The sequence below is a fragment of the Schistocerca cancellata genome, chromosome 12 (genome assembly GCF_023864275.1).
Source record: "Schistocerca cancellata isolate TAMUIC-IGC-003103 chromosome 12, iqSchCanc2.1, whole genome shotgun sequence".
Lineage (NCBI taxonomy): Eukaryota > Metazoa > Arthropoda > Insecta > Orthoptera > Acrididae > Schistocerca > Schistocerca cancellata.
Window position 1 is genome coordinate 39,309,664 of NC_064637.1, and position 144,179 is coordinate 39,453,842.

Consider the following 144,179-nt stretch of genomic DNA (forward strand, 5'->3'; position numbering starts at 1 on the left):
ACCAAAGAAAAATTCGGAGTAGGTATTAAAATCCATGGAGAAGAAATAAAAACTTTGAAGTTCGCCGATGACATTGTAATTCTGTCAGAGACAGCAAAGGACTTGGAAGAGCAGTTGAACGGAATGGACAGTGTATTGAAAGGAGGATATAAGATGAACATCAACAAAAGCAAAACGAGGATGATGGAATGTAGTCGAATTAAGTCGGGTGATGCTGAGGGAATTAGATTAGGAAATGAGACACTTAAAGCACTAAAGGAGTTTTGCTATTTGGGGAGCAAAATAGCTCATGATAGTCAAAGTAGATAGGATATCAAATGTAGGCTGGCAATGGGAAGGAAAGCGTTTCTGAAGAAAAGAGATTTGTTAACATCGAGTATAGATTTAAGTGTCAGGAAGTCGTTTGTGAAAGTATTTGTATGGAGTGTAGCCATGTATGGAAGTGAAACATGGACGATAAATAGTTTGGACAAGAAGAGAATAGAAGCTTTTGGAATGTGGTGCTACAGAAGAATGCTGAAGATTAGATGGGTAGATCACGTAACTAATGAGGAGGTATTGAATAGAATTGGGGAGAAGAGGAGTTTGTGGCACAACTTGACTAGAAGAAGGAATCGGTTGGTAGGACATGTTCCGAGGCATCAAGGGATCACCAATTTAGTATTGGAGGGCAGTGCGGAGGGTAAAAATCGTAGAGGGAGACTAGGAGATGAATACACTAAGCAGGTTCAGAAGGATGTAGGTTGCAGTAGGTACTGGGAGATGAAGAATCTTGCACAGGATAGAGTAGCATGGAGAGCTGCATCAAACCAGTCTCAGGAGTGAAGACCACAACAGCAACAATCCCTGACATTGGCCCATAACCACGGCGTGCGCCGAGATGCACGATAACAACAACAACCACCACCTCTGTTTCAGTACCATTTTGGTCACCGAGTATCTGGACATTTTGTTTTGATCCACCTACCACTTTGACATAAGACCAAAATTTCTTCGGATTTTCTGCCAAGTCAGTACATAGACCTTTACTTTCGAACTTATTAAACGCCTCTCGCATAGCCTCCTCACACTTCATTTCAGCCGCCCGGGATTAGCCGAGCGGTCTAAGGCGCTGCAGTCATGGACTGTGCGGCTGATCCCGGCGGAGGTTAGAGTCCTCCCCGGGCATGGGCGTGTGTGTGTGTCCTCAGGATAATTTAAGTTAAGTAGTGTGTAAGCTTAGGGACTGATGACCTTAGCTGTCAAGTCCCATAAGATTTCACACACATCTGAACATCAGAACTACATTTCACTTCGTGTAATTTTTGTTTGTCTGCAAGGCTTTGGCTGTGTTCATGTTTGCTGAAGCTCGTGGGAGATCGTTTTCACTAAATTCTACAGTTTACTGAGCCGAAATGTGAGAATCTAGCTGTAGTGAGACGAGCGGCGTGTGGTGTAGGGTACGTCTGTGATTCCCTCTGCGAACGACTTCGGCTGGAGCGCGGAACACTGCGGTCTGGGGCCTTCGACGTCTGACCGGGCAGGAAGAAGCTGGCAATCGGCAGGGGACGTAAAACCGCCGGCGTAACGATGATAATTAGCAGACGCGTGTCTCGGTCGGACATTAAGCCGGCGCCACGCAAGCATCGGACCTGCAGACAGAAGACGCCTGGGACTCGCCCCGGCGACGTTTATTGGCCGACTGACGCCGCTTTTACGACCCGGGGCCCCGGCGTCGCGGCGCTTTTTTGTCTGTTTCCCGGTGTCTGTCTGCTGTTTATCAGCCACCTAGACCGCAGCGACCGGCCACAAATTCTCCACTCCGCCGCGCCTGTTGGTCGCTGCCGCCATATCCGCGGCGTAATGACCCCGCCCCAGTAATCAGTCGCACTGCACGTCACTCATACGGCCCGATAACACCGGCCGTAAACCGCCTTTTGCCCGCCGGATCACGTCTCGTAAAAGATCCCTCTAAATAGCGCTCTTGTGGCTCTGCCCGTACGACCTTCGGTATTAGGGCTAGGTACAAGGGGCGTTGAGTAGGGCGCTTCGAACAGAAGGGCAGCATTGTGGGTCCGACATGAACAGTGATCTTTTGTTGCCATTTTCTAAGAAGGGCAGCCTCTAAATCACGTCCACGCCACGGCACTTCCGTCTCTATTCATCATCTTCCGATGATGCCAATAACAGGCTATTACAGGGTGTTTCAAAAATGACCGGTATATTTGAAACGGCAATAAAAACTAAACGAGCAGCGATAGAAATACACCGTTTGTTGCAATATGCTTGGGACAACAGTACATTTTCAGGCGGACAAACTTTCGAAATTACAGTAGTTACAATTTTCAACAACAGATGGCGCTGCAAGTGATGTGAAAGATATAGAAGACAACGCAGTCTGTGGGTGCGCCATTCTGTACGTCGTCTTTCTGCTGTAAGCGTGTGCTGTTCACAACGTGCAAGTGTGCTGTAGACAACATGGTTTATTCCTTAGAACAGAGGATTTTTCTGGTGTTGGAATTCCACCGCCTAGAACACAGTGTTGTTGCAACAAGACCAAGTTTTCAACGGAGGTTTAATGTAACCAAAGGACCGAAAAGCTATACAATAAAGGATCTGTTTGAAAAATTTCAACGGACTGGGAACGTGACGGATGAACGTGCTGGAAAGGTAGGGCGACCGCGTACGGCAACCGCAGAGGGCAACGCGCAGCTAGTGCAGCAGGTGATCCGACAGCGGCCTCGGGTTTCCGTTCGCCGTGTTGCAGCTGCGGTCCAAATGACGCCAACGTCCACGTATCGTCTGGTGCGCCAGAGTTTACACCTCTATCCATACAAAATTCAAACGCGGCAACCCCTCAGCGCCGCTACCGTTGCTGCACGAGAGACATTCGCTAACGATATAGTGCACCGGATTGATGACGGCGATATGCATGTGGGCAGCATTTGGTTTACTGACGAAGCTTATTTTTACCTGGACGGCTTCGTCAATAAACAGAACTGGCGCATATGGGGAACCGAAAAGCCCCATGTTGCAGTCCCATCGTCCCTGCATCCTCAAAAAGTACTGGTCTGGGCCGCCATTTCTTCCAAGGGAATCATTGGCCCATTTTTCAGATCCGAAACGATTACTGCATCACGCTATCTGGACATTCTTCGTGAATTTGTGGCGGTACAAACTGCCTTAGACGACACTGCGAACACCTCGTGGTTTATGCAAGATGGTGCCCGGCCACATCGCACGGCCGACGTCTTTAATTTCCTGAATGAATATTTCGATGATCGTGTGATTGCTTTGGGCTATCCGAAACATACAGGAGGCGGCGTGGATTGGCCTCCCTATTCGCCAGACATGAACCCCTGTGACTTCTTTCTGTGGGGACACTTGAAAGACCAGGTGTACCGCCAGAATCCAGAAACAATTGAACAGCTGAAGCAGTACATCTCATCTGCATGTGAAGCCATTCCGCCAGACACGTTGTCAAAGGTTTCGGGTAATTTCATTCAGAGACTACGCCATATTATTGCTACGCATGGTGGATATGTGGAAAATATCGTACTATACAGTTTCCCAGACCGCAGCGCCATCTGTTGTTGAAAATTGTAACTACTGTAATTTCGAAAGTTTGTCTGCCTGAAAATGTACTGTTGTCCCAAGCATATTGCAACAAACGGTGTATTTCTATCGCTGCTCGTTTAGTTGTTATTGCTGTTTCAAATATACCGGTCATTTTTGAAACACCCTGTATTTATTCATCATACGGTTTTACGTATGCACAAAATATGAATGCGTGGTGTCTGTTCTTTCAGACATTTCCGAAAGAAAAGACAACACGCAGAATCCTCAGCTTGAAACATAATATGTAAATTAAAGGAGACTCAATGTGCTCTTGACTGGTTGTCGATTTCGGACGTTTCCATTTCATCGTAGATACCTGTGTGTTTATGTAACAAAAGATCACTGCTGTCAGCTGCAGCAGGACATTACGAGGGGTCAGTGGCGATGAGTGAAAAATTTGTACCGAACCGGGACTCGAACCCGGAATCTCTTGTGGGAATCTCACAGTAGCGAACATGCAGTACAATTCACACAGACTGCGGGGGGAGTGTAATTCGACCGTGAGGCGTGCCGTGATAGTCCGCGAAGTTGCGCCAATACTGTGTCGCAGATAGCGCAGTGGTTACCGCACCTGCCTCATAAGCAGTAGGTCCCCGGTTCGAATCCCGGAGTAATAAACATTTTTCACTCATTCCCACTGATTGCGCGTAATGTCCTGCTGCAGCTGCCGGCAGTGTTGCCCTTTTATTTACATAAACCCACAGGCATCTACGATGAAATGGAAATGTCGAAAATCGACAACCAGTCAAGAGCACACTGAGTCACTTGCTGTAAAGTCCTCAGATCAGTCAAATGCTCCGAGTGGGCACTCCTTAACAATGTGATCCATTCTTTGTGTTCCGCTCGCGAACACCGCCAGAGGAAAGACGGTAACCCCACTTCTTGACGGCTTAACCTCATCGTCCTTGGCCATTCTTAATGTGGTGCACCCTTGAACAGATTTGGGGTGGTACTTCGAAACCCCTGACCTGCTTTGTTGGATCTTGGACCAGGTGAGCCTTATTGGGTGGGTGTTCGTTCCAGCGTCGTAGCCATTTGGAAGTCACCTCGGAAGAAAGAGCCGGTACTTTCTAAACGAACCGACGGTGGTTTCCTTCGTTTCAGACGCCTTGTTGGTGGATTTTGTACGGCACCATACTTGGAAAGAAGAAACCCGAGGACTGTGGATGCTGCGGTCGCTCGACAAACGTTAATACGGGCTAACTCTTCCACGAAGGTGCTGCTGGACAGTAACAAATATGTATAGGAACCTATCTGCGAGTAGTCCTTTTCACGAGGAACCAAGCGCGCAACACCCATCGTAAAATACGATTAATTAAATCTGAAATTATGCTACTCGTTTATATGGCTTTTCACATAGGCTACTTGAGAAATAGTTTCTATTTCAGAATCCTCAGACTGTTTTTATTGTACTACAAAAGTTCTCATGAACTAGTGATTCACAGTGAATGAAGAGTATTAAAGCTGCTGCGTAGTCCTTTATTGACAACACTACCGCTTTCGCACTGTTGCACCTGCATCCTCAGGTGATGCAATGATTAGCCCTCAAACAATCGGGAGACAATAACTCGCGTGGGAAGCGAAAACGCTACCGCACGACCACGAGCTGCGGACTTACATTTTCCACATTAAAAAAAAAAAACAATAATTACATTGTTGGTGACAAACACAGAAAACATCGACTTCCATCAACGGCATACGCACCACTACTTACATTCTGCGGTACTCACATTATTCCAGAGAGTTTACAAAGCAAAAGACCTTACAAACTATCTTTACCAAAGAAGATTCTTCGCCAAAATATATCATTATTTTGTAAATAAATCCAGAAATAAATTTAATATCTAGCGTTAGATTGTACAATTAACGACATGAATTTGGAGTATATCAGAAATTTCGTAATTTCAAATATTTTTAAATGAAGAGTTATTTTAACTGTTAGTACATATCGACTGTAACACACTGATTTTTTTAATACTGACATATAGTATACATTGTATACAAAATCATATGAATTCTTTTCATGAAACAGCTGAAATAATTTTAACTTACGCTAGAATAGATAGTACACATGGTGACAGTTATCTCTGTAAACAAAGAAGGTAAAGTTAGAGGAGGGTGATCCATTATACCTTGGAGGTATTGACTTTAAACTTCTTTACCCAACCCAATATGGTATTCCGAGATGGTACCTGCCATTTATATCAAGAATTCGTCGTCTAAAAAAATAGGTTTTTTTTTCACATGAAGTATTGAGTGCTATTGACAAGATATTTCAGATCGATTTCGTATTTCGGGATTTCCGGAAGTTTTTGACACTGTACCACACAAGCGACTTAAAGTGAAAATGGGTGTTTATGGAATATCGTCTCAGTTACGTGATGGATTTCTCATTTCCTGTAAGAGAGATCACACTTCGTAGTAACTGACGGAAAGTCATCGAGTGAAACAGAAGTGGTTTCTGGCTTTCCCCAAGGTACTGTTATAGGGCCTTTGCTGTTCCTTATCTATATAAACGATCTGGGAGACAATCTGAGCAGCCACATTAGGTTGACTAATAAAGTCATCATAAGATCAAAACAAATTGCAAAACGATTTAGAAAAAATCTCTCAGTGGTGCGAAAATTGGCAGTTGACCCTAAATAACGGAAAGTGTCAGGTCATCCGCGTGAGTGCTAAAAGGAATTGGTTAAAGTTCGGTTACATGATAAATCAGTCTCATCTAAAAGCCGTAAATTCATTTAAATACCTAGGTATTACAATTACGAAGAACTTGAATTGGAAGGAACACACAGAAAATGTTGTGGGGAAGGTTGTTACTGGCACTTAGAAAATGTAACAGACCTACTAAGGAGGCTGCCTACACTACGCTTGTCCGTCCTCTTTTACAATCCTGCTGCGCGGTGTGCGATCCCTACCAGATAGGAGTAACGGAGTACATCGAAAAAGTTCTAAGAAAGGCAGCACGTTTTGTATTATCGCGAAATATGGGAGAGAGTGTCACAGAAATGATACAGCATTTGGGCTGGAAATCATTAAAAGAAAGGCGTTTTTCGTTGCGACCGAATCTTCTCACGAAATTCCAATCACCAACTTTCTCCTCCCAGTGCGAAAATATTTTGTTGACACACAGGGCGGATCGATCACCACGATAAAATAAGGGAAATCAGAGCTCGTACGGAAAGATACAGGTGTTCATTCTTTCCGCGCGCTATACGAGATTGGAATAATGGACAACTGCGAAGGTGGTTCGATAATTCTTCTGCCAGGCTATTAAATGTGATTTGCAGAGTATCGATGTAGATGTAGATCCAGATGCAGACGTTGCACTTCTGTCACAGACTTAGTTTCGTAATAATGGCGAACTGATGAGGGTTGTGCGCTCCAATGCTCCATTGGTCCTGCCATATGAAACCGGATTTGGGGGAGGGGGCCAAACAGCGACGTCAGCGGTCCCATCTGGTTAGGGAAGGATGGGGAAGGAATCGGCCGCGCCCATTCATAGGAACCATCCCGGCATTTTCCTCAACGATTTAGGGAAATCACGGAAAATCTAAATCAGGATCCCGGTCGCGCGTTTGAACCGTCGTCCTCCCGAAAACGAGTCCATTGTGCTACCCACTGCGCCACCTCGGTAGGGGTTACATGTAGGTCACAGTACATCTACATCTACATTTATGCTCCGCAACCCACCCAACAGTGTGTGGCGGAGGGCACTTTACGTGCCACTGTAATTACGTCCCTTTCCTGTTCCAGTCGCGTATGGTTCGCGGGAAGAACGACTGCCGGAAAACCTCCGTGCGCGCTCTAATCTCTCTAATTTTACATTCGTAATCTCCTCGGGAGGTATAAGTAGGGGGAAGCAATATATTCGATACCTCATCCAGAAACGCACACTCTCGAAACCTTGACTGCAAGCTACACTGCGATGCAGAGCGCCTCTCTTGCAGAGTCTGCCACTTGAGTTCGCTAAACATCTCCGTAACGCTATCATGCTTACCAAATAACCCTGTGACGAAACGCTCCGCTCTTCTTTGGATCTTCACTATCTCCTCTGTCAACCCGACCTGGTAGGGATCCCACACTGAGGAGCGGTACTCAGGTAAGGCAGAACGAGTGTTTTGTAAGCCACCTCCTTTGTTGATGGACTACATTTTCTAAGGACCTTCCCAATGAATCTCAACCTGCCACCCACGTTACCAACAATTAAATTTATATGATCATTGCGCTCCAAATCGTTCCGTACGCATACTCCGAGACATTTTACAGAAGTAACTGCTACGAGTGTTTGTTCCGCTATCATATAATCATACAATAAAGTATCCTTCTTTCTATGTATTCGCAATACATTACATTTGTCTATGTTAAGGGTCAGTTGCCACTTCCCGCACCAAGCGCCTATCCGCTGCAGATCTTCCTGCATTTCGCTACAATTTTCTAATTCTTTAACTTCTCTGTATACTACAGCATCATCCGCGAAATGCGACATGGACCTTCCGACACTATCTACTAGGTCATTTATATATATTGTGAAAAGCAATGGTCCCATAACACTCCCCTGTGGCACGCCAGAGGTTACTTTGACGTCTCTAGACGTCTCTCAATTGAGAACAACATGCTGTGTTCTCTTTGCTAAAAACTCTTCAATCCAACCACACAGCTGGTCTGATATTCCGTAGGCTCTTACTTTATCAGGCGACAGTGCGCAACTGTATCGAACGTCTTCCAGAAGTCAAGGAAAATGATATCTACCTGGGAGCCTGTATCTAATATTTTCTGGGTCTCATGAACAAATAAAGCGAGTTGGGTCTCACACGATCGCTGTTTCCGGTATCCATGTTGATTCCTACAGATTATATTCTGGGTTTCCAGAAATGACGTGATACGCGAGCAAAAAACATGTTCTAAAATTGTGCAATAGATCGATGTCAGAGATATAGGCCTGTAGTTTTGCGCCTCTGCTCGATGACCCTTCTTGAAGACTGGGACTACGTGTGCTCTTTTGTAATCATTAGGAACCTTCCGCTCCTCTAGAGACTTGCGGTACACGGCTGTTAGAGGGGGGGCAAGTTGTTTCGCGTACTCTGTGTAGATTCGAATTGGTATCTCGTCAGGTCCAGTGGACTGTTGAGTGGTTTCAGTTGCTTTTCTATTCCTTGGACACGTACCTCGACGTCAGCCATTTTTCCGTTTGTGCGTGGATTTAGAGAAGGAACTGCAGTGCGGTCTTCCTCTGTGAAACAGCTTTGGAAAAAGGTGTTCAGTATTTCAGCTTTACGTGTGCCAGCAGCTGGGAGGGTTGACTGTGGGGCTCCATGGACACTCTCAAATGGCTCTCACAAGGGAACATCCCCATCGCACCCCCTCAGATTTAGTTATAAGTTGGCACAGTGGATAGGCCTTGAAAAATTGAACACAGATCAATCGAGAAAACAGGAAGAAGTTGTGTGGAACTATGAAAGAAATAAGCAAAATATACAAAGAGAGCAGTCCATGGGCAAGATAGGCAACATCAAGGGCAGTGTGAGCTAAGGAGCGCCGTGGTCCCGTGGTTTGCGTGAGCAGCTGCGGAACGGGAGGTTCTTGGTTCAAATATTCCCTCAAGTAAAAATTTTACTTTCTTTATTTTTGCAAATTTATGATCTATCCGTCCGTTCATTGTCGTCTCTGTTCACTGTAATAAGTTTAGTGTCTGTGTTTTGCGACCGCACCGCAAAACGGTGCGATTAGTAGACGAAAGGACGTGCCTCTCCAATGGGAACCGAAAACATTTGATCGCAAAGTCGTAGGTCAACCGATTCCTCCACAGGAAAACACGTTTGATATATTCTATACGACACTGGTGACGGCATGTGCTTCACATGACAGGAATATGTTGTCGATCCACCTAACTTGTACACTTCACGAATGGGTAAAAAGATTCTTCTACCATGCCCGAGTTAGGTTTTCTTGTGGATGTGATAATCACTCCCAAAAAAGTGATGAAAACATAAGAGTTTGTCACATAAACTGCAAAAAATGAATGCAACAGTTTCACAGTAGCACAGTTTTCCCTGTGGTCTGTCAAAACATATGTTTTTAACGTTTTAAAATTTTTCCGTGTGTAGACCGTCAAATCCTGCATATGTCCAATCAAAACTGAACATGTCCTGGAATTTTGGAGAGAGAAGTTGATTATGTGTGAGTGCCTGAACTTTGATAATTGTCTGAAAATAAAAAATTAAACTTTTCAATTGAGGGAAGACTTGAACTAAGGACATCTCGTTCAGAAACTGCTCACGCTAACCACGGGACCACGGCGCTCCTGAACTCACTCTCTTGATGTTACCTATCTTGCGCATGGACTACTCAGTTTGTATATTTTGCTTATTTTTTTCATAGTTCCACACAACTTCTTCCGATTTTCTCGATTGATCTGTGTTCAATTTTTCAATGCCTATCCACTGTGCCAACTTATAACTAAATCTGAGGGGGGTGAGACGGGGAGGTTCCCTTGTGAGCACTATGGGACTTAACTGCTCAGGTTATCAGTCCCCTAGATTTACTTAAACCTAACTAACCTAAGGACATCACACACATCCATGCCCGAGGCAGGATTCGAACCTGCGGTCGCGCGGTTCCAGACTGTAGCGCCTAGAGTCGCTCGGCCACCCCGGCCGGCATGGAGAGGCTCTGAAAGGATAGTCCAGCCTGGAGAGCTGCATCCACTCAGTCCTCGGAGTGAAGACCACAGCAACAACAGCGCAATCGGGAACCTCTTCCGTACGCTGGGACCGTTTATTTTGCCAGTGTCGGCGGAGAGGGCGGCTGCCGGCGCTTTTGGCCTAGTAGCGACGTGCCCCGGACGTCGTGGGACGGGATATCTCGTTCGACGCGCGCTCATTTCGCCAGCACAAGGGGCCATTTGTGTCGCCGGCCAGCTCCGTCGGCTGATTCCTCATGTGGGACATACATGTAGACGGCGCGGCGTAGCGGCCCGGAGCTGTTTGTTTCTCCGGCGCGGCCTCCCTGGGCCGTGACGGATGGCGCCCCGGCGCGCAACAAGGGCCTCTTTACGACCGCCGGTGGGCCGGGCGTCCCGTGACGTAAGCCAGAGGCGTCCCGCAGGAGGGCGCGGGGCGGCGTGGGCGGCGCCGCCCCACGGCCGCCCGCCCGCCCTCCTTCCGGGAGATGCAGCCGTAGCGGCCTATTGCCGACCGCTCTGTGTTCACACCTTGCGTGTCCGCTTTACCGTCCCTTTACCTTGTATTTCCATCACAGCGGATACACTAACGGAAATTCTCATCCTTTGCTTCTTCCTTCTTGCTCAACATTAGTTAGTTACATAACAGACGGTTAAAAATTGTCTCGCCATTTTCTCGGTTTTACCAGAGTACTCCATCTTAATACTTGCACGTTATGTTGTTTTAAAGGCTTATTTATTTATTTATTGCCAAATTATAGACCTGTTACCTTATGTTTAAAACAGGTCGTACATCTTACAATTTTCGTTTCTCATCTTTTTATAGTTTTTTTCCTTTTGTTTTATCTGCAAAATTTACAAAGAATTACACTTTTCAAAATAACAATAATTTAAGGGTGAAATATAAATAAAATTTTGTTGTTTTTTAAGAAGAATATAAAAAGAAGATAGGATAGATGAGAGATTTGTAAGTACCATCACCGAATGTGACTGACGCTGAATACCTCGTAATGGTTTCTTCGAGCCGTTGACCGCCAGTCACACACAAACACACACACACACACACACACACACACACACACACAAATGGTTATTAATAGAGAAATAATGTTGCTTATGCTATTTAAAGGCTTACTAAAGTTTTAAAAAATTTGAAGTAAATCAGTGATCCCAATGTCGTGGCCTCCCCTTGTTTAGTTCCATAAGTTTGTGGGGGCGGCGGGCGGAATTTATTGGTTATATTAAAAATGTAGAATGTAATGTAGAAAAGATGCATTTCCCAGCCGACTATTATTATTATTATTGTTATTATTAGTGTTTTAGGGCGCACAAGCGGCAGATTAGCAATATATGTGGGGCGGCGGGTGGAATAATTGTTATTATAAATGTTCCTATTATTTATTTAATGCTGTTGTTTGCCGTTCTCAACACTGGCTCTCTAACTACAATGTTGGCAACCAGAAAGTGATTAGCAAAACGTGAAGCCTGTAATTAGAATTCCTAGTGCCCACTTCATCTGAGAAATACACTTATAGCTACAGCTTATAGCTCTGAGGAATTAGGAGATTGTCTGGGATTCATAATCAAAAACGGTTCTCTAAAAATGTTCACTACATTCTGAAAGTCACAGACCAAAAAAAGGAATCCACACAATCCAACTAACAGAGCAGTTCAGAGTCTAATGCGCTGATGCAACTATAACTGTTCAAATTAAATGTTTAAATGAATGCTCGCCATCATTTGATGATAATGTTCATCAAACGCCACGCTAAATAATGCTAGAATGTCTGTCCCGCGGCGGCACGTGAAAGTACGACATTCGCAAACTGAAAATATATCATTGAAGTCATCCCAGAATTAACACTTCACTCGAAAACGATTTCATGGTTACGCGTATCCCGAGTAACTTATTACGGCATCCGAGGCTGTTTACAGCAATGATACCGACGCGACGCGACTCCCGGCACAGGTGGTGCGCTATTCAGCGTCTGGAGAGAACTGGGGCCTTCCTTCTCTCGCGCAGCGTTCTTATATATAAAGCCGCGGTGCGGACGGCTAAGGGAACGCCTGATCAAATCGGCTCTCCCAACTAGCCGCTGGGCTAGTAATGCACCACTTTGTAAGTTATCGAATGAATCATAGCTTCTTTTCCTGATGGCCGATGATGCTCTCAATTTAAATGTGCATTCAGCACACAGGTGAGTAATGATAATAAAAGTCTGACGTGGCTAAGTCAAATATTTTGGGCGAGAGAATTAATTTAATTACACTACACGCAGTAGACGAGCTCTGAACTTGCCCTTTGGAGATACGCTATCGCTATAGTTTTATAGTTATTCAATTGAAACTTCTCACATCTTTATGTTTATAGCGGATATCCCTTCTACTTAAATTTAAACATCCTAGCCTTATTTAGTCGCCTACTTAATCTATCTTGCTTCCTTAAAATTTAAGACAAAAACCAGAAAATCATGAATTTCCACTAAAGTTTTAATTTGTGTGATACAGAGTACTGTTTCTACTAAATTATTATGAAAAAGTAATCTAAATATAAATTTTTAAGTTTCTAGCTCTTTTCTGTTGCGCCAATGATTTTTACAGAAAAATGTCCAAATTTCGAAAATGGTTAAAGTTATTGAACTGATGTTCAACACATATTGATTTAGTATTACTCCTGACATGCTAGAACCGTTTCAGGTTATTTACTTGATTTTTTAAAGTATTGCGCAACATTTATGACGTCAGAGCTAGTTACAGCGGACTAGGCTGGCACACAATGGAAAGACTGATGTGAATGTTATACGGCGTGAGTAGGCTGCTTCCCTACAAGTTCTGCCCTCATTGGGTGTCGCTCCAGGCCTGTACCGTTCACGACGAATCGCCGTCTAGTCCTCCTTTAGTGTCCATTTGCGCATACGATTTTAATCAGATGAAGCACATCACTTTATTCCCCTTAGTGTCTTGAGCAGTTTCTTTTGAGACCTACACCCAAGAGCCAAAATGACTGGCACACCTACATAAAGTCGTGTAGGACCCCCGCAAGCACGCAGAAGTATCGCAACACTACGTGGCACGGCCGTGACTATTATCTGAAACACAGGAGGGAATTCGAACCATGAATCTGCAGGGCTGTCTATAAATCCGTAAGAGTACGAGGCTGTGGAGATCTCTTCTGAATAGCACGTTGCAAACAATTCCAGATATGCTCAAAAATGATCATCTCTGGGGATTTTTGTGGCCAGCGGATGTGTTTCAACTCAGAAGACTGTTCCTGGAACCACTCTGTAGCATTTATGGAAGTGTGGGGTGTCGCATTGTCCTGTTGGAATTGCTAAGTCTGTCGGAATGCGCAATTTATGTGAATGGATGCAGGTCATCAGACAGAATGCTTACGTACGTGTCACCTGTAAGAGTCGTATCTAGATGCATCAGGGGTCACATATCACTCCAACTGCACACGCCCCACACCATTACAGAGCCACCAGCTTGAACAGTTCCCTGCTGACACGCAGGGCCCATGGATTCACAAGTTTGTCTCCATACCCGTACACGTCCATTCGCTCGATACGAGGTGCATTCAAGTTCTAAGGCCTCCGATTTTTTTCTAATTAACTACTCGCCCGAAACCGATGAAACTGGCGTTACTTCTCGACGTAATCGCCCTGCAGACGTACACATTTTTCACAACGCTGACGCCATGATTCCATGGCAGCGGCGAAGGCTTCTTTAGGAGTCTGTTTTGACCACTGGAAAAGTCACTAGGAGCCAGGTCAGGTGAGTAGGGAGCATGAGGAATCACTTCAAAGTTGTTATCACGAAGAAACTTTTGCGTAACGTTAGCTCGATGTGCGGGTGCGTTGTCTTGGTGAACAGCACACGCGCAGCCCTTCCCGGACGTTTTTGTTGCAGTGCAGGAAGGAATTTGTTGTTCAAAACAATTTCGTAGGATGCACCTGTTACCGTAGTGCCCTTTGGAACGCAATGGGTAAGGATTACGCCCTCGCTGTCCCAGAACATGGACACCATAGTTTTTAAGCACTGGCGGTTACCCGAAACTTTTTTGGTGGCGGTGAATCTGTGTGCTTCCATTGAGCTGAGTGGCGCTTTGTTTCTGGATTGAAAATGGCATTCACGTCTCATCCATTGTCACAACCGACGAAAAGAAAGTCCCATTCGTGCTGTCGTTGAGCGTCAACATTGCTCGGCAACATGCCACACCGACAGCCGTGTGGTCGTCCGTCAGCATTCGTGGCACCCACCTGGATGACACTTTTCGCATTTTCAGGTCGTCATGCAGGATTTTGTGCACAGAACCCACAGAAATGCCAACTGTGGAGGCGATCTGTTCAACAGTCATTCGGCGATCCCCCAAAACAATTCTCTCCTCTTTCTCGATCGTGTCGTCAGACTGGCTTGTGCGAGCCCGAGATTGTTTCGGTTTGTTGTCACACGATGTTCTGCCTTCATTAAACTGTCGCACCCACGAACGTACTTTCGACACATCGATAACTCCATCACCACATGTCTCCTTCAACTGGCGATGAATTTCAATTGGTTTCACACCACGCAAATTCAGAAAACGAATGATTGCACGCTGTTCAAGTAAGGAAAACGTCGCCATTTTAAGCATTTAAAACAGTTCTCATTCTCGCCGCTGGCGGTAAAATTCCATCTGCCGTACGGTGCTGCCATCTCTGGGGCGTATTAACAATGAAAGCGGCCTCATTTTAAAATAATGCGCATGTTTCTATCTCTTTCCAGTCCGGAGAAAAAAAATGGGAGGCCTTAGAAGTTGAATGCACCTTGTACAATTTGAAACGACTCTCGTCCGCCCAGGCAACATATTTCCAGTCACAAATCGTGCATTGTCGGTGTTGACGGGTCCACGAAAGGCCTAAAGCTTTGTGTCGTGCAGTCAAGTGTACACGAGGGGGCCTTGGGCTCCGAAAGCCCATATCATGATGTTTCCTTGAATGGTTCGCACGCTGACACTTGTTGATGGCCCAGCACTGAAATCTGCAGAAATTCGCAGAAGAGTTGAACTTCTGTCACGTTGGACGATTCTTTTCAGTCGTCGTTGGTCCCCTTCTTGCAGTATCTTTTTGCGATCGGAGCAATGTAGATGTTTTACCGCATTGCAGATATTCACGGAACACTCGTGAAATTGTCGTACGGGAAAATCCCCACTTCATCGCCACCTCGGAGGTGCTGTGTCCCATCGCTCGCTCGCCGACTATAACACCACGTTCAAACTCAGTTAAATCTTGATTACGTGCCATTGTAGCAGCAGTAACTGATCTAACAACTGCGCCAGACACTTGTTGTCTTACATAGGCGTATTCCGTATTCTGCCTGTTTACGTATTTCTGTATTTGAATACGCATGCCTATTCAAGTTTGCTTGGTGCGTCAGTGTATATGGCGACTACAGGACCACTTCAGAGCGTAGCCGTCCCAGCATTGCAGCCCGTACACGTCAAGCAGTAGCGGACACAATGGCCGGCGCCCGTCACACGGAGACAAACTCTTGCCCGCCGCTGCCGTTTCTGCCCCGGAGAGCACGGTGCCCGGCCCAGCGAGAATATAAAATCGGCCAGAAAAGGAGCCGAATTAAATTATATTCACGTAATACTTTGTTAGCGAACTCCTGGGCGAACAACGCGATAAAAGGGGTAAAGGGAAAGGGGGAGGGTGCGGGGGTGGATAGGGGAGGGGCGGGGGGAGTGGGGGAATGAAAAAGTTTCCCTTCCGCCCCTCCCTCGCCTCCCACCATCGCCGGCTTTTCTGGGCCTTTCCTTCTATTCAGAAAATACCGAGGCGACTCAAGTCGCCGGCGCTCTCCTCTCCTCTCCTCTGCAACGCTTCTTTCACGGCCGCGCTTTATTATATAAAGCCCCGAGAAAAGACAGTGTAAGGGGCCGCGAGCGCCACTGTCGAGCGGGAAAAGTATTTTCTTTCAGCCCGTATAGCGCTTAACTAATGCAATATTCATTAAGCAGAATAACATCTCGTTTCGCGAAGGAGTGGACCATCTTCAGCCGGCCCCTAATTACTGTGCGCCTTTATTTCGTTTCGTCATTCCTCTGCCCATCCCTCCCAAACCACCCCTCATTTCCCCCCTCACCCTCCCTTTTTTTTATTATTAACTTTGTTTCCTCGCAAAGAAACTTCGTGCCGCCGGAAGAATAGTAAAAGCGTAATCTTTCACGCATGCGCGACCCTCAGATCGAGACGGGCCTACTGAGGAGAGAGAGAGGTGAACGCGGTGAAGTTTTCGGGCCGTCACTAAGAACAACTCCTTGTGCCCCTCTCCACCCCCCCCCCTCCACCGCCGCCAATGCGCGAAAGGGAGAGAAAATTCTTAAGCAGATAGTCCTCGCAAGAATTAACAGCTGTCCGCATTGTAGTCGCAAGATACAGTCGTGTCCTGTCCCTTGACCCGTACTCTGCCCACGAGAAGAAAAGGCGAAGAAAAACCCTCGCGAAACTCGCTGAGGAGATGAATAATTACGAAAACTTCAAAGACGGCAGGCGACAGGAAAAAGGAACGCACGCACGCAAGCGGACTTGTGGAGGGTGGCCGGGGGGGGGGGGGGGGGGGAGGAGAGAGAGAGAGAGAATCACGCATTTATAATTTCCCTGCCCTAGCCTGTGCGTGCGCTTAAAAAGTTCTTTATCGCGGAATAACAAATACTAATTTTTTTTTTCTTTTTACCCTTCCTCTGCTGTCACTTTTTCGGCCAACAACCCTTCCAGTCCGCGATATTTGTGGATGCAGAGGAGGTGATGAGTGGCCACGAAACTTTTTCCCGCAATGCTTGTTTTGTTTCTGTTTTGTACTGCCGTTATTTTAATTCTTCTTGCGGCCAGGAATACGAGACGGCATACGTACGCCGACGCCGTAATTTTTATTCGCCTTAAGGAACGGGTTCGCCCCTTCCGGCGGGCAATGTCTGGTCTTGTAAAAGAAATGGCCGCCGGCGAAACAAAGGGAAAGATTTAGCAGCCGAGCGCTATTTGCATCTTGCGTGGATGAGGCGCCGATTATCATAAGCAAAGTTTTACAGAGCGTACAGACCGCAGGCTTCTTCGGCGCCTTCGCCGTATTACGTTTGATGAGAACAGTGACCACAGAATGTGGAGAAAGAGTAAATCAAAGAAAGGCGTAAGAGACTTGACGAATATCAGAAACGCGATGAAGTTGACGTAAGAACTGGACCCTGTGCGGTAGAGGTGAAGAATTTCTGCTACCTTGCAAGCAAATAATGCATGAGGGCCACAGAGCTGAAGACATCGGACGTAAAATAATACAGGGGAAAAGAGCAGCATTAGTTCAAAAGCATTCTTCTAGTATGAAACAGAGACCCTAATTCAACAAAAAAATTATGGTAATGTTTATTTGGAGCATACTAACAAGAGAACCTCCCCATCGCACCGGGTGGTCCGGTGACAGGCGGGCTCTGCTGACTTTGAAAGGGTAAGTCGACGCGTGTGAGGGAGTCGAGTGAATGCTTTGCAGACGCCGACATTGTCAAAAGACACGCCCGGAGGGGTCTGAAGTAGCGGCTGGGCTAGAGGTTCCGTTACTTCGCAGAAACTTAGCGAAAACACTTTCTGGCGGGCTACCAGCGAGGCGTGGGAATGACTTGTGTACCCGGGCAGTTGTGGCGGGAAAATTCCCGCGCTTTCTGCAAAATAGTAACTGTGATTGGTTTGCTCAGGGCATAGCTCCGTGACGTAGCAAAATCAGCGCAGAAATTGGCGCCAAGAATCTCCATTGGTGGAATGGTAGTGCTCCGGCAATAGAGGGGAATTTTCCGCCGGTTTTCGAGTTGCTGATTGGAACGTTTAACCACGGCCACTGTCGTGGGGGCGGGAATGTTGTGTGTTCGGCCTGTACGGGTGCTCTAGGTAGTCGGCTCTCGCCTTTCGGTCGAGGACGTCGAAGCAACCAGCCATCGCCTTCGGTACGCCAGATCGTGTTCTGGCAGATAAGAAGACAGTTTGGTAATGGATGTCCGCAGCACCGGCAGACAGGGATTTTTCTAGGTGATAATCAGAGCTCAGCAGAGCGCGCCTGTTCGTCTTTTTCTAACTTTGTTCTGTCTTGAGTAGCAGCAATTAATGTTGGGTTAGCTGTGTGTCTCTCTTAAGATTTGAGTGGCAAGGAATTGGCTCCATATACCACTTCGTCTTAAACCTCACAATCTAGTTTAGGGACAACTTCACCTTCATAGCGTTTGTTTGAGTATCCAATTTGAGCCAATTTGATGTATTATAAATGTTTTTTGTTTATTATTTTGTGTTTCGTCTTAATAAATCATATTGTTATTTTGGACAGAACTTTCATTCTGTTAATCGGTAGAGCAACCCCATCATTCCTCACTATGTTAATGAAACCTTCGTTTATTTAACTCATTTATCAAATTAAATTATTGCAGGTGCCAAACTCTCTTCTACTCCACTGGCAGGGTTGATTAGAGTCAGTTCGCGTATTTTTTTTAATCCTTGTGCAACAGCAAAAGTCGGAGTTAGAATAGGGGGGCTTAGAGCATCATTTATATATGAAGACTCTCGAAGAATTTAGTGTTAAATACACTGCTAGCCCCGGCACCTCGCACACTGCACGTGTGCAGAATTTCTGGCCGGCCCTGCTCTAATAAATATTCAGACGGATATAGGCTATATATATATATATTTAGCAGCAATGTACATGATTTATGTTAAAACGAACTGCGAGAAATAATATCTTGAGCTAAGTTGTGTTGTAAAAATGCGTGGTTTCATTTTCTTTTCCGCAGTCAGTTTAAACTAAAACAGCAGGCAGGTTAAGCATTAAACAAATTGGTTCTCCCACAAATGTTCCTTCTATATATATTTTTGTTAAGCAAAAATTGTGTTCACAACTACATGCTGTTTCGTTTTCAAAAAAATGTTCAAATGTGTGTGACATCTTACGGGACTTAACTGCTAAGGTCATCAGTCCCTAAGCTTACACACTACTTAACCTAAATTATCTTAAGGACAAACACACACACCCATGCCCGAGGGAGGACTCGAACCTCCGCCGCGACCAGCCGCATAGTCGCTGTTTTTATTCCTCACAGTTGTTCTTAATGGAGAACATAAAGTTTCATTTATGGCCTATCGGCTTATGATAAGAATACCACTTAGGAATCTGAATCGTTCGCAGATTAAAAGTATGCGAAATAATGCCACTGTAGCTGTAGTCACATATGGAGCAGCAAGGGATGTCTGTCATACCCCGTCTACGATATACCCAATCATATTATGCGACTTGAATTCTCAATCAAGGTTTCGTTGATCATAACAATAAACAAAGCTCAGGGACGCAGTGAGGGGAGGAGGGAAGATGTCGGGAGGGGGGAAGAGGAATGGGTATAGAGAAAAGGAAGAAGTAAAAGACAGAGGGGGGGTAGGAGGAGGAAGAGGAGGAGGAGGAGGAGGAGGAGGAGATGGAGAGAAATAGGGTAGGACGTGATGGACAGAGAGAGGAGGTGAGGAGGAGGAGATGGACGAAGAGAAGGGAAGTAGAAGCAGATGGACAAAGAGATGGAGAGATGGAGAGATAGAGAGGGAGAGATGGGGAGAGAGAGAGAGAGAGAGAGAGAGAGAGAGAGAGGAGGGGTGGGAGATTAGATATTATATAAAATTTTATACGTATCTGGTAAGTGCGAAGCATTGCTGGGTACGCTAGTTTGGTTATAAAATCAGCCGCACGTTGTGTGGAGTCGTGAGGGGCTTGTTCCTGTCTTGTGTGTTCGGCTTCCCTGCATCTATCGATTAGTTGGCAGTGTAAGTACAGGGCGGTGCGAGTCACGTTTGCTGCCATACAGGAATTCAACGACCTAGCGTTGTTAAAAGTTCAACTTAAGTCTCCCATAGGAGGTTAATTTACTCCCAAAGAAAACTGTTTTTCGCCTTTTATACTTCAACGTGTGACCCTGATACTGTTCCCTGGATCCAGGATAAGTGGTTGTTAGTGTCTCGAGCTCTCGTACAGTCGTCTATTGAGTTGTTTCTAATACCTTCATGAGAGTAGATTTTTATTTCGCAATGCCTTGCTCTGCGTCTGTTAAGCATGTTGTTGTTGTTGTTGTTGTGGTCTTCAGTCTTGAAACTGGTTAGATGCAGCTCTCCATGCTACTCTATCCTGTGCAAACTTCTTCATCTCCCAATACCTACCGCAACCTAAATCCTTTTGAATCTGCTTAGTGTATTCATCTCTTGCTCTCCACGCTGCTCTCCAACGCTAAATTTGTGATCTCTTGATGCCTCAGAACATGTCCTTGCAACCGGTCCCTTCTTCTAGTCAAGTTGTGCCACAAGCTCCTCTTCTCCCCAATTCTATTCAATACCTCCTCATTAGTTATGTGATCTACCCATCTAATCTTCAGCATTCTTCTGTAGCACAACATTTCGAAAGCTCATATTCTTTTCTTGTCCATCTCGATGGTAACAAGTTTGTCTTCATCAGAAACGCTTTCCTTTCCATTGCCAGTCTACATTTTATATCCTCTCTCCTTCGACCATCATGAGTCATTTTGCTCCCCAAATAGCAAAACTCATTCCCTACTTTAAGCGTCTCATTTCCTAATCTAATACCCTTAGTATCACCCGATTTAATAGGACTACATTCCATTACCCTCATTTTGCTTTTGTTGATGTTCATCTTATATCCTCCTTTCAAGACACTCTGCATTCCGTTCAACTGCTCTTCCAAGTCCTTTACTGTCTCTGACAGAATTACAATGTCATCGGCGAACCTCAAATTTTTTATTTCTTCTCCATGGGTTTTAATTCCTACTCCGTATTTTTCTTTTGTTTCCTTTTCTGCATGCTCAATGTACAGATTGAATAACACTGGGGATAGGCTACAACCCTGTCTCACTCCCTTCCCAACCACTGCTTCCCTTTCATGCCCCTCGTCTCTTCTAACGGCGGTTTCTGTACAAATTGTAAATAGCCTTTCGCTCCCTGTATTTTACCCCTGTCACCTTCAGAATTTGAAAGAGAGTATTCCAGTCAACATTGTCAAAAGCTTTCTCTAAATCTACAAATGCTATAAACGTAGGTTTCCCTTTCCTTAATCTAGCTTCTAAGATAAGCCGTAGGTTCAGTTTTGCCTCACGTGTTCCAATATTTCTACGGAATCAAAACTGATCTTCCCCCAGGTCGGCTGCTACTAGTTTTTCCATTCATCTGTAAAGAATTCGCGTTAGTATTTTGCAGCTGTGGCTTATTAAACCGATTGTTCGGTAATTTCTGTTAAGCATATGCCTCGCGTAATGACCACGACTAGAAAATCAGAGACCCTACTGGTCATCTAGCGAATGCATCATTCGCGAATCAAACAGCGAAAGCGGAAGTGACAGAGGCTTCAAAAGTGTCCACCGCCACACAGTGCTGCAGGGTGCAGAATTTTTCAGCGAGGCCTGGCGCTTCCTTTTTTTTCGCCGCGCCGCGCCTGCCAATGGGAAACGGGGCGACAGCGGCCGGCCAATGACGTCAGAGCGCAAGGTGCGCGCCGGCAGGTGCGAGTGGCCCCGGGCGGCCGGAGGAGGGGACCGGCGCGGCCAATGGCAGGTGGCGCCGGCTCACCTGGCCAGGTGCGATAAAACGATAGGCCGGAGGGCGTGGCGGCGGCGCCGGCGGCCGGCCAATGGCGGCGCTGCCCACCTGCCGGCGCGGCGCCAGGCAAGGTGTCCGCGCGGCGCGCAGGCGCGGCCGGGCAGGTGAGGCGCGGCGTGACGTGACGTGACGTGACGTCACGCACAGTGGAGGCGGCCCGACCCCTCGCGCTGCCACTGTGCTGCGGCTGGCGATGTGCGAGGGAGGATACGGAGGCGCGAACACGCCAGCGAGCAACAAGCCCAAGAGCCGTTCTGAGCAAAAACTGACGGGATACAGTCGCGTGGGCATTCTATGAGCCAGGTCGCTCGCGAGCGTCAAGACACCATAGGGCCGTCCAGGCTGAACCTTAGCGCCCCTTTCGGTAAAAATCACGTAGTGGACATCGCTTTGGATTTTACTATTAGCGATATCTATATGTACATAATATATATGAAAATACTCATTGGGAACACGTCAGAGAATCAGCTTTCAACCGCAACGAGATCGAGGGGTACACTACACGTTAGTCTAGCACGAAAACCATTGTTTATGGGCGGCGGAGGAGAGGGGCTGGGGGGGGGGGGGAGTGACATTACGCTCTAGGCTGCCTTTATGTTTATTAAGACATTTTTGGAGGGTGAAAAATTTCCTTTCTGTTCGTCCATGAATCCCAGAAAGCAGTAGATACTGGCGCGCAGGTAATTGCCGTGTTCTTTGATCTCATGAAGGCATTCGATATAATCACACTGCCATTTAGTGGACAAAGTACAACATACATCTGATTGGACTCGAGACTTAGTGGCAGGAAGAAATCAGCACGTCGTTATTAACGCTAAAAATAGTAAAATGTAGAATAACTTCAGGAGTACCCCAGTGCAGTGCTGTATGAGCGTTAGTATTTACGGTATATCTATATTGGTGGTGTATCGGCTGGCATTGCAAGATTCATGAGTCTGTTCTAGGACGATTCCGATGCCTTTAGGGTTGTCGCAAACCCAGTAGAGTCGTAGCAAAATGCAGGAGCATCTGCGGACGATCATTCGTTGTCGTAGGGACCAGCAGTTGACTCTCAACGTAGTTGAATATAACATATTGCGCAGAAATAGGCAGAGAGCCGTTTATGCGTAACTACACTACTGGCGATCAGTCGCTGGAAACACTAACAAGCACAAAGCACGAAGGTGTTTATACCGACATGTCTGTACAGATTTTTTTTAAATTTCTTTATTCAATTATTATATATATACATCTTAACTCACTACCTAAATATATTGGTAGGTCTTAATTTCATACTTGCAGCTGTCATTTCTACACTACAGGCTAATGCTTACTATTAGTATATCATTACAGGGTTCTCTAATTTTCACAGACAGTGTTTGCACAGACAAACAGTAGCGTGTGAATTAATCGCGAGCTGGAAATATTGTTTGTATTACTTTTGTGTTCGGTGACTGCAAAGTGTGGCGGCGACTCAATTGACGCGGATAAGGTGTGCAGCCCAGGTGAAGTGCTTTAGTACTGGCTATGTGAAACGAAATGTTCCCGGAATGATGTAGCTCAGCGGCGAAATTGATAAAAGAACAGAAAATTTCAGATCAGCATAGCTTCTGCCAGTAGTTGAAACCGTCAATATTACTGTGAGTCTGTCGTAAGTACTTATAGTGTTTACCGGGCGGGAAGGAGCGCCTGGTCCCCGGCACGAATCCGCCCTGCGGATTTGCGTCGAGGTCCGGTGAGCCGGCCAGTCTGTGGATGGTTTTTAGGCGGTTTTCCATCTGCCTCGGTGAATGCGGGCTGGTTGCCCTTATTCCGCCAGAGCTACACTATGTCGGCGATGGACAGCAAAACGTCAGTGACTGCGAATGACAATCGTGTATAAAAGGAGCTGTAATGAGAGAGAGAATCAGATGCGACAGCAGTCGCAGCATGTTGACGTTACCTGAAAAGGCGCTTTTAGTGAAGCTGTATTATCAGAATGGGGCATGTGCTAGTTCAGCGTTACGATCCTATCGCCATAGGAAGGGGATTCGAACGGGTAAAGGTCAGTTGACAAATGCAGCTGTGGCGAGAATGATTTCGAAGTTCAAAGCCACGGGTTGTTTAGACGATAGACCCCGTTGTGGCCGACCGAGCACAAGGCGTAATGCTGCTGAGACAGTTCAGGAAGAAATGGAGACTGTAGCGGGTTCGTCTAAGCACGGGGAAGTCAGCGCTCGTGCAGTTGCACGTCGCACCGTCATTCCATACACTACTGTTTGGTGGGCACTTAGGCGTACCCTCCGATGCTATCCGTACAAAATCCATCGGCATCGTGAACTGTTACCTGGCGATTTAGTGAAGCGGAGGGCATTTCAAAAGATGGCGGAAGATGGCGATTGGTTGAGTAACGTGTTGTGGACCGACGAAGCTCATTTCACGCTCCGACGGTCTGTCAACGCTCACAACTGCAGAATTTGGGCTACCGAAAATCCTAGAACTGTCGTGGAAACTCCATTCCACGACGAGAAAGTCACGGGATGGCTTGGATTTACCACATCTACCGTTATCGGGCCTTTTTTCTTCGAGGAAATGCGTGATTCTGGTTTTGTAACTGCTACCGTGACTGGTGAGAGGTACGCCGATATGTTACAGAATCACATCATCCCCAGCCTGGCTGATAAACACCTGCTGGAACGTACGATGTTTATGCAGGATGGCGCTCCACCCCATATTGCTAGACGCGTGTAAGATCTCTTGCGCGCGTCGTTTGGTGATGATCGTGTGCTCAGCCGCCACTTTCGTCATGCTTGGCCTTCCAGGTCCCCAGACCTCAGTCCGTGCGACTATTGGCTTTGGGGTTACCTGAAGTCGCAAGTGTATCGTGATCGACCGACATCTCTAGGGATGCTGAAAGACAACATCCGACGCCAGTGCCTCACCATAGCTCCGGACATGCTTTACAGTGCTGTTAACAACATTATTCCTCGACTACAGCTATTGTTGAGGAATGATGGTGGACATATTGAGCATTTCCTGTAAAGAACGTAGTCTTTGCTTTGTGGAGGATGCTAAGTTCACCGGACTTGGATACGATGTGACGTCATTATGAAGTATACACGCTACATCGAAAACGATAGAAACCGTATATCGACCATTCGACTTTTGTGAACTTTCGAGAGGTTGTGACAGGGTAGCGCTATGCTCTGTGCCATTCGTTTAAATGTGTTTTGCATTCCTTGCGTTTAAATCGTGTATTGCACTGCGTTTGTGTCCTGTGCGTTGTTTTTCGTTTGATCGTCTCTAATTATTGTGGCTATCCGTTCATGTTGTGATGCAATTCGTATTTTGCATAATCTTGTCTTAGCAAATTATACTGCTGACATAAACCACATTGACATGGCCAGGTACATGCTAAAACTATTGTGGTTGTGTACATGACATAATATACAGTACGTCTGGTTTATCATACCACCATGGAATGCTTTGACACTGCATTCAATCATTTCATACGTCAGTCAGTACTAGACACTAACCTTTGGTTAAGATTACATTGGGAAATCCACTTCCCCTCGTATTTCATCTCCGGTCGACGATTTTTCTTCAACAATGCCTCATATTTTTCTTTTTATGTTCGAAATTCAATCATTCTACACACCAGTCATTACTGGACACTAAGGTACCTGTCTCTGCGGTCCGAGTGTAAAATTACTTGGAATTATGGTTGATAAAAGACCATATTGGGATGGACATGTAAATTACTTAGCTAACAAACTTGCACTTTCAGCTGTATTATTTAAGAAAAAGAAGTCAGCAAGAGTATGCTGCTACAATCTAATATGTACTGACAAGGCCAATTGTATGAAACCATACAAAAATGTTGATAATAAATAAATAAATATTATTTTCGGCGTAAGCATTCAATACGACAATCACACAATCTAATCTGTTCGGGACATCAGAAGACTTCACTTTTTTTACGAAACGTGTTGTCCGTGGTGTTTTCAAGGCCACGGTCTGGAATATTTCTATTAATATCCAGCTCTTTTGCTTTTATTTTGGCGAAATTCATATACGCTGCCACACAGCTGTTTTCAGAATCGCACGTGTCAAAACAAACCACTAGCTGACGACAGTTTAGAATCTCGAACGTTCGTAAAAGTCGATAGGGTGTTAATCGACTAAAGCGTATATACGTCATAATGACGTCACATCATATCCAGGTTGGGTGAACTTAGCATCCTCCTTGCTTTGTCTTACTTTGTTATGTTAATTATTGCTATTCTGATCAGATGAAGCGCCATCTGTCGGACATTTTTGGAACATTTGTATTTTCTTGGTTCTAATAAAGCCCCATGTTACTCGAAGCATGTGTGTCAATTTGTACCTCTCTGTCTACATTATCCCGTGGTTTATTCAGTTTTCAAGTTAATACTGACTTTTTGATCACCCGGTATAAGCGACATTCCGGCGCGAAGCTGTTCTCCTCTAGCGAGGCTAGCGACGACCGGCGTTAGTTCAGCTTCCTAGAGCACCTTTGTCTTTCCTTGACAGCCTGTGCGCGTAAGGAAGTAGTGTGTGTGTGGGGGGGGGGGGGGGGAGGACCGCCCGCTTGTCTGACGAGTAACTCGGCCCGCTCTGCTTTTGTGCAGCAGGCTGACATTCCTGCTCGCAGTCCACGTGCCTCGCGGCTGTCAGTAGCGACCAGGCCACGTGCAGGACACGCCCCCGCAGCCATTGTGGCGTGGCACAGTGTGTCCTTCAGAGAGGAACCGCCGCCTTTGTGAGCGCCTCCTGCCGCGGCTTTGTCTTGCCTCCTGGAAGGACACAACGCCGCCCTTACCGAGGGCCACACCTGCTCCTGAAGGACATCCGCCCCGCAGGGTCGCCATTTTCTCCCCGCTTTGGACGACGCGCCGACTTCCGCTTGTCTTGCCTGCTCCTTCCGCCGCACCTCAGTAGCCAGCAACACGAATACCACCTCTTCGTATATCCATAATTGAAATGGACGATTTGGAACGTCAGCTAGTATAATATACCGGGTGATCAAAAAGTCACTCTGAATTTGAAAACTGAATAAATCACGGAATAATGTAGACAGAGAGGTACTAATTGACACACATGCTTGGAATGACATGGGGTTTTATTAGAACCATAAAAATACAAACGTTCAAAAAATGTCCGACAGATGACGCTTCATCTGATCAGAATAGCAATACTTCGCATAACAAAGTAAGACAAAGCAAAGATGATGTTCTTTACAGGAAATGCTCAATATGTCCATCATTCCTGAACAATAGCTGTAGTCGAGGAATAATGTTGTGAACAGCACTGTGAAGCATGTCCGGAGCTATGGTCAGGCATTGGCGTCGGATGTTGTCTTTCAGCATCGCTAGAGATGTCGGTCGATCACGATACACTTGCGACTTCAGGTAACCCCAAAGCCAATAGTCGCACGGACTGAGGTCTGGGGACCTGGGAGGCCAAGCATGACGAAAGTGGCGGCTGAGCACACGATCTACACCAAACGACGCGCGCAAGAGATCTTTCACGCGTCTAGCAATACTTCGTGTTTTTTTTCTAATAAAACCCAATGTCTTCCAAGCATGTGTGTCAATTTTTTACCTCTCTATCTACATTATTCCGTATTCCTTTCAAATTTATACTGACTTTTTGATCACCTGGTATGTTAAAAAATGACGAAATTCCTCCAGCTGTATTAAGGTGTTGGTTTTATTGGCGACTAGTTTCGATGTTGTTAAATCATCATCTTCAGGCCCTGAATACAACATACCATACATAAACAACTCACGCAACAACAGTAATTCATGAGTTATTATGCATGACAATTCTGTTGTAACCATATTACATAATGGGTAATTTTAATGAACTAATTATATATATTTTTTGGTCATTTCCGTGAAAATTCCACTCTGGACATTGACCATTAACGTGGTATCACTAAATACAAATGAAGCTGTATATGCACAATCGTTTTATGACAGGTTAATATCAGGTATTAAAAAATAGGAGTATATAAAATCTTAAGCGACAAGGCGTTATTCTAATGGATAATAATAATATACGCGTGGAACATTGCAATCTTTAAAATTTCTATTTTTTTGTTTTTTAAATTAAATACTGAACTATAAAAAGGCGAACATACGCATTGCCAATCAGACATATGTTAGGTGAACTCCATTGTTTTTTAGTAGTGAACGGTGGGCAAGGCAGACTAGAGTTACGTTTGCAAAATTCCGTACTGTCATCATATTAAAGTAACAGTGCTGTAATTTACTTAGACAACTTCGTTCCTAACACCACGAAAGAAATGGTAAGGGACCGAAAAAATGGTGTGAAACCCAGTTGATACAAGGTAGTCAATAGAGTAAAATATATGCTAATCGGTTTAAAAAACTATTCATTGCAATAGAAGTAAAAGTTAACACGTTGCTGAAATAATTTCTATGTCGGTGTCTCACCGAAGGCTATGACCTAGTGTAACCTCCCCACACGAAATAATTTAAAATATTATTTTTTTACTGATTCTATTTTTTGTGTAACCTCTGAACAAAATTGGTTCACATTTAATTTACCCACAAAATTCTTTTCTCATTTAATATAAGCTCGAAACAGAAAAATTCCTAAACCTCTTAATAAAAAATTCAGTAACCTGGTAAAATTTGGACGACAGCAGTGCTGCGTCATGGCCCTGTAAGATCATTCTGAATAAAAAGCAAAAATTCTCACCTCAATGAAGTCGGCAACTATCTGCTCTTACAATAGCTCTTTTCCGGCACAGGTCTGTGCAATGCTGGCCTATACATTTGTTATTTATGAAAGGAAGCAATTGATTTTTCTTTTGCAAGAATCGGAATGATCATGCATTGAACAAAATATTAAATTCTTTAAATTGAAATGAACGCTTGTTACTATTAGGACATTTTTTTAAAAGATATACATGTGAGTTTACATAATATTACTAGATATGCGCGAGGCTGTTTTTTTTTTTACCTTATACAATAATATTCGGGCTCCGGCATCGCTGCACCGTGACCGGCCCAGCCAACACGATACACCAGACAGGACTGACAAGCGCAGACAGGCGACTGCTCGCTAGCAACAACTTACTGCCACTGCTACACAGTTCGTACTGCAGTCAACACTGCTCTTTGGTCTCAGATTCTCTTATAGCTTACATATCGCAGGCAGCGCAAACCTCTTACACTGGGTCTAAAATAATCAATTCCAGTATGTTTACATGGTCAAAAGTACGATCAAGCACACGGCAATGCTCTAAATAGATGCAATCTAGGTAATGTCAGTTGAAATAAAACGGTCAAATATTTAACCTATTTGTTGTTGCTCTAATAACTACACACAAACACAGCCACTCAGTAAAATACACGCTGTGTAATTCTTGTATTAAGTATGTGATCTCGTCGATTGTCAATTCGAGTTAATTACAATCATTGATGCGCTTAATCTCTATTTGCTATGGGTAAATAGTGTACTGGACCAATCACTACTACAGCTTGGGGACTCGCTTATTTTACTTATCTTTATAATTCAGTTGTTGTATAGAATTGGTAGTTAAAGCATATCGGTTACCCACTGATTTACGAGAAACGAGCATGAAAGTTGGAAGCACAGTTATTTTGACTGTTAGACCAAATTGATGATTAAGATAAACTGACTCTAATAACGGAAGTTGATAATGTACCAAGTATGAAATCCGTCTAAAGAGGGCAAGTTACTTGTCGAATAATTATCTTATAATAACTCATAAATTACTGTTGTTGCATGGGTTGTTTATGTATGGTACGTTGCATTCAGGGCCTGAAGATGATGATTTAACAACATCGAAAATAGTCGCCAATGAAACCAACACCTTAATACAGGTGGAGGAATTTCGTCATTTTTTAACGTATAATACCACCTCTGTCCTTTATTGGGCTTGTTGTGTATCCATGCTGTAACGGTAGCCATGTGTAGATAAAAGCTATGGGTTTGGATTTTGTGTTTAATTCCTTAACGCAAGTTCTTATCCCGCTAGAGTCACAATGTTGAGGATTATCATCTGTGGAAAGTTTTTGAAAAAATATTGCCCACATGGCTTGCTGCATTGCTCACGTGATGTAAGTTATCCCTGATGGCTTTCCCACAGTATAATTGAAAGTGCGAATTTTCTTGTCTGTCAGTCTGTTAACACCTCCTACCGGCTTTCCATCTTCTAAGAACCACGGTGTCAACAAAGAAACAAACAAAGATAATCCTTCTCGCAGCCTTCTGGACTCATCTGCAGTTAGTTTCGATTGTGTGAACGAATAATTAACGCACAAAAAATATCTGGCATAGAGGTGGAGTGGATCACAGCAAGGAAAAGGGGGCGTGGCAGGTGGAGGCGCCCAAACAATTTTTTTTAAATTACATTTCTAGCCAGAATTCGGTTATGAAACTTTGCGGTGTTCTTCTTAAAGAATCAGTCTAATAAATTATTCAATAAGAAATTCGAATTTTTTCGTAATTTTGACCTACATGCGCTTTTAATCGCGGCCACAGTGTCCGGAGATGTGCACAGACCTTGCAGGTTCACGGGTTTTCCCTTTTGTTCCAGACGTCTGTATCCTTTACTGATCCGAAAATCAGCCTCAGGACAGCGTTCTCAAATGTCAAGAGTTTTCTGTCTGTCTTTTGGGTCGGAGTCCAGGCCTTTGCTGCCTATACGACCATAGGCTGTTTTACACTCCTGTAGATCCGAATCTTCATGAATATCGATAGACACCGCGACATGAGTACTTTTTTGGGGGCAAACCTTGGCCTGTTTCCTGCTTGATTTCTTGCCGTTATTTCCCGGTGCGTCTCATTGCTCATGCCCCAAGATATTTGAATTCTTTCACCCTTTAAAATATTTTATCGTCGACCTCTAAAGGTCAGTCATCATTATCTCTGCTAGCTGCCAGCCTCGGTGTCCGAGCGGTTCTAGGCGCTTCAGTCCGGAACCGCGCTGCTGCTACGGTCGCAGGTTCGGATCCTGCCTCGGGCATGGCTGTGTGTGATGTGCTTAGGTTAGTTAGGTTTAAGTAGTTCTAGGGGGGCTGATGACCTCAGATGTTACGTCCCATAGTGCTCAGAGCCATTTGAACCTTCCGTTGCTCGCTGCGAGGTATTTGGCCTTATCCGAATTCATCTTTACGGGTGCTCTCCTTGCCTGTTCCATTAACGCTCTTGTCATCTGAACCAGATCTTGTGCACCCTGTCCTATTAAAACTACACCATCCGCAAAAGCCAGAGTGTTGATCCTTCTACCCAGCTGAATTCCTGTTTCTGGGTTTGTCCCCTTTCCTCAGTGTCGTTTCTAGAATCAGATTAAAAATGAGGAGGAAGAGGCACTCCAGTCCTCACCTTGAACTTTTCTGACATATTTCTTTTCACTTCCACTACGCGTGTCGTCTCTTGTACACGCGGATGTATTAAATTTATTGGTTTTCTGGGAAACTGCGCCATTACGATTTCTTTCCATATTGACTGCTTGTTCATGCTATCGTAGGCCTTTCGGAAGTGCATAAAAGGCAGTAAACAGGTAAAAATTATGAGTCGCTTTGGAAGTCAAATCCGGAGTCTTGAGAGATCTGGAGAGATTGAATGACAGTCTCTGGCCGTTCTTTGAACCAACTTTTCGTATTCTAAAGTCGTGTCCTCAGCGCAGAAGACAGCTCGTCGGCCGAGGGATCGTCTTCGGCAGAGGCTGCTACGCTGTCAATTCGAACCTGTGGGCCGGCCGGTGTGGCCTCCTCCGACATTAACTTTTTTTATATACAGATAACAGATACCACGTATAGTATCCGCCCTTCCATTGGTTAAAATTATCTCAGCTGTTTCACCAAAAGCATTCGTATGATTTTGTATACGATGTATTATATTTCAGGCTAAAATGTATAAAAATGAAATTAACGCGTTACAATCGATACGTACTAACAGTTAAAATTACTCTTCTTTTAAAAATAATTGAAACTTCAAAATTTGTGGCATACTTACAATTTATATTATTAATTGCACAATCTAACGTTACTTATTAAATTTATTCCTAAATTGATTTACAAAATAATGATGTATTTTAGGTTTAAATGTCTCTGAGCACTATGGGGCTTAACATCTATGGTCATCAGTCCCCTAGAACTTAGAACTACTTAAACCTAACTAACCTAAGGACAGCACACAACAGCCAGCCATCACGAGGCAGAGAAAATCCCTGACCCCGCCGGGAATCGAACCCGGGAACCCGGGCGTGGGAAGCGAGAACGCTACCGCACGACCACGAGATGCGGGCAAAGTGTATTTTAGGGAAGATTCTTCTTCGGTAAAGAAATTTGTAAACTCTTTTCGTTTGTAACCTCTTTGGAATAATTAGAGTATCGCAGAATGTAGTAGCGGTGGAAATGCCTCTGATGGAAGTAGACGTTTTCTAAGCTTTTTTTTAAATGTGGAAAATGTAAAAACGGTGTGATGGCTCAAAAATGATTCAAATGGCTCTGAGCAATATGGGACTTAACTTCTGAGGTTATCAGTCCCCTAGAACTTAGACCTACTTAAACTTAACTAACCTAAGGACATAACACACATGCATGCCCGAGGCAGGATTCGAACCTGCGACTGTAGCAGCAGCGCGGTTCCGGACTGAAGGGCCTAGAATTGCTCGGCTACAGCGGTAAAGACATAACACACATACATGCCCGTGGCAGGATTCGAACCAGCGACCGTAGCAGCAGCGCCTTTCCGGAATGAAGCGCCTAGAACCTCTCGGCCACAACGACCGGCTTGTCCTATAAATATGCGACGGATAATGGCCGTGACCCAGCTGGATGTGCGTTATAGTAGTGGCATGACGTCGTTGTGCGTCGCAGTGCGTCTAGTTTTGGACGCATAGTAATCGCAGTGCGAGCAGAGTTAGACAGTGCCCGCTTGCCCGCCAGCCCGCCTCGCTAGGTAGGTAGAGAGACGGCGTAGCGCACGCTACGGGACGGCCGAGAGGTCGCGGCGGCGAGTCGATAGTCCGCCTTCAAGAGGAACTGCACAGCCGGCCGCCGCGCCGCGCCGCGGAACGCAACACTCCGCTCCTGATGATGGCGCTCTCGCAGGGGTGCGAACCGTCGCCGGGAATCAACGAGCTAGACGGCGTATAGCGCGCAGACGGTGCAACTGACACCCACGTACCTGCTCACTGCTGGTGAACGGTCTCTACATCTACACCTATGAACCCCTCAAGCCGCTGCGAGGTGTGTGGCGGAGGGTAGTTCGTCCTGCACCCATTGTCAGCGAGGTAAGAGGACCTCAACAGCTAAATGTGGCCTTGGCGCGGATGCTTCGTGTCTGCGTTTCTATGGCAACGTCTCTGTGATCCCCCAGTACCAGGCAGCTACGTATTAGACGGGAGATAACTTACAGTGTTAAGATAACTGACGGTAATGCAATCGGTTGACGTCCCCGACAACTCCCTATGTTTCGACAGGAGCACATGCAGTCACTTTCAAGTCAAAACTGCAGCTAGTAAGCGCTGTGCAAGTGAATTTGAAACCTCTGTTAGCAGAGATGTTAAACTCAATTGCACAGCGCTTACTAGCTGCAGTTTAGCCTTGAAAATGACTGCATTTTCTCCTGTCGAAACATCGGCGGTTGTCGACGACGTCACCCGATTCTGTTACCGTCAGTTACGAGTATTTGAACACTGCATACACCGGGAGCAACTCAGGTCTCACCTTACATACAGACCACGTACGCCCCCATGTCTGCCGTGTTGAAGTTTGAAATCAACATCTGAGTCACGTGACAGTGAGACAGAAAGCCGAGTTTCTATCGTTAGTCTGCCCACTACGAAAATTGGAGATCATGCTTACAACTTCTCATTTATACCTGAAATAGCCGGCAGCAGTGGCCGAGCGGTTGTAAGCGCTACAGTCTGGAACCTCGGGACTGATACGGTAGCAGGTTCGAATCCTACCTCGGGCATGGATGTGTGTGATGTCCTTAGGTTAGTTAGGTTTAAGTCGTTCTAAGTCTGATGACCTCAGATGTTAAGTCCCATAGTGCTTAGAGCCATTTGAACCATTTATACCTCAAATAAACCGCTAATTTTAACAACTGAACGACTACTTCTTACAGCATTACACGTGTAGTAGTAGAATTGACTTAATTTCTCTGAAATTCCCGACGCTAATACCATGGTATCGTTTTTACATTTCGCCAGTTGGAAGGGGAACAAACAGTTTCAAATATTGTACTGACAACTCTTTCTTCTTACAAGCGACCGAACTGTTCTTCAGTGAATTCCTGTATGTGCTGCAGTGCGAGTTATATAGTTCACAGCTTCCACACGAGTATTCTAGACAAAATAAGTGTTTGTTTTACAACTTTTGCTTGATCTACTTCAATGTCTAATAATATATTAATACTAAAAAGGAAAACACTCCTTAATGTCCTGGAAAATTATTTTTATTAGGTCAATGACCGGCTTTCAGCTTCTAAGGCTATTCTCACATGAAAACTGCTGAATGCCGCAAACACAGATAAACGTAATACGCGACTAACAAAGATATTATTTGACCAGAAGATACAAAAATGCCTGACTATTTCATAGAAAAAAGTTAAATTTTTATCACATACAAATAATTACACTAACTAAGAAATGGAGTAACAGTTTTTTGTGGAGATTCATTTCACATCTAATGAGAAATATGATGAATTTATAGTTTGAATCTGCGATTTGTAACGGAAGCTTAATTTAAGAAAGCGGTAAATGGAAATTGAGTCTGATCATTTAATTTTAGGCTGGGGCACTGTGTCAACTGTTTGTTGATTTTCAGTATTTACTTTCTTGCTTAGTCTCCAGCTTCTCTTATGCTCAAATAGGCTAATTGCCGCAGCTTTGCCCGCCTGACCAATATACACTTTTCCACCCTGCTTGCAACTGATTTTACGCACTCCATTCCGTGACAAGTTTTCCACTTTATCTTTATTATTGAATAAATATTTGATAAAATAAAAGGTACGCAAATCGCTCCAGGTTCTAAATTAATGTCCTCCATTATCATTAGCTTGTTTACTGCTGTTCCTACTAATGAATATACAGCGTGATTTCTTTTTTCACCGTGTACAAATTCCAGGGATTGGTAGATGAGATGATACGGAACAAAAAAGTTCCAATGAACTTCTGTCCAGAAATGCATAGTTTCCATGCTAGACACCATTTATTCGGTCACACATGGTTACAGAGGCTGCGGGCTAGTACGTGCTGTACCGTGCAGCCACTGTTATAGTATGTGCTGAAAATATTTTCCATGTGCCTCAACACCTCCGTGCACCAACCGTACCATGTTCTGGCTCACACGTTCACATCGGCCACGTTGCATCCAAACAGTGGCAAAGGCACCGTGAATAAGGAAGCAAAGACAGTTGCACTTGCGGTACAAGGAAGATCGGGAGAATGAGGGCAACCAAAAGTTACATCTACATCTACATCCATACTCCGCAAGCCACCTGACAGTGTGTGGCGGAGGGTACCTTGAGTACCTCTATCGGTTCTCCCTTCTATTCCAGTCTCGTATTGTTCGTGGAAAGAAGGATTGTCGGTATGCCTCTGTGTGGGCTCTAATCTCTCTGATTTTATCCTCATGGTCTCTTCGCGAGATATACGTAGGAGGGAGCAATATACTGCTTGACTCTTCGGTGAAGGTATGTTCTCGAAACTTTGACAAAAGCCCGTACCGAGCTACTGAGCGTCTCTCCTGCAGAGTCTTCCACTGGAGTTTATCTATCATCTCCGTAACGCTTTTGCGATTACTAAATGATGCTGTAACGAAGCGCGCTGCTCTCCGTTGGATCTTCTCTATATCTTCTATCAACCCTATCTGGTACGGATCCCACACTGCTGAGCAGTATTCAGGCAGTGGGCGAACAAGCGTATTGTAACCTACTTCCTTTGTTTTCGGATTCCATTTCCTTAGGATTCTTCCAATGAATCTCAGTCTGGCATCTGCTTTACCGACGATCAACATTATATGATCATTCCATTTTAAATCATTGCTAATGCGTACTCCCAGATAATTTATGGTATTGACTGCTTCCAGTTGCTGACCTGCTATTTTGTAGCTAAATGATAAAGGGTCTATCTATCTGTGTATTCGCAGCACATTACACTTGTCTACATTGAGATTCAATTGTCATTCCCTGCACCATGCGTCAATTCGCTGCAGATCCTCCTGCATTTCAGTACAATTTTCCATTGTTACAACCTCTCGATACACCACAGCATTATCTGCAAAAAGCCTCAGTGAACTTCCGATGTCATCCACCAGGTCATTTATGTATATTGTGAATAGCAACGGTCCTATGACACTCCCCTGCGGCACACCTGATAGTACAGATTCGTGCTGCTGTAAAAAGAGCGATGCGCTAAGCATACAACCACTACCACCGTCATACCTTGGCAAAAGATCTTGCTGAAAACTCAAGGAAATTCTGGTCTTCCGTAAAATCGGTAAGTGGGCCGAAGGCTTCCATCCAGTCACTCACTGATCAGTCTGGCCTGGCTAAGGAATACAGCAAAACGAAAGCTGAAATTTTAAATTTAGCATTGGAGAAATCTTTCACGCAGGAGGATCGTACAAACATACCGCCGTGTGAGTCTCGTACAGTTTCCCGTATGGAGGACGTATTAATAGACATCCCTGGGGTTGTGAAGCAGCTGAATGGGTTGAAAATAAATAAATCGCCAGGTCCTGATGGGATTCCAATTCGGTTTTACAGAGAGTACTCTACTGCATTGGCTCCTTACTTGCATTTATCGCGAATCTCTTGCCCAACGTAAAGTCCCGAGCGACTGGAAAAAAGCGCAGGTGACTCCTGTATATAAGAAGGGTAGAAGGACGGATCCTCAGAATTACAGACCAATATCCGTAACATCGGTTTGTTGCAGGATTCTCGAACATATTATCAGTTCGAATATTATGAATTTCCTTGAGACAGAGAAGCTGCTGTCCATACATCAGCACGGCTTTAGAAAGCATCGTTCCTGCGGAACGCAACTCGCCCTTTTTTCACATAATATCTTGCTAACCACGGATGAAGGGTATCAGACGGATGCCATATTCCTTGACTTCCGGAAAGCGTTTGACTCGGTGCCCCACTGCAGACTCCTAACTAAGGTACGAGCATATGGGATTGGTTCCCAAGTATGTGAATGGCTTGACGACTTCTTAAGTAACAGAAGCCAGTACGTTGTCCTCGATGGTGGGTGTTCATCGAAGGTGAGGGTATCATCTGGAGTGCCCCAGGGAAGTGTGGTAGGTCCGCTGTTGTTTTCTATCTACGTAAATGATCTTTTGGGTAGGGTGGATAGCAATCTGCGGCTGTTTGCTGAAGATGCTGTGGTGTACGGGAAGGTGTCGTTGTTGAGTGACTGTAGGAGGATACAAGATGACTTGGACAGGATTCGTGATTGGTGTAAAGAATGGTATCTAACTCTAAATATAGATAAATGTAAATTAATGCAGATGAATAGGAAAAAGAATTCCGTAATGTTTGAATATTCCATTGGTAGTGTAGCTCTCGACAAAGTCACGTCGACTAAATATTTGGGCGTAACATTGCAGAGCAATATGAAGTGGGACAAGCATGTAATGGCAGTTGTGGGGAAAGCGGATAGTCGTCTTCGGTTCATTGGTAGAATTTTGGGAAGATGCGGTTCATCTGTAAAGGAGACCGCTTATAAAACACTAATACGACCTATTCTTGACTACTGCCCGAGCGTTTGGGATCCCTATCAGGTCGGATTGGGTAGGACACAGAAGCAATTCACATTACGGGCTGCTAGATTTGTTATTGGTAGGTTTGGTCATCACGCGAGTGTTACGGAAATGCTCCAGGAACTCGGGTGGGAGTCTCTGGAGGAAATGAGGCGTTCTTTTCGTGAATCTCTACTGAGGAAATTTAGAGAACCAGCATTTGAGGCTGACTGCGGTACAATTTTACTGCCGCCAACTTATATTTCGCGGAGAGACCACAAAGACAAGAGATTAGGGCTCGTGCAGAGGCATATGGGCAGTCATTTTTCCTTCGTTCTGTTTCGGAGTGAAACAGGGAGAGAAGATAGAATGAGATTTTCACTCTGCAGCGGAGTGTGTGCTGATATGAAACTTCCTGGTAGATTAAAACTGTGTGCCCGACCGAGACTCGAACTCAGGACCTTTGCCTTTCGCGGGCAAGTGCTCTACCATCAGAGCTACCGAATTACGACTCAAGCCCGGTGCTCACAGCCTTACTTCTGCCAGTATCTCGTCTCCTACCTTCCAAACTTTACAGAAGCTCTCCTGCGAACCTTGCAGAACTAGCACTCCTGAAAGAAAGGCTACTGCGGAGACATGGCTTAGCCACAGCCTGGGGGATGTTTCCAGAATGAGATTTTCACTCTGCAGCTGTGTTCTGCAAGGTTCGCAGGAGAGTTTCTGTAAAGTTTGGAAGGTAAGAGACGAGGTACTGGCAGAAGTGAAGCTGTGAGCACCGGGCGTGAGTCGTGGTTCGGTAGCTCAGGTGGTAGAGCACTTGCCCGCGAAAGGCAAAGGTCGCGAGTTCGAGTCTCGGTCGGGCACACAATTTTAATCTGCCAGGAAGTTTCAGGGAGAGAAGATGATAGTTGTGGTACGAGGTACCCTCCGCCACGCACCGTATGGTGGATTGTGGAGTATGTATGTAGATGTAAAATATACTGTTCCAATCTCCTCACATCTGCAAGGGGCTGTGCATGCACGGTACTTTCCAAATACTCCCGAACCAGAAAACACACGGGTTGAGATCCGGTGAACGAGCAGCCCATACAACTGGGCCCCCTCGTCCGATCCGTCGCCCAGGAAAAAAGACACGACTGAAATTCGTCCGGACGTTAACGGCGAAGAGGGCTGGAGCACCATCGTGTAGCAGCCACATAGCCCTTCGAATCATCGATGGCACTTCTTCCAGCATGGGAGTCAAAGTCACCCGCAAGAAACGCTGATAGTTCCGGCCTGTTAGGCGACGTGGAAGGGAGATTGGTCACAAAATACGGTCACCAATTATCCTGGCCCGCACATTCCGGCTGCACCGATGCTGGTAATTCGCTGTCACCACACCATGAGGGGAGTGGATACAATCCCACAGCTGACTGTTGTGCAAGCTGAAGATACCATTCCGCGTAGAGGCGGCCTCATCTGTGAATAGGACAGGCGACACAAGTCCCTGAATCGCGGTTGCCTGATGAGGGAGTCAGAGGCGAAACGTCTCCGGATGTGGAAAGTCTGTCTCTAGTAAGTCCTCCACACGCTGTAAGTGATAAGGGCAGGAACAGTTGTCATGGAGAATGTTCCACACGGTCGTCTGGCTTACCCTGTACTGGCGGGCCAGATGCCTAGCACTGACATGGCGGTCTCGTTTAGCGGTGATCACCACATTTTCCTCTAAGTCTGTCCAAACATTTCGGATACGTCCTTCACGAATTCTTGCTTCCTGAAACGACCCTATCTCAGAAAAACAGCGAAGCAGTGCCGCAAACATTGAATGCTGGGATTGTTGTCAGTGGGGACAGGTCTCGTGATACAAACTTTCTGCTCGCAACCCGTTGCCATTTGCCATCCCGTAAGTAAACACCATATCGGCAAGCTCTAGATTCGAATACGGAACCATTGTGTACAACGCTGTATCAGAGCCACTACAAGGTGAGTCAACAAGGGAAGTGTACCGGACACACATCACCAATTACTGCGGCAGGAGAGGATGCTAGGGCATGGCGTATGAGGAACAGTACGACCCTCTAGGAGGAAACCACGCATACTGTAACTGTGGCTCCTTGTTACAACGCGTATCAGACCGCAGTCTCTGTAGCAAAGTATGATTGAATAAATGGTCTCTAGCATGGAAACCATAAGTTCATTAGATATTTTTTGTTCCGTATTGTCTCATCAATCAGTCCTTAGAGTTTGTACAAGGTGGAAAAAATGACCATATATAAACATATTCACTAAAACATCTTCTTCGTCCCTCCAAGTATCCCCATCATAGCTACTGTCATTAGCTGCTCGATCAGATTTATTTCTTTTCAGAGCTTCAGGCGTCTATATTTATTAAATCAAATTTTTTGAGTCTAGCAACATATCATTAATGCCTACTGATAGGCTATTCGGACACAACGGATAGTTTTTCCTATCCATTGGGATTAATTCTCATTTCCTTACATTCGAAGGAAGCTGCTAATCAGCATACGTAATAGAAATTCTGTCCAAGTCATTCTCAGTCCTGCTGCTTTTCCGTGTATGCAGATGATGGAGGATGCTAAGTTCACCGGACTTGGATATGATGTGACGTCATTATGACGTATACACGCTACATCGAAAACGAGAGAAACCGTATATCGACTATTCGACATTTGTGAACTTTCGAGAGGTTGTGACAGGGTAGCGCTGTGCTCTGCGCCATTCGATTGTGAACAGCAGACTCCAAAGCTGAACTGAGTATATGATGACCAAACACATTGGTTCTCCGAGTAAGAGACCTTTACTGGTGCCGTCTTCTGCAAGCTGCATCCAGCAAAAGTAACGAGACTTCTGCATAGTTTAAGCTATCCGCTCATGTTGTGATGCAATTCGTATTTTGCATAATCTTGTCTTAGCAAATTATACTGCTGACATAAACCACATTGACATGGCCAGGTACATGCTAAAACTATTGTGGTTGTATACATGACATAATATACAGTACGCCAGGTTTATCATACCACCATGGAATGCTTTGACACTGCATTCAATCATTTCATAAGTCAGTCAGTAGTAGACACTAACCTTTGGTTAAGATTACATTGAGAAATCCACTTCCCCTTGTATTTTATCTCCGGTAGACGATTTTTCTTCACCAATGCCTCATATTTTTCTTTTTAAGTTCGAAATTCAATAATTCTACACACCAGCCATTACTGGACACTAAGGTACCTGTGTCTGCGGTCCGAGTGTAAAATTACTTGGACTTACGGTTGATAAAAAGACTATCTTGGGATGGACATATAAATTACTTAGCTCACAAACTTGCACGAGTTCTCTTTCAGCTATATAAATTAAGAAAAAAAAGTCAGCAAGAGTATGCTGCTACAATCTAATATGTACTGACAAGACCAATTGTATGAAACCGTACTAAAATATTGATAATAAATAAATATTATTTTCGGCGTAAGCGTTCAATACAACAATCACACAATCTAATCTGTTCGGGACATAAGAAGACTTCACTTTTTTACGAAACGTGTTGTCCGTGGTGTTTTCAAGGCCACGGTCAGGAATATTTCTATTAATACCCAGCTCTTTTGCTTTTATTTTGGCGAAATACATATACGCTGCCACACTGAGCTGTTCTCAGAATCGCACGTGTCAAAACAAACCACTAGCTGACGACAGTTTAGAATCTCGAACGTTCGTAAAAGTCGATAGGTGTGTTAATCGACTAAAGCGTATATACGTCATAATGACGTCACATCATATCCAAGTTGGGTGAACTTAGCATCCTCCGCAGATGATGGTGCTATCGCGTATACAAGGTATAAAAGGACAGTACATTGCCAGAGTTGTCACTTTCACTCGGGCGATTCACGTTAAAAGGTTGCCGACAAAGCGAGAGTACCAAATTCTAGGCATTACCTCTCACCACGGACAACGCAGTGCCTTCACTTAACGACCGACAGTAGCGACGTTTGCGTAGACTTGTCAGTGCTAACAGACAGACAACACTGTGTTAAATAGCGGCTAAAATCAATTTGCGACGTACGTACGTATGCGGTAGGACAGTGCGACGAAATTCGGCGTTGATGGGCTATGGCGTCAGACGACCGACGCGTGTGGCTTTGCTAACAGCACGACATCGCGTGTAGCGCCCCTCCTCGGCTCATGACCATGTGGGTTAGATACTTTTTTTTTTTTTTTTTTGGGTCATCAGTCTACTGACTGGTTTGATGCGGCCCGCCACGAATTCCTTTCCTGTGCTAACCTCTTCATCTCAGAGTAGTACTTGCAACCTACGTCCTCAATTATTTGCTTGACGTATTCCAATCTCTGTCTTCCTCTACAGTTTTTGCCCTCTACAGATCCCTCTAGTACCATGGAAGTCATTCCCTCATGTCTTAGCAGATGTGCTATCATCCTGTCCCTTCTCCTTATCAATGTTTTCCACATATTCCTTTCCTCTCCGATTCTGCGTAGAACCTCCTCATTCCTTACCTTATCAGTCCACCTAATTTTCAACATTCGTCTATAGCACAACATCTCAAATGCTTCGATTCTCTTCTGTTCCGGTTTTTCCACAGTCCATGTTTCACTGCCATACAATGCTGTACTCCAGACGTACATCCTCAGAAATTTCTTCCTCAAATTAAGGCCGGTATTTGATATTAGTAGACTTCTCTTGGCCAGAAATGCCTTTTTTGCCATAACGAGTCTGCTTTTGATGTCCTCCTTGCTCCGTCCGTCATTGGTTATTTTACTGCCTAGGTAGCAGAAGTCCCTGACTTCATTGACTTCGTGACCATCAATCCTGATGTTAAGTTTCTCGCTGTTCCCATTTCTACTACTTCTCATTACCTTCGTCTTTCTCCGATTTACTCTCAAACCATTCTGTGTACTCATTAGACTGTTCATTCCGTTCAGCAGATCATTTAAGTCTTCTTCACTTTCACTCAGGATAACAATGTCATCAGCGAATCGTATCATTGATATCCTTTCACCTTGTATTTTAATTCCACTCCTGAACCTTTCTTTTATTTCCATCATTGCTTCCTCGCTGTACAGATTGAAGAGTAGGGACGAAAGACTACAGCCTTGTCTTACACCCTTCTTAATACGAGCACTTTGTTCTTGATCGTCCACTCTTATTATTCCCTCTTGGTTGTTGTACATATTGTATATGACCCGTCTCTCCCTATAGCTTACCCCTACGTTTTTCAGAATCTCGAACAGCTTGGACCATTTTATATTGTCGAACGCTTTTTCCAGGTCGACAAGTCCTATGAAAGTGTCTTGATTTTTCTTTTGCCTTGCCTCCATTATTAGCCGTAACGTCAGAATTGCCTCTCTCGTCCCTTTACTTTTCCTAAAGCCAAACTGATCGTCACCTAGCGCATTCTCAATTTTCTTTTCCATTTTTCTGTATATTATTCTTGTAAGCAGCTTCGATTCATGAGCTGTTAAGCTGATTGTGCGATAATTCTCGCACTTGTCAGCTCTTGCCGTCTTCGGAATTGTGTGGATGATGCTTTTCCGAAAGTCAGATGGTATATCGCCAGACTCATATATTCTACACACCAACGTGAATAGTCGTTTTGTTGCCACTTCCCGCAATGATTTTAGAAATTCTGATGGAATGTTATCTATCCCTTCTGCCTTATTTGACCGTAAGTCCTCCCAAGATCTTTTAAATTCCGATTCTAATACTGGATCGCCTATCTCTTCTAAATCGACTCCTGTTTCTTCTTCTATCGCATCAGACAAATCTTCACCCTCATAGAGGCTTTCAATGTATTCTTTCCACCTATCTGGTCTCTCCTCTGCATTGAACAGTGGAATTCCCGTTGCACTCTTAATGTTACCGCCGTTGCTTTTAATGTCACCAAAGGTTGTTTCGACTTTCCTGTATGCTGAGTCTGTCCTTCCGACAATCATATCTTTTTCGATGTCTTCACATTTTTCCTGCAGCCATTTCGTCTTAGCTTCCCTGCACTTCCTATTTATTTCATTCCTCAGCGACTTGTATTTCTGTATTCCTGATTTTCCCGGAACATGTTTGTACTTCCTCCTTTCATCAATCAACTGAAGTATTTCTTCTGTTACCCATGGTTTCTTCGCAACTACCTTCTTTGTACCTATGTTTTCCTTCCCAACTTCCGTGATGGCCCTTTTTAGAGATGTCCATTCCTCTTCAACACTAGGCCACTGGAAAACCTTGGCTTTGTCAGATGAGGCCCGATTTTAGCTGGTAAGAGCTGATGGTAGGGTTAGAGTGTGATACATGCCCCACGAAGCCTTGGACCCAAGTTGTCAACAAGGCTCTGTACAGACTGGTGCAGGCTCCTTAACGGTGTGGGACGTGTTTACATGGAATGGACAGGCTCCTTTGGTAAAACTGAACCGATAAATGAGTGCAGTGGTTATTTTCGGCTACTTGGAGGCCATTTGCAGCCATTACTGTCCCCAAACTACGATGAAACATTTATGGATGACAATGCGCCATGTCTGCACAATTGTACGCCACTACTTTGAAGAACATTCTGGACATTTCGAGCGGATGATTTGGCCACCTGTTGAACATTTATGGGATCTGATCGAGAAGTCAGTTCGTGAACAACCTTCTGCACTGACAACACTTTGACGCTTGTGGATAGCTAAAGAGACAGCATGGGTCAGTATTTCTGAAGGAAGTTCCAACGTCTTGAGGCCACGCCACGTCGAGCTGCAGCGTTACTCCGGGTGAAAGGGGTCCGGCACCATATCAGGAGGTATCCCGTAACTTTCGTCACGTAAGCGTATTACGCTTTTCGTACAAAGGCCGACATTATTTTTCATATGGCTTAATTCTGGTCGTAGGTGTAATGTCTTTATGACATTGATTTCTTTGTTACTTTACTGGTGAACGACCACAAAACATTAACACAAACATTTCATTCTTACAAGGGAACCTCCCCATCGCACCCTCCTCAGATTTAGTTAAAGTTGGTACAGTGGAAAGGCCTTGAAAAACTGAACACAGATGAATCGAGAAAAGAGGAAGAAGTTGTGTGGAACTATAAAAAAAATTAGTAAAATATACAAACTGAGTAGTCCACGCGAAGACAGGCAACATCAAGGACAATGGGGTTCAAGGAGCGCCGTGGTCCCGTGGTTAGCGAGAGCAGCTACGGAACGAGAGGTCCAAGGTTCAAGTCTTCCCTCGAGTGAAAAGTTTAATTTTTTATTTTCAGTATATGTGACAAACTCTTATGTTTTCATCACTTTTTTGGGAGTGATTATCACATCCACAAGAAAACCTAAATCGGGCAAGGTAGAAGAATCATTTTACCCATTCGCTAAGTCTACAAGTTAGGTGGGTCGACAACATTTTCCTGTCATGTGACGCACATGCCGTCACCAGTGTCGTATAGAATATATCAGACTTGTTTTCCTGTGGAGGAATCGGTTGACCTATGACCTTGCGATCAAATGTTTTCGGTTTCCATTTAAGAGGCGCGTCCTTTCGTCTACTAATCGCACAGTTTTGCGATGCGGTCGGAAAACAGACACTAAACTTATTACAGTCAACAGAGACGTCAATGAACGAACGGACAGATCATAACTTTGCGAAAATAAAGTAAGTAAAATTTTTAGTCGAGGGAAGACTTGAACCAACGACCTCTCACTCCGCAGCTGCTCACGCTAACCACGGGACCACACTGCTCCTGAGCTCATAATCTCCTTGATGTTGCCTATCTTGCGCATGGACTACTCAGTTTGTATATTTTACTAATTTTTTTCATAGTTCCACACAACTTCTTCCTGTTTTCTCCATTGATATGTGTTCAGTTTTTCAAGGCCTATCAACTGTGCCAACTTATAACTAAATCTGAGGGGGGTGCGATGGGGAGGTTCCCTTGTTAGAAATAATTCAGAAGCGAAGATCCCTTAAATACTGTTTACTGGATAACCGGTTTCAACACGATAAAGGAGCCAACATCGGATCTGAATGTAGATTAACATTTATAAACCATTTGGATACAACGATATATGAAACAACTGCTCTCCTGGTCATTCTTTTTCATGTACGAGGTGCATTCAAGTTCTAAGGCCTCCGATTTTTTTTCTCCGGACTGGAAAGAGATAGAAACATGCGCATTGTTTTAAAATGAGGCCGCGTTCATTGTCAATACGTCCCAGAGATGGCAGCACCGTACGGCAGATGGAATTTTACCGCCAGCGGCGAGAATGAGAACTGTTTTAAATACTTAAAATGGCGACGATTTCCTTACTTGAACAGCGTGCAATCATTCGTTTTCTGAATTTGCGTGGTGTGAAACCAATTGAAATTCATCGACAGTTGAAGGAGACATGTGGTGACGGACTTATGGATGTGTCGAAAGTGCGTTCGTGGGTGCGACAGGTTAATGAAGGCAGAACATCGTGTGACAACAAACCGAAACAACCTCGGGCTCGCACAAGCCGGTCTGACTACACGATCGAGAAAGTGGAGAGAATTGTTTTGGGGGATCGCCGAATGACTGTTGAACAGATCGCCTCCAGAGTTGGCATTTCTGTGGGTTCTGTGCACACAATCCTGCATGACGACCTGAAAATGCGAAAAGTGTCATCCAGGTGGGTGCCACGAATGCTGACGGACGACCACACGGCTGCCCGTGTGCCATGTTGCCAAGCAATGTTGACGCGCAACGACAGCACGAATGGGACTTTCTTTTCGTCGGTTGTGACAATGGATGAGACGTGGATGCCATTTTTCAATCCAGAAACAAAGCGCCAGTAAGCTCAAAAGAAGCGCACAGATTCACCGCCACCAAAAAAATTTCGGGTAACCGCCAGTGCTGAAAAAATGATGGTTTCCATGTTTTGGGACAGCGAGGGCGTAATCCTTACCCATTGCGTTCCAAAGGGCACTACGGTAACAGGTGCATCCTACGAAAATGTTTTGAAGAACAAATTCCTTCCTGCACTGCAGCAAAAACGTCCGGGAAGGGCTGCGCGTGTGCTGCTTCACCAAGATAACGCACCCGCACATCGAGCTAACGTTACGCAACAGTTTCTTCGTGATAACAACTTTGAAGTGATTCCTCATGCTCCCTACTCACCTGACCTGGCTCCTAGTGACTTTTGGCTTTTTCCAACAATGAAAGACACTCTCCGTGGCCGCACATTCACCAGCCGTGCTGCTATTGCCTCAGCGATTTTCCAGTGGTCAAAACAGACTCCTAAAGAAGCCTTCGCCGCTGCCATGGAATCATGGCGTCAGCGTTGTGAAAAATGTGTACGTCTGCAGGGAGATTACGTCGAGAAGTAACGCCAGTTTCATCGATTTCGGGTGAGTAGTTAATTAGAAAAAAAATCGGAGGCCTTAGAACTTGAATGCACCTCGTAAAACCGAAGTCACCAGATAAAACTATTTGGTACATGACCGCTGCTCGACTGACAGCGCTTGGTACAGGATTTTCAGAGCTCCAGCAACTGTTATTTTGTGACTTAACGTATCCACTTAAGTGGAATCATAATTCGTACGAAAAGAAAGTTCGCTGAGGGTCAATTTCGTCTCCAGGCACGCTATTCAAAATCCATTCACAATATCGCAACCTTTTTGAAGGGTCACCTGGTTTAAATTCTTGCAGTGCAGTTATTTTGTAGGGTTGTAACGTCAGTAAGTTCGCAGCCGTTCGAACAGAGCCGTAGGAAATTTCCGTCTTCTGAGAAAGACGCCGACTGATTTTCCAGGATAGCTTCCCAGAGCATGCCCAGTGTTATCATGTGTTTATTCTGTGAGTACTGTACGTGGCTGTCTGTTCCCTGTCAAGAACACAGTCGTTTCGCACGATCTATTTCTCACTCGATGAATCGTACCCCGATTAGGAACTCGAACATTAGGGAATTACTCTTGAAATTGTCTTCTTACTGCACGCGCTGGTTGAGTACGTACGTATCAGTCATATATGAATACCCTTGGGCGAGTAGAATAATTGTATTTCGCCAAATCATTTGGAAAACTTTCGCTCAGTACACCGTATTCCTAAATTTTTAGATGAACACACTGCCATTTGACTGCTTTGTTGTTTATTTAATTACGACTCAGGTTTCGGTCTTTTATGCCATTTTCAAATTACTGAGTTTTTTGTCATTAATATATATTGCAGGACATCAATCTCAAAACTGGCCATAAATTAAGGAAAATATTCGCACCCCACGAAATGCCAGACGTGTACATCTTAAAGACATAAACTCAATCACTGGAAAACGGCATAAAATGCTGAAACCTGGGTCGCAATCAAATAAACAATACAGTCAAATGGCGGTGTTTTCATTAAAAAAATTACTTTATGACAACAAAAACACTGTACCCCATCGCCTAACAACCTCGTGCTACTTACGCAACAAATCTACACAAAGGCTGGCGAAATACGCTCCCCGTGAGCGCAGCCGCCCCTAATATATATATATATATATATATATATATATATATATATATATATATATAGTGATGAAGTCCCATACTCCATGACAGACCGCAGGGGACGATGCGGGAGACCCGCACCGCTGTACTAAGCAAGGTCCTAGCGGAGGTGGAATTACTGTGTGTGTGTGTGTGTGTGTGTGTGTGTGTGTGTGTGTGTGTGTGTGTCCGCCAGGTGGTTGCGTTAATGATTGATCACCCTCTATAAGATTTCCAGTCAAATGAAATAACAAGTTTACTGCTACCCGTCACTGTTAATTTAACTCCTCGACTCGTTTCAAAGGCTTAAACCTCCATCATCAGGTGGATTCACATTTGCTAGTATGACATGTGTGTCTGTTGCTTTACGATATTGGGAGGAACTTATGACACTGTCAGCAGTGGGCACAGGTTCCTTTCAGTGTCGTCCACATATATACAGTCGTATTACATAGGTACTGTCATATTATATACAGTGCACATGTCATGTGTTATATACAGCGAAGGCAAGCTGTCATTGGGGACAGTGTCACAAGTTCCACCAAAAAGCGTAACACAACACACACATATATCATACTAACAAATGTATATCCACCTGATGATAGAAATTCAGACGTTTGAAACGCGTCGTCAAGATAAACAGTGACAGTAACAGTAAACTTGTTGTTTCATTCGATATCAAGAACAGTCACGCTAAAGCCTAACCGAAAATGTTCGCATTTAAAGTAAGATTTCCAAAGTTTACACATCGCCATGGTACAGTACAGAGCAAAGATGTTATTTGGTAGATATGTAACGGTACCTAGCATTCGGCCTCCGCGCTGTCGTGCTGGGCGGGGTAGCTTTAAGACGGAGCCGCCGACCCGAGCAGACCCGGCGCCGCGCACACACACACATACACACACGTGGGCGGCGGCGCCGGGCGGCAGGTGGTGGCCGTATTGATCTGTGGACCCGGCGCCGCCCGCCATTGGCCGGCGCTCACCTGGGCTCCACCTGTAGCGGCGCCGGGGGGCGTGGCCTCGCGGGCCGACACAGGTGAGGCGGCGCGCTATTGGCCGGCCCTCACCTGCCGGGCCAGGGCTTCCAGGGGGCGGGGTCTACCGCCGACAGGTGACAGGTGCCGCCGCGTCATTGGCCGGCTCGCACCTGCGCCTTGGCCGCCGCGTCTCTTATTGGCTGCCAACCTGGAGGTGTCAGACTTACTCCTTCAATAGCGACAGGCGAGGAAAGTTCGTCTTAGGTGCACGGATGATCCCGTACTATCTCACCACTTGTTGCTGCGTATTTGCAGGTTAGGCACGCAAATAAAGCAGTGTTGTGTTTCGACGCGCCCCGAGTCGCACATACGTATTTTCACACAAAGAACAACATACGAAAAGAAAATAGTCTGTCCGTAATCCGAAGAGATAGCTTCTCTCGTTTCGGGCGAAAGTGGCGTTTCCCCCAAGCGCGCTACAACTGCTGTAAAAGCATGCTGAATATACGTTTACGCCGGAGCGAACGCATGTGCCTGAGCCTCAGCTTACGGCAATTCTCTCTCGTGTAAACTGTATATGAGCGTGAGCAAAGTGCATTCGGTCGTGTTAGGCCCGTATTCGCTAGCTATCGGTAATGTTACGCTCGTAGTCGTTCTTCTAGCGAACCGTGAAAGCAAGTTCACACCATCTCCACTTAAGCACTAACAACACATGAAGTTCTCACCGCTGTTCATTTCTGTATCTGTTGTTGTTAACATAAACTACGTCAGCTGTGTAATGGTCCGAAGACAATGTTGCTGACAGATGATCAGCTGGGATCGAATAGGTCCACAGGTCCGACTGCGAGTGCCAAGAAATGTGATACGTAGGAAATTGTCAAATCACTGAAAGCACCAACTGTGGATTTGAGAAAGACGGTAAATTCATTAGATGCTTCCAACAGTGGAAAATAGGTTGAAAGAAACACAAGCTTTGTTGTTTTTATTATAGAGGAAAAGAACGATAAATTTCTTTCGACGTAAGCAAGTGCGAATACGTATCTGTTACGCTGCCTCAAAATAAAAATATACGAAGCACCTCATGTGTCTCGTTGACAAATTTCACAGGGTAGCAAATGCACTTAAATGACTGTATTGTCACCATCATCTTTAAGGTACGTTCAGATGGAACACATTTGATCGCAACATTTGTCGGCAATAGCGTTGCTGGCAACAATGCTCCAATGTGGCTGCTTTAGAGGAGAACTGCGTTTTGTAGCCGGGCCATATTGCTGATACTGCAAACTGTTGATGAGGTATTGACGTACAGTTGCCGGTGTTGTCCACGAAGTGTGGAGAGCATTTTTTATTGCAGGGCATTATCCATCCCTGTTCTCGTCTATAAACGCTTTTGCCCCTCGCCCTCATATTTGTTTTCTACTTCTCTCGCCGACAGCGCTGCAGTCACGTGTCTGAGCAGAAACCAGTGTTGTTCCGCTTTTGTTCGAATGTTTGTGTGCGTGCGTTCAGCCCCATATATTGTAGTTGTTTCTCGTGTCGAGCATTGCAGAAGTGGACAAACCAGAGAAGTATGAAATTTATAAAAGCGGTTCTTCTACGAACAGAGGTATGGAACGTCGAAATTAATGTACCCTGTCAGAAGATAAAAAATAGTTGACGAGCTGTTGTCGATTAGCTGGGAGTCAAGCTGGATGAATGAATCAAATACACTACTGGCCATTAAAACTGCTACACCACGAAGATGACGTGCTACAGACGCGAAATTTAACCGACAGGAAGAAGATGCTGTGATGTGCAAATGATTAGCTTTTCAGAGCATTCACACAAGGTTGGCTCCGGTGCCGACACCTACAACGTGCTGATATGAGGAAAGTTTCCATCCCATTTCTCAAACACAAACAGCAATTGACCGGCGTTGCCTGATGAAACGTTGTTGTGATGACTCGTGTAAGGAGGAGAAATGCGTACCATCACGTTTCCGACTTTGATAAAGGTCGGATTGTAGCCGCTCGCGATTGCCGTTTGTCGTATCGCGACATTTCTGCTCGCGTTGGTCGAGATCCGATGACTGTCAGCTGAGTATGATATCGGTGGGTTGAGGAGAGTAATACGGAACGCCGTGCTGGATCCCAACAGCCTCGTACCACTAGCAGTCGAGATGACAGGCATCTTATCCGCATGCCTGTAACGGATCGTGCAGCCACGTCTCGATCCCTGAGTCAACAGTTGGCGACGTTTGCAAGACAACAACCGTCTGCACGAACAGTTCGACGACGTTTGCAGTAGCATGGACTATCAGCTCGGAGACCATGGCTGCGGTTACCCTTGACGCTGCATCACAGACACGATCGCTTGCGGTGGTGCACTCGACCACAAATCTGGCTGCACGAATGGCAAAACGCCATTCTTCCCTATGAATCCAGGTTCTGTTTACAGCATCATAATGGTCGCATCCGTGTTTGGCGACATCGCGGTGAACGCACATTGGAAGCGTGTATTCGTAATCGCCATACTGGCGTATCACCCGGGCGTGATGGAATGGGGTGATATTGGTTACACGTTTCGGTCACATTGGCGGCACTTTGAACAGTGGACGTTACATTTCAGATGTGTTACGACCCGTTGCTCTACCCTTCATTCGATCCCTGCGAAACCCTACATTTCCGCAGGATAATGCATGACCGCATGTTGCAGGTCCTGCACGTGCCTTTCTGGATACAGAAAATGTTCGACTGCTGCCGTGGCCAGCACATTCTCCAGATTTCTCACCAACGGAAAACCTCTTGTCAATGGTGGCCAAGCAACTGCCTCATCACAACACGCCAGTCGCTACTCTTGATGAACTGTGTTATCGTGTTGAAGCTGCATGGGCAGCTGTACCCGTACACGCCATCCAAGCTCTGTTTGGCTCAATGCGCAGGCGTATCAAGGCCGTTATTACGCCCAGAGGTTGTTGTTCTGCGCACTAATTTGTCAGGATCTATGCAGCCAGAGTGCGTTCTATTTCTAGTATAATACATTTGTCCAATGAATACCTATTTATCATCTGCATTTCTTCTTAGTGTAGCAATTTTAATGGCCAGTAGTGTAATTCCGAAGTTTTCGAACCTGTACCTGCTGTGAGACGAAAGAGTTGGACAGGAAGAGAAGGAACAAAGGTGGGTCTTCATCCATATTTACATCTGATGGTAGCAGCTTCATTCTAGCCCCGTCTCGAGACGTACCCGAAGCAGCCGTTGATAGTGTAAACAGTGATGCGTGTAGACCAACAAAAATAAAATAGAACTGTATTCTAATTTCAAACTTTCCGTAATGAAATCTTCCAGTCCTGCTACCGAAGCATTGCTTACTGGTGAATAGCGTAATGTACAGAGGTACATTAAATTTCTGTGCCAATAGCCAGTACCTGAAAACAGAATGGTGACTGCCAATCTGGTTGTCCCATATTTGTATCGGAAATGGGTTCTGGGACTCCCTGCTTGTACGAGATATTCGAAATCGTGTTCTGACATTCTGATAAAATTCTGTCAAAGGTATATATACAGCATCAGTTCTCTAGTTAAATTTTTCGAAGCATTCCGCTTACTTAAAAATGAGCGCATTCACAATGTCTGATTCCTCTCGTCCTTGCTAACTTCAGGTTTACGGAAAAGCAGTTCAGCCATACTCGCTGACACTAACGTAAGTTCGTCCGTTTTATGGCAACTGTGTGGACCCCTGTAATCCTTTCTGTCCCGGAAATGTGCTGCCACAAGCAATAACGGGCTATAATAGCCTGTAATGTTGTAGAACATGTGGCTGCAATTCGTGCTATTCGTGTGGCCGCAGCATTGCCGGACAACGTTCTCTGGATACATCGTCTGCAGTACGATATTTTTACTGTCCGTCTAAACGCACCTTTAGACATTTTTGATCGTAAATGGAAATAATTTGCCAGAGCATGGTAACTGTCCTCTAAGAAACTATGGAGCAGCTCTCTCTTACGTTGTGCTTACCTTTCCTCCGTCCTTCTTGTTGCTCATTTCTAATTTTATTCCCGCTTTGTACAGCTTGTCAATTTAGAAATTTTTAAATACTTTTTCTGTTACTACCGACTCTTTGGTATTCCTTCTTTCTAATTATTTTCTTACTTACGTAATCCATGCTCCTGTTAACTCTTTTCCCAGATACACGAAATTATCCGTTTCGTTGTGCTGTTGTAACTCATTCGGTAGAGACATTCACTGAAGATTAACGTAGGGCCTGTCATTACTTCTGATATTTTCTGTAGAGCGGGTTGGATAGCGTGGTGTTTGTTCTAAAATCGTTTTCAAAAATCAACTGTCTGTTTAGCCTTTAATTCATTGATATCTTGTTAAAATTAGTACTTTAGTGTGCAAAATATAAATGCATTTAACTTGAAAAATACAATTACAAACTATGAAACAACTTTTCGGCAATGCTTCAGTTTTTGGCATCTTACCTCAACCTTGGGGCAAGAGGACTTTGTGACTACGTGTGTACAAGTCCCTGTTCGGGCGCCAATATAAAATGACTTTTATCTTAATAATATGAATATTTATATATGTGTTAGAGAGAGAGAGAGAGAGAGAGAGAGAGAGAGAGAGAGAGAGGGAGACTGATTTTTGATTGAGATTTTTACTTTAAGTCGTAACTGGTACCTGAATTTTGGTTGCTGCCTCCTTTAATGATCAGCTTCTGCACCAGTTGGTGACGTATTATAATTTGGAGGCAGTTATTGTTCTTTAAGGTTTAAAAATACGACTCTGTTAGTTACTTGGCCGTATTGCGGATAGCTTTGAGCCCAAGTTTACGTAGCTTTTCATACCTAAGGGGCCACTGTTGTAAGTAAATAAAATCAAATAGCAATCAGCTTTTCGTGAGGAAAGGAGATTCCTTGGCACTACAAAGTACACGTCCTGCTCCATCAAAATTCGTCAGTGGAGTTCAGCACCATACTATTGTACAAGAACATAATCCAATTACTGCAATTTAGAAATTATGAGAAGTTGTTACGTATTGAATGAACACTATAGAGAATGCATTTCCTTTCCTGTGTATCAGTGAACTTTGTTCACTTACAATTCTGTCGATTGATAGCTGGCGACGACAATGAAGTTCACCTCCTTTTCCAAATACAAGATATTTCTATCCTTCACTTCCAGAAAATTTGTATACATAAATGTTTGACAGATCTTACACATACTGTACTCGGTTTTATCACTAAAATAGCAGTTTTCATTAAATGTAATGATACGTTCTGAGCGACGGCCTAGCAACACGCCCTCTTTCCACAAGATATTGATTAACAGTCCTCTTTTTTTAATAAATCAATTTTTTTAGTCCATACTCAAGGATTCACAACTACTATCGTTGCGGTCATTGCGCGCTAAAGAGTTTCTTGTTGTCCAGCTGCGCTTCACTTCACTTCACTTCACTTCAAGCACTTTTTGAATCAAATTTAAATTTACGGTATTTGCATACATTATGGAGCTTCTCAGAATAAAATTAGGCATAAAAATTAGTTAAGAATAGGGCAGTGAAGCTCACATAACATTACGACTTTCCACTTAGTGGTAAGATATCTATAGGATTGGAATGCTGTCGTTTACCGTGTAGCGAAATCATCAGGAATTCAAAAACATTTGCTAAACAATTTATAATCAATAAAAATGAGTAGTAACAAGAGTCCGTTAAATTTCGGTTACACGACGAAACACTGAAATCTAAAGGCTGTAACTTCAACTAAATACCTAATGATTACAATTACGAATAACTTAAATTGCAACAATAGCATCCATAATATTGTCGAGAAGCCGAACCAAACATAATGATTTAGTGGTAGGACACTTAGAAGATGCAACAGGTCTACTAAAGAGACTGCCTACACTACGCTTGTCCGCCCTATTTCGGAGTATTTCTGTGCTGTGTGGGATTCGCATCAGGTAGGATTGATGGAGGACATTAAAAAAGTTTAATTATCGTGAAATAGTTGAGATGGCGTCATAAGTGAATTGTGGCGGCAGTCATTAAAACAAAAGTGTTCTTCGTTGCGGCGTTACCTTTTCTCGAAATTCCGATCACCATCTTTCTCCTCCGAATGCGAAAATATTTTATTGACGGCCTCTCCTACATAGGCAATCATCATCGTACTAAAGAATGAGAAATGAGAGCTATCTACATCTACATGGTTACTCTGCAATTCACACTTAAGTGCCTGGTAGAGGGTTTATCGGACCATTTTCATACTACTTCTTTACCATTCCACTCTCGAATGGCGCTTGGGAAAAAGAAACACCTAAATGTTTCCGTTCGAGCTCTGATTTCTCTTATTTTATTATGATGATCATTTCTCCCTACGTAAGTGGGTGTCAAATATTGTCGCATTCGGAAGAGAAAGTGTTGATTGAAATTTCGTAAATAGATCTTGCCGCAAAGAAACGCGCCTTCGTTTCAGTGACTGCCACCCCAACTCGCGTATAATATTAGTGACACTCTCACCCCTATTGCGCGATTGCCCCTCTCAAGCTCTTTCGATGTCCTCCGTCAATCCCACCTGGTAAGGATCCCACACCGCGCAGCAATATTCCAGCAGAGGACGGACAAGTCTAACTTAGGCCGTCTCTTTAGTGGGTTTGTCGCATCTTCTGAGTGTTCTGCCAACAAATCGCAGTCTTTGTTTCGCCGTCCCCACAATATTATCTATGTGGTCTTTCCAATTTAATTGTAATTCCTGGTTATTTAGTCGAATTGACAGTACTTAGATTTGGCGGCCGGTGTGACAGTGCGGTTCTAGGCGCTTCAGTCTGGAACCGCGTGACCGCTACGGTCGCAAGTTCGAATCCTCGGGCGTGGATGTGTGTGATGTCCTTAGGTTAGTTAGGTTTAAGTAGTTCTAAGTTCTAGGGGACTGATGACCTCAGAAGTTAACTCCCATAGTGCTCAAAGCCAGTACTTAGATTTGTGCGATTTATCGTATACTCAAAATCTATCGGATTTGTATTAGTACACACGTGGAAGACCTCGCACTTTTCTTTGTTTAGTGCCAATTGCCACTTTCCGCACCGTACAAAAATCCTATCTAGTTCATTTTGTAATTGGAATTGATCGTCTGATGATTTTACTAGACGGTAAATTACAAAGTCATCTGCAACTAATCCAGGGGGGCAGCTCAGATTATCACCGAGGTCATTTATGTAAATCAGGAACAGCAGAGGGCCTATGACACTACCTTGCGGAACGCCAGATACCACTTCTGTTGTTCTCGATGATTTACCGTCTGTCACTACGAACTGTGACCTCTCTCAGAGGAAATCACGAATACAGTCACACAACTGAGACGAAACTCAATATGCACGCAATTTGATTCATAGTCGCTTGTGAGGAACGGTGTCAAAAGCCTTCTGGAAATCTAGGAATATAGAATATATCTGAGATCCCTTGTCGACAGCACTCATTACTCCATGGGAATAAAGAGCTAGCTGCGTTGCACAAGAACGATATTCTCTGAATCCGTGTTGGTTATGTATCAATAAGTCATTTTCTTCAAGGTGATTCATAATGTTCGAGTACATGCTCCAATATCCTACTGCAAATTGAGGTCACTGATATAGGTCTGTAATTCAGTGGGTTATTCCTATTTCGCGCGACTGCTACGGTCGCAGGTTCGAATCCTGCCTCGGGCATGGATGTGTGTGATGTCCTTAGGTTAGTTAGGTTTAATTAGTTCTAAGTTCTAGGGGACTGATGACCTCTGATGTTAAGTCCAATAGTGCTCAGAGCCATTTGAACCATTTTATTCCTATTTCCTTTCTTGAATATTGGTGTGTCCTGTGCTACTTTCCAGTCTTTAGGAACATACCTTTCGTCAAGTGAGCGGTTGTACCGGTGGATCAAAAAGTCGGTATAAATTTGAAAACTTACTAAACCACGGAATAATGTAGGTAGAGAGGTACAAATTGACAGACATGCTTGGAATGACATGGGGTTTTATTTGAACAAAAAAAAAGAGTTCACAAAATGTCCGGCAGATGGCGCGTGAAAGATCTCTTGCGCGCGTCGTTTGGTGGTGATCGTGTGCTCAGCCGCCACTTTCGTCATGCTTGGCCTCCCAGGTCCCCAGACATCTGTCTTTGCGATTATTGACTTTGGGGTTACCTGGAGTCGCAAGTGTATCGTGATCGACCGACATATCTAGGGATGCTGAAAGACAACATCCGACGCCAATGCCTTACCGTAACTCCGGACATGACTTACAGTGCTGTTCACAACATTATTCTCCGACTACAGCTATGTTGAGGAGTGATGGACATATTGAGCATTTCCTGTAAAGAACATCATCTTTGCTTTGTTATGCTAATTATTGCTATTCTGATCAAATGAAGCGCCATCTGTCGGACATTTTTTAAACTTTTTTTTGTTCTAATAAAACGTCATGTCATTCCAAGCATGTGTGTCAAATTGTACCTCTCTATCTACATTATTCCGTGATTTATTCAGTTTTCAAATTCATACTGACTTTTTGATCACCCGGTATATAATTGCTAAGAAAGGCGCTATTGTGTCTGCATACTCTGAAAGGAACCTGATTGGGATACCTTCTGGACCGGAAAGTTTTAAATGTTTATTTTTTCCGCGAAGTGTTAGATGTTCGAACTGTAGAGAAGTACTGTGAAGACGTTTCGATGTGCCCTGTGCGAGGTACTTAAAATGTAAATTGCCGAGTAGCAATGTAGGAGAATCAGAGTCATGAACTAAATAAAATCTTCTACATTTTGCTGTTACGAGTCCACGTACTCGAGAGAGAGATTTCGTCACAAATTAGGCTCTAGTTGGGCGAGAGTCTCTTCCCAAATCGAGGTCAGTTCCTGGCTTAGCGACGGAACAAAGAGGAAAACAAAAATTAGGGTAGTGGAGGCGAGGCGAGAGTTAGAATGGGGGGAGGGTGGTCGGACTGCACTTCCGGTGGCCACCCTTTCTGGCCGCCTCTGCCTTTTTTTGTGGGTTAGGAGCGACGGGGGATGGCGGGGGAGGAACGCATTAATTTTAGTGGCCACCGTGCCCTTCCCTCCCCCTGCCAGCTCCTCGCAGCTTTTACAGCCGGCGGCCGGCGCTCCGGAGTTTACCTATGACCCACTAACCCGGCCCTTATCTGCTGTGTACTATCTCGCCGTCTGTTATTCCTGCCTCTGCCTGCCTGCCCGGTGCCCCCGGGCCGTATCTAAAGCGACGCGCGAGCTGCGACCGATCCGTTCGTGCTCTTACCCTGCCACCCGCTTTACGAGCACACTAAACTAAATAGCGTGCGACCGCCCCTTTTTTACCGCGTTTGTTAACCGTCGCAGCGGTAATAAAGTCCCATCGCAGGCAAAAGGGACGCAGCGGCTGGGCAACTGTTCCCGAGGATGTTACGAGATTTACTCGAAAACCACAGTGTGTCCCACAAGTTGCCGGACTACTACTTCACCTGCCACGCAGCGAACGTGAAATCACAGGCAGTTTTCTTTTAGCAAGGGGTTGATACTCTTACGGGAAATGTTTGTCAGGTGATCTTCCGTAGCAGAAGTGACTCACAGTAACATTTCTAAGGTCTGTATCAAACTTCTTTGACAAAATTGGTATGTCAAATACACTACTGGCCATTAAAATTGCTACACCACGAAGATGACGTGCTACAGACGCGAAATTTAACCGACAGGAAGAAGATGCTGTGATACGCAAATGATCAGCTTTTCAGAGCATTCACACAAGGTTGGCGCCGGTGGTGACACCTACAACGTGCTGACATGAGGAAAGTTACCAAACGATTTCTCATACACAAACAGCAGTTGACCGGCGTTGCCTGGTGAAACGTTGTTGTGATGCCTCGTGTAAGGAGGAGAAATGCATACCATCACGTTTCCGACTTGGATAAAGGTCGGATTGTAGCCTATCGCGATTGCGGTTTATCGTATCGAGACATTGCTGCTCGCGTTGGTCGAGATCCAATGACTGTTAGCAGAATATGGACTCGGTGGGTTCGGGAGGGTAATACGGAACGCCGAGCTGGATCCCAACGGCCTCGTATCACTAGCAGTCGAGATGACAGGCATGTTATCCGCATGGCTGCAACGGATCGTGCAGCCACGTCTCGATCCCTGAGTCAACAGTTGGGGACGTTTGCAAGACGACAAGGAACAGTTCGACGACGTTTGCAGCAGCATGGACTATCAGCTCGGAGACCGTGGCTGCGGTTACCCTTGACGCTGCATCACAGACAGGAGCGCCTGCGATGGTGTACTCGACGACGAACCTGCGTGCACGAATGGCAAAACATCATTTTTTCGGATGAATCCAGGTTCTGTTTACAGCATCACGATGGTCGCATCCGTGTTTGGCGACATCGCGGTGAACGCACATTGGAAATGTGTATTCGTCATCGCCATTCTGGCGTATCACCCGACGTGATGCCATGACGTGCCATTGGTTACACGTCTCGTTCACTTGATGTTCGCATTGACAGCACTCCGAACAGTGGACGTTCCATTTCGGATGTGTTACGACCCGTGGCTCTGCCCTTCATTCGATACCTGCGAAACCCTACATTTCAGCAGGATAATGCACGACTGCATGTTGCAGGACCTGTACGGGTCTTTCTGGATATAGGAAATGTTCGACTGCTGCTCTGGCCAGCACATTCTCCAGATCTCTCACCAACTGAAAACGTCTTGTCAATGGTGGCCGAGCAACTGGTTCGTCACAATTCGCCAGTCACTACTCTTGATGAACTGTGGTATCGTGTTGAAGCTGCATGGGCAGCTGTACCTCTACACGTCATCCAAGCTCTGTGTTACTCAATGCCCAGGTGAATCAAAGCCGTTATAACGGCCAGAGGTGGTTGTTCTGGGTACTGATTTCTCAGGATCTATGCCCCCAAATTGCGTGAAAATGTAATCGCATGTCAGTTCTAGTATAACAGTCTCAATGAATACCCGTTTATATCTGCATTTCTTCTTGGTGTAGCAATTTTAATGGCCAGTAGTGTATGTTTGACGTAGTTCACGAGTTCAAATGGTTCAAAGGGCTCTGAGCACTGTGGAACTTAACATCTGAGATCAGTCCCGTAGAACCTAGAACTACTTATACCTAACTAACTTAAGGACATCACACGCGCCGGCCGGAGTGGCCGTGCGGTCATAGCCGCTACAGTCTGGAACCGCGTGACCGCTACGGTCGCAGGTTCGAATCCTGCATTGGGCGTGGATGTGTGTGATATCCTTCGGTTAGTTAGGTTTAAGTAGTTCTAAGTTTTAGGGGACTGATGACCACAGTAGTTAAGTCCCATAGTGCTCAGAGCCATTTTTGACATCACACGCATTCATGCCCGAGGCAGGATTCGAACGTGCGACCGTAGCAGCTGCGTAGTTCCTGACTGAAGCGCCTAGAAACGCTTGGCCTCAGTGGCCGGCATTTCTTAAGAGAGTATTCTGTTTAGTAATATGAGAAGCCAGCTTACTGAGCAAATACTGAAATACTCTCTCATCCATTCATAATTAATTTGTATATAAGAGTTCACGCCCTCCACTTACGGCTCTCGTAACAAATTTTGCTGAATGCTTCTATTATCTCGACGTAATACCTCTGGGTTCATCCAAGTATGTTTCCTTTTTTCCGCCGCTTTTCTTTCAAATACAAACACACAGTGCAGTTGTGGTAGTAGCAATTCGTCATTCCCTTACTCACGTGATGGTTGTTCGTATTCACAACTGCGAATACATTTCATTTGTGGATTAGAGTAGCCTCTTCTGGTAGATTTGTATGAGAAAACCTGGAGCGATAAGAGGCAAGGTCATTGTCACCATTGATGTTTATTTGTTCTTTGAAAATGGCGTTAAAGAATTGTTGTTATCTGTCACGGACGGAAAATAAGTACAATGTGATTCACTGATGATGGAGCGATGCTATCTGGAAGTGAATAGAAATTGAGTTTTGTACGAAATGTAATGGAGCATGTCCTAGGTGTTTGTGAAGGTATGCACACAAATAAGAAAGTGTTACAGACGGAGATAACAGGGGACTAAATGTTGCAGCCGGGAAAGAGGAACTTGTTAGGTACATGTAAGGCATAGAAGTAACGACGCCGGCCGCTATGGCCGAGCGGTTCTAGGCGCTTCAGTCCGGAACTACGCTGCTGCTACGGTCGCAGGTTCGAATCCTGCCTCGGGCATGGATGTTTTTGATGCCCTTAGGTTAGTTAGGTTTAAGTAGTTCTAAGTCTAGGGGACTGATGACCTCAGATGTTAAGTCCATAGTGCTTAGAGCCATTTGAACCATCTGAAGTAACGACAAGGCTAAAAGGTCTTTTATAAGGATGTATAGCAACTAGTTTCCAGGAATGTAAAAGTCGTGCCTAGCTGTGCACGCATTAAAACGAGTCTACAATCTAAGAAGAAAATCGAGAAACGAACTGCAATCGGCGCAGAGCGTCTGAAAGTACTTGGCGAGCACGCGGATATACTCACAATCCGTTCCTTTTAAACATAAATACGTCATGCCGCAATTCAGTTCACGTGCTGAAGGATTTTAGATGATGCGGTTACAACTCGGCTACTATGAATTGTATACATTGCATAGCACTCAGAATTATGAGGATGTGGGCTGTTACTTTAATCCCATGTCGTACTCCTATTAGTTAAACCGCTGTCCCTTTTAGTGACTGCGAATTACGAAACTAACAGCATAAGAAGTAGCAATTTCTCAGTTGATATAATGCGGACTTCTGTTAGAACAGACCAGCCATTCTAAAGGAACTATCTAAAAAATGGTTCAAATGGCTGTGAGCACTATGGGACTCAACATATGAGGTTATCATTCCCCTAGAACTTAGAACTACTTAAACCTAACTAACCTAAGGACATCACACACACCCATGCCCGAGGCAGGATTCGAACCTGCGACCGTAGCAGTCCCGCGGTTGCGGACTGCAGCGCCTTGAAGGAACTATGACAGTGTAATATCCTTTTTGCAACACGTTACAGATCTTTGTCGAACAAATAAGGTAAATATTTAATCAAATTTCTTTGTCAAAGAAATTTGGTAGTGTAATACGGGCCTAAGAATGTCATGAGATTTATTCTAGAAGCACAGTGAGCCCGAAAAGTTCTCAGACAACTATGTTTTTATTTATGTATTTATTTTGCATACAACGAATGTGAAATCTAAGATATTTGTTTCAGCAAGTGGTGGTCTTTTTAGCATGTGATTGATTGTCTAGGAACAAATTGTTACCAGAGACGGAGGTACGTGCCAAGTTCTAAAATGAATTACAGATGAAGACATCATTATATATAGCACAATAAAGCATTAAAACCGCCAGTACAATACAGTAGCCAGCCTCTGTGACCAAGCAGTTCTAGGTGCTTCAGTCTGTAACCGCGCGACTGCTACGGTCGCAGGTTCCAATCCTGCCTCGGGCATGGATGTGCGTGATGTCCTTAGTTTGGTTAGGTTTAAGTAGTCCTCCGTTCTAGGAGACTGATGACCTCAGATGTCAGACCTAAGTCCCGTAGTGCTCAGAGCCATTTGAACTATTTGAACAATACAGTAACAACAGCATTTGCTGTAATTGGTACAGCAACGTAGGGTGAGTAGACGTGTCATGAACGATTCAGTATCCTTTATTATTATTATTATTATTATTATTATTATTAATTCTAGCCAACGGCCTTGCAGCAGTAGTAACACCGGCTCCCGTCAGATCACCGAAGTTAAGCGCTTTCGGGCTGGGCTAGCAGTCGGATGGGTGACCATCCGGTCTGCCGGGCGCTGTTGGCAAGCGGGGTGCACTCAGCCCTTGTGAGGCAAACTGAGGAGCTACTTGACTGAGAAGTAGCGGCTCCGGTCTCGTAAACTGACATACGGCCGGGTTAGCGGTGTGTTCACCACATGCATCTCCATATCCGCATCCAGTGACCCATGTGGGCTGAGGATGACACGGCGGCCGGTCAGTACCGTTGTGTCTTCCTGGCCTGTTCGGACGGCGTTTAATTTTTTTATAACTAATTCTTAGCCTACGATGAGAGGGTATTCGGAATTTTTCAAACGCCGCCTAGAAGTGCTAGGCAGTGAACAGAGATATAATGTCAACACACGTAAAATTATAAACCTAAAGGGGTTTAGAAATTACGATTGGAGTGTCATAGGAAGTGTAAACAACGTTTTGTAGATAATGCATGATTAGGAGTCCACGTATGGAGATGAACGACAGTCGTTCGACATGAACAACGGTATAATAACATAAGAAGAAAGAGGTCCATTTCCGACCCTTCACGTGGCCGCTGGATGAGACGGGTATGCGTTGTAATAACTGCAACTGCAATCTATATACAGTGCGTAAAAAAATCACGAGCAAAATCTTTAGATTGTTTTCGGGAAAGAAAAAAACACTTGTTTATGTGACTAATGCATCTTAGATGTACCTGTCCTCGCTGGAGGCGGATGAAGGTTTTGACGGTAGGAATAATCTGTAAATAATTTTACAGGCACTGAGTCCCTTAATACAAAACCTTCCAACTACCTTTCAAACCATGAATCAGCTAACTTGGATATCAAATGAAACTATGCGGTACCAGAGACCATCCAAGCCTGAAACTTCTGTGGTGTATGTACGCAGAGTGTATTAAAGCATGGAAATTTGTACCAGCGCCGGGATTCGAACCCGAGTCTTCTGCTCATTAGGCAGGTCGACTAACCTGTATGCCAGCCTACACAGACTACCCTATCACGCCTCCCTCGTCAGTCCTGCAGTTGGGCGAAGCCACTGTGCCAGGATGGCATACGGGTTAGTGCATCTGCCTAGTGAGCACGAGACTCGGGTTCGAATCCTGCCTCTGGGAAAAAATTTTCGTTCTTCGCTTTAGTCATACATGTTTGAGGCCTGAGAAGGATTCTGGAAACATGTGGTCCAACCTGGCTAAACATCTATACCTGGGTTTCAGGCAGGATCCCCCGTTTCATTCAATGAGTTGTTGCTATTCTATTACAGTTAGAGAGTGTCTGCCATGCTGTTCGAGTTTAGGTGGAATATCAAGTGCGCTGAGACGTGAATGCTAATTTAGATTGAGGAGGGAGACGTGTTAGGGTAGTCGATGCAGTTCTGCTAAGCCACTGTGCCAGGGTGGCGTAGTGGATAGCGCGTCTGCCTTGTGAGCACGAGACCCGGGTTCGAATCCCTGCCTTGCTACATTTTTCGTTCATCACTTCATTCTGTATACCGGGTGATCAAAAATTCCATATAAATTTGAAAACTTAATAAACCACGGAATAATGTAGACAGAGGTAAAAATTGACGCACATACTTGGAATGACATGGGGTTTTATTAGAACAATCCCATATTGCTAGAGGCGTGAAAGATCTCTTGCGCACGTCGTTTAGTGATAATCGCGTGCTCCGCCGCCACTTTCGTCATGCTTGGCCTCCCAGGTCCGCAGACCTCAGTCCGTGCGGCTATTGGCTTTGGGGTTACCTGAAGTCGCAAGTGTATCGTGATCGACCGACATCTCTAGGGATGCTGAAAGACATCCGACGCCAATGCCTCACCATAACTCCGGACATGCTTTACAGTGCTGTTAACAACATTATTCCTCGACTACAGCTATTGTTGAGGAATGATGGTGGACATATTGAGCATTTCCTGTAAAGAATATCATCTTTGCTTTGTCTTACTTTGTTATGCTAATTATTGCTATTCTGATCAGATGTAGCGCCATCTGTCGGACATCTTTTGAACGTTCGTATTTTTTTGGTTCTAATAAAACCCCATGTCATTCCTAGCATGTGTGTCAGTTTGTACCTCTCTATCTACATTATCCCGTGATTTATTCAGTTTTCAAATTTATACTGACTTTTTGATCACCCAGTACCTGCTTAACTTCACTATCCGTAGCTTGGCGCCAACATAACCACGCCAGTCCAAGATGGATAGAAAACTAAGACTCAGTGCTGCGGAGTCGATGGTGCTTGGTCCGTTGTCTCATGTTACCACCATTCTCTGGATACTACTATGTTCTCCAGAACTCGAAGCTGGGCGGTGGCGCGGAACTTCCTAGTCGACGACATGCAACAAATTTATCGACAAATTAGTAATAAAAAATCGGCTGTCACGCACAGCTGTGGTAGCATATCAGTTAGCTCTAGAGTGATAGTGGGCCTTCACGCTTCTGCCTGTTCGCGTAAGCACTGCTCCTGATTTGTGGGCTCCTCCTCCCTGCCCTTATTGATCGATTCTGGTACACTGGTCGATCGGAACGCTACTGTGCACGTATCGATAGACTGGAGTAGGTGACTGGTCCCTTGAGCCGCGCGCCTGCTTGCAGGCAGCCCGCCTACACCTGTTGCTGGTCACGTGGTGCGGCGCCGACCGCCACAGAGCGGGCAGGTCCCGTATTACAGGGGCACGGGGAGCGGCGTCCCCAGTGGGGGCCAACCCTAGCAGCCTATCCTTCTACTACTGGGCAGACACACACGCTAGAGCAGCTCTTAACAACTGGCCGGTTTTGAGCGCGAGTACTCGCGTCTGCTCAGGCACGTGCTCGCGAGCAGGTGCAAGGTCGCGTAGTAGGGTGGGAGGGGAGGGAGGGGAAATGCGCGCGCACGTTTGAATAGGGCCGCAGCGTGCCTATTGAATTCGCGCCGACTGTGTAACGTTTAAAGTACTACGATCAGCTCAGACAACGGTCACTTCGCTGGTTAAGAATCATGTCTAGTCGCCGTTGTGTAACTCCAACCATGCTTTCACAGTTCAGCCCCCACTAGGAGGTATTGTATCTGTTTACAGAAAAATATGGTGTTGCAAAATGTTTAGTATGTCACAAAACGCTGAATTCTTTCAGGAAATTTAAATTGCAGTAACATTATATGTCGTACCACGCGAAAGACCACGGAAGTGGAAAATGTGATGGACCAGATCGTGCACAGGAAGTTAATAAACTTAAAAGGAAGCTATCCGAAGAAGATCTGGACGACGAAGAAAAATCAGCTGAGGCAGCTCTCGGAGTGGGTTACAAAATTGCTTTGCTTTTAGCAAAATCCCTGTGCCTCTTAACTGATGGCGATTTAATAAAAGAATGTTTGGTAGTTGCAGCGGAACATTTGTGTCCATCTCAAGTTGAACAGTTTCGGATTGTGCCATTATCTAACACGACCATTATGCGTCGCATACAGGACATGGCAGACGACGTCCAGAGCCAGATTGCAAATATCTGTAAAGATTTTATGGCGTATTCTCTAGCACTGGACGAAAGTCTTGATATCACTGGAACAGCGCAGCTTGCCATATTTATTAGAGGTGTTAATAGAGATCTTCAGGTGAGGGAGGAGCTCCTCGATGTTGTAGTCATGAAGAACACTACAACCGGAGGTGATATTTTAAGTAGTGTTGAAAATATAGGATTGTCGTGGAATTCTTTAGTTTCAGTGTCTACAGATGGCAGAGGCATACACTAAGCTAATAAAATTATGTGGCACGTGTACATTCTCCTTTATTTGTTTCATTTGCCGCAGTAATAATTTGTGAGTGATATCCCTGCAGGTGGCCGCGGATTTACATTGACTGGCGGCAACTGTTGTGTGCCCCACGTGACTCTCCCCACTCTCCGCTCTGGTCCGGTAGTGGGGATAGCGTGCTCGCGCTGCTCCGTGCTCGCGCCTTGCTGCTCACAGCTTGCTCCTCGAGCACGTATGTTGTGAAGCCCTGCGCTACAGAAACCCGACCCCGACCTCCGGCCTCACTTCCTGCCGCTGCAGGTCGTGCTGTTTGTGTGCTGCGTGTCTCCCTCTGCACCGCGGACAGGAAGTCGCCGTTCTGCGAACACCGCCTTAGTAAACAGAGTCAAGGCCGCCCCGCCCTGCCTTCCTCGAAATCCTTTCTCCTCCAGTGCACCTCCACGGAATAGGCGGAGGCACGCCGATTTTGGATACTAACAAGAAGGCCACGCCCATTCATCGTTAGCGATTTCGTCCACATTTATCGTAGCCTGTACGCAGGGCTTTGTCAGAAATGACAGTGACACGAATGGAAGCTCCAGATTACGAAGCGTTTTGAAACAAATAAACAAAAAATGAAAAAAATGGCCGGATTCGGGCATTGAGGAATCCGTACAAACTTAACTGCGTATATTGATACTTCTTACGATACTTTACTATAAAAATACAGCGACCAGCCACTTTTTTAATGCGTTTTTGTTTACGCCAATATGCATTACGGGTTTGCACCCATCTTCAGCTGGCAAATTACATGTATCTTCAGTTTCTACAGTGGTACAATATCGACGGCAGTTTGGATGCTGCAGCTGGCCTGTGCAAAAGCAACGATCCCAATCATTTACTTCAATTTCGCGAGTTTAAAGTTACGCACTATCTGTTGTTAATTTTACTTAAATTCTCCTCTCCTTGTTTTTTCTTTTTTGTTCTTCTTTTTTGTAACAGCAAAAACACTTCTGGTCACGTATTTTACACAGGTGCACTGTTATCCGCCATGTTGTCCACTGACAGTTTTGTTCACATACAAGCTGTTTATCTATGGACAGAGTTATATTTTACGAAAGTTTTGAGTTTCTAGCTAAGCTACTGTTTACAAAACATTGACTTGGGTGATAGAAGGATTCTAAGTACGATGTATACAATTTTTTTTTGGTTACTTAGGCAGTATTGAAGATAATAAACTAACATAACACATTTATACAAAGTAGTAATTCATACATTTACAACATAACAAAGATAGAATTAAGATTTTTATGTTATATATTATTACATGCATTTGTTGGGTTTATATTAGATTATGTTATTTCTTGATTGTGCTTAGTAAGTGGTTTGATAAGTAGAGTGTGGAAGTTTTTCAGAAATATTCGGTTTGGTAACAGTTCGGTCGTTAAGTATGTCAGAAGGGGATGCATGTTTATGTGAATTAATTTCGATTTCTTCTAGGAGGTTCATTCTTTTTCCTTTGTTGGCTAGGTGGAGAACTTGTAGGTTATGTGATATGTCTGTTACTTGATGTTGTTGTTCTGCTACATGTTGAGCAAATGTGGATTTATGTAAGTTTTTTAAACGAAGAGCATCTATGTGTTCTCGAAAACGTATATTGAAGTTTCTCCCTGTTTGGCCTATGTATGTTTTTGGACATGAGTTGCAGTTAAGTTTGTATATCCCTGATTGATTGTACGGTTTGGTATTATTTTTAATGTTAACGGACAGCTTTGACCTTTATTTTGTTATTTGTATAGTAGCTTTCTCTTCAAACGAATAAGTTTCTCGCCTTCCAGTTCATCCAGTCTGGGAATCTCGACTATTTGTGCATGTTACCAACACTGATCCAGGCACGACATCACTCTCAGAGATTCCAAGATTTTCGAGAATGCTTTCATTTCAATAATAGGCCTGTGAGTCTGACATAAAGCCATGCAGTAGGCAGGCGATCATTATTATAGTAATCAGTAGTTTTGCAGTCAAGCTCACTGGGTCGCAATCGTAACAGTCGAACAATCAGGCAAGGAACCACTGTATTGCCGACATGACACGTTTCCAGATATCCACGAGCGATTGGTGCACGTGGATACGATATTTCGAGTTGTATGTGGAACGCCGTATCTACGTGCAGCAATCGCTCCTGGATATCTGATGATGTATGAAATCCAAAACGCGTCAAAATGGTTCAAATGGCTCTGATCACTATGGGACTTAATTTCTGAGGTCATCAGTCCGCTAGAACTTAGAACTTCTTAAACGTAACTAACCTAAGGACATCACACACATCCATGCCCGAGGCAGGATTCGAACCTGCAACCGTAGCAGTCGCGCGGTTCCGGACTGAAGCGCCTGGAACTGCTCGGCCACTCTGGCCGGCTATTCTTTGGCGCTTTAGAGTATTACGTGTAATAAAATATTTACTACCCTTTGGGGCCAAGAAATTTGAAATGATCCATTTAGTCCCACCTCACCGTATGGGCCAACCTTGTTGTTGTTGTTGTTGTTGTGGTCTTCAGTCCAAAGACTGGTTTGATGCAGCTCTCCATGCTACTCTACCCTGCGCAAGCTTCATCTCCCAGTACGTACTGCAGCCTACATCCTTCTGAATCTCCTTAGTGTATTCATCTCTTGGTCTCTCTCCACGATTTTTACCCTCCACGCTCCATTGGTGATCCCTTGATGCCTCAGAACATGCAACACCAAGCGATCCCTTCTTCTAGTCAAGTTGTGCCCCAAATTTCTCTTCTCTCCAATTCTATTAAATACCTCCTCATTAGTTATGTGATCTACCCATATAATCTACAGCATTCGTCTGTAGCACCACATTTCGAAATCTTCTACTCTCTTCTTGTCCAATATTTATCGTTCACGTTTCACTTCCATACATGCCTACACTCCATACAAATACTTTCAGAAACGACTTCCTGACAATTAAATGTATACTCGATGTTAACAAATTTCTCTACTTCAGAAATGTTTTCCTTGCCATTGCCAGTCTACATTTTATATCCTCTCTACTTCGACCACCATCAGTTATTTTGCTCCCCAAATAGCAAAACTCCTTTACTACTTTAAGTGTGTCATTTCCTAATCTAATTCCCTCAACATCACCCGACTTAATTCGACTACATTCCATTATCCCCGTTTTGCTTTTGTTGATGTTCATCGTATGTCCTCCTTTCAAGACACTGTTCATTCCGTTCAACTGCTCTTCCAAGTCCTTTGCTGTCTCTGACAGAATTACAATGTGATCGGCGAACCTCAAAGTTTTTATTTCTTCTCCATGGATTTTAATTCCTACTCCGAATTTTCCATTTGTTTCCTTTACTGCTTGCTCAATATATATAGTGAATAACATCGTGGATAGGCTACAACCCCCACTCACTCCCTTTCCAACGACTGCTTCCCTTTCGTACCCCTCGACTCCTACAATTGCCATCTGGTTTCTGTACAGATTTTAAATAGCCTTTCGATCTACATTTCCATCTACATCCATACTCCGCAAGCCAGCTCACGGTGTGTGGCGGAGGGTACCTAGAGTACCTCTATCGGTTCTCCCTTCTATTCCAGTCTCGTATTGTTCATGGAAAGAAGGATTGTCGTTATGCCTCCGTGTGGGCTCCCTGTATTTCACCCCTGCCACCTCCAGAATTTGAAAGAGAGTATTCCAGTCATCCAGTCATCCAGTTTTTTTGGTCATCAGTCTACTGACTGGTTTCATGCGGCCCGCCACGAATTCCTTTCCTGTGCTAACCTCTTCATCTCTGAGTAGCACTTGCAACCCACGTCATCAATTATTTGCTTGACGTATTTCGGCCTCAGTCTTCCTCTACAGTTTTTGCCCTCTACAGCTCCCTCTAGTACCATGGAAGTCATTCCCTCATGTCTTAGCAGATGTCCTATCATCCTGTCCCTTCTCCTTATCAGTGTTTTCCACATATTTCTTTCCTCTCCGATTCTGCGTAGAACCTCCTCATTCCTTACCTTATCAGTTCACCTAATTTTCAATATTCGTCTATAGCACCACATCTCAAATGCATCGATTCTCTTCTGTTCCGGTTTTCCCACAGTCCATGTTTCACTACCATACAATGCTGTACTCCAGACGTACATCGTCAGAAATTTCTTCCTCAAATTAAGGCCGGTATTTGATATTAGTTGATTTCTCTTGGCCAGAAATGCCTTTTTTGCCATAGCGAGTCTGCTTTTGATGTCCTCCTTGCTCCGTCCGTCATTGGTTATTTTACTGCCTAGGTAGCAGAATTCCTTAACTTCATTGACTTCGTTACCATCAATCCTGATGTTAAGTTTCTCGCTGTTCTCTTTTCTACTACTTCTCATTACCTTCGTCTTTCTCCGATTTACTCTCAAACCATACTGTGTACTCATTAGACTGTTCATTCCGTTCAGCAGATCATTTAATTCTTCTTCACTTTCACTCAGGATAGCAATGTCATCAGCGAATCGTATCATTGATATCCTTTCACCTTGTATTTTAATTCCACTCTTGAACCTTTGTTTTATTTCCATCATTGCTTCCTCGATGTACATATTGAAGAGTAGGGGCGAACGGCTACAGCCTTGTCCTAAACCCTTCTTAATACGAGCACTTCGTTCTTGATCGTCCACTCTTATTATTCCCTCTTGGTTGTTGTACATATTGTATGTGACCCGTCTCTCCCTATAGCTTATCCCTACTTTTTTCAGAATCTCGAACAGCTTGCACCATTTTATATTGTCGAACGCTTTTTCCAGGTCGACAAATCCTATGAAAGTGTCTTGATTTTTCTTTAGCCTTACTTCCATTATTAGCCGTAACGTCAGAATTGCCTCTCTCGTCCCTTTACTTTTCCTAAAGCCAAACTGATCGTCACCTAGCGCATTCTCAATTTTCTTTTCCATTCTTCTGTATATTATTGTTGTAAGCAGCTTCGATGCATGAGCTGTTAAGCTGATTGTGCGATAATTCTCGCACTTGTCAACTCTTGCCGTCTTCGGAATTGTGTGGATGATGCTTTTCCGAAAGTCAGATGGTGTATCGCCAGACTCATATATTCTACACACCAACGTGAATAGTTTTGTTGCCACTTCCCCCAATGATTTTAGAAATTCTGATGGAATGTTATCTATCCCTTCTGCCTTATTTGACCGCAAGTCCTCCAAAGCTCTTTTAAATTCCGATTCTAATACTGGATCCCCTATCTCTTCTAAATCGAGTCCTGTTTCTTCTTCTATCACATCAGACAAATCTTCACCCTCATAGAGGCTTTCAGTGTATTGTTTCCACCTATCTGCTCGCTCCTCTGCATTTAACAGTGGATTTCCCGTTGCACTCTTAATGTTACCACCGTTGCTTTTAATGTCACCAAAGGTTGTTTTGACTTTCCTGTATGCTGAGTCTGTCCTTCCGACAATCATATCTTTTTCGATGTCTTCACATTTTTCCTGCAGCCATTTCGTCTTGGCTTCCCTGCACTTCCTATTTATTTCATTCCTCAGCGACTTGTATTTCTGTATTCCTGATTTTCCTCTAACTGAGGCAGTTGGAGTTGATTTGCCGTAACAGCCAGACGGCTGAGGTGAGGCAGTTCTCCCGCCACTGTTTCCCGTGGCTGTACCTCAGAGAGGCGGCTGTTCCCTTGTCCGGAGCTGTACGCTGCCACGGAGCTCGCGGGCTGGCCGTGGCGGCCTTCCGACGCGTCCACCCGGCCGCCGCCTCGCAGGCCGGCCCAGTCCGGCCCCTGGGACCTGGGTGGGCCCATTAGCATCTGCAAACACGGCCGGCACGCGTCCTTTCTTGGACCCCTCCTTTGTTCCGTTTCATCCTCCTCCCGCGCCGAACGACACAAAAACCGCGCCGGTGCGCGCCCCGGCGTTCCACGCCCTGTGGCTGTGTCCCCATTATGGCACTGGGGTCAGGTCGTTACCGTGGTCCCAGGCCCGCATCCCTGCGCCTGTCCAGATCGCCTCCGGACCGACAATGGTTTCGGTCTGTGCCGCCAGTCACGGCCGGGTCTCTTTCTCTGCACAAAGGCTGTCGCTGTCAGTCTTGTTCAGTGTCTGGAAAACCGCCACACGACTTACCGTCTCCTCAGCCTGTGTCCATCAACATCCCTCACGTTGCAACGTGCCAGATTCCGTCTGACATCTCCGATGAGCTGAGAAGGAAAGCCGGCCGGAGCGGCCGAGTGGTCCTAGGCGCTCCAGGCTGGAATCGCGCGACCGCTACGATCACAAGTTCGAATCCTGCCTCGGGCATGGATGTGTGTGATGTCCTTAGGTTAGTTAGTTTAAAGTAGTTCCAAGTTTAGGGGACTGAACACCTCAGATGTTCAGTCCCATAGTGCTCAGAGCCATTTTTTTTTGTAAAGGAAACCCCCAGACGCTCAGTATTTCCTGCGCAGTAATGCTGTCTTAAGGGGGACGTTGATAAAAAAGACACATTGTTTCAAAAATGCACCAAATCAACAGTCTTGGGGATATGGCAATGAAATTTTGTACCATGCTTTACATGAAAGGGACACATTTACACACAAAATCCTTTGATTATTCAGGGTCGTCCATTGATCGTGACCAGGCCAGATAACTCACGAAATAAACATCAAACGAAAAAACTACAAAGGACGAAACTTGTCTAGCCTGAAGGGGGCAACCAGATGGCGCTATGTTTTGCCCCCTAGATGGCGCTGCCATAGCTCAAACCGATATCAGCTGCGTTTTTTAAAAAATAGGAACCCCCATTTTTTATTGCATATTCGTGTAGTATGTAAAGAAATATGAATATTTTAGTTCGACCACTTTTTTCGCTCTGTGATAGATGGCTCTGTAATAGTCACAAACATATGGCTCACAATTTTAGACGAACAGTTGGTAATAGATAGGTTTTTTTAAATTAAAATACAGAACGTAGGTACGTTTGAATATTTTATTTCGGTTGTTCCAATGTGAAACCTTTGTGAACTTATCATTTCTGACAACGCATGCTGTTACAGCGTGATAACCTGTATATACCACATTAAAGCAATAAATGCTCAAAATGATGTCCGTCAACCTCAATGCGTTTGGCAATTCGTGTAAACGACATTCCTCTCAACAGCGAGTAGTTCGCCTTCCGTAATTTTCGCACATGCATTGACAATGCGCAGACGCATGTTGTCAGGCGTTGTCGGTGGATCACGATGGCAAATATCCTTCAACTTTCCCCACAGAAAGAAATCAGGTGACGTCAGATCCGGTGAACGTGCGGGCCGTGGTATGGTGCTTCGACGACCAATCCACCTGTCACGAAATATGCTATTCAATACCGCTTCGACCGCACGCGAGCTATGTGCCGGACATCCATCATGTTGGGAGTACATCGCCATCCTGTCATGCAGTGAAACATTTTCTAGTAGCATCGGTAGAACATTACGTAGGAAATCAGCATAAATTGCACCATTTAGATTGCCATCGATAAAATGGGGGCCAATTATCCTTCTTCCCATAATGCCGCACCATACATTAACCCGCCAAGGTCGCTGATGTTCCACTTGTCGCAGCCATCGTGGATTTTCCGTTGCCCAATAGTGCATAATATGCCGATTCACGTTACCGCTGTTGGTGAATGACTCTTCCTCGCTAAATGAAACGCGGGCAAAATATCTGTCATTGTCCCGTAATTTCTCTTGTGCCCACTGGCAGAACTATAAACGACGTTCTCAAAGTATTAAAGAGATTTCTACAAAAATTTCTGTGTTTCATGTCTTTATATGTTGTAAGCTTCTCTCATGAGGTTTTTGGAATAGGTCAAATACGAGAAGTTCCATAACTTTTTAATTACAATTCGACAAGTACAGTTTTAAATTCATGCAAAATTGCAAGCACTTTGCCCCATATCTCAGCTTGCAACTACAATTTCAAAATTTGTTCTTGAGACAACGTTTATTTGGTTTACAGAAATATGTGTACAAAATTTCATAATTCTGTCATTCATAGAATCTGAGGAAAAGGTACATGAAATTTTAAATAACAAACTTTTCATTAAACGCAATTTAAAGTTCAATCTAACATCTTTCTTTACGTCACTTCTTCAGTAGGCACCACATTTGTACTCTGGGTCGTGTTTCCCTTCAAGGCTTCTCTTCTGGTTTCTTGTTGTCTGTCTCCTTTCCTTTACCAGGTCTTTAACTGACTTTTCAGCTGCAGAGACGCGCTGTAAATGTATTTTTCTCAGGATGTCCTGAGTACAATTTCCTATCTTGAAGCCGATTCTTTCTAATACCTTCATCCTCCGCACGTTCCCACCATTAAATATAATAACTGCTAGCAGATGCAAATGTGTTTTAGGGGCATCGTTTCCATATGAGTGAATTTAGAGACTCATTTGGATTTTGGGCTTTGCATGAACACACTTTTTCAGAAGTTCAGGATCGGCTAGAGATGTATCACGGCCTTCTAGATGCATCCCGTACACGTTTGGCTGAAAGTACACTGGGCTGGTATTGAAGTGCTGCTTCAAAATGTGGGCGTGGCAGAGGGGTCGCGTCACCTGGATGTTCGAAGATGAGGCGAACACAAAGAAGGAATCATCCACGAAGCTCTTCCAAGAAAACCATCTGTTGTTTCTTTGTTTTTCGCTAGACATGGCGCGATCGTAGCCGTAGAAGGTCACAGAACAGGTAATTCTAAGTGATACCCAACACTTCACACGTCATCGTAGAAATCAGAAAAAACAACGCAGAAACACCTCATCTTTCTTCGTCATGACAATGTCATCTGCTCGCACAGCGCTGATTATTTGACAGGAAAAATATCTAACTGAAACCTTACTGACCATAGATAACTAGCTTATTGCCTGACGAATGCTTTGTTTGCTGATGTCAAAGACGACATGCTTCGAAAGCAGTGTTTCTTTTTCCGCCTGTAGAATGTGTTGAGACCTTCATTTCAGAATTCATTTTAATCTTCTCCCGCTCACGCCACTAGACAGCAAACAACTCTATTTCCTGCGAATAGTTCAAAGTAGACCACATGGTTCGTCTCGCTGAGTGGTTACGAAAAGCAACAACTTTCGGCGAAATGGTTGAGACTGATAAATGAGATCTTTTATTGATGATGTTTAGCCCAAAGGCGCTTCGGACTTAGGGTGGGCTTTCAGTCCTGGTAGCCGTGAGGAGGGTAGCTGTCTACATGTTGGCTGCAGGGCCGGAGGCGGCCAGGTGAGACCTGCTCGCATTGGCGGACGTAACGGTGACGTCACGCCAGGTGGGCAGGCGCCGCTAAGGGGGCGTGGCCTGCGCCTCCTCACCTGGATAGGCCGACAACTGCGGCCAATGGCAGCCGAGCTGCATACGAAGTAGTCCAACACCTGCGCTAGTGAGCACCGCGGCTTGGAATACCAACTTAAGTGCGCGGCTGTGGGTAATTTTAACTCTGCCGCTTCAGCAAGTTCTCGTTCTGTCGCTTCCACTGGCGGAAACTACGGCTCATGTATGATCGGTTAGGAAGTAGGTCAGTTTCATGAATTCAAACGTCCTTTTTCTTGTTGCGATATACTTTTTAGCTTCCAGACACGTTTTGCCTTTTATTTACGAAGTAACTTACGTCTTTTTCTTTTTTCTTTTCTCTCTTCCTGCTTTGCAGTATTTTTTTAATTTTTTCCACATGTTTTTCTCATCTTCCCTCTGTCCATGTTGCACCTATCATTTTCTTTGTTTTCTTCTGGAAGTCCTTGAAACTTTTTGCTTTTGCTCTGAACTTTTCCTTCTCTCCTATTTCTTGTCCCGCCATTTCCATTTGTCTTACTTCTGCTTTAATATGACTAATGCACGTCATTGATGTTATAGGGTTTCTGTAAAAAAAAAAGTTAAAAATTCTATTTCATGTTCATTTTTCATGTAGCTTTTGTAGCTGTCAATAGAAAACTGCTGTTATCTTCCTCATGAACTAATATTCGTTCTGTTCTTTCATGAACTTCTTTACAACATCTTAATTCACATTTCCCATTGTCCGATTTTAGTCTCAAAATTTTCCTGTATTATCCTTTCCTTCTTTTCCGTTTCACCTAAATGTTCGGCTCCATTTAACTTAAAGCATTCTGAAGCATGAAAGCGTTCTTGTCTAATGATAGTAATTTAGTACCAGAGAGGTCTGCATTTATCGAAGTAGGTTTCCTGTTACTGGCCTACAGGTTTTTTGTAAATTGAAAAACCGCTTCCATTTTCCTTGCCCTTGCCAAGTTAAGTTCATTTTCGAAAGCATTTGCTTTTCTCATTTCACCTAGACATTTAAATTTTATAGCCTTCTTTCTTGTTCCGTAACAGGTTACCAAGTATTTCAGTGCCTGCTTCGCTTCTGTCATACAGGTAATTCTGTTTATATATTAAAGATGTCTTCAGTGGAGTTCTTAAGTTACAGGTAATCTCAAACATGTCGAGGCATTCGTGTCCACTTTCTGACGTATTGCCTTGTTGGCTTTCATGGCGGAACCTCGTCTCTGGATCTTCCTGTGATATTTCTTGAATCATTAATCAACCATGCATCTTAAATTCAGAAAAGAAAGCCAGCAAGGCAATACGTTACAGGTAATTCATCTGCACTGCCGTAATTTGCGCTTTTGTTTAACTATATAGTCACAGATTAAGGGACACAGTTACACTTCTCTCACGAAGATAAGCCAGACAATCGCGTCGAAATATTTTGGGTTTTCTTATTTTGGCTCAAAATGGTTCAAATGGCTCTGAGCACTATGGGACTCAACATCTTAGGTCATAAGTCCCCTAGAACTTAGATCTACTTAAACCTAACTAACCTAAGGACATCACACACACCCATGCCCGAGGTAGGATTCGAACCTGCGACCGTAGCAGTCCCGCGGTTCCGGACTGCAGCGCCAGAACCGCTAGACCACCGCGGCCGGCTTTCTTATTTTCACGCTTCGCTTTTCGTTGGTAAATGATGTGAAACCTTTTGCTGCTGACCTGTCGAGTACTGGAGATTCGTGTATTTAAGAGAACTGACGAATTTACCCGAATGGCACAAAAAATTGACGAACGACCTTGAACAGTAAAAGAAAACTTTATTCTCCACACAAGTGTTACGAGACGTCCGTTGTATTTCTGTTACAGGGTGGAACAAGCACATTTTTTAAGTTCTTGCTTGAGCTAACTATCTAAGGCATTACTCTAAGGAACAGCTTTAACCGTAACTATGTTCTAGAAAATGTTGTACGGACGGCGGACCACAAACTGCGTTTTTTGGCAATTTCCAAGAGATTTCATTAGTGAAGTACTACACCTACATACACAGTCCGCAAGCCGTTATACAGTGCGTGGCAGAGGATACTTCGTACCAATAGGCCTGTCCACGTTTTCTGTCCTATTCCATTCGCGTATTAAGTTGAACATGGTACGCATGCATGCCTTCGTCTGACAGTGAACTTACGCTCGAAACCGATGTGAATAAATATATCGTTCATTCGATAAAATTCTGACTTTTTGTGGTGTTTTGTTTTTAAGTAGTATCGAAATTCTAAAACCATCAGGAATAAAGGAGCTTCTCTGATTCTGTAATAAAAGAAGCCACTTGCGTTCAGTTTAAATTTACGTTCGATCAGTCGCATTTTGTTTTTGCATTTAGTAGTGTTTATTGTGATTATTTGGATTCATTCGATTATTATTAATAACCTTCATGATCACCTTCCCCACTCAAATGGTTAATAGTGCGTATTTAAAACTATCTGAGAAGCCGTCATGATAAATACGTATTTTATATTTCAGCTGACAAACATAATTTATAATCTGTAGTATATGTTACACGTACTACTGGTAAAACAATCACAATTGATAATACAGTTTCACATGAGTAACACTTTGTTTCTTTCTTTTTTTCAGGTGAGTGAAGGAGCGAGACTGACGAAAGCGAATGGCAGAGCATACGTAAGAAATTTTACGTTACAAATTTGTTGTTGTTCCTGCTTCCTGTTGTGTTATCCCCAAACTGAAAGTGTAGTAGGAAGTAGGCGAACGCTACTGAAATTTTCTTGCGAAGTCTGAATTATATGGCGCTCTTCAACAAGTTCGGAGAATTAGGAATTTTTTAAGAAAAATTAAAAGACGTTCATAGCCTGTAGTAACTGTCATTTGCATGCAGTAAGCGTTAAAATTAAATCTGATACATATTTCTTATTGTTATTCCGCCACGTTCACAGTAAGGATTACATCGTGTTCGTTTTAGTGAAGATGACTGTCGAAGGGATCGTCATTAAATAGTATGCAGTTTATAGAAATTGTAAGTTGTTGAATTGCAGTGGTTTACAAGAAAACACCATTTTAGGCTTCAACTGTACATACCGTTTATTTTATTTACGCATCCATACGCGTTTCCTTCTTTTAAAAATATCATCGAGTGTTCCAGAATATTTCTTTTTTTTTATTTTTGTGGCCAATTCACTCACTATACAGTAAAATTAGATCGGACATCAATGTATGTTGTAGTAATACTGATGGAAAAACCTTTTCTGCGGGGTTCTGAATCAGACAGTATATTAAGTTTTGGATTTTAACTTACAGTAATCGATTAGAGGTGCTGAGAATCATAAGGGCGTAAGGCACATCATTGTCGACTGTGAGACTGTAGCGTTCATTCATCCTTCTGAAATGTATTGATCTTAACGGTGAGTCAGGTTTCTCTCTGTTGAAGGCCCACACTGTGTACATGAAAATTCACGAAAAGCTGTATCACTGGTTTCTTCGATATTCACTTGAATGTGGGACCGATGACGGTACGCTTTTGGCCCTTACGCCTCTCAGATACTCGTTTGTATTCTAATCAAGTGACCTTGTTGGTAGACAGTACTACTTGAATTTAATCATTTCTGCAAACGGTGGTTTGGCGTTGGCTTTTTACTGTGCAGGAATCGGCTTTCCTCCAAAGTGGTATTAGGACCACGCAGACCAGATCGTTTCGCTGAGAAAAGTGACGAAATCAAATATGCATCACTGAAAGCGAACATTTAACAAAGACTCGTAAAATGAGCCTAAGTTGTTGTTGTGAGTGCAACTAAAGAATGTCTGATTTTCAGCCCGAAAGTTAGTCCGTTAACTAATACATTATTAGCGATCTGACAAAATACAAAGACACGAAAACTGCCACTTATACAAAAATGCTAAAAAAAAGCTTAAACATTATTTCTTTCTTGCCAGAAACTGTACTTACATATGTACAAACAACAAATTTCACAAAAACTGTTCTTTTTTCAGACAAGTTATGCATATTATTATTACTGTTATTGTTTTTTTTTACAGTCGTATTGACCAACTAGGATCACGTTAACAATTTCAGTTCCTCTTCTCCCTTTGTTGTTGTTTTCTATTTTCCCTCATTTTCTCCCTATGAAGACGTCTCTGCATTGAGAACAACATGCTGTGTTCGGTTTGCTAAAGACTCTTCAATCCAGCCACACAGCTGGTCTGATATTCCATAGGCTCTTATTTTATCAGGCGACAGTGCGGAACTGTATCGAACGCCTTCCGGAAGTCAAGGAAAATGGCATCTACCTGGGATCCTGTGTCTAATATTTTCTGGGTCTCATGAACGAATAAAGCGAGTTGGGTCTCACACGATCGCTGTTTCCGGAATCCATGTTGATTCGTATAGAGTAGATTCTGGGTTTCCAGAAATGACGTGATACGCGAGCAAAAAACATGTACTAAATTTCTACTACAGATCGATGTCAAAGATTTACATTCGACAATTCTCAACTTACGACACTTTGCATCAACGCTTTAAGTTAGTGGCTCAATCCTGCAGACATGCAGGGAATACTGCTCGAGAGTGCCTCATATTTATCATAATTCAATACCGTGATGATCTGATGCCCTTGCCAGTCCCTTTATTATTAATACTAACGTTGTAAGCTAATGTGTAAGTACCCATGCCCTGCCACCTTACAGCTCGTATGTGTATCTGTGTCCGCTGAGGGGAAACGACGCAGCAGAGGTGTTCCCGGCATGCCCCGCGCTGGTCCGTCGCCGCGGCCTGCACGTCGATGCGGAAGTAATGAGTCTGGCCCGTGTGTGTCCTCCCCCCTCCCCCCACCTCACCCTCAGTACCCTCCTTCCCTCCCCTACCTCCTACCTCCGTCCCTCCCTCCCTGGGTGGCCACACGCAACCCCTTTTACACGCCAGCGTCCGGCCGGTCCGCCTCATATTATATATGGCAGAAGTAATTTTCCCGCTCATTTGCATACTTGATGAAAATCGCGCCGTCTCTCTCTCAGCTGCTGCCTCCCTCCCCCATCTCTCTCTCTCTCTCTCTCTCTCTCTCTCTCTCTCTCTCTCTCTCTCTCTCTCTCTCTCTCCCCACCTCCTCCCTTTCCTCCTCCTCCTCCCCCCCCCCCGCTACTTCGCCCGCGGCGCGTACTCCTGCGAGAGGAGACGCAATCCTGCCACTCCGCGCCGCACGCGCATGTGCGTAAGTGTAAGTGCGTTGCTTGGAGAAAATTGCGAGCATGTTGCCTTCATCACCTGAGCCAACAAAGCCCGCGCGCGCCTGCTCTGCCGCCACGTGACAATTCCTGCCTATTGTTCTGGATCGCCGAGAGATTACTGTTACGCCGCGCGGCATCCACACCCCCCGTGAGGCGAGGTGGTGGTCGACGCGGAACTGTGCAGATGAACAGGGGGTGTGTTGGTTATGAAGAAACACGCCGCAGAGCGAGGAATCCGCGTGTAATCAAACACTTTAAAGCCATATTCGCATTATACAGTTGTGCTAATTGTACAGGAAGCCCACCCACACGCACAAATTAGCGTACTGTGGTGTCACCGCCAGACACCACACTTGCCAGGTGGTAGCCTTTAAATCGGCCGCGGTCCGTTAGTATACGTCGGACCCGCGTGTCGCCACTATCAGTGATTGCAGACCGAGCGCCTCCACACGGCAGGTCTAGAGACACTTCCTAGCACTCGCCCCAGTTGTACAGCCGACTTTGCTAGCGATGGTTCACTGACAAAATACGCTCTCATTTGCCGGTAGTTAGCATAGCCTTCAGCTACGTCATTAGCTACGACCTAGCAAGGCGCCATTACCAGTTACTATTGATGCTGTAAAACATGTACCGTCAAGAGCCATGTTCACCATTTATGGATTGAAGTTAAGTATTCCACAGCTACGTCCTTTTTTTGCTACTCTTTTGACCTCTTCCGGACCTCACGGCAGCCTGCGTGAGCTAAAACGCGTGCCTTTCGGCTTCCTCTCATAGTGGGTTGGCTCTCTTGCCAATCCACAACACGTACTTTGATAAAAGTTCCAGTGACTGTCCCAAAAAGAAAGAGAAGAGTAATCAAAATATTGGCAGACCGAACTAAAATAATCTGTGAGCAAAATCGTAAACATGGCTGCTGAACAGCAGCTGTGTAAATCTGAGAAGGTTGAAAAAATCAGTCAACCAGTTGCAAATACAGGTTTATTAGCCCTTGACCTAGGTTTCGATATTTGTAAAGGCATACTACTCGTACTTCTAAAGAAGATATTTTATTAAAAAAATGTTCAAATGTGTGTGAAATCTTACAGGGCTTAACTGCTAAGGTTATCAGTCCCTAAGCTTACACACTACTTAACCTACATTATCCTAAGGACAAACACACACACCCATGCCCGAGGGAGGACTCGAACCTCCGCCAGGACCAGCCGCAAAGTCAATGACTGCAGCGCCTTAGCTGATATTTTATAAATATCGAAACCTAGGTCAAGGGCTAATAAACCTTTGTTTGCAACTGGTTGGCTGATTTGTCAACATTTTCAACATCTTCAGATCTGTGAGCCAGAGTTCTTTGCAGATGAGGTCAATCATTTAAGGAAATAAAAGGTACTTTAACAAAGAGATGACAAATCTGGAGCTCCTAAAGGAAAAGAATTTGCGAAGCATAAGTCTTCATCCCAGTCGTAAATTCCGTCATAAATCGCATCAACAGAGTACCCAGACGCCTGCAGCTCGTGGTTTAGCGGCTACATTTGCTGCCTCTGATAACGGGGTCCCGGGTTCGAATCCCGGCCAGGTTGGGGATTTTCTCTGCCTTGGGACCTGATCTTTGAATTGTCCTCATCATTTCATCATCATCATCATTCGTGACAGTGGCTAGATTGACATGTAAAAAAAAATTGGACTGTGTAAAAAAAATTGGACTGCATAAAAAATTGGACTGTGTAAAAAAAATTGCACTGTGTAAAAAAAATTGGACTGTGTAAAAAAAGTTGGACTGTGTAAAAAAAGTTGGACTGTGTAAAAAAAGTTGGACTGTGTAAAAAAAGTTGGACTGTGTAAAAAAAGTTGGACTGTGTAAAAAAAGTTGGACTGTGTAAAAAAAGTTGGACTGTGTAAAAAAAGTTGGACTGTGTAATAAAATGGACTGTGTAATAAAATGGACTGTGTAACTGAGCTGATAACCCTGCAGTTTTGCGCCCTAGAAACCAATCATCAGAGTACCAAAAGGACACTGTAATGACAGTGTTTCAACCAACATGGAAGCTGAACACTGTGGAGGACTTATCCACAGCAGGATTATATAAAATACCTTTCACGTGCGGTCGCAGGTTCGAATCCTGCCTCGGGCATGGATATGTGTGATGTCCTTAGGTTAGTTAGGTTTAAGTAATTCTAAGTTCTAGGGGACTGATGACCATAGATGTTAAGTCACATAGTGCTCAGAGCCATTTGAACCATTTGAACCATCTGGGAGACTGCTTAGAAGACGCGCCGAGCTTTCCCAATCTGTGTGGCTTCCAACTGCGAAGTAAAGGGGTTCAAGACCCTTGGAACGGTACAATGAGGGAACCCAAGTTACCTAGCAGATGACTAAAATTGTTGTGAGCTCATCAGAAAGTGGATGGCGCGAATGCAAAGTGCGAAACTAATTCGAAAATTCAGCAAGCGGACGCGTCTCTTTGCGTGACCTGTCGGAACGTCCCTTTCACAGTGAATGTGTTGTTGTTGTTGAGGTCTTCAGTCCAAAGACTGGTTTGATGCAGCTCTCCATGCTGCTCCATCCTTTAAAAGTCTCTTCATCTCCGAGTAACTACTGCAACGTACATCCTTCTGAACCTCCTTAGTCTATTCATCTCTTGGTCTCCCTCTACGAGTTTTACCCCCCCCCCCCCCCCCCACGCTTCACTCCAATACTAAATTGGTGATCCCTTAATGCCTCAGAACGTGTCCTACCAACCGAGCCCTTTTTCTAGTGAAGTTGTGCCACAAATTCCTCTTCTTCGATATTCTATTCAGAACCTCCTCATTAGTTACGTTATCTACCCATCTAATTTTCAGCGTTCTTCTCTAGCACCACATTTCGAAACGTTCTTATTCTCTTCCAGTCTAAACTAGTTATCGTCTATGTTTCACTTTTGTACATGGCTGCTCTCCATACAAATACTTTCAGAATAGAGTTCCTGACACTTAAATCTATACTCGATGTCAACAAATTTCTCGTCTTCCCAAACGCTTTTCTTGACTTCGGCATTCTACATTCTATATCATTCCTGCTTCGACCATCACCAGTTACTTTGCTTTCCAGATAACAACAATCGTGTACTACTTTAAGTATCTCATTTCCTAATCTGTTTGCCTCAGCCTCACCTGATTTAATTCGACTAGATTCCATTGTCCTCGTTTTGCTTTAGTTGATGTTAATCTTATATCCTCCTTTAAAGATACTGTTCATTGCGTTCAACTGCTCTTCCTGTGCCGTCTCGCGATATAATTAGAAATTAATGGTTCCCGAATTTCCTCCTTCGTTGGCAGTGAGAAAACTAATTTGTTACCAAATTTTATGATTCTAGGGCAAAGGGGTACTGCTGTGTAGGGTTTTTATTAGTGAGTTTGCGATAATCAAAGTACATGACTTAAATGGCCGTATCATCTGACTGCTGTGGCTTAGTTTACATTTATTACGCTGCCCAAGAGAACGTAGACCTTACTATGTGGCATAAATGTCAATTTGACGCGTCTACGCGTTTCTGAGACAAAGAACGCTTAACAGCCGGACGGATAAACAGTTTTTTCGTGTTAAATAATGGTGAAATAACGATTTTCGGCTTTTTTCTTTAGTTATACTGTGACACCTTGCTTCTTGCCAAATTCCATGATTCCACGTCAACGGGAAATATGCTACAGGTTTTGATGAGTCTGTTTGCGAGAATCAAAATAGGCTATGTGACGTAAATGGACGTATCTCTTGATTGCATCGAATTAGAAGCGCCGGATTGTTGCACTGCCAAGGGACTGTAGAATGTAGACTGTGGCATAAATTTCAGCTTGTCATGTCCACCCGTCCCTGAGAACGAGGGTTTTTAACAATCGAAAGTCAAACAGACAGAGGACAACGAAGTGATCCTGTAAGGATTCCGATTTCAGCTACTGAAGTACATCTACATTTATACTCCGCAAGCCACCCAACGGTGTGTGGCGGAGGGCACTTTACGTGCCACTGTCATTACCTCCCTTTCCTCTTCCAGTCGCGTATGGTTCGCGGGAAGAACGACTGCCGGAGAGCCTCCGTGCGCGCTCTAATCTCTCTAATTTTACATTCGTGATCTCCGCGGGAGGTATAAGTAGGGGGAAGCAATATATTTGATACCTCGTCCAGATACGCACCTTGTCGAAACCTGGACAGCAAGCTACACCGCGATGCAAAGCGCCTCTCTTGCAGAGTCCGCCACTTGTATTTGCTAAACATCTCCGTAACGCTATCACGTTTACCAAATACCCTGTGACGAAACGCGCCACTCCTCTTAGGATCTTCTCTATCTTCTCTGTGAACCCTATCTGGTACGGATCCCACACTGATGAGCAATACTCAAGTAAGGCAGAACGAGTGTTTCGTAAGCCACGTCCTTTGTTGATGGACTACATTTTCTAAGGACTCTCCCAATGAATCTCAACCTGGTACCCGCCTTACCAACAATTAATTTTATATGATCATTCCACTTGAAATCGTTCCGTACTCATACTCCCAGATATTTTACAGAAGTAACTGCTACCATTGTTTGTTACTGTATCATATAATCATACGATAAAGGATCCTTCTTTCTATGTATTCGCAATACATTACATTTGTCTGTGTTGAGGATCAGTTGCCACTCCTTGCACCAAGTGCCTATCCGCTGCAGATCTTCCTGCATTTCGCTGCAATTTTCTAATTCTGCAACTTCTCTGTATACTACAGCATCATCCGCGAAAAGCCACATGGAAGTTCCGACACTATCTACTAGGTCATTTGTATATATTGTGAAAAGCAACGGTCCCATAACAGTCCCCTGTGGCACGCCAGATTTTACAATGTCTGTAGACGTTTCTGCATTGAGAACAACATGCTGTGTTATCTTTGCTAAAAACTCTTCAATCCAGCCACACAGCTGGTCTGTAATTCCGTAGGCTCTTACTTCATCAGGCAACAGTGCGGAACTGTATCGAACGCCTTCCGGAAGTCAAGGAAAATGGCGTCTACCTGGGAGCCTGTATCTAATATTTTCTAGGTATCATGAACAAATAAATCGAGTTGGGTCTCACATGATCGCTGTTTCGGGAATCCAGGTTGATTTCCACAGAGTAAATTCTGGGTTTCCAGAAATGACATGACACGCGAGCAAAAATACGTTCTAAAATTCTACAACAGATGGATGTCAGAGATATAGGCCTATAGATTTGCGCATCTGTTCGACGACCCTTCTTGAAAACTGGAACAGAATTCTAAAAGTATAAAAACAGCATCTAAGGGCGCAGTGACGTCGGGAATCGAACTCGTGTATGAACAGTAGTGCGAGACCAACAATAGTTGACAATGTGGTTAGAGTCCAAGCAGTGACCACACGTAACAGCAATGCTCGCAGTACATGAAGAAGACAGCAGAGTAGATGGTCGAAACGGCGTATATGAAATGGAAACAAGAGCTCGGCTGAACATTCAGAAACAATCTATTACTCAATCGTACCTAGAAAATACTTATCTTAGAAGAAAGATTAAGGAAAGGCAAACCTACGTTTCTAGCATTTGTAGACTTAGAGAAAGCTTTTGACAATGTAGACTGGAATACTCTCTTTCAAATTTTGAAGGTGGCAGGGGTAAATTACATGGAGCGAAAGGCTATTTACAATTTGCACAGAAACTAGATGGCAATTGCAAGAATCGAGGGGCATGAAAGGGAAGCAGTGGTAGGGAAGGGAGTGAGCCAGGGTTGTACCCTATCCTCGATGTTATTCAATGTGTATATTGAGCAGGCAGTAAAGGAAACAAAAGGAAAGTTCGGAGTAGGAATTAAAATCCATGGAGAAGAAATAAAAACTTTGAGGTTCGCCAATGACACTGTAATTGTGTCAGAGACAGCAAAGGACTTGGAAGAGAAGTTGAACGGAATGGACAGTGTCTTTAAAGGAGGATATAAGATGAACATTAACAAAAGCAAAACGAGGATAATGCAATGTAGTCGAATTGAGTCGGGAGATGCTGAGGGAATTAGATTAGGAAATGAGACACTTAAAGTAGTAAAGGAGTTTTGCTATTTGGCGAGCAAAATAACTGATGATGGTCGAAGTAGAGAGGATATAAAATGTATACTGGCAATGGCCAGGAAAGCGTTTCTGAATAGAAATTTGTTTACATCGAGTGTATATTAAGTGTCAGGAAGTCGTTTTTGAAAGTATTTGTATGGAGTGTAGCAATGTATGGAAGTGAAACATGGACGATAAATAGTTTGGACAAGAAGAGAATAGAAACTTTAGAAATGTGGTGCTACAGAAAAATGCTGAAGATTAGATGGGTAGATCACACAACTAATGAGGAGGTATTGAATAAAATTGGGGAGAAGAGAAATTTGTGGCACAACTTGACAAGAAGAAGGGACCGGTTGGTAGGTCATGTTCTGAGGCATCAAGGGATCACCAATTTAGTATTGGAGGGCAGCGTGGAGGGTAAAAATCGTAGAGGGAGACCAAGAGATGAATACACTAAGCAGATTCAGAAGGATGTAGGGTGCAGTAGGTACTGGGAGATGAAGAAGCTTGCACAGGATAGAGTAGCATGCAGAGCTGCACCAAACCAATCAGAGGATTGAAGACCACAACAACAACAACCTAGAAAATCTGAGCGATCACATTGATATTTTTACCCAGAAGTGGTTTTAATTTCGTTGTTTTATCAAAAGAAACTTATTAGGTAGCCTCGGTATTACGTGGGCTGCGGGCGAACGGGTGGAGCTTCGGCCGGTATTGTTCGGCCGTCTCATACGGACGTGGCGGCGGGCGGGCAGCAATAACCTTGAAACGCGGGCCGTGCCGCCGGCTCCAGACAGCACCTCACCCCCACACCGCCCCTACACACACACACTCCTGCTGGCTCAGATGAAGCTCACACACGGCGGAGGTAGCAGCAGCTATACACACGTCAGTCCGGCGTTATTAGTCGCCGCTGGCAGGCTCACACACGCACATACACACACACAGGCGCGCAAGCCTGGGGATGTGATCCGTATGGATTAAAAGTTACCGCCGCGACCCCCGCCGCTGCCCGTATATAGTTAATATCGCACAGGAAACTCATTTGGGAGCGGCCGGCGCACGGAAAGAGTACGGGCGCCGGGTCAGCTCTGAATGGGGTTAGCCGCGGGTCCTTTCTGCCCGCTGCCTCGGATAATAACCGGCCCCCTCGCTGCCCCCCGTGCCCCCTCCGGCAGCCCACCACCCGCCCCCCCCCCCTTACTGGACACCGGAGTCCGTATACAGGGCGCGCGCGCGCGTGTGTGTGTGTGTGTGTGTGTGTGTGTGTGTGCAGAAAACTCCAGCGCCCTGCGGCGGCGACCGCCACCTTTCATCATCGGCGACCTGCTGGTGCGCGCCTGCGGGAAGGGGCGGTGACAGCGGCGGGGGTGGCTCCGAATAAAAAGGGGGAGGGGCTAGGGGGGGGGAGGGAATAAATATATGAGGTCTTTGTGGCGCGGCTTTAATGGCCGGCCGACGTTAGCCGGTGTATACTTGGGGATTATCCTATTCAGACGGCCGTGCCTCTGGGCTGTGGCGCACCCTGTATTCACCAGGTTACGCCAGCGGCTGACGTCTTCGGTGCCGCGTTCAATGAGGAGAAGACATGTCGTATAGCGGAGGATCGCCGAAAATCTTTCAGCGCTCTGGGCTATTGGACTTGCCGGTACCGGACATTGGCCCGAGGGGTAATGATGGAGCAGCACGTGACGTCACACGCAGGCGAGTGAGAAAGAGACAAAATGGCTCTCAGCACTATGGGACTCAACAGCTGAGGTCATCAGTTCCCTCTAACTTACAACTACTTTAACCTAACTAACCTAAGAACATCACACACACCCATGCCCGAGGCAGGATTCGAACCTGCGACCGTAGCGGTCGCGCTTTTTCAGATTGAAGCGCCCAGAACCGCTCGGCCACAGCGGCCGGCGAGAAAAAGACAAGTGCATGGAATATCAGATAAGATTAGGCGCTCTGCACAGCTTGATATTCTCACGGCGTCGTTTTGCATACATTAAATTTCAGGAAGGCTGACGCATAAACTGCACTTCTTTTCCTAATACAATGAAGCGCCAAAGAAACGGGTACAAGCATGCGTATTCAGATACATCTAAACAGGCAGAATAAGGCGCTGCGGTTGGCAACGGCCTATATAAGACAACAAGTGTCTGTCACAGTTGTTAGATCGGTTACTACTGCCGCGATGGCAGGTAATCAAGATTTAACTGGGTTTGGACGTGGTGGGTGTTATAGCCGGCGCACGAGCGATGCGACACATCTCCGAGGCAGCGATGACGTGAGCATTTTCCCGTACTATCATTTCACAAGTGTACCGTGCATATCAGGAACCAGATAAAACATGAATTCTCCGACAGCGCTGCGGACGGAAAAATTCTGCAAGAGTGGTACCAAAGACGAGTGACAGAAGTGCAGCCGTTCTGAAAATTTCTGAAGATCACAATGCTGGGCCATCAGCAAGTGTCAGCCGGTCGCGGTGGTCTAGCAGTTGTAGGCGCTCAGTCCGGAACCGCGCGACTGCTATGGTCGCAGGTTCGAATCCTGCCTCGGGCATGGATGTGAGACATGTCCTTAGGTTAGTTAGGTTTAAGTAGTTCTAAGTTGTAGAGTACTGATGACCACAGATCTTTAGTTCCATAGTGCTCAGAGCCATTTGAACCATTCAACAAAACATCATTTATACAGACTTTCGGAGACAAAGACCCACTCGTGTATCATTAACGACTGCACTACACGAAAGTTTACGCCTCGCCTGGGCCAGTCTACACCGATATTGGACTGTTGATGATTTTAAATATGTTGCCTGGATGCATGAGTATCGTTTCAAATTGTATCGAGCGAGTGGGCAAATGGTTCTTATGGCTCTAAGCACTATGGGACTTAACAGCTGTGGTCATCAGTCCCCTAGGCTTAGACCTACGTAAACCTAACTAAGCTAAGGACATCACGCACATCCATGCCCGAGACAGGATTCGAACCTGCGACCGCAGCAGCAGCGCGGTTCCCGACTAAAGCGCCTAGAAGCGCTGGGCCACAGCGGCCGGCATAATAATAATAATAATAATACTGTGTACAGCGCTACAATAGCATTTATGTAGTTGCTACTGTGTCAAGCTGTCAAGTAATTCATTTACCTGTTTCGAAGAGAGCAATGAAGCAACTTTTGGACTACTGCAGGTACTATCCACAACTTGGATAATATATTTTTTGAAATATTTAACATTTGTTACGTACGTGTCCCACTTTTATCATCAGCGATGTACGGGACAAACCACAACATATATGTGTAGTGCGTGGACTACGCGAGAAACCTGGAAACTGTATCTCATTAATGCTATTAATTCAGAAACAGTAATTATTGATAACTTACATAAACAATAATAGTCTTGCAGAACTGTGATAACAGTTACGATCTTTTGAAAATAATTTAGCTTTGTGAGTGAAACTGAATCGAATCGTTAATTTTTACCTCTCAGAAGATTTCAGTTTACTCCCAAGTTTGGGACCGCGCGTGCATGGAAAAAAACAATGAAGTCTATCAAATTATATATGAATGATATTCTACCTAACATCCAGTGGAAAGACAATCGTGTGCAAATCCACCTGTAGCAACAATTTTAGGTCTTTTCTAAACCTGTGCGATGGCCATACCATTAATTGCATGTCCTATGTTGACAACACACCAAAATTTGCAGGGGAATTCTCTGTTGTTGCCCAAACTACTCGTCACACACCGATTAATTAGTATTAGGTTCTACTGATTGACAACAAGATATTAATTAATTGATACCTTTTTTTTTTTTTGTACGTCTACGATCACAGTCGTTCACTCCCTCTGTACTGTATTAACTTCTCTTACAGTACTTTAGATACAAGGCGTCTACAGTGAAGGTTATTAGCTATCTTTCTGGTGGGCTATTGTCTTACAACTTCTTTTTGTTTCGGAGTTTTTGCGTGTCTTTTGTCGTTACTTCTTTGTCGTTCGCTGTGTATTACTGCGAATTTTAAAATTTTGTCAGTGAATTGAATATTGAAACAAATATGGGGTTTTAGCCGGTCGTCGTTTAATTCGTCGCACGATATTTCTATTGGGCATTTGCGAGTCATCTTCAGGTGAGCCATCAAAGACTCGATGCTCGGTAGCTCACCTAAGGATGACACTCAAGGCCCAACACAAGTGTCGTGCGATGAATAAAACGACTACCAGCAGAAAACCTGAAATTTGTTTGAACACAGAATACTATTGCTTAACAACGGTAGAAAGTATTAAGAGAGTGAAATATAATTATATGTAATTATTACGAAATTTGCCGACATGAAAACGAGAAGCACTGAGGAATAACGTAGACTATCAAATGAAGAAAAAAAAGGGTATTTTGTGCAGTGTATACAGGATGTCACAAAAAGGTACGGCCAAACTTTCAGGAAACATTCCTCACACACAAAGAAAGAAAATATGTTACGTGGACATGTGTCCGGAAACGCTTACTTTCCATGTTAGAGCTCATTTTATTACTTCTCTTCAACTCACGTTAATCATGGAATGGAAAGACACAGCAACAGAACGTACCAGCGTGACTTCAAACACTTTGTTACAGGACATGTTCAAAATGTCCTCCATTAGTGAGGATACATGCATCCACCCTCCGTCGCATGGAATCCCTGATGCGCTGATGCAGCCCTGGAGAATGGCGTATTGTATCACAGCCGTCCACAATACGAGCACGAAGAGTCTATACATTTGGTACCGGGGTTGCGTAGACAAGAGCTTTCAAATGCCCCCATAAATGAAAGTCAATAGGGTTGAGGTCAGGAGAGCGTGGAGGCCACGGAATTGGTCCGCCTCTACCAATCCATCGGTCACCGTATCTGTTGTTGAGAAGCGTACGAACACTTGGACTGAAATGTGCAGGAGCTCCATCGCGCATGAACCACATGTTGTGTCGTACTTGTAAAGGCACATGTTCTAGCAGCACAGGTAGAGTATCCCGTATGAAATCATAACAACGTGCTCCATTGAGCGTAGGTCGAAGAACATACTGACGAAACTAAAATGAGCTCTAACATGGAAATTAAGCGTTTCCGGACACATGTCCACATAACATCTTTTCTTTATTTGTGTGCGTGGAATGTTTCCTGAAAGTTTGGCCGTACCTTTTTGTGACACCCTGTATAACAATGTAGGTATCAGTTATCCGTGTTTGATCTGTTAATAAAAGTTTTTCATTGTGATTAATTTACCTCCTAATAAGCTATTGTGAAGATTTGCTTGCCACTGAGACACAAGGAGTCGGTCGGACTTTTTGAAAGCAGCCGTACAGTGATGTAGGATTGGATTCCAGGTTTCATGGACTCTAGTCTGCGAAAATGTGTCAAAAATAGCTTCTCGTTAGGTACCAAGCCTTTAAAAATAACGTGACTCTACCCAGTAACGCCGTAGCATAAGGCTTCAGTCTCGTAAGCTAGATGTCACGTGCTCAAAACTAAAAAAACAACAGTAATTTTTTAAAGTCCTTATCAAAACGATTGAATCTATATTTTTATTGTGTTAATTTGGTATTAAATACAATTATTTTCTTAAATTTAATCTCTGATCCTTGAATTCTTCGTTGCAATAACAACATGAAATTTATAATTTTTTTCAAATTTGATGAAGTGACAAACTGCCTATTGGCTTCTGTCTCGGGTTCTTCGGCCGACGTTTATCTAATGATTTTTCTGACGTTTCGCCAGCACGAGTGGCTGGCATTGTCAAAGCTTCACCCTCCATTGCCGGTGGTGAACTGGAGGCGAGCTCGCGGCCGCAGACTATATGTACCTGGCGCGCCAACGTCCGAGGGCTTCTCCGCGGTCATTTCCGGTGCGGTTCTCCTCTTGCTACCTGCGACGGTCGTTCGCTGCAGTACGGGAAGCCAGGATCCGTTTACCTTAAGGCTTTCCTCCTCCTTGTTGAAACTGTTCGCGTGTTTTTGGATTTCTACAGCTTCTCTGAACAAGCGCGTGTGATAGTGCTTCTCTACAGCCAGAACTTCCGTGTCGGCGAATTTTATTACGTGGTCGGTCTCATTCAGTGCGTGCTCTGCCACGGCCGATTTCTCCACCTGCCCCAACATGCAATGTCGCTTATGCTCTTTGATCCTGGTGTTAATGGATCGTCCAGTCATTCCGACATAAACTTTTCCGCATGTGCAAGGTATACGGTATATTCCCGACATTGCAAGTGGTTCTCTTTTCTCCTTCGCCGATCTAAGACACTCTTTGATCTTCCTTGTCGGTTTGAAAATCGTCTTTACGCCGTGTTTGCGCAATATACGGCCGATTCTGTCCGTCACTCTGGGAATGTATGGCAGAAAGGCCGTACCCGACATTTCTTTTTCTGGTTCCTTACTTCGCCGAGTGTTTGGCTCTGTTACACTTCTAATGTAATTTGTGGAGACATGTAGTCTGCGGCCGCGAGCTCGGCTCCAGTTCACCACCGGAAATGGAGGGTGAGGCTTTGACAATGCCAGCCACTCGTGCTGGCGAAACGTCAGAAAAATCATTAGATAAACGTCGGCCGAAGAACCCGAGACAGAAGCCAATAGGCAGTTTGTCAACAGGTGGCCACGAAAGCCTTAACAATTTTGTTGAAGTGAGTTGGTAAAAAAAATGAGATTACAGTAATATAACTTTCATACGGCCTAATGGTCCGAGAAGAATTTACAGTTTAAATGTTCGTATCACGATAACCATTGAAGAAAATGTATATATCGTTTTGGGGTGAAAGTAATGTCCTGTTCTATATTGCATCTTAAACGCTGACGCCTAAAGCAAACGAAGGCCCTCTTCGTAGCATTTTCTAAGCGTCCTGCGCGAACAGAAGCATCTTCTCCTCTTCTGTACATGAGCAAGAATGGACTGTCATTCCCCCAAAGATACTGAAAGTGTCGACAATATAGTTTCAGCCGTCATGAAGGCCAGAGTGGACACGCTCCATATTAATGTCCACTAATAGACAATATACGTCTATGCGAGTGCGTCCTCTGTCTTTCAAGAAAGCATGCCACATCTCCACAGGGTGTAAATTTTATATTCACAAACCAGAATAACTCGAAAAATAAGCTTCACGCGAAAAACTGTGTAGAATCCAAAGTTGATTATTTTCGAGGGGGACATCTGCTAGTGCTAAAATTAGCCCGTCACCCCAGCCCCCTAGTGGTGCAGCGGGAAGCAACTTTAAAATTTCAAATGGAACCCCCTTTTTTTTATTGCAGAGTCAGATTCTACATAAAAAACTACGTACAGTTTGTCTTAAAAATTTGTTTTGGTTCTTGATAGTTGGCGCTTTAATTCAAGAAACTCCAAGTCCTCATTTTTGCGTAGAAAATGGTTACGGATAAATAAAAAATATTAATTTATTTCGTAAATTTGGATTCGCTAAAACTAATTGGTCAGATGATTTGTTTGATAGTTAAAAGTTGTGTGGCCTCATGACCACGAAACATAGAAAACTTACCCGAATCTGCGGGAAAAATTAATATAGTATTTGGGTCAACACTTCTAAAACTCTAATTCCTCTCTCTCAAACCCCACCCTGTGGTTAGAGAGTGAGAGTTTTAGTATTAGTGAATCAAAATTTACGATGTAAATAAGTATTTTTTATTTATCCGTAACTATTTTCCACGCAAAAATGAGAACATGGATTTTCTTGAATTACAGCGACAACTATCAAGAATCAGAACAAATGTTTAAGACAAATGTACGTAGTTTTTATGTAGAACCTGGTTCTGCAATAAAAAATGGGTTCCTATTTGAAATTTTAAAGTTTCTTCCCACCCCACCCCCAGGGGGCTGGCGTGGCGGGCTAATTTTAGCACCAGCACATGTCCCCCTCGAAAATAATCAACTTTGAATTCTACACATTTTTTCGTGTTAAGCTTATTTTTTTGAGTTTTCTGGTTTTTTAACTTAAAATATACACCCTATATAGCGGAAGATGTTGGAAACTCGAACCTCCCCCAACTAAACTCGTGCGCAATGAGCGACATTTGAGTGGCCGAGCGGTTCTAGGCGCTACAGTCTGGAGCCGAGCGACCGCTCCAGTTGCAAGTTCGAATCCCGCCTCGGGCATGGATGTGTGTGATGTCCTTAGGTTTGTTAGGTTTAAGTAGTTCAGTTCTAGGGGACTGATGACCTCAGAAGTTAAGTCCGATAGTGCTCAGAGCCTTTTTTTTTTTTTTTTTTTTTAATAGCGACATCCCTGAATGGGGCCAGAGATGAACCAGTGCCGTATTCTGTAGTCCCATTCAAACCAACCGGTGGCACAAGTGTTGGAATTTTCGTGCACAGACCACCTCCATATCAGAGTCGCTCTTCTTGTCCCGTAAGTTCGCCGGGCAGTAGGACCAGCCGGCCAGGCCCTTTGAGGAGGGCCAAGGGCAAGAGTAAGGGCTAGGATGCGCCGGTGAGTCACCGGCGCCGCCTGGCTTTGTTTACATATTCAATATTTGCGGCGATATTAATTGCTGGCTGGCTGTAGGCACGTTACTCATAACGCGGCGGCTCCGGGCCGCGCGCCGGTATGTAAATGGCCCTCCGTGCCGGCTGTGCTTTTAATTAAGCCTTCCGGAGGCGGCGCCGCCCCGCATCCACCTCAGGGCTGGCCGGAGGCGCAAGCACAGTAGGCGTCTCGGGCAGCGGTCGCAGCGGCGCCGGTGTCGGGGCGTTCCGCGGACGACCGACATCGGTCGAAGAAGGCCGACCTTTACAGATCAGTACGCCAGAGGAGCCTACGTCGCCCCACGGATCCACCTGAAGGCCCGTCTCCTTTGGCTGAGCAGACCGGCAGGACACCAGTGGCAGATGTACAGTAAGCGTCTTGGGCTGCAGTCACAGTGGCGCCGACATCGCGGCATTTTGCCGACGACCGACATCGGCCGAAGACGGCCGATCTTTTCAGATCAGTATGACAGTGGAGTTGGCGCCATCCTGTGCATCCAACTAATAGTCCTTAGTCGGGTTGGGCAGGGAGGCAATCCGTCAATGACAGACGCACAGTAGGCGTCTCGGGCAGCGGTCACAGTGGCGACGATGTCGGCGCGTTCCGCGGACGACCGACATCAGTCGAAGGAGGCCGATCTTTACAGATCAGTACGTCAGAGGAGTCTGCGCCGCCCCATAGATCCACCTGAAGGCCCTTCTCCTCTGGCTGAGCAGACCGGCAGGACGCCTGTGGCAGACGAACAGTAAGCGTCTTGGCCTGCGGTCATAGTTGCGCCGACATCGCGACGTTTTGCCGACGACCGACATCGGTCGAAGAAAGGCCGACCTTTACAGATCAGTACGCCAGAGGAGCCTGCGCTGCCCCATGGATCCACCTGAAGGCCCTTCTCCTTTGGCTGAGCAGACCGGCAGGACGCCAGTGGCGGACGTACAGTAAGCATCTTCGGCTGCGGTCACAGTGGCGCCGACATCGCGGCATTTTACGGACAACCGACATCGGTCGAAGAAGGCTGATCTTTACAGATCAGTACATCAGAGGGGTCTGCGTCGCCCCATAGATCCACCTGAAGGCCCTTCTCCTTTGGCTGAGCAGACCGGCAGGACGCCAGTGGCGGACGTAGAGTAAGTATCGTGGGCTGCGGTCACAGTGGTGCCGTCATCGCGGCGTTTTGACGACGACCGACATCGGCCGAAGACGGCCGATCTTTTCAGATCAGTATGACAGTGGAGTTGGCGCCGTCCTGTGCATCTAACTAAGGGTCCTTATTTGGGCTGAGCAGAGAGGCAATCTGTGAATGACAGACGTACAGTAGGCGTCATAGGCTGCACCTACAGCGGCGCCGATGGCGAGGCGTTCCACCGACGACTGACATCGACCGAAGACGGCCGATCTTTCCAGATTAGTACGCCAGTGCAGTCGGCTTCGCCCCACACCGCGTGTACGCCTCAGTGCCCTCTCCCTTGGCTGGCCAGTGCGGCGTAAGTGGAAACAACATCGGAGCATTTCGCCGACTACCGACATATGCCGAAGACGGCCGATATTTTCCAAAACTGGCGCCGCCCAGTGCATCTACCTATGACCCACTCCTCCTGACCAGAGAGTAAGACAATAGTGGCGCACATATAGTAGGCTTCTTTGTCTAAGGTCACAGTGGCGCTCATGTCTGGGTATTCCTCCGACGACCGACATCGGCCGAATACGGCCGATCTATTCAAATCGTTACGCCAGTACGAGCGCGGTCTCGGTGCAACCTATCTCGACGCCCGAACGTACTCATTTCGGTCGACGGTCGGCGAAAATCAAATCAGTTTATTTTATTATAGAACGGGTCACGGATCACAAATATTTATAAATCAAGTTACTGATTTCTGTCAACGATGACGATCTTCAGACTTCAGTGGATGCAGTCCACTACAACACACATCGTCTCCCTACGTATAGAGATAGTTCTGACGTAACTATACATTTCTGAGTACCGTTAACACCTATTGCGACGTTCGTGTTGACGCTTTGAGCAAAAAAGTTCTACACAATTTGTTTCTTCATAGTGTCAGCTTTTGTGTTGCCATGGGTAGTCGTGATAGTCAAAATTATAATTTCATGACGGAGTTTGTGTGGCTAGTTACTTTGACTATACCAGGTGTACGCGGTGGTAACAAACAGCCTGAAACGCTTGTCAGGCTGTTGTAAGCTAGGTTGTGCTGAGAAAAAACTATTATGAAAAAAAGTCGTTCTTCCATGATCTTTTTCTGGCTGCAGCGACGTCGGAAATTTGATGTTTTATCTTACTCCTGATATTCACGGTACACTCGTGAATTGGTCGTGCGGGAAAATCCTCACTTCATCGCTACCTCGGAGATGCTGTGTCGCATCACTTGCTCATCGACTACAACACCACTTTCAAATTTACTGAAATCTTAATAACATGGCCATTGTAGCAACAGTAACGGATCTAACAACTCCACCAGACAGTTGTTGTCTTATATAGGCGTTGCCGATCGCAGCGCCGTATTCTGCCTGTTTACATATCTCTATTTGAATGCCGCGCGGTGTAGCCGTAAGGTCTGAGGCGCCTCGTTACGGTTCGCGCGGCTGCCCCCGTCGGAGGTTCGAGTCCTCCCTCGGGCACGGGTGCGTGTGTTGTCCTTAGGATAAACTAGGTTAAGTTAGAATGCGTAGTGTGTAAGCCTAGGGACCGATGACCTCAGCAGTTTGGTCCCATAGAACTTACCGCCAAATTTATGTACTTGAATACGCATGCGTGTACCAGTGTCTTCGACGCTTCAGTGTATTTTGAATGTTTTCCCAGTCAGCTGATAGTTGATGGTTAGAGAGACAACACTGCGGTTAGAGCTAGACTGCGAAATCCAGTTATAGATGCTGTTGACTGATGTATCATGAATACCGATGGCGTTATCGCCATAGCACCTCGTAAGGCCGAAAGATAGTGCACTGAAGAAACGAAACTGGTAGCCATAGAATAAATGACATCATAAGGACAGCTAAAGGTGTTTCACTTTCTTACCCTGTTTGTTTTGCTAAACATATTTGTAGTTGTGCAGGGTGTTTGTAGCTTCGCTTTTCATTGTGACCACGCACCATCTCGAGTATCTAACAGACCGTTTCTATCTTTACCTGATATATTCATAAAACTTGCCAGATCACCCCGGTGACAGACGAAAGAGTGTACAGTACTCGCCACGTTAAATGGTTCAAACGGCTCTAAGCTCTATCTGACTTAACACTTGAGGTCATCAGTCCCCTAGACTTACAAGGGAACCTCCCCATCGCACCCCCCTCAGATTTAGTTATAAGTTGGCACAGTGGATAGGCCGTGAAAAACTGAACACAGATCGATCGAGAAAACAGGAAGAAGTTGTGTGAAATTGGAGAAAATAAGCAAAATATACAAACTGAGTAGTCCATACGAAACATATGCAACATCAAGGACAATGTGAGCTTAGGAGCACCGTGGTCCCGTGGTTAGCGTGAGCAGCTGCGGAGCGAGAAGTCTTCCCTCGTGTGAAAAATTTAATTTTTATTTTCAGAGAATTATTATCTGTCCGTGCGATGCGAGGTAACTGCGCCGTAGTGTGGGGACGCTACACCTAAACAAACATCGAAACACACGACGTCACTCGACTACAGCGCACGGTTGGTTGGTTTGGGGAAGGAGACCAGACAGCGTGGTCATCGGTCTCATCGGATTAGGGAAGGATGGGGAAGGAAGTCGGCCGTGCCCTTTCAGAGGAACCATCCCGGCATTTGCCTGGAGTGATTTAGGGAAATCACGGAAAACCTAAATCAGGATGGCCGGACGCGGGATTGAACCGTCGTCCTTCCGAATGCGAGTCCAGTGTCTAACCGCTGCGCCACCTCGCTCGGTACAGCGCACGGAAGAGAGAGTATTCCTGCTAACGAGGCTCCCTGGCTGGCAGTTGACTGCTCGCTACTTTGGACGAGAGTGCATTAAATATGTGAGGTGTATTCCGTGGGCAATATGAATCCAGCAAATATAGCTCGCGACTTCAATAATAATCGCACGGTTTTGCGGTGCGGTCGCAAAACACAGACACTAAACTTAATACAGTGAACAGAGACGTCAATGAACGAAGGAACAGATCATAACTTTGTGAAAATAAAGAAAGGGAAGTTCTCGCTCGAGGGTAGGCTTGAACCAAGGACCTCTAGTCCCGCAGCTGCGCACGCTAACCACGGGACCACGGCGCTCCTGAGCTCACATAATCCTTGATGTTGCTTATCCTGTGCATGGACTACTCAGTTTGTATATTTTGCTTATTTCTTTCTTATTTCCACACAACTTCTTCCTGTTTTCTCGATTGATCTGTGTTCAGTTTTTCAAGGCCTATCCACTGTGCCAACTTATAACTAAATCCGAGGGGGGTGCGATGGGGAGGTTCCCTTGTTAGAACTACTTAAACCTAACTAACCTAAGGACATCACACACATCCATGCCTGACGCAGGATTCTAAACGGAGACCATAGCAACAGCGCGGTTCCGGACTGAAGCGCCTCGCCACGTTAGAATATGTTGTAACCTCATTGGTATGACAGACTGTAAACCTGCTTCATCCTGGCATAAAGTAACGGGCAGAAACTATGCTGTTGGCCGATGTTGTTGGCCGACGTATTGCGACAGTTTAAGCGCCCGTTGTCGGTGCCACAGTGACCGGAGCCTGACCACGATACATTATGGAAACACCGACCCTCTCAAAATGGTACATTTGACCCCAACCTACCATAACCAACGTAGAGCGTGTCCCAGGAGGAATGGTCAGCACTGAGCGATGAGCAGTAGAAACAAACCCCTTATGTTCGGATCCACGTTAGTATTATCCTGCTTGACAGAGTTGCGTCGTTTAAATATTTGAGCGTAACGTTGCAAAGCGGTGTGAAACGGGTGGAGCATGTAAGGATTGCCGGCCAGAGTGGCCGAGCGGTTAAAGGCGCTACAGTTTGGAACCGCACGACCACTACGGTCGCAGGTTCGAATCCTGCCTCGGACATGGATGTGTGTGATGTCCTTAGGTTAGTTAGGTTTACGTAGTTCTAAGTTCTAGGGGACTTATGACCACAGTAGTTGAGTCCCATAGTGCTCAGAGCCATTTGAACCATGTAAGGATTGTGGCAGGGAAGCGGAGTAGTCGACTTCAGTTTGTTGAGATAATTCTTGGAAAGTGTGGTTGATCTGTAAGGGAAGGACGGAAAGGAGTGAAGATTGGGTTTAACGTCCCGTCGACATCGAGGTCATTAGTGACGGATTACAAGCTCGGACGGTGTCAAGGATGGGGAAGCAAACTGGCCGCGAACTTTCAAAGGAACCGTCCCGGCATTCCCCCTGATGTGCGTTAGGGACATCACGGAGAACCTAAATCTGGATGTGCGGACGCGGGTTTGAACCGTCGTCCTCCCGAATGCGAGTCGAGTGTGGTAACCAGTGCGCAGTCCGGCTTGGTATCTGTAAAGGAGGCCGCATAAAGGACGCTAGCGCGACCCATTTTTGAATGCTGCTCGAGTGTTTGGAATCCGTACCAGGTCGTATTAGTGGAAGACATCGAAACAATTCAGAGGCGGGAAGCTAGGTTTGCTAGCGGTAAACGCTACGGAAATGCTTCGGGAAATCAAATGGGAATCTTTGGAGGGAAGATGACATTCGTTTCATGGAACACTACTGGAAAAATTTAAAGGAGCTGACTGCAGAACGACTCTGCTGCCTCCAATATACATTGCGCGTTAGGACCGCGAGGATAAGATACGAGACATTACGGCTCATACTGAAGCACACCAATATTCAAGAAAGGTAGTAGGAGTAATCCACTAAATTACAGGCCCATATCGTTAACGTTGATATGCAGCAGGATTTTAGAACATATATTGTGTTCGAACATTATGAATTACCTCGAAGGAAACGGTCTATTGACACACAGTCAACAAGGGTTTAGAAAACTCCGTTCCTGTGAAACACAACTAGCTCTTTATTCACAACAAGTGCTGAGTGCTGTTGACAAGGGATTTCAGATCGACTCCGTATTTCTGGATTTCCGGAAGGCTTTTGACACTACCACACAAGCGGCTCGTAGTGAAACTGCGTGCTTATGGAATATCGTCTGTTATGTGACTGGATTTGCGATTTCCTGTCAGAGACATCACAGTTCGTAGTAATTGACGGAAAGTCATCGAGTAAAACGGAAGTGGTTTCTGGCGTTCCCCAAGATAGTGTTATAGGCCCTTTGCTGTTCGTTACCTATATAAACGATTTTGGAGACAATCTGAGCAGCCGTCTTCGGTTGTTTCCAGATGACGCTGTCGTTAATCGACTAATAAAGTCATCAGAATATCAAAACAAACTGCAAAAGATTTATAAAAAATATCTGAATGGTGCGAAAAGTGGCAGTTGACCCTAAACAACGAAAAGTGTGAGGTCATCCACATGAGTGCTAAAAGGAACTCGTTAAACTTCGGTTACACGATAAAGCTGTAAATTCAACTAAATACCTAGGTATTACAATTACGAACAACTTAAATTGGAAAGAACACGTAGAAAATGTTGTGGGGAAGGCTAACCAATGACTGCGTTTTATTGGCAGGATACATAGAAAATTTAGCAGATCTGCTAAGGAGACTGCCTACACTACGCTTGTCCGTCCTCTTTTAGAATACTGCTGCGCGTTGTGGGATCCTTCCCAGGTAGGACTGACGGAGCACATCGAAAAAGTTCAAAGAAAGGCAGCACGTTTTCTATTATCGCGAAGTATGGGAGAGAGTGTCACAGAAATGATACAGGATTTGGGCTGGAAATCATTAAAAGAAAGGCGTTTTTCGTTGCGACGGAATCTTCTCACGAAATTCCAATCACCAACTTTCTCCTCCCAATGCGAAAATATTTTGTTGATACATAGGGCGGATCGATCACCACGATAAAATAAGGGAAATCAGAGCTCGTACGGAAAGATATAGGTGTTCATTCTTTCCGCGCTCTATATGAGATTGGAATAATGGAGAATTCTGAAGGTGGTTCGATGAACCCTCTCCCAGGCACTGAAATGTGATTTGCAGAGTATCCGTGTAGATGTAGACATATAGACAATCGTTTTTCCTTCGCTCTGTCTGCGAGTGGAACGTGAAAGGGAATAAATAAATAAATGTCGTGTGACTAGGGCCTCCCGTCGGGTAGACCGTTCGCCGGGTGCAAGTCTTTCCATATGACGCCACTTCGGCGACTTACGCGTCGATGGTGATGAAATAATGATGATTAGGACAACACAACACCCAGTCCCTGAGCGGAGAAAATCTCCAACACAGACGGGAATCAAACCCGGGCCTTTAGGATTGACATTCTGTCGGGCTGACCACTCATCTACCAGGAGCGGACAGAAAAGGGAATGACTAATGGAGGTACGGGGTACCCTACGCCACGCGCCATTCGGTGGACTGCGGAGTATCTATGTAGATTACATGTAGATGTAAGGATGCGACAGTAACTTGGGTTCCGAAGTGCCATTACTCGCCTGGCACTTACAATGTCTCATTAGCCAACCTAATTCCCTCAGCGTCACCTGATTTAACGCGACCGGACTGAAGGGCCACTCTGCAGAGTAGTAAACACCTGCTCCGGCGTGTGACAAAGAGGGCGAGGAGATGAGCGGCACTTGTGACGGGGGAGAGAAGAATGGCGCCGCGGCGTGTGCAGGCCGGGGGTGGGTCTGGCGGGCGCTTACGTGGCAGCTACCGGTGATGACGTCAGCCGCGCGCGGGGGGTGCCTCGCGAGGGAAGGGGTTGCCCGCGCCAGGTCTCCACCTCGGTACAGTCGCGGCCCAGGGCGGCCACCGGGGACCTGCGCGATGGCTGGACGCGAGAAAGTGAGAGAGCGGTACACCTCTGCTGTGTGTTTACCACCAGACCAGCTGTTGCACAACGTTACAAGACAGCCACACTCCCTGGCAGATTAAAACTGTGGCCGGCCGCAGTGGCCCAGCGGTTCTAGGCGCTTCAGTCTGGAACCGCGCGACCTCTACGGTCGCAGGTTCGAATCCTGCCTCGGGAATGGATGTGTGTGATGTCCTTAGGTTAGTTTGGTTTAAATAGTTGTCAGTTCTAGGGGACTGATGACCTCAGCTGTTAAGTCCCATAGTGCTCAGTTTTCTGCTAGAATTTATAGCACAGCATTTATATGCTACGGAATATAACTCCTTGAAAACTGAGTGGAATCTAACTCTTACTTTACCCCTACTGCGTCTGTTTACAGACCTGCGTAGGGCGGTACTTACAAAATACTTAAGTACAGATTCAGTACATATTTAATAATCAAACACAAAACATGAATAATATGTAACGCTTGTACGTATTTGGCAGTTGAAACACTTCATTTAATTATGGCGTGTATATTCTTATCATAACCTGTATATTTTGTGGTTCAAATGGCTCTGAGCACTGTGGGACTTGACATCTGAGGTCATCACTCCCCTAGACTTACAACTACTTAAAGCTAACTAACCTAAGGACATCACACACATCCATTCCCGCTGCAGGATTCGAACCTGCGGCCGTAGCAGGTCGCCCGGTTCCAGACAGAAGCGCCTAGAACCTCTCGGCCACAACGGCCGGCTGTATATTTTTTAAATGGCGTTCAACGAGGATCGCACTTTTCTCCCAAAGCCATACCAGTATTTTTCTATAAACCCATTTTTTATTTATTATTCGTTAACTAAGATACTTTTCCTAGCGAAAGCAAACAGTTTTTAATACAGAAAAATTTGGTACTAGAAAGCAATTCTGATTTTCGTAAAGTTTGCATTCTAAAACTTGAATAACTACGTAACATTTTTAAGTAAACGTATTTCTTGGCAGTTTATAAAAGTAGTCCAAGAGTTCTTTTACTTAAAGGAGGCCCAGGAAAATCTCATTCCAGCTCACAGGGGAACCTCCCCATCGCACACCCCTCAGATGTAGTTATAAGTTGGCACAGTGGATGGCCTTGAAAAACTGAACACAGATAAATCGAGAAAACAGGAAGAAGTTGGGTGGAACTATGAAAAAATAAGCAAAGTATAGAAACTGGGTAGTCCATGCGCAAGATAAGTAACACCAACGATAGAGTGAGCTCCGGAGCGCCGTGGTCCTGTGGTTAGCGTGAGCAGCTGCGGAACGGGCGGTCCTTGGTTGAAGTCTTTCCTTGAGTGAAAAGTTTAATTTTTTATTTTCAGGCAATTATCAAAGTTCAGGCACTCACACATAATCAGCTTCGCTCTCCAAAATTCCAGGACATGTTCAGATTTGCTTGGACATATGCACGATTTGTCGGTCTACACACGGAAAAATTGGAAAACGTTAAAAACATATGTTTTCACAGAGCACAGGGAAAACTGCCGACTGTGAAACTGTTGCATTCATTTGTTGCAGTCATTTGTTGCAGTTTATGTGACGAATTCTTGTGTTTTCATCACTTTTTTGGGAGTGATTATCACATCCACAAGAAAACCTAAATCTGACAAGGTAGAAGAATCTTTTTACCAATCGCCAAGTGTACAAGTTAGGTGGGTCGACAACATATTCCTGTCATGTGACGCACATGCCGTCACCAGTGTCGTATAGAATATATCAGACGTTTTTTCCTGTGGAGGAATCGGTTGACCTATGACCTTGCGATCAAATGTTTTCGGTTCCCATTGGAGAGGCACGTCCTTTCGTCTACTAATCGCACGGTTTTGCGGTGCGGTCGCAAGACAAAGACACTAATCTTATTACAGTGAACAGAGACGTCAATGAACAAACGGACAGATCATAACTTTGCGAAAATAAAGAAAGTAAATTTTTCACTCGAGGAAAGTCTTGAACTGAGGACCTCTCGTTCCGCAGCTGCTCACGCTAACCACGGGACCACGGCGCTCCTAAGCACACATTCTCCTTGATGTTGCCTATCTTGCGCATGGACTACCCAGTTTGTATACTTTGCTTATTTTTTTCATGTCTACACACAACTTCGTCCTGCTTTCTCGATTGATCTGTGTTCAGTTTTTCAAGGCCTATCCACTGTACCAACTTGTAACTAAATTTGAGGGGGTTGCGATGGGAAGGTTCCCTTGTCACAGCTGCTCAACCGTCCTTTGTAAAGCGCCGCGTATTTTCCAGCTTTCCGAAGAGACGCCCCATTTTTCGAATGCAAGTTCGATAATCGGAGGGAGACAGAGCGAAATACGCAGGGGTGGAGGCACGCAGGCAGTCGTCTGTAAATGCATGGTTAGGCGGGGATTTTGCGCTTGCTACTAGTCCGAAGGCGTTAATGACTGATCTCTCCGTCAAGGGGTAGCTACGCGAAGATTCGTCACGAACGAAACAGGTCCACCGCAGCCGTCATCTGGAGGTTGAAGGCGCCCAACGGTGCCGACCGACCGCCATGTCATCCTCAGCCCACAGGCGTCACTGGATGCGGATATGGCGGGGCATGTGTCAGCAGGCCGTTGTCAGTTTTCGTAACATGAGTCACTATTTCCCATTCAAGTAACTCCTTAATTGGCCTTACAAGGGCTGAGTGACCCCGCTTGCGAACAGCACTCGGCAGACCGGACGGTCACCCATCCACGTGCAAGCCAAGCCCGACAGCGTTTCACTTCGGCAATCTGACGGTAACCGGCGTTACCACTGCGGCAACGCCGTTGGCTTCCTCAAAACAGTACGGCCCAATAATGCCCTTCTACAGAACAGCATACCATAGTAGTACTTTTGGGCTGTGTCGACTGTAACATCTGAGGATTTTCATAGTACCAGTACCTAAAGTTTTATTCATTAACGAATCCATATAAGTGAAAACGGACTTCATCACTCGAAAAAAGAAATTACATTTTTGTTATTGACTACGGCTTCCAACGCAGTTCACGATGCTGTTCATAGTCACCTTCATTAAGTTGCTGATTTATCTGAATTTTGTGCTGATGCTAATGAAGATCTTAGCGCAGAATCCTTCGCACTATCGACACGTTAATCCCTAAACTCGCAGCAAGCACGCGGACCGAACGTTTAGGATCTGTGTTGCAGCAACGCTAACTACCGGTAGTTCTATGATTTTGGGTGTACAGGCCTTGTTGACAAGGCCGTGTGGTTTCTGGTGTATTACGTAGTCATCTGAGATGCAGTTTTCGATCGTTCTCAAACCGGTGTTGTGGTCTGGAGCACATCGTCGTGCCGCAATATTAAAGGACAAAAAAATGTTAAAATGTGTGTGAAATCTTATGGGACTTAACTGCTGAGGTCGTCAGTCCCTAAGCTTACACACTACTTAACGTAAATTAACTAAGGACAAACACACACACCCGTGCCCGAGGGAGGACTCGAACCTCTGCCGGGACCAGCCGCGCAGTCCATGACTGCAGCGCCATAGACCACTCTGCTAATCCCGCGCGGCGCTAACGGACAAATCCAAACTATCCTCCATTACCATGCCACCCAATACAGGTATGTGCGGTTTCCCTAAGTATCCTGTACGATTGAACAGTGCCCTTACCTTCCCATTCGTGTATTCGCGCCATGGATATCTGCCGCGTATCGTGAAGTAGGGCGACGTGAACCAGTCCGCAGTTGCGAACATGCACGCTTGGAGCGCAGCTACCAGAGTGTACTCCTTAGTTGCATGACGTGTACACTTAAGGTCCATCTTGTAATATGGGTGTTCTGACGAAAGGTTACGCAACTACCGTTCACCTTTCCAATGTTCCGAAACCCGTTGATGCGCAGGGACGTAATTGAAGATGAAAACACAGGTTCAAATCCAAATGGCTCTGTGCACTATGGGACTTAACTTCTGAGGTCATCAATGCCCTAGAACTTAGAACTACTTAAATCTAACTAACCTAAGGACATCACACACATTGATGCCCGAGGCAGGATTCATACCTGCGACCGTAGCGGTCGCGCGGTTCCAGACCGTAGCGCCTAGAACCGCTCGGCTACTCCGGCCGGCGGATGAAAACACCGCCGCGCGCTGATGCGCCACAAGTATCGTACAGACATCGGTGTCGTGACGTGGGGGGACAGTTTGATGCGAACGGCGTGTACCTGTCCCCACCCCCACCTTGCGCGGGGGCAGCGCGAGGTGGCGCACGTGCCACCCACGTGGGGGACAGCAGGCGGCGGCAGATTTATTGCGCCGGCGTGCGCCATCAGATGTGCTGCGCAGTTTTCTAATGACGTGTCCCTGGATTCCTAATGGCCACCCTTCTTTCGCTCTCCTCTCGTCCCCCTCTGGTACCGCCCAGTAGCTCAAATCACCCTCCGCCGTACACCACACACCCCACCCTCATCCACCTATACGCCGCCTATGCTAGACTCCCCCCCCCCCCGGCCCCCCCTCCCCCATGCCTCTCGATATGGCTACCTCGTCACGTCGAAAACTAATTTCACCATCTCTCGCCACGTACTGTAAATATGTAGCAAAAAAATGGTTCAAATGGCTCTGAGCACTGTGGGACTTGACTTCTAAGGTAATCAGTCCCCTAGAACTTAGAATTACTTAAACCTAACTAACCTAAGGACATCACACACAACCATGCCCGAGGCAGGATTCGAACCTTCGACCGTAGCGGTCGCGCGGTTCCAGACTGTAGCGCCTAGAACCGTTCGGCCACCCAGGCCGGCAGAAATGTATCACCACCAGTTTCTAATCTCCACTACACCGTCCAAATTCTACATACAAACTCTGCAGAGAAAGGACAGCACCATTTTGATCCTGGAGCTACTATGAACCAATACACAAAGGAATTAAAGACATTATCTTCGAGTGGGCAGTCCATGCAGTTGTAGCGATCACTGTGTCCGCATGGCGTAGTGGTCATTGCATCCGCCTAGCGATCAGGAAACCCACGTTCGCATCCCAGTCCAGAACAAATTTTCAACTTGCCCCATTGGTATAGATCAAAGCCCACTGGCAACTCATGTCTTTACTTCCTGTGCCTTCTTTCATATTTCAGTATGCTATCTTCTCATTTCGATTGTTTCGCGCAGAGCCAGTCCTGACAAAACTCTACCATCTGGTGAGCAAGATGTATGAGACAGGCGAAATACCCTCACACTTGAAGAAGAATAGAATAATTGCAATCCCAAAGAAAGCGGGTGTTGGCAGATGTGAAAATTACAGAACATTCAGTTTAATAATTCACAGCTGTAAAATACTAACACGAATTCTTTACAGACGAATGGAAAAACTGGTAGTAGCCGACCTCGGGGAAGATCATCTTGGATTCCACAGAAATGTTGGAACACGTGAGGCAATACTGACCCTTGTACTTATCTTAGAAAATAGATTAAGGAAAGGCAAAGCTACGTTTATAGCATTTGTAGACTTGGAGAAAGCTTTTGACAATGTTGACTGGAACACACTCTTTCTAATTCTGAAGTTTGTTGTGTTTTCTTTTCTTCTTTTTTTTTTGTGTCATCAGTCCACTGACAGGTTTGATGCGGCCCGCCACGAATTCCTTTCCTGTGCTAACCTCTTCATCTCAGAGTAGCACTTGCAACCTACGTCCTTAATTATTTGCTTGACGTATTCCAGTCTCTGTCTTCCTCTACAGTTTTTGCCCTCTACAGCTCCCTCTAGTACCATGGAAGTCATTCCCTCGTGTCTTAGCAGATGTCCTATCATCCTGTCCCTTCTCCTTATCAGTATTTTCCACATATTCCTTTCCTCTCCGATTCTGCGTAGGATCTCCTCATTCCTTACCTTATCAGTCCACCTAATTTTCAATATTCGTCTATAGCACCACATCTCAAATGCTTCGATTCTCTTCTGTTCCGGTTTTCCCACAGTCCATACAACGCTGTACTCCAGACGTACATCCTCAGAAATTTCTTCCTCAAATGAAGGCCGGTATTTCGTATTCGTAGACTTCTCTTGGCCAGAAATGCCTTTCTTGCCATAGCGAGTCTGCTTTTGATATCCTCCTTGCTCCGTCCGTCATTGATTATTTTACTGCCTAGGTAGCAGAATTCCTTAACTTCATTGACTTCGTGACCATCAATCCCGACGTTAAGTTTCTCGCTGTTCTCATTTCTACTACTTCTCATTACCTTCGTCTTTCTCCGATTGACTGTCAAACCATACTATGTACTCATTAGACTGTTCATTCCGTTCATCAGATCATTTAATTCTTCTTCACTTTCACTCAGGATAGCAATGTCATCAGCGAATCGTATCATTGATATACTTTCACCTTGTATTTTAATTCCACTCCTGAACCTTTCTTTTATTTCCATCATTGCTTCCTGGATGTACAGATTGAAGAGTAGGGGCGAAAGGCTACAGCCTTGTCTTACACCCTTCTTAATACGAGCACTTCGTTCTTGATCGTCCACTCTTATTATTCCCTCTTGGTTGTTGTACATATTGTATATGACCCGTCTCTCCCTATAGCTGACCCCCTACTTTTTTCAGAATCTCGAACAGCTTGCACCATTTTATATTGTCGAACGCTTTTTCCAGGTCGACAAATCCTATGAAAGTGTCTTGATTTTTCTTTAGCCTTGGTTCCATTATTAGCCGTAACGTCAGAATTGCCTCTCTCGTCCCTTTACTTTTCCTAAAGCCAAACTGATCGTCACCTAGCGCATTCTCAATTTTCTTTTCCATTCTTCTGTACATTATTCTTGTAAGCAGCTTCGATGCGTGAGCTGTTAAGCTGATTGTGCGATAATTCTCGCACTTGTAAGCTCTTGCCGTCTTCGGAATTGTGTGGATGATGCTTTTCCGAAAGTCACATGGTATATCGCCAGACTCATATATTCTACACACCAACGTGAATAGTCGTTTTGTTGCCACTTCCCCCAATGATTTTAGAAACTCTGATGGAATGTTATCTATCCCTTCTGCCTTATTTGACCGTAAGTCCTCCAAAGCTCTTTCAAATTCCGATTCTAATACTGGATCCCCTATCTCTTCTAAATCGACTCCTGTTTCTTCTTCTATCGCATCAGACAAATCTTCACCTTCATAGAGGCTTTCAATGTATTCTTTCCACCTATCTGCTCTCTCCTCTGCATTGAACAGTGGAATTCCCGTTTGCACTCTTAATGTTACCACCGTTGCTTTTAATGTTAATAAAGGTTATTTTGACTTTCCTGTAAGCTGAGTCTGTCCTTCCGACAATCATATCTTTTTCGATGTCTTCACATTTTTCCTGCAGCCATTTCGTCTTAGCTTCCCTGCACTTCCTGTTTATTTCATTCCTCAGCGACTTGTATTTCTGTATTCCTGATTTTCCCGGAACATGTTTGTACTTCCTCCTTTCATCAATTAACTGAAGTATTTCTTCTGTTACCCATGGTTTCTTCGCAGCTACCTTCTTTGTACCTATGTTTTCCTTCCCAACTTCTGTGATGGCCCTTTTTAGAGATGTCCATTCCTCTTCAACTGTACTACCTACTGCGCTATTCCTTATTGCTGTATCTATAGCGTTAGAGAACTTCAAACGTATCTCGCCATTCCTTAGTACTTCCGTATCCCACTTCTTTGCGTATTGATTCTTCCTGACTAATGTCTTGAACTTCAGCCTACTCTTCATCACTACTATATTGTGATCTGAGTCTATATCTGCTCCTGGGTACGCCTTACAATCCAGTATCTGATTTCTGAATCTCTGTCTGACCATGATGTAATCTAATTGAAATCTTCCCTCACTCCCGGCCTTTTCCAAGTATATCTCCTCCTCTTGTGATTCTTGAACAGGGTATTCGCTATTACTAGCTGAAACTTGTTACAGAACTCCTCTTTCATTCCTTGTCCTAAGCCCATATTCTCCTGTAACCTTTTCTTCTACTCCTTCCCCTACAACTGCATTGCAGTCGCCTATGACTATTAGATTTTCGTCCCCCTTTACATACTGCATTACTCTTTCAATATCCTCATACACTTTCTCTATTTGTTCATCTTCAGCTTGCGACGTCAGCATGTATACCTGAACTATCGTTGCCGGTGTTGGTCTGCTGTCGATTCTGATTAGAACATCCCGGTCACTGAACTGTTCACAGTAACACACCCTCTACCCTACCTTCCTATTCATAACGAATCCTACACCTGTTATACCATTTTCTGCTGCTGTTGATATTACCCGATACTCATCTGACCAGAAATCCTTGTCTTCCTTCCACTTCACTGCACTGACCCCTACTATATCTAGGTTGAGCCTTTGCATTTCTGAAGGTGGGAGGGGTAAAATACAGGGACCGAAATGGCTATTCACAATTTGTACAGAAACCAGATGGCAGTTATAAGAGCCGAGGGGCATGAAAGGAAAGCAGTGGTTGGGAAGGGAGTGAGACAGGGTTGTAGCCTCTCCCCGATGCTATTCAATCTGTATATTGAGAAAGCAGTAAAAGAAACAAAAGAAAAGTTTGGAGTAGGAATTAAAATCCATGGAGAAGAAATAAAAACTTCGAGGCTCGCCGATGACACTGTAATTCTATCAGATACAGCAAAGGGCTTGGAAGAGCAGTTGAACGGAATGGACAGTGTCTTTAAAGGAAGATATAAGGTGAACATCAACAAAAGCAAAATGAGGATAATGGAATGTAGTCGAAGTAAGTCCCAAAAGTAAGGTTGAAAGGGTACAGTACCGCCTGACATTGAAAATAGGTACAACATACTTCATTAATCTTGTCAGAACAACATATTTTTTCTAATAATAACTCAATTTCAATTAATACAGTGAAGCCGGATACCAGTGTGGGAAAGAATGACAATTTATTTATTTAATTGATCACATGTGCACTCCCACAAAATAAATCCCTACATCCAGTTTGGTGAGATCTGTGAAATGAATGAATGTATGGTCGTCTGCTAACCGCAGATAGTGAATGTGAATATATGATCATCTTTCAGACGATCCTTTGGCCACCTTTGGTGGAACCAAAGAGATGAAATTTACCTGAGCTTTGAGCGCCTGAAATGTGGCTGACCAATACGGTAGCATGGTCTTCCCCCACCTCGACAGAGGTGCGAGATGACCTGAAGAACGGCCATGTTTCAGCACTCTGCCGCTGGATCTAGTGTTGGTAAGACCTGTCTTAGGCGTGCTCCGTAAAGACAAAAGAGTGGACACATGGTATGCATGTGAAGTACTTAAGAGTAGTTAAGAATGATAATTTCTCTATTTCAGGAACTTTTGTGGGGGGGGGGGGGGGGGAGTTAAATGTCAGGCAGGTAATATTAATGGGATCGTAGTAATCTTCGGAAGTGACCAACGGTCACAATGAAACCACGAGTAGCAATAAGTTGAAATACTTCCGAGTGCTTAAGTTAAGCTGAATTACTAGCTTGTGTACTACAAGTTGGAAATATTTAAGGAATGGCGTGTGCAGGACTTGAAATTAGAGACGAGTACTTCCACATGGTGAGTACTGTGTGAGTCTCAATCTATGTATGAGACAAAGGATAAAGAGAAGTACTCGTCCATGGTATCAGTTAAGGACTCATCGTGATGAATATCTTCTTAATATTACTTTGCGTGTTATGTTTCCGTGTGACGCTTGATTCAAACTATAATACTCTGAGAGACAAGCAAGGTGAGTCAGCCGCCTATCCAGCAACGCCACTTGGCTTGCATTGCACAGGAAGACGTGCATATATCCTCCAGAGTTCACAGTAGGAAAGAAAAATTACGAAGCGGGGCAGTGTCGTGTGAAACTGGGATAAATACTAATTGAAGTGGGAAAGCTGAAGGTGATAATGTTGTGACTATTCCTTGTGTTGTATTCCATGTTGCAGTGTGGTGTGTCATGTAATTTAAGTATGTGTGGTTTGCATGGGAGAGTAGCAAGGTAGTTTCAGAGGTAGTGGGTTATGCATGTTCCTTTTGTACCGCTCGGTCCTGAGGAAAGTTTCGTGATGTTGGTTGTGAGAGTCGAAGTGTGAGATATAGAAAAAGATCCACCATCCTATCCAGAAAGTGCACTGTAGCGTTAAATAATTACGAGACCATAAGATGGAGAATCACCAATGTAAAGCCATGCCCACTGGGCGGAATTTCTCATTTGTTATTGTTGTAGGTTATAGAATTTGTGTGTTTAGGTTATAGAATTTTTCGGAATAAATAAGATAATGCAAAGAAAAAGATTGGTGGCCTTTTCCTTCGAATTGTATGTTGCCATGATATCTAGAATTTATAATGTGTGCGCCATTCATATTCAGTGCGATGGCCACGTGTTGATCAAAGCCGTTAAATAAAAAAGAAAATGTGGTATTGCCAGTGCGTAGTGAACAGTCAGATTTGTGTAAATTACTAATAGTCAAATGGTTCAAATGGCTCTGAGCACTATGGGACTTAACATCTATGGTCATCAGTCCCCTAGAACTTAGAACTACTTAAACCTAACTAACCTAAGGACAGCACACAACACCCAGCCATCACGAGGCAGAGAAAATCCCTGACCCCGCCGGGAATCAAACCCGGGAACCCGGGCGTGGGATACTAATAGTCAGATGTGCGTTTCCGTTGCGTAATATTCATACAAAAGAATAATTTGTAACTTAATTGTGAGTACTAGAGTTCATGTTACTTGATAAATAAAAAATGAATCCACTCGCTTGGCAGACCACTCATCTTGCAGGCCTGACTGCTTGATGCCACAGTATGAGCAAGGCGTGAGGGTGGCTCTCAAGGTCTCTTACTTTTTATAAGAACATAGACCTGCTTATGTCCACAATGGTTTACATCAGTTTACAGCTTGAACACATAGGTATTTTTCGACATAATCACAATTCCTGTCGATGTATTTTTGTAGACGCTGTGACAGTTTTTGTATGCCCATGTCATACCAGCTCGCCGCCATGCTGTTGAGAAAGTTATGAACCTCTTCTTTCAACTCGTCGTCGGAGCTGAATCGCTTTCCGGCCACTTGTTCTTCTAACCTAGGGAACAGGTGATAGTCACTGGGCGCCAAGTCAGGACTATAGGGTGGGTGGGTGATTATGTTCCACTGAAACTGTTGCAGGAGGGCAACGTTTTGCCGAGCGATGTGTGGGCGAGCGTTGTCATGGAGAATGTGTACGCCCTTGCTCAACAGTCCTCTTCTCCGCTTCTGAATTGCCCGTTTGAGTTGTTTCAGAGTCTCACAGTACCTGTCAGCGTTAATTGTAGTCCAAGCGATTCAGCTCCGACGACGAGGTGATAGAAGAGGTTCATAACTTTATGAACAGCATGGCGGCGAGCTGGTGTGACATGGGCATAGAATAAAATTCCACAGCGTCTACAAAAATGCATCGACACAAATGGTGATTATGGCGAAAAGTAGGTAAATGTTCAAGCTGTAAACTGATGTAAACCATTGTGGAAATAAACAGGTCTATGTACTTATAAAAAAAATAGGAGACCTTACTTTTGGGATTACCCTCGTACTTGTTACTGTGCCGCAGTGAACAGATTGCTGGTCTCCTATTGGCTGCACACACCCCGCCTACCTGCATGTCGCACGCACCTACTCGTTCACCACGCATAAAGAACGCGGGGAGACTCCGCCCCCACGCGTTAGGGTGACGTGTGACGTCACCGTTAATCTGCGCCACGCACGCAGCCGGCACGCACCCTCCATTCGCATTGGCGCCAGGAATTCTTTTCCCACCCCTGTCGCATGTCTCGCCGTCGTTACCCTCCAATTTATGCACAGAGAGAGTCTACGTTTTGTGCAGTGTACGCGATTGGTTCCATACATTCGGTATTACAGCAACATACACACCGCTCGTCCAGAAAGACCCGAGACTTTTAGTGCATTCCAGGTCCATAGGATGGATTATCTTCATCCTCTGCAAACTCCTCCTCCAGCTTCATCTTGTTCCTCCTCCTATTTACTCTTGCTTGTATTTCTAGACTCTTTACAGCCCTGTCTGCAGCCCGAAGGCGTTCCTTGTCTAAAGCAAGCATCGCTCGTACCATGTTAGAACCGATCTTCATTCCCATATTTCTAAATACCTTGCACCTTACAATGTTGCCATCATTGAAAGTCGCAACAGCAACTTTAATTTTACTCATTATTATACTTCAACAAAACAGAGACTCAAGAAACAGAATTAATTACGAATATTTTCGAGATAACGACAGAGTAATAGATATATAATTTATTCAATTCCGAAGACTACAACTATTTTTAAATTTTTTTTGAAATGTGTTCTACATGGGAGTGACCCACTGTGGCGCTGTTAAACTGCTGTCAAATGGTGTTATTATTAACGTCCGTGTTCATCAGGTAGATTTTAGTGATGTGAGATAAAGTATGTGTTGTGGCTAACCTGTGATGGTTAGCACGTGAACTGTTGAAAAAGTGTATTCACGGAAAAACTCAAAACCCCAATGAAAGTGTAAATAGTGTTATATGGTCGAGAATCCCCAAGACTGTATTTCTTGGAATAGAAACACTTCACTTTGGTGTGTGTGATGCTGTCGCGACTTTCAATGATGGCAACATTGTAAGGTGCAAGGTATTTAGAAATATTGGAATGAAGATAGGTTCTAACATGGTACGAGCGATGCTTGCTTTAGACAAGGAACGCCTTCGGGCTGCAGACAGGGCTGTAAAGAGTCTAGAAATACAAGCAAGAGTAAACAGGAGGATGAACAAGAGGAAGCTGGAGGAGGAGTTTGCAGAGGATGAAGATAATCCATCCTATGGACCTGGAATGCACTAAAAAGTTAATCCAATCTTTGTCGCTCGATTCCCAAAACTTTTATTTTCTCATACTAATTACATGTTTTCTAAGGATCTTCCAAACATACTTGTTTCAAACTTTCAGTAAATGTTACACAGTACCTTCTGCATAATTTAACACAGCCTTTTTCCAAAAAACTGTATATTTTTGAATGTATAAATAAAAAATTGCAAAAAAATGTTGTGAATTTTCATTACAATTGAAAAAAAAATCATCTTTAATAACTGAACTAAAATTTTGTAAAATCCCTGTGTTAAGTTGTAGCCCATATTCCGATAAATAATCTGTAAAAAGTCCAACTTCCTACCTCAAATACTTTGTGAGGAAAGATGTAATTTATAAGCGTTATTTTAACATTGCAAGTATAGGGCGTTCCGGAGCGCCTTAATTCCAAACTTAACCTACGTCTGTACTGAGCAACGTGAGTGGTTCTCGTTGACAGTGTTTTTCTGCGGCAATGTAAAGCTACAAGGTGTCGAGTACCCGGGAGAATTAACTGTGTTTTGAGTTCGCAAGTGTGACAGACAGATCGCACCGACTACTGCCGAACTCCAGACGGCTCTCAAGAACCTCGGAGCACTGCACGCTCAAAGACCACAACATTACGACATTTTTTTTTCTGCACTCCTCGGACGCACTGAGCAGCGGGAAGAAGCAAAGCGCGGGAAGCACCCTCGGCCACTCGCTACCTGCGCAGCGGCGACGCCGTAACGCGATTACGCTATCTGGCTGCGGCCCTGCATCCCCCCCCCCCCTCCCCCGGCCTCTTAAGCCTGACGGACAAGTGAAATGCGCTAGAAAATTGTCTCGTGCGGAGCGCGTTCGGACAAACTGCCCCCGGCGCTCACCCCGAGCTTCCACTGTTTCGCCCCGTCTTCCCAGCCTTCTCCCTCACCCTGTCTGGCAAGCGTTCTTAGATCGCCTCACTCAAAACAGCTGTCGAGCGTCTGGCACTGTAGATGCTGATGCATCCTCTACTCACGTACGTAAAGATGGATGGTCTCAGACGGGCAAATGCAGCCCCGGCGCTTTGGTATTCGCACAATTCACACCGAACCAAACTACGTATTCTACGACATCCTGCGTTTCCTGCGTACCGAGCGGTATGCTTCTTAACACACCTAACCCATGTTTACAGGGGTCGGACAAAAGATATGCATGCTTGAACATTAATGCAGATACTACGTCTACATCTACATAAATACTCCGGAATCCACCATACGGTGCGTGGCGGAGGGTACCTCGTACCGCAACTAGCACTTCTCTCCCTGTTCCACTCCCAAAAAGAAAGAGGGAAAAATGACTGCCTATATGCCTCTGTACGAGCCCTAATCTCTCTTATCTTATAGGTTGTCGGCAGCCTCAAATGCTGGTTCTCTAAATTTCCTCTGTAGCGATTCACGAAAAGAACGCCTCTTTTCCTCTAGAGACTCCCACCCGAGTTCCTGAAGCATTTTCCGTAACACGCGCGTGATGATCAAACCTATCAGTAAAAAATCTAGCAGCCCGCCTCTGAATTTCTTTATGTCCTCCCTCAATCCGACCTGATAGGGATCCCAAACGCTCGAGCAGTACTCAAGAATAGGTCGTATTAGTGTTTCATAAGCGGTCTCCTTTACAGACGAACCACATCTTTCCAAAATTCTACCAATGAACCGAAGACGACTATCCGCCTTCCTCACAACTGCCATTACATGCCTGTCTCACTTGATATCGCTCTGCAAAGTTACGCCCAAATATTTAATCGACATGACTTTGTCAAGCGCTACACTACTAATGAAGTATTCAAACATTACGGGATTCTTTTTCCTATTCATCTGCATTAATTTACATTTATCTATATTTAGAGTTAGTTGCCATTCTTTACACCAATCATAAATCCAGTCCAAGTCATCTTGTATCCTCCTACAGTCAGGCAACGAAGACACCTTCGCGTACACCACAGCGTCATCATCAAACAGCCGCACATTGCTATCCACCCTATCCAAAATAGATAGAAAACAACAGCGGACCTACCACACTTCCCTGGGGCACTCCAGATGATACCCTTATATCCGATGAACACTCACCATCGAAGACAACGTACTGGGTTGTTACTTAAGAAGTCTTCGAGCCACTCACATACTTGGGAACCAGTCCCATATGCTCGGCCGGCCGCGGTGACCGTGCGGTTCTGGCGTTGCAGTCCGGAACTGCGGGACTGCTACGGTCGCAGGTTGGAATCCTGCCTCGGGCATGGGTGTGTGTGATGTTCTTAGGTTAGTTAGGTTTAAGTAGTTCTAAGTTCTAGGGGACTTATGACCTAAGATGTTGAGTCCGATAGTGCTCAGAGCCATTTGAACCATATGCTCGTACTAGCCAAGCCCGCGGCTTGCACTGTTATACCGGGTGCTTATAATTAATCCTTCCCTATTTAACACGTTGACCCTCCATATCCGCATCCAGTGACGCCTGTGGGCTGAGGATGACACGGCGACCGGTCGGTACCGTTGGACCTTCATGGCCTGGTTGGGAGTAGTTTTTTTTTTAGTTTAGTTTTATTTGACATGTTATAACAAGGAAACTAAAAATCGCACAAGTATCAAACTTCGTAGCATTAAGGTCAAGAGTATGGGGGAGGGGTATGGGGGGTGTGAGACACTACCATGTCACAGCGGCACCGTCCAGTTCCAACTATGGCCACCAGGTGCCGTGATCAGTCATCGTGATTCCTAGTCTCACACACACCTGACTAGTCGCACTGCACTTGTCGACTTGTCAACATGAGCTATGGCCAAAAGGAGCCGGGCATTATTGGCGAGGTTCAATTATCAAAAAATCAGTGATGCTGCAGCTGCAGTTCGAGAATATACGCGAGGGAAAGGATTACGGAAGGGTCCTTATTCTCCGCCTGGTGTGCGCAGCACGATGAAGAAATTCGAATCAATTGGAGAACTGTGCGTCGCTCCGGGAAGAGGACGACAACCGGTTCCACCAAGGTGATGAAACCACTGCACCAAGCTAGTTGATTAAGTCGCTGTTGCTGCGGCAGACAACACTGCACGCATTTCCCGATATTCAGGCAGTCCCGAGGTCCACTGTACGGAAGGTGCTTCGAACAATTATCATATGGTATCCGTACAAGATCCATGGGAAGTTCAAAAATGGGTCTGAGCACTATGGGACTTAACATCGGAGGTCGTCAGTCCCCTAGACATAGAACTACTTAAACCTAACTAACCTAAGGACATCACACACATCCATGCCCGAGGCAGGATCCGAACCTACTACCGTAGCGGTCGCGCGGTTCCAGACTGAAGCGCCTAGAACCGATCGGCCACAAGGGCGGCGTCAATCTGTCACTCCACACTCTCTTCAAATGTTCAAAGAAAGTGAGCCGCCTCGTGGCTGACAGTTTGAGAATTTATTGATAGAGCTGTCTTTCTGCTTCTTAATTGGAACTTGACATTTTCGTCCGTAGTGCGTCCCAGAATTTTTTCGAAGGGCCGGCCCATCGCAAGATATCAATATTTAAGTGAGTTTGAACGTGGTGTTATAGTCGGCGCACGAGCGACGGGACACTGCATCTCCGAGGTAGCGATGAAGTGAGGATTTTCCCGTACGACCAATTCACGAGTGTACCGTGAACATTAGGAATACGGTAAAACATCGAATCTCTGACATCGGTGCAGCCGAAAAAAAGATCCTGCATGAATGGGACCAGTGATGACTAAAGCGAATCGTTCAACGTGACAGAAGTGCAACCCTTCCACAAATTGCTGCAGATGTCAATGCTAGGCCATCAGCAGGTGTGAGCGTGAGAACCATTCAACGAAACAGCACCGATATGGGCTTCGGAGCCGAAGGCCCACTCGTGTTCCCTTGATGACTGCACGACACAAAGCTTTACGTCTCGCCTCGGCCCGTCAACACCGACTTTGGACTGTTGCCGACTGGAAACATGTTGCCTGCAGGGACAAGTCTCGTTTCATATTGCATCGAGCGGATGGATGTGTACGGGTATGGAGACAGCCTCATGAAGCAATGAATCCTGCATGTCAGCAGGGGACTGTTCAAGTTCGTGGAGGGTCTGTAATGGTGTGGGGGAGTGTGCAGTTGGAGTGATATGGGACCCCTGATACGTCTAGATAAGACTCTCAAAAAAGTTCAAATGTGTGAGAAATCTTATGGGACTTAACTGCTAAGGTCATCAGTGCCTAAGCTTATACACTACTTAACCTAAATTATCCTAAGGACAAACACACACACCCATGCCCGAGGGAGGACTCGAACCTCCGCCGGGACGAGCCGCACAGTCCATGACTGCAGCGCCCCAGACCGCTCGGCCATTCTGACAGGTTATAACACTCCTATCTGCTACTGCTGTACCATAACCTTAAAGTTGAAGGCAGGTCGTGAGATACAATTATCTAGTTAGAACAATTATGGTATAAAGCAACAGAGCCGTGTTACCCTCTGAGAGGAATTTTGTTACGTTGACCGTGTTGTACCTAATGGAGGTGGCTTGTCGGAAAATGAAAGTCAGAATTGCCTAAAAATTTGATCAGTACAAACAATATTTTTGCCTAGCTATACTGTTTAAAGAATGCGGAAAACGGTCGCCAGCCTAATTAGGCAAGAGAAAGATTAACGTTCTCGTTCAAGAAAGTACATGTGAGTAACTTCAACGGACAAACACAACCTAGACTTGGCCACACGCGAGTGCAATGAACTCTGACACATACATATGTTTTAAGATTGAACCTAACAACTGGAGCAGCACAAACTATTTGCAAAAATATAACAGATACCGAAACACACTGTTATTTTCATGGTTTGTTCAAACTGAACGGTCTTTATAACATTACTATTAACATTCACTGCAGGATCATAAATTGGACATAGGTTAAGTCTCTCTCTCAGTTAAATACTTTACTATTTAAAATGAAAGTTAATTGGAATCCACTACCAGGTTGCTTCTCACTATCATTTGAATAAAGATATTATGGTTTTCCTAATTAGTGGTCTTTCCGTTACTTGTTACCGAGCATTAACACAATAGACAAACTGTGGATCCTGTTATACTATTAATATGCATTTCTAATACACAAGAGAGACAAACTGTTGTGAAGGGGTTTGGAGGAAGCCGAAAGGCACGCGTTTAAGCTCACGCAGGCTGTCGTGAGGTCTGGAACAGGTCAGAGAAATAAGACTAGCAAAACAGGAGGTAACTGGTACAATACTTAACTTTAATCCTCTTGACGGTACATGCATCACAAGATTAATAACAATTGATATTGGCGCATTGCTAGGTCGTAGCAAATGACGTAGCTGAAGGCTATGCTAACTATCGTCTCGGCAAATGAGAGCGTAATTTGTCAGTGAACCATCTCTAGCAAAGTCGGCTGTACAACTGGGGGAGTGCTAGGAAGACTCTCCAGACCTGCCGTGTGGCGGCGCTCGGTCTGCAATCAGTGACAGTGACGACACGCGGGTCCGTCGTATACTAGCGGACCGCGGCCGATTTAAAGGATACCACCTAGCAAGTGTGGTGTCTGGCGGTGACACCACACAAACACTTAGGAAACATGAGTATATAACGTTTCACAACTGCAGTTTTCCACTTTTACTACAGTGAGACACAAAATTAACGTGTATGTAAGATACTGACTCACCTTCTGCGATTTACAACAGGCAGTAATGTGATCATTTACTAAGCAAAACTTTATAAGCCTCAGTCTTAAGAACTTTTAATTTGAAGTTGGCAACAACACGTTAATAAGCTGTTTTACTAGGAAAATTATTTTCATCAAGCATCATTAACTTTAAGTCACACTCTTGCCACATTAACTTTAACTTTCTCTTTACTATGTTCAAGAGGAATCAATTAGCAAAACACTGGGCTTTAAAGTTATTTCACTAAGGACACTCGGAAATCACTTTAGCTCAAACGGAGAGGAACCTGAGAGGTGTTATGATAAGGAGAAAAATCAAGGTAGGTACAAAAATTCAGTTATAAATTACCTTATATTTTAGCACACTAACACATCCATTAAGCTGATCCTTCACTGAACATTACTATAATGCTCCATTAGAGTGATTGCGCAATGAAGTGGCGATTGCATGTTGTTAGGTGGAATTGCAGGTAGAATTTCTGGACTCTGTCATTTCTTGGTGGCGATGATAGATACAAATTCCAGAATAGTTCCACCTATTTATCCATCCATCCGAGGCATTGGAAAGTGGGAGGAAAAGCCTCTCTCGGAACCAGCACAATATACAATATTAACATGGCAGTGCACAGTTTGGTAGCTCGTCCCCGACTCATAGCTCGTCCCCGACTGACACTTGTTCCACCTTTTCTACCTAGGCCAACCACAATTTGCGCGCGCTACACAGTTCCGTTCCCGAGGGGAACCACTACACCTTTTACATACAAACTAACTGAGAACCCTAAGTGAGGATCAGCAGTTTACATAACAGTAACCAAATACGTTAAATAAAACAGAACAAAAATGGTTCAAATGGCTCTGAGCACTATGGGACTTAACTGCTGAGGTCATTAGTCCCCTAGAACTTAGAACTACTTAAACCTAACTAACCTAAGGACATCACACACATCCATGCCCGAGGCAGGATTCGAACCTGCGACCGTAGCGGTCTCGCGGTTCCAGACTGCAGCGCCAGAACCACGCGGCCACTTCGGCCGGCTAAAACAGAACATTTGCACATATTGACATTTCTACAAAAAATTATTCACACAGAAATTAGTTACATAAAGTTTTGTTCCCTCGAAATGGGACAAAGAATTTAAATGACAGATACACTACTTTGCATAGAACCAAACCATGACATCAAAGTTTGTACAAAGAATGTGGTATACAATTTTGTGTTATCTATTCAGTCAAACACATTTACAGCTACTCAATGTTATAACATTAAATGAAACAAAAGCAAAATACACTCCTGGAAATTGAAATAAGAACACCGTGAATTCATTGTCCCAGGAAGGGGAAACTTTATTGACACATTCCTGGGGTCAGATACATCACATGATCACACTGACAGAACCACAGGCACATAGACACAGGCAACAGAGCATGCACAATGTCGGCACTAGTACAGTGTATATCCACCTTTCGCAGCAATGCAGGCTGCTATTCTCCCATGGAGACGATCGTAGAGATGCTGGATGTAGTCCTGTGGAACGGCTTGCCATGCCATTTCCACCTGGCACCTCAGTTGGACCAGCGTTCGTGCTGGACGTGCAGACCGCGTGAGACGACGCTTCATCCAGTCCCAAACATGCTCAATGGGGGACAGATCCGGAGATCTTGCTGGCCAGGGTAGTTGACTTACACCTTCTAGAGCACGTTGGGTGGCACGGGATACATGCGGACGTGCATTGTCCTGTTGGAACAGCAAGTTCCCTTGCCGGTCTAGGAATGGTAGAACGATGGGTTCGATGACGGTTTGGATGTACCGTGCACTATTCAGTGTCCCCTCGACGATCACCAGTGGTGTACGGCCAGTGTAGGAGATCGCTCCCCACACCATGATGCCGGGTGTTGGCCCTGTGTGCCTCGGTCGTGTGCAGTCCTGATTGTGGCGCTCACCTGCACGGCGCCAAACACGCATACGACCATCATTGGCACCAAGGCAGAAGCGACTCTCATCGCTGAAGACGACACGTCTCCATTCGTCCCTCCATTCACGCCTGTCGCGACACCACTGGAGGCGGGCTGCACGATGTTGGGGCGTGAGCGGAAGACGGCCTAACGGTGTGCGGGACCGTAGCCCAGCTTCATGGAGACGGTTGCGAATGGTCCTCGCCGATACCCCAGGAGCAACAGTGTCCCTAATTTGCTGGGAAGTGGCGGTGCGGTCCCCTACGGCACTGCGTAGGATCCTACGGTCTTGGCGTGCATCCGTGCGTCGCTGCGGTCCGGTCCCAGGTCGACGGGCACGTGCACCTTCCGCCGACCACTGGCGACAACATCGATGTACTGTGGAGACCTCACGCCCCACGTGTTGAGCAATTCGGCGGTACGTCCACCCGGCCTCCCGCATGCCCACTATACGCCCTCGCTCAAAGTCCGTCAACTGCACATACGGTTCACGTCCACGCTGTCGCGGCACGCTACCAGTGTTAAAGACTGCGATGGAGCTCCGTATGCCACGGCAAACTGGCTGACACTGACGGCGGCGGTGCACAAATGCTGAGCAGCTAGCGCCATTCGACGGCCAACACCGCGGTTCCTGGTGTGTCCGCTGTGCCGTGCGTGTGATCATTGCTTGTACAGCCCTCTCGCAGTGTCCGGAGCAAGTACGGTGGGTCTGACACACCGGTGTCAATGTGTTCTTTTTTCCATTTCCAGGAGTGTAGATCAGTCGAGCATTAGAGGAGTCAATGTGGCCCGCGGACTAAAAAGTTTGGAGACCCCTGTTGTAGACCGTTGACCTCCCAGCGGTAATGTTACGCAGATACTACCCAGATAACGAAACCGCGTACTTGTGAGTTAAACCTTAACGGGCCCTATAGGTGATTCGTTTCAGTAGGTAGACGCTTGATCCAGAGCAGACTGCATTTTGACGTGTGTGTGTGTGTGTGTGTGTGTGTGTGTGTGTGTGTGTGTGTGTGTGTGGATACTTTTGGATGAACAGGGCAGCCAACCGCACGCCGCGGTCCTGTGTGAACAAACGCACGTATTTCGTCGCCGCAGACAGCGCTCCGCAAATGCCAACTACACACGGGGTAAGCGCACAGTAGCTGCGGAGTTAAAACGGCGCCGGCCGTGTGTAGGTGAGCCCGGCGCGCCGTTATTGGGCCAATCAGTGGCGCGCCGGGTTTTCGCATACGGGAACAGTGACACGGGCCGCGCTGATTGTGACGGACCGCGGTGCGCGGGGGAGGGTTGTTATTACGGCTAACGAGGCGCGCGGCCGGTGCACGCCGCTCGGCCGGACGTGCCGGCAGCGGCCGAGCCGGAAAAAATGGCTGCCCGGCGCCATTCCCACGCGCGCGCGCTCGCACACACAGACGAACGCACAATGTGGGCGCTCGTATAACCTGGAAAATCACGCCCGAGCAGGATATTGGAGGTGCAGCAAACAAAAACGCCAGCTCTGCGATTTTTCCCGAAAGGTAATTAAATTTTTTTTTTTGTAGCTGCTCCCGCAGGGAAGCTGTTAATATCCATTCTGACTTTGACTGTCTGTCTGTTGCTCTTCAGCGGCATTTAATACGACACCGCGTGATACGCGTTTTTGTCCCTAACCGTCCCCCTCTCCACTCCGGCGTCATTCGAATCGAGTCGGACTGTTTGGTGGTGCTATCGTTTATTGATAAGTGGAGCGATGAGAGCCAGGACTAGGAACACTTGCAGCGAGTATCATGGGAGAGTAGGGTAGGGGGTGGTACCTGCAGATACTCGTGTCTCCCTCCTCCCTCAGAAGCAAAAATACCTTTTTGCAATTCCAATTTCGCCTTCTGAAAGAGTAAATACACTACTGGCCATTAAAATTGCTACACCAAGAAGAAATGCAGTTGATAAACGGGTATTCATTGGACAGATATATTATACTAGAATTCGCATGTGATTAGATTTTCACGCAATTTGGGTGCATAGATCCTGAGAAATCAGTACGCAGAACAACCACCTCTGGACGTAATAACGGCCTTGATACACCTGGGCATTGAGTCAGAGCTTGGATGGCGTCTACAGGTACAACTGCCTATACAGCTTCAACACGATACCACAGTTCATCAAGAGTAGTGACTGGCGTATTGTGACTAGCCAGTTGCTCGGCCACCATTGACCAGACGTTTTCAGTTGGTGAAAGATCTGGAGAATGTGCTGGCCAGGGCAGTAGTGGAACATTTTCTGTATCCAGAAAGGCCCGTACAGAACCTGCAACATGTGGTCGTGCATTATCCTGCAGAAATGTAGGGTTCCGCAGGGATCGAATGAAGGGTAGAGCCACGCGTCGTAACACATCTGAAATGTAACGTCCACTGTTCAAAGTACCGTCAATGGGAACAAGAGGCGACCGAGATGTGTAACCAGTGGCACCCTATATCATCACGCCGGGTGATACGCCAATATGGTGATGACGAATACACGCTTCCAATGTGCGTTCACCGTGATGTCGCCAAACACGGATGCGACCATAATGATGCTGTAAACAGAACCTGGATTCATCCGAAAAAATGACGTTTTGCCATTCGTGCACCCAGGTTCGTCGTTGAGTACACCATCGCAGGCACTCCTGTCTCTGATGCAGCGTCAAGGGTAACCGCAGCCACGGTCTCCGAGCTGATACTCTGTGCTGCTGCAAACGTCGTCGAACTGTAAGTGCAGATGGTTGTTGTCCTGCAACTGTCCCCATCTGTTGACTCAGGGATAGAGACGTGGCTGCACGATCCGTTACAGCCATGCGGATAAGATGCCTGTCATCTCGACTGCTAGTGATACGAGGCCGTTGGGATCCAACACGGCGTTCCGTATTACCCTCCTGAACCCACCGATTCCATATTCTGCTAACAGTCATTGGATCTCGACCAACGCGAGCACCAATGTCGCGATACGATAAACCGCAATCGCGATAGGCTACAATCCGACCTTTACCACAGTCGGAATCGTGATGGTACACATTTCTCCTCCTTACACGAGGCATCACAACAATGTTTCACCAGGCAACGCCGGTCATCTGCTGTTTGTGTACGAGAAATCGGTTGGAAACTTTCCTCAAGTCAGCACGCTTTAGTTGTCACCACCGGCGCCAACCATGTGTAAATGCTCTGAAAAGCTAATCATTTGCATATCACAGCATCTTCTTCCTGTCGGTTAAGTTTCGCGTCTATAGCACGTCGTCTTCGTGGTGTAGCAATTTTAATGGCCAGTAGTGTAGTATACGGAGTTAAGCTTGTACACTAACGAAGACCTGTAATGGTTCAAATGGTTCTGAGGACTATGCGACTTAACTTCTAACGTCATCAGGCCTCATAGAACTTAGAACTACTTAAACCTAACTAACATAAGGACATCACATACACCCATGCCCGAGGCATGATTCGAACCTGCGACAGTAGCGGGCTCGTGGTTCCAGACTGTAGCGCCTAGAACCGCTCGGGCACCCAGGCCTGAAGAACGTGCTTGCATGTACCTATACCTGTCTCTCACTTCCACTGTGACGTGCAACTGAATCGTATGGTTGGATTAGAGCGAAAGAAACGGCCACATTTTTGTGATTCGCGGTGTGGAATACCATTCCTGGGCGTCACCGTGTGCAATCCTATTCCTAACAATGTGTTAGGCCAATGTGGCCGTTTGTTCTAGTAACTGCGCGAAGCATCTCGTAATATAGACAGTCGTTACCAGAATGAGATTTTCACTCTGCAGCGGAGTGTGTGCTGATATAAATCTTCCTGGCGGATATAACATTCTGGAAGTTCGGAAGGTAGGAGACGAGGTACTGGCGGAATTAAAGCTGTGAGGACGGGGCGTGAGTCGTGCTTGGGTAGCTCAGTTGGTTGAACACTTGCCCACGAAAGGGAAAGGTCCCGAGTTCGAGTCTCAGTCCGGCTCACAGTTTTAATCTGTCTGGAAGTTTCATAGACGTTTTTCCCTCACTCTGTCTGCGAATGGAACAGAAAAGCAAATGATTAGTGGCGGTACAGGGAACCCTCTGCAATGCACCGTGACGTCAGAAGCTTCGTCTGTGTTTTACATGTATCGTAAGTGGGTGTGCTGCTCTTCCTCGTGTTCGAGTGAAGACGCGAGGAAGCATTAAAAAGGAGACCAGAAACCTACACAATGTCTCATTTGCTTATTATTACCATATGCACCTCCTTAGCGCGACGCTTAGTTCCCTCTCCAACCACAGAGATTGAGAGAAATCCCATCGCGTAGCCACCTCTCCCCCTGCACGTAGCGGCTCGCGTCCCAGAGACAGATAACATCATCTCACACCCCATCTCCTATCCGACAGGTTTAAAGTACGTATGCTACGACCCACATTGGGTTACGACAGTGGCTGGTCTCGGTAAACCGAGACAGTTAAAATACTGCAAAAAAATTATAGGGGAACTGGTTGAAAAGAGACCCTTCGAAAAAATTCTGGGACGCACTACGGACGAAAATGTCAAGTTCCAATTAAGAAGCAGAAAAACAACTCTATCAATAAATTCTCAAACTGTCAGCCACGAGGCGGCTCACTTTCTTTGAACATTTGAAGAGAGTGGGGAGTGACATATTGACGCCGCCCTTGTGGCCGATCGGTTCTAGGCGCTTCAGTCTGGAACCGCGCGACCGCTACGGTAGTAGGTTCGAATCCTGCCTCGGGCATGGATGTGTGTGATGTCCTTAGGTTAGTTAGGTTTAAGTAGTTCCCAGTTCTAGGGGACTGATTACCTCAGATGTTTAGTCCCACAGTGCTCAGAGCCATTTGAATCATGTTTGAATAGATTAACGAAAAAAAATATTCAATATTTCTGCAACAAGAAGAACAAAAATCAGTGGGTCGAAGATAGCAAGACAGATTTGACAGAACTGTAAAAGAAATTTAAGACACACAAATTCACCAAAAAAAAAAGGAAATTTGAGGGTTTCATGAAGAACATCAGAAACATGGAAGAGTCTTCATCTACATCTACATGCATACTACGCAAACCATCGTACAGCGCATGGTGGAAGGTACCTTGCACCAGTGCTAGTCATTTCCTTCCCTGTTCCACTAGCAGACCGAGGGGGAAAAGGATTGTGTGTATGTCTGCGTACGGGGGCCCTAATTGCTCTTAACTTCCTGGAGAACTCGGAGCGATACCTTTGTCTCTGAGAACAACATAGTGGGTTCCGTTACTTAAGAAGCCTTCGAACCACTAGCAGATCTGCGAACCTATTGCCTATACTCTTACCTCCATTAACAGTCTGCAGTGGAGGACCGTGTCGAATGCTTTTCATTTCCTTTTCTGTTACACTCCCAAAACAGAGAGAGTGAAAAACGACTATTAGTCTCTGTTGTTGTTGTTGTCTTAAGTCCAGAGACTGGTTTGATGCAGCTCTCCATACTACTCTATCCTGTGCAAGCTTCTTCATCCCCCAGTACCTACTGCAACCTACATCCTTCTGAATCTGTTTACTGTATTCATCTCTTGGTCTCCCTCTACGCTTTTTACCCCGCACGCTTCCCTCCAATACTAAATTGGTGATCCCGTGATGCCTCAGAACATGTCCTACCAACCGATTCCTTCTTTTAGCGAGTTTGTACCACAAATTTCTCTTCTCCCCAATTTTATTCAGTACCTCCTCATTAGTTACATGATCTACCCATCTGATCTTCAGCGTTCTTCTGTAGCACCACATTTCGAGAGCTTCTATTCTCTTCTTATCTATACTATTTATCGTCCATGATTCACTTCCATACATGGCTACACTCCGCAGAAATTCTTTCAGAAAAGACTTCGTGACACTTAAATCTATAGTCGATGTTGACAAATTTCTCTTCTTCAGAAACTCTTTTCTTGCCATTCCCAGTCTACATTTTATATCCCCTCTACTTCGACCATCATCAGTTATTTTCCTTCCCAAATAGCAAAAATCATTTACTACTTTTAGTGACTCATTTCCTAGTCTAATTCCTTCAGCATCACCTAATTTAATTCGACTACACTCTATTATCCTCCTTTTGATTTTCTTATCTCCGTCTTATATCTTCGTATTGTCCATTCCGTTCAGCTGCTTTTCCAAGTCCTTTGTTGTCTCTGGCAGAATTACAATGACATTGGAAAACCTCAAAGTTTAGGCTCTGTACAGGCCTCCATTTCTCTGACATTATCTCGTGATCATTACACAAAATATACCTTGGCGGCGGTGGAATCGTTCTGAAGTCGGCCTCAAATGCTGGTCCTCTAAATTTCTACAATAGTGTCTCGCGAAAACGACGTCGTCTTCTCTCCGGGAATTTCCATTTTACTTCATGAGGGAGCTTCGTAGAACTTTCATCAAGGAACAATAACAAGAGCACAGGAGAGAATTAAAAAGTACTGGGAAGACAGGAAGAACAACCTTATTCGATAAAACAGTTAAAGTAAATGTTGCACAGGGTCACAGTTGGCCGAAGTTGACGGAAAAAGAACAAGGGAAAAAATCCTTCTGTCTTTTCAGTAGTCGGCAGTGTACATTCCGAAATCATAGTTTCATCATCACGGTTTAGACTGTTGTGTAAAGATGTCAACACGCGAGAAATGCGTGCTCTGCTGTTGTCGTGCCTTCCGGCTTACAAGGGAACCTCCCCATCGCACCCCCCTCAGATTTAGTTATAAGTTGGCACAGTGGATAGGCCTTGAAAAACTGAACACAGATCAATCGAGAAAACGGGAAGAAGTTGTGTGGAACTATGAAAAAAATAAGCAAAATATACAAACGAAGTAGTCCATGCACAAGATAAGCAACATCAAGGGGAATGTGAGCGCAGGAGCGCCGTGGTCCTGTGGTTAGCGCGAGCAGCTGCGGAACGAGAGGTCCTTGGTTCAAGTCTTCCCTCGAGTGAAAAGTTTATTTTCGCGAAGTTATGATCTGTCCGTTCGTTCATTCACGTCTTTGTTCACTGTAATAACTTTAGTGTTTGTGTTTTGCGACCGCACCGCAAAACCGTGCGATTAGTGGACGAAAGGACGTGCCTCTCCAATGGGAACCGAAAACATTTGAGAGCAAGGTCATAGGTCAACCGATTCCTCCACAGGAAAACACGTCTGATATATTCTATACGACACTGGAGTCTACATGTGCGTCACATGACAGGAATATATTGTCTACCCACCTAACTTGTACAGTTGGAGAATGGGTAAAGAGATTCTTCTACCTTGCCCGATTTAGGTTTTCTTGTGGATGTGATAATCACTCCCAAAAAAGTGATGAAAACATAAGAGTTTTTCTCACAAACTGCAACAAATGAATGCAACTGCCAGCCAGGGAGCCTCTTTAGCAGGAATACTCTCTCTTATGTGCGCTGTAGTCGAATGATATCGTGTGTTTCGATGTTTGCTTAGGTGTAGCGTCCCCGTACTACGGCGCAGTTATCTAGCTTCGAACGGACGGACGGGCAGATAATAATTGTCTGAAAACATTGAAAATACATCTACATCTACATTCTACATTTATACTCCGCAAGCCACCCAACGGTGTGTGGCGGAGGGCACTTTACGTGCCACTGTCATTATCTCCCTTTCCTGTTCCAGTCGCGTATGGTTCGCGGGAAGAACGACTGTCTGAAAGCCTCTGTGCGCGCTCTAATCTCTCTAATTTTACATTCGTGATCTCCTCGGGAGGTATAAGTAGGGGGAAGCAATATATTCGATACCTCATCCAGAAACGCACCCTCTCGAAACCTGGCGAGCAAGCTACACCGCGATGCAGAGCGCCTCTCTTGCAGAGTCTGCCACTTGAGTTTGTTAAACATCTCCGTAACGCTATCACGGTTACCAAATAACCCTGTGACGAAACGCGCCGCTCTTCTTTGGATCTTCTCTATCTCCTCCGTCAACCCGATCTGGTACGGATCCCACACTGATGAGCAATACTCAAGTATAGGTCGAACGAGTGTTTTGTAAGCCACCTCCTTTGTTGATGGACTACATTTTCTAAGGACTCTCCCAATGAATCTCAACCTGGTACCCGCCTTACCAACAATTAATTTTATATGATCATTCCACTTCAAATCGTTCCGCACGCATACTCCCAGATATTTTACAGAAGTAACTGCTACCAGTGTTTGTTCCGCTATCATATAATCACACAATAAAGGATCCTTCTTTCTATGTATTCTCAATACATTACATTTGTCTATGTTAAGGGTCAGTTGCCACTCCCTGCACCAAGTGCCTATCCGCTGCAGATCTTCCTGCATTTCGCTACAATTTTCTAATGCTGCAACTTCTCTGTATACTACAGCATCATCCGCGAAAAGCCGCATGGAACTTCCGACACTATCTACTAGGTCATTTATATATATTGTGAAAAGCAATGGTCCCATAACACTCCCCTGTGGCACGCCAGAGGTTACTTTAACGTCTGTAGATGTCTCTCCATTGAGAACAACATGCTGTGTTCTGTTTGCTAAAAACTCTTCAATCCAGCCACACAGCTGGTCTGATATTCCGTAGGCTCTTACTTTGTTTATCAAACGACAGTGCGGAACTGTATCGAACGCCTTCCGGAAGTCAAGGAAAATGGCATCTACCTGGGAGCCTGTATCTAATATTTTCTGGGTTTCATGAACAAATAAAGCGAGTTGGGTTTCACACGATCGCTGTTTCCGGAATCCATGTTGATTCCTACATAGTAGATTCTGAGTTTCCAAAAACGACATGATACTCGAGCAAAAGACATGTTCTAAAATTCTACAACAGATCGACGTCAGAGAGATAGGTCTATAGTTTTGCGCATCTGCTCGACGACCCTTCTTGAAGACTGGGACTACCTGTGCTCTTTTCCAATCATTTGGAACCTTCTGTTCCTCTAGAGACTTGCGGTACACGGCTGTTAGAAGGGGGGCAAGTTCTTTCGCGTACTCTGTGTAGAATCGAATTGGTATCCCGTCAGGTCCAGTGGACTTTCCTCTGTTGAGTGATTCCAGTTGCTTTTCTATTCCTTGGACACTTATTTCAATGTCAGCCATTTTTTCGTTGGTGCGAGGATTTAGGGAAGGAACTGCAGTGCGGTCTTCCTCTGTGAAACAGCTTTGGAAAAAGGTGTTTAGTATTTCAGCTTTACGCTTGTCATCCTCTGTTTCAATGCCATCATCATCCCAGAGTGTCTGGACATGATGTTTCGAGCCACTTACTGATTTAACGTAAGACCAGAACTTCCTAGGATTTTCTGTCAAGTCGGTACCTAGTATTTTACTTTCGAATTCACTGAACGCTTCACGCATAGCCCTCCTTACGCTAACTTTGACATCGTTTAGCTTCTGTTTGTCTGAGAGGTTTTGGCTGCGTTTAAACTTGGAGTGAAGCTCTCTTTGCTTTCGCAGTAGTTTCCTAACTTTGTTGTTGTACCACGGTGGGTTTTTCCCGTCCCTCACAGTTTTGCTCGGCACGTACCTGTCTAAAACGCATTTAACGATTGCCTTGAACTTTTTCCATAAACACTCAACATTGTCAGTGTCGGAACAGAAATTTTCGTTTTGATCTGTTAGGTAGTCTGAAATCTGCCTTCTATTACTCTTGCTAAACAGATAAACCTTCCTCCCTTTTTTTATATTCCTATTAACTTCCATATTCAGGGATGCTGCAACGGCCTTATGATCACTGATTCCCTGTTCTGCACTTACAGAGTCGAAAAGTTCGGGTCTGTTTGTTATCAGTAGGTCCAAGATGTTATCTCCACGAGTCGGTTCTCTGTTTAATTGCTCGAGGTAATTTTCGGATAGTGCACTCAGTATAATGTCACTCGATGCTCTGTCCCTACCACCCGTCCTAAACATCTGAGTGTCCCAGTCTATATCTGGTAAATTGAAATCTCCACCTAAGACCATAACATGCTGAGAAAATTTATGTGAAATGTATTCCAAATTTTCTCTCAGTTGTTCTGCCACTAATGCTGCTGAGTCGGGGGGTCGGTAAAAGGAGCCAATTATTAACCTTGCTCGGTTGTTGAGTGTAACCTCCACCCATAATAATTCACAGGAACTATCCACTTCTACTTGACTACAGGAAAAACTACTACTAACAGCGACGAACACGCCACCACCGGTTGCATGCAATGTATCCTTTCTAAACACCGTCTGTGCCTTTGTAAAAATTTCGGCAGAATTTATCTCTGGCTTCAGCCAGCTTTCTGTACCTATAACGATTTCAGCTTCGGTGCTTTCTATCAGCGCTTGAAGTTCCGGTACTTTACCAACGCAGCTTCGACAGTTTACAATTACAATACCGATTGCTGCTTGGTCCCCGCATGTCCTGACTTTGCCCCGCACCCGTTGAGGCTGTTGCCCTTTCTGCACTTGCCCGAGGCCATCTAACCTAAAAAACCGCCCAGCCCACGCCACACAACCCCTGCTACCCGTGTAGCCGCTTGTTGCGTGTAGTGGACTCCTGACCTATCCAGCGGAACCCGAAACCCCACCACCCTATGGCGCAAGTCGAGGAATCTGCAGCCCACATGGTCGCAGAACCGTCTCAACCTCTGATTCAGACCCTCCACTCGGCTCTGTACCAAAGGTCCGCAGTCAGTCCTGTCGACGATGCTGCAGATGGTGAGCTCTGCTTTCATCCCGCTAGCGAGACTGGCAGTCTTCACCAAATCAGATAGCCGCCGGAAGCCAGAGAGGATTTCCTCCGATCCATAGCGACACACATCATTGGTGCCGACATGAGCGACCACCTGCAGATGGGTGCACCCTGTACCCTTCATGGCATCCGGAAGGACCCTTTCCACATCTGGAATGACTCCCCCCGGTATGCACACGGAGTGCACTTTGGTTTTCTTCCCCTCCCTTGCTGCCATATCCCTAAGGGGCCCCATTATGCGCCTCACGTTGGAGCTCCCAACTACCAGTAAGCCCACCCTCTGCGACTGCCCGGATCTTGCAGACTGAGGGGCAACCTCTGGAACAGGACAAGCAGCCATGTCAGGCTGAAGATCAGTATCAGCCTGAGACAGAGCCTGAAACCGGTTCGTCAGACAAACTGGAGAGGCCTTCCGTTCAGCCCTCCGGAATGTCTTTCGCCCCCTGCCACACCTTGAGACGACCTCCCACTCTACCACAGGTGAGGGATCAGCCTCAATGCGGGCAGTATCCCGGGCAACCACAGTCGTAGTCCGATCGGGGGATGCGTGGGACGAGCTGGCCGTCCCCGACAAACCCCCATCCGGACCCCCACAGTGATGCCCATTGGCAACAGCCTCAAGCTGTGTGACCGAAGCCAACACTGCCTGAAGCTGGGAGCGAAGGGATGCCGAGCGACTTGAACCAAGGACCTCTTACTCCGCAGCTTCTCACTCTAACCACAGGACTACGGCGCTCCTCTGCCCATACACTCCTTGATGTTGCTTATGTTGCACAGGGACTACTCCGTTTGTATATTTTGCTTATTCTTTTCATAGTTCCACAAAACTTCTTCCTGTTTTCTCGATTGGTCTGTGTTCAGTTTTTCAAGGCCTATCCACTGTGCCAACTTATAACTAAATGTGAGGGGGGGGGGGGGGTGCGGTGGGGAGGTTCCCTTGTTAGAAACGACAGGCAGATGACGTCTTTTGCGTCACTGACGAAGTTTCCGTTCGTCCCAGTCGCACTGCGAGACTGTAAAAGGTGCGAGTGGGGCGAGACAAATGCAGGCGATCCGGCAAACAAATGAGTCTCGAGAACAGGACGTGTTCCCCTCGCGCTGGCGGTATGAACCACAGCTCGGTGGTGTTCCAGCGGATCCCACCACGGGATCCGAGGGGGGTAACTCTCGGCTGTGGACGGCAGAGGGAAGAAATTGTTTTCGCGAATTAAACCTCGCTGGACATCAATCTGCATGTCCTCACCAGGCGCCTGTGGTCAGTTCTGAGCTCGCGGCAATTTCTCACGAAAGGTCTCTGCCGCCCCCCCCCCCCCCCCCCCCCCAAGTAAGTTGTGCCTCGTGTATTCATCATATTGCGAGGGGGAGATCCGGGGAGTTGCACGGTCAGCTCATGTTTACGAAAATACCGAGCGATGTTTATCAGGGAAGCCTGATGCCTCGTATGACGCATCGTTGTGCACAGGCAGTACGCTGTCCCCAAGAAGGAACTGATGGCAAAGGGTTGAAGGGGAGACTGAAGGCAATTTTTATCCCTATTCTGCCAATGCTATTTTGCCCTTTGAATAGGTACACTTCTCAAAAGAACCATAAGTGATAAAACAATGAATTTTTTTACTGCGTATATATAACTTATATGCCTCACATTGCAAATAAAATGAACATAATACCTCTCATGGTTTTGAAGAAAGAATAAATTTTTTTCACCTGTAAAATTTAATTTTTTTTGTACATTAATTATTATAAAACAGTTCCTGGCACCATGAATCATCTCGGGTACATAATACAGCGTTTCTCTCTTTATATCACATAGTCGTAAAACTTGTCTGGTTATTCCAGTAAGTTAGCAAACAGTGTACAGTATTTCGCCACGTTCTTTACGAGACAGGTACAGTTCATTCACATGCTGTTGGCGTCTCTATGCTTAGAAGCGTCGTGACATACATCCCGTCCAAGGAGGTCAGACTAGGTTCCAACCTCATTGATAGCATAGACTCTAATCTCCTTGATAGAACAGATTCTAACCTCATCTAACTTCCCAGATACCGGGAAGATGCACTGTGAGTAAGGTTTGGCCGATGTAATGGGGCGAGGTCTGGTGATAGCGTCTGGAGATCGTTTCGGTGGCATTGTGAACGCAGCCGTAGTCTGTGCATGAAGGTAGCTCGTGTCCTGGCGTAAGCTGTCACCGGCATAGTGGTCGGCAAAGATGAATCGAAGATCGATTAGTGGGCGCTGGATCGAACGAGCCTATCGCGAGAGAGGCCAGAGACACACCGACAAGCAACAAGCCGCCAACGCCCTGTCGACAGCAGGTGTTTAGGCCACCGGCGCTCTCCGGACGGCCTCACTCACTCACTCACTCACTCACCCATTTGCCGTTTGTCAGTCAGCTCACAGAGTGGGTTTAGTTCGTCACAGACTACGACTAGATTAGTGACTGTAGTGGGACTAGTACTTTATACTAATCTACAATAGAACTATTACTGATGAGCTCGTACCACAAAACATGGACTCTATTTGAGTTAAGTAGAACTTCCAGTTGCCAATGGCCTTGCCGCAGTGGTAACACCAGTTCCCGTAAAATCACTGAAGTTAAGCGCTGTCGGGCTGGGCTAGCACTTGGATGGGTGACCATCCGGTCTGCCGAGCGCTGCTGGCAAGTGGGGTGCACTCAGCCTTTGTGAGGCAAACTGAGGAGCTACTTGATTGAAAAGTAGCGGCTCCGGTCTCGGAAGGTGACATAAGGCCAGGAGTGTGGTGTGTTGTCCAGATGCCCCTCCATACCGCCATCCAGTGACGCCAGTGGGCTAAGGATGACACGGCGGCCGGTCGGTACCGTTGGTCCTTCATGGCCTGTTCGGGAGGAGTTTAGTTCTAGAGCTTCCAGTTCATGTAAACAAAGAACCGTATTAATCCACATGTGCATTGTAGAAAGAGGCACTGGCCACTCATAACAACATCCTCTCCCTTGCAGTACAAAACTCTAGACCTCGCAACCCTGTAAATGACGCGCATTCGGGAGGACGACGGTTCGATACCGCGTCCGGCCATACTGATTTAGGTTTTCCGTGATTTCCCTAAATCGCTCCAGGCAAATACCGGGATGGTTCCTTTGAAAGGGCACGGCCGACTTCCTTCCCTAATGCGATGAGACCGATGACCCCGCAGTTTGGTCTCTTCCCCCAATCAACCCAACACAACCCCTGTAAATGACGCTAATTGATCAGTGAATAAGATATTGTTGGTGGAGGGACAGTTCTCTGAAGTGCTACTCTACATCTCCGGAATGGCTGTTGGACGATGGTTTCGAGCACTGCCGTTCAGAGTTCGGCGATGTCTGTCAGTTAGTTTTCAGGGTCAGCCAGAGCGATGGTGGGTTTAATGGTCATTCGGTGTATACACGCTACGACACGATCCTTACAGTGGAGTGGAGCAGTTGGAACACTTTTGCAAGAGGTGTATGAACTTCACGGATCTTATAATCGTGGCCTATTCAAACACAATTCCCACTGTTCTCACACCATAAAAAAAGGCCACGTCATTGACACTTTGCATTTGCTTATACCCCACCCCCGAACACCTACGCTCACATTAAAAATAAAACGTCTTTATAGGTGATGGGAGACTTTCACACCAGAGTGTACATCATTATCTCTAGTGATTTACGGCTCTGTAAACGTGCCAGATGCTGCTAGATCTCCGACCTGCGAGGTCTTTGCGCCCGCGTCAAGGCAATCGTGTGCAGCTCTTCGTCTGTCCGCGTCCCTTAGAAACGCAGCGAAGGGCTTAAGGGTCCGGAGGCAGCAGGAAGGAGTGAGGGGGAGTCCTCGTCGCAGGAATGCCGATTTGTCGCAGCCGTCCGGAATCCCATTCGGCCGCCGCCTGCGCCGGACACTGTTTATTTATTTTGGCCGCCTTCTGTTTCCGCCGCCATTCGTTTCCGGACGGTCATTTGGCATGCCAAGAGGGCCGCGCGCGTCCCACGTGACGACGACATCGACGGCGCCGGCGACTGCGCCGGACACGTGGGTCGACGGCAAGAGCGATGGCCGGCGGGGCGCTCTCTGCCGCTGCCCGCCGTCGCTGCCCCACCCCACGTGACGGCAGGGTGGAGGAGGTGGAGGTCGTCCTAATGCCCAACTCCATGTTCTGTCATCCTTGATTAGAGAACATCTACTCTTCCTTCTTCCCGTCCCGTAAATTTTGATTCAGTGATGACATTAATGACAGGTTAGCTATCTAAATAGATACGTGTATATGCATTTGCAGATTGGCGACCCTGACAGGACTATGTTACAGTTTCTTTAGGAAATTAAATTATATGTGGCTCACTTGTGAAAACGTTCACATATTAACACAGACTCTCTCCCTCTGCCTCCCACTTCTCTCTCTCTCTCTCTCTTTCTCTCTCTCTCTCTATCTGTAGTTATACACACACTTTCATGTGTGTGCGCGTGTGGCGGGGGGGGGGGGGGGGAGGGGGGAGGATGGCATTTACGGTTTGGTCGTCCTGAAAGGAACACGTTACATATTTATTAGAAACTGAAATTACGTAGTTCGTTTGTGGAAACACACACACACACACACACACAGTCTATTTTCTCATTCCTTGTGACAGCCTTAGTTTAACAGGTGAAAAAAAAGAGGTCATCCTAATGCGGAACTAAAAATTTTACCTCGTCTTGGAGAATATTTACGCTTGTCACTACCGAGCATTCAACTTTGCTTCAGTGATGACATTACGGACACATGCAGGGTGAGTCACATAACACTTAACGCTTCTTTTATTTTCTGTAGTGTTCAAGTTATTGAAACGTATAATTTTCTCTCTAATATCCCGTTATTCTTCTTTATTTGTTTTGGAAGTGCTTTGATATTACATTTCGAATCGTTTTAACCGATTCATGTCATTACTAAAGGTAAACACCTGGGAGAAGGGAAACAGAGATATTATAAAAATGCAAAAAACGATTACAATCCACGTGTGTGTGTGTGTGTGTGTGTGTGTGTGTGTGTGTGTGTTTGAAAGAGAGAAGAGAGAGAGAGAGAGAGGGAGGGAGAGGGAGAGATAGATAGATAGAGAATCGCACAGTGTAACTTCATTTTTTATGAAATATGTTGTATTCTAAATACACAGGATGAAATTCAGATAACAAAATTTTGTACATGGCTGCACGTTCAGAGACCGTGAATAGTTACAGTTGAAAGAGAAACAGCCCTCTGTCACTATATTTTTAACAAATTAACCTGGTTCCAACACGGCTAGGAGTGTCGTCTTCCGAATTTAAAACAAATTATGATTTATATAACATGGTCACAGAATAATGACAAAAACGTATGATAGGTAATAAGTACGGAATCATCGTAAAAGACTGGCAGTACATTTGTCTTTTATAAAATAATAAATATGCCAAAAAGGGCATTAGTCACAAAGATATTTAAGATAAAGATAACTGTGATGTCGAGCCACTAAGGGCTGCTCGTTACTTGCGTGGTGCAGGTTGCAAGACGGCCATCTACCTCAATGGAAACGTGACATCGGCCATCGGCGAACAAGATTCTGACGCACCCTGACAAATATCCCAGGTGCGTCTCGAATCACATCACAGGCAGCTACAATTCTGACAAATAATTCCATCTCGGTACCCACTGTGGTCTCATAGACGTGTGACTTTAGGTGTCCCCAACGGAAACAATCAAAGAGGATCCAGGTCAGGTGACCTGCACGCCCACGGAACAGGACCTCCCGTTCCAGTCCAGCGACCAGGAAATACTTCCTAATAATCAGGCCCACCTTCCTCCTTTCCTTGCAGGAAATAAAGAATGTACATGTAAATAAAGAGCACAATACGTGTAAACTCGTACGCATGTTAGTTGTAAACAAGGTGGAAAACAGTAACGCTGTACGAAGCAGTAGACATGTTTACTTCCATACACACTTAAGCTGCTGCTGCAACCGCAAGTTCCCTACCTCAATGGTTCTACGTTCTGTTACATTTTTGCACGCTCTTACGGAAATATCCTGCGCTTTTTTCCAGTCAAAAATGGCTCTGAGCACTATGCGACTTAACTTCTGAGGTCATCAGTCGCCTAGAACTTAGAACTACGAGGTGCATTCAAGTTCTAAGGCCTCAGATTTTTTTTTCTGATTAACTACTCACCCGAAATCGATGAAACTGGCGTTACTTCTCGACGTAATCGCCCTGCAGACGTACACATTTTTCACAACGCTGACGCCATGATTCCATGGCAGCGGCGAAGGCTTCTTTAGGAGTCTGTTTTGACCACTGGAAAATTGCTGAGACAAAAGCAGCACGGCTGGTGAATGTGCAGCCATGGAGAGTGTCTTTCATTGTTGGAAAAAGCGAAAAGTCACTAGGAGCCAGGTCAGGTGAGTAGGGAGCATGAGGAATGACTTAAAAGTTGTTATCACGGAGAAACTATTGCGTAACGTTAGCTCGATGTGCGGGTGCGTTGGCTTGGTGAAACAGCACACGCGCAGCCCTTCCCAGACATTTTTGTTGCAGTGCAGGAAGGAAGTTGTTCTTCAAAACATTTTCGTAGGATGCACCTGTTACCGTAGTGCCCTTTGGAACGCAATGGGTAAGGATTATGCCCTCGCTGTCCCAGAACATGAACACCATAATTTTTTCAGCACTGGCGGTTACCCGAAATTTTTTTGGTGGCGGTGAATCTGTCTGCTTCCATTGAGCTGACTGGCGTTTTGTTTCTGGATTGAAAAATGGCATCCACGTCTCATCCATTGTCACAACCGACGAAAAGAAAGTCCCATTCGTGCTGTCGTTGCGCGTCAACATTGCTCGGCAACATGCCACACGGGCAGCCGTGTGGTCGTCCATCAGCATTCGTGGCACCCACCTGGATGACACTTTTCGCATTTTCAGGTCCTCATGCAGGATTGTGTCGATGAATTTCAATTGGTTTCACACCACGCAAATTCAGAAAACAAATGATTGCACGCTGTTCAAGTAAGGAAAACGTCGCCATTTTAAGTATTTAAAACAGTTCTCATTCTCGCCGCTGACGGTAAAATTACACCTGCTGTATGGTGCTGCTATCTCTGGGACGTTTTCACAATGTACGCTGCCTCATTTTAAAACAATGCGCATGTTTCTATCTCTTTCCAGTCCGGAGAAAAAAAATCGGAGGCCTTAGAACTTGAATGCACCTCGTAATTAAACCTAACTAACCTAAGGACATCACACACATCCATGCCCGAGTTTTTTCCAATCACTTGGGGCTTTGTGTTGGGCGAAAGATACGCGATAAATGCAAGCTATGCGGTCAGTGCAGAGAAATATACTTCGTACAACCGAAATCGGATTACACCCCGACCTGTCGACTTACATGTCTGAAAATCAGCTTAAGCATTGTGAACGTTCGCGAATAATGTGATGTTGGATGACAGACGGGTATTCAGCTAGTGGGATTTGGGAAACCGCGTAGAAATCGCGTCAAGGCTGGCCAGCACACCGCACTCCGTCGTTATCAAGACGGCTATCCTGGCGCGTCTCCACAATATCACACGTCGTGGGGGAAAAATGTGTCGCATTGAAGTACCAGGTGATCAAAAAGTCAGCATAAATTTGAAAACTTAATAAACCACTGAATAATGTAGATAGAAAGATAAAAATTGACACACATTCTTGAAATGACATGGGGTTTTATTAGAACCAAAAAAATCACCCTATATTGCTAGACGCGTGAAAGTTCTCTCGCGCGCCTCGTTTGGTGATGATCGTGTGCTCAGCCGCCACTTCCGTCATGCTTGGCCTCCCAGGTCCCCAGACGTCAGTCCGTGCGATTATTGGAATTGAGGTTACCTAAAGTCGCAAGGGATCGACTGACATCTCTAGGGATGCTGGAAGACAACATCCGAAGCCAATACCTCACCATAACTCCGGACATTCTTTACAGTGCTGTTCACAACATCATTCCTCGACTACAGCTATTGTTGAGGAATGATGGTGGACATATTGAGCATTTCTTGTGAAGAACGTTATCTTTGCTTTGTTTTCCTTCGTTATGCTAATTGTTGCTATTCTGATCAGATGAAGCGCCATCTGTGGGACATTTTTTTGAACGTCTGCATTCTTTTGGTTCTAGTAAAACCCCATGTCATTCCAAGCATGTGTGTCAATTTGTACCTCTCCAGCCACATTATTCTGTGATTTATTCAGTTTTCAAATTTATACTGACATTTTGATCACCCGGTATATCTGTTGGGTATGTTTACCGTAACACTTAGCGGAGCCAAAATACAGGGTGATTCAAAAAGAATACCACAACTTTAAAAGTGTGTATTTAATGAAAGAAACATAATATAACCTTCTGTTATACATCATTACAAAGAGTATTTAAAAAGGTTTTTTTTTCACTCAAAAACAAGTTCAGAGATGTTCAATATGGCCCCCTCCAGACACTCGAGCAATATCAACCCGATACTCCAACTCGTTCCACACTCTCTGTAGCATATCAGGCGTAACAGTTTGGATTGCCGCTGTTATTTCTCTTAGGACTCTCCATACAGTTGATTGTGGAATTTGCAGCTTTCTGCTAGCTCTGCGAGTCGATTTTCCTGGGCTGCGAACAAACGCTTGCTGGATGCGTGCTACATTTACATCACTCGTTCTCGGCCGTCCAGAACTTTTCCCTTTGCACAAACACCCATTCTCTGTAAACTGTTTATACCAACGTTTAATACACCACCTATCAGGAGGTTTAACATCATACTTCGTTCGAAATGCACGCTGAACAACTGTCGTCGATTCACTTCTGCCGTACTCAATAACACAAAAAGCTTTCTGTTGAGCGGTCGCCATCTTAGCATCAACTGACGCTGACGCCTAGTCAACAGCACCTCAAGCGAACAAATGTACAACTAAATGAAACTTTATAGCTCCCTTAATTAGCCGACAGATAGTGCTTAGCTCTGCCTTTTGGCGTTGCAGAGTTTCAAATTTCTAAAGTTGTGGTATTCTTTTTGAATCACCCTGTACATTTGTTCCTCAGGGTATCATATTCGGACCAATATTATTTCTGAGAGACATTTTTTTTAGAGGCGGTAAATAAAAGTTTACGATGACCCATCGCAGGGATCGGTTGATGTGCAGGACGGGACGCAGTCGCAGGAAGCTGTAGTTTTAACGCGGCGGCTCTGCACGCACCGACCGCACGTGCGTATGAGCGCTGCGGTCTGCGTGCACGCAGCGCGCCTATGACCGCAGAGCAGACCGGCCGAACTGCGACCGATCGGGGCGGCGCTGTCTGTGGTGGCGGCGGTGCGGCGCGGCGTGGAGTGAGTGGCGGAGGGTTTTCCGCCCTCGGCGCGCGGCCGATGCGGGCGGCCCGCCACTTCAAACCCACCGCCGGCGGCAGCTTTTCGGCCGCGCCATGCGGGCTCCGGCCGCAGGGCTCGAACCCAGGTGCCCCCGCGTCCGCACACAGGCGCCGCCTGCGGGGGCGTCCACTCCACGACCTGCGGGCGATCGCAGATCACAGCCGACGCGCGTCGACAGGACTCGAATCCAAAAAACTGTAGGGTTGGAAAACGTGACTGACGTTGTAATGCTACTTGAAT

General features: G+C 45.3%; 1 protein-coding gene across 1 annotated transcript; it reads right to left on the reverse strand.

The window, feature by feature from the left end:
* Positions 1 to 10,476: 10,476 nt before the first annotated feature.
* On the reverse strand, positions 10,477 to 72,364 carry LOC126109426 (translation initiation factor IF-2-like). The gene is made up of 3 exons (XM_049914460.1): positions 72,221 to 72,364; positions 49,020 to 49,171; positions 10,477 to 10,798 (listed from the first exon to the last, which is right to left on the reverse strand). Exons 1-3 carry the CDS (start codon positions 72,362 to 72,364, stop codon positions 10,477 to 10,479), a joined length of 618 nt encoding a protein of 205 aa, XP_049770417.1.
* Positions 72,365 to 144,179: the final 71,815 nt, after the last annotated feature.

Bases quoted from the DNA above. Each gene is read 5' to 3' on its own strand.
- LOC126109426 (XM_049914460.1), bottom strand. From the start codon at position 72,364: ATGGGCCCACCCAGGTCCCAGGGGCCGGACTGGGCCGGCCTGCGAGGC. The intron at 49,172-72,220 runs GTACAGCCACGG...GCCGGCCAATAG, and splicing joins GGAACAGCCGCCTCTCTGAG to CGCGCCGCCTCACCTGTGTC. The intron at 10,799-49,019 runs GTATGTGTGTGT...GTGTGAACACAG, and splicing joins GCGCCGCCGCCCACGTGTGT to AGCGGTCGGCAATAGGCCGC.